General features: G+C 53.1%; 36 protein-coding genes across 36 annotated transcripts; 18 read left to right on the plus strand and 18 right to left on the minus strand.

Annotated features, from left to right (window-relative positions):
• Positions 1–260: 260 nt before the first annotated feature.
• Positions 261–2,505, plus strand: J4E84_003061 (uncharacterized protein; the record flags this gene model as incomplete). Its single annotated transcript, XM_049385679.1, has 4 exons — positions 261–723; positions 1,019–2,012; positions 2,068–2,077; positions 2,122–2,505. 4 exons carry the CDS (start codon positions 261–263, stop codon positions 2,503–2,505), a joined length of 1,851 nt encoding a protein of 616 aa, XP_049246556.1.
• A 1,280-nt stretch (positions 2,506–3,785) lies between these two features.
• Positions 3,786–5,344, plus strand: J4E84_003062 (uncharacterized protein; the record flags this gene model as incomplete). The annotated part of the gene is made up of 4 exons (XM_049385680.1): positions 3,786–3,855; positions 3,905–3,949; positions 4,003–4,283; positions 4,334–5,344. The coding sequence occupies 4 exons, from the start codon at positions 3,786–3,788 to the stop codon at positions 5,342–5,344; spliced, it is 1,407 nt and encodes a 468-aa protein (XP_049246557.1).
• A 410-nt stretch (positions 5,345–5,754) lies between these two features.
• On the minus strand, positions 5,755–8,162 carry J4E84_003063 (uncharacterized protein; the record flags this gene model as incomplete). Its single annotated transcript, XM_049385681.1, has 2 exons — positions 5,755–6,813; positions 6,864–8,162. The coding sequence occupies 2 exons, from the start codon at positions 8,160–8,162 to the stop codon at positions 5,755–5,757; spliced, it is 2,358 nt and encodes a 785-aa protein (XP_049246558.1).
• A 587-nt stretch (positions 8,163–8,749) lies between these two features.
• J4E84_003064 (uncharacterized protein) lies at positions 8,750–9,472 on the minus strand (the record flags this gene model as incomplete). Its single annotated transcript, XM_049385682.1, has 1 exon — positions 8,750–9,472. The coding sequence occupies one exon, from the start codon at positions 9,470–9,472 to the stop codon at positions 8,750–8,752; it is 723 nt and encodes a 240-aa protein (XP_049246559.1).
• Positions 9,473–10,170: 698 nt separating this feature from the next.
• Positions 10,171–10,569, minus strand: J4E84_003065 (uncharacterized protein; the record flags this gene model as incomplete). Its single annotated transcript, XM_049385683.1, has 1 exon — positions 10,171–10,569. The coding sequence occupies one exon, from the start codon at positions 10,567–10,569 to the stop codon at positions 10,171–10,173; it is 399 nt and encodes a 132-aa protein (XP_049246560.1).
• Positions 10,570–13,593: 3,024 nt separating this feature from the next.
• J4E84_003066 (uncharacterized protein) lies at positions 13,594–14,418 on the minus strand (the record flags this gene model as incomplete). Its single annotated transcript, XM_049385684.1, has 1 exon — positions 13,594–14,418. One exon carries the CDS (start codon positions 14,416–14,418, stop codon positions 13,594–13,596), a length of 825 nt encoding a protein of 274 aa, XP_049246561.1.
• A 1,337-nt stretch (positions 14,419–15,755) lies between these two features.
• Positions 15,756–17,204, plus strand: J4E84_003067 (uncharacterized protein; the record flags this gene model as incomplete). The annotated part of the gene is made up of 4 exons (XM_049385685.1): positions 15,756–16,064; positions 16,115–16,419; positions 16,512–17,067; positions 17,184–17,204. The coding sequence occupies 4 exons, from the start codon at positions 15,756–15,758 to the stop codon at positions 17,202–17,204; spliced, it is 1,191 nt and encodes a 396-aa protein (XP_049246562.1).
• Positions 17,205–17,223: 19 nt separating this feature from the next.
• On the minus strand, positions 17,224–18,657 carry J4E84_003068 (uncharacterized protein; the record flags this gene model as incomplete). The annotated part of the gene is made up of 1 exon (XM_049385686.1): positions 17,224–18,657. One exon carries the CDS (start codon positions 18,655–18,657, stop codon positions 17,224–17,226), a length of 1,434 nt encoding a protein of 477 aa, XP_049246563.1.
• Positions 18,658–20,036: 1,379 nt separating this feature from the next.
• On the minus strand, positions 20,037–20,689 carry J4E84_003069 (uncharacterized protein; the record flags this gene model as incomplete). Its single annotated transcript, XM_049385687.1, has 2 exons — positions 20,037–20,449; positions 20,521–20,689. The coding sequence occupies 2 exons, from the start codon at positions 20,687–20,689 to the stop codon at positions 20,037–20,039; spliced, it is 582 nt and encodes a 193-aa protein (XP_049246564.1).
• A 483-nt stretch (positions 20,690–21,172) lies between these two features.
• On the minus strand, positions 21,173–23,766 carry J4E84_003070 (uncharacterized protein; the record flags this gene model as incomplete). Its single annotated transcript, XM_049385688.1, has 5 exons — positions 21,173–21,820; positions 21,873–22,287; positions 22,347–22,497; positions 22,549–23,414; positions 23,471–23,766. The coding sequence occupies 5 exons, from the start codon at positions 23,764–23,766 to the stop codon at positions 21,173–21,175; spliced, it is 2,376 nt and encodes a 791-aa protein (XP_049246565.1).
• Positions 23,767–27,416: 3,650 nt separating this feature from the next.
• On the minus strand, positions 27,417–28,852 carry J4E84_003071 (uncharacterized protein; the record flags this gene model as incomplete). The annotated part of the gene is made up of 2 exons (XM_049385689.1): positions 27,417–28,479; positions 28,530–28,852. The coding sequence occupies 2 exons, from the start codon at positions 28,850–28,852 to the stop codon at positions 27,417–27,419; spliced, it is 1,386 nt and encodes a 461-aa protein (XP_049246566.1).
• A 1,019-nt stretch (positions 28,853–29,871) lies between these two features.
• J4E84_003072 (uncharacterized protein) lies at positions 29,872–30,603 on the minus strand (the record flags this gene model as incomplete). Its single annotated transcript, XM_049385690.1, has 1 exon — positions 29,872–30,603. One exon carries the CDS (start codon positions 30,601–30,603, stop codon positions 29,872–29,874), a length of 732 nt encoding a protein of 243 aa, XP_049246567.1.
• A 3,010-nt stretch (positions 30,604–33,613) lies between these two features.
• Positions 33,614–37,255, plus strand: J4E84_003073 (uncharacterized protein; the record flags this gene model as incomplete). Its single annotated transcript, XM_049385691.1, has 1 exon — positions 33,614–37,255. The coding sequence occupies one exon, from the start codon at positions 33,614–33,616 to the stop codon at positions 37,253–37,255; it is 3,642 nt and encodes a 1,213-aa protein (XP_049246568.1).
• A 732-nt stretch (positions 37,256–37,987) lies between these two features.
• On the plus strand, positions 37,988–40,550 carry J4E84_003074 (uncharacterized protein; the record flags this gene model as incomplete). Its single annotated transcript, XM_049385692.1, has 3 exons — positions 37,988–39,254; positions 39,307–39,705; positions 39,754–40,550. 3 exons carry the CDS (start codon positions 37,988–37,990, stop codon positions 40,548–40,550), a joined length of 2,463 nt encoding a protein of 820 aa, XP_049246569.1.
• A 146-nt stretch (positions 40,551–40,696) lies between these two features.
• On the minus strand, positions 40,697–41,897 carry J4E84_003075 (uncharacterized protein; the record flags this gene model as incomplete). Its single annotated transcript, XM_049385693.1, has 2 exons — positions 40,697–41,201; positions 41,257–41,897. The coding sequence occupies 2 exons, from the start codon at positions 41,895–41,897 to the stop codon at positions 40,697–40,699; spliced, it is 1,146 nt and encodes a 381-aa protein (XP_049246570.1).
• Positions 41,898–42,509: 612 nt separating this feature from the next.
• Positions 42,510–44,668, minus strand: J4E84_003076 (uncharacterized protein; the record flags this gene model as incomplete). The annotated part of the gene is made up of 5 exons (XM_049385694.1): positions 42,510–43,415; positions 43,465–43,953; positions 43,998–44,264; positions 44,312–44,505; positions 44,635–44,668. 5 exons carry the CDS (start codon positions 44,666–44,668, stop codon positions 42,510–42,512), a joined length of 1,890 nt encoding a protein of 629 aa, XP_049246571.1.
• Positions 44,669–45,770: 1,102 nt separating this feature from the next.
• On the plus strand, positions 45,771–47,494 carry J4E84_003077 (uncharacterized protein; the record flags this gene model as incomplete). Its single annotated transcript, XM_049385695.1, has 2 exons — positions 45,771–46,109; positions 46,169–47,494. 2 exons carry the CDS (start codon positions 45,771–45,773, stop codon positions 47,492–47,494), a joined length of 1,665 nt encoding a protein of 554 aa, XP_049246572.1.
• A 2,865-nt stretch (positions 47,495–50,359) lies between these two features.
• J4E84_003078 (uncharacterized protein) lies at positions 50,360–52,070 on the minus strand (the record flags this gene model as incomplete). Its single annotated transcript, XM_049385696.1, has 6 exons — positions 50,360–50,474; positions 50,524–51,081; positions 51,133–51,428; positions 51,477–51,745; positions 51,797–51,947; positions 51,996–52,070. The coding sequence occupies 6 exons, from the start codon at positions 52,068–52,070 to the stop codon at positions 50,360–50,362; spliced, it is 1,464 nt and encodes a 487-aa protein (XP_049246573.1).
• A 1,876-nt stretch (positions 52,071–53,946) lies between these two features.
• Positions 53,947–55,685, minus strand: J4E84_003079 (uncharacterized protein; the record flags this gene model as incomplete). Its single annotated transcript, XM_049385697.1, has 6 exons — positions 53,947–54,680; positions 54,729–54,828; positions 54,882–55,277; positions 55,324–55,384; positions 55,436–55,594; positions 55,642–55,685. 6 exons carry the CDS (start codon positions 55,683–55,685, stop codon positions 53,947–53,949), a joined length of 1,494 nt encoding a protein of 497 aa, XP_049246574.1.
• Positions 55,686–56,933: 1,248 nt separating this feature from the next.
• J4E84_003080 (uncharacterized protein) lies at positions 56,934–57,924 on the plus strand (the record flags this gene model as incomplete). Its single annotated transcript, XM_049385698.1, has 8 exons — positions 56,934–56,983; positions 57,065–57,115; positions 57,168–57,185; positions 57,240–57,256; positions 57,307–57,321; positions 57,374–57,495; positions 57,546–57,762; positions 57,812–57,924. 8 exons carry the CDS (start codon positions 56,934–56,936, stop codon positions 57,922–57,924), a joined length of 603 nt encoding a protein of 200 aa, XP_049246575.1.
• Positions 57,925–58,525: 601 nt separating this feature from the next.
• Positions 58,526–59,426, minus strand: J4E84_003081 (uncharacterized protein; the record flags this gene model as incomplete). Its single annotated transcript, XM_049385699.1, has 2 exons — positions 58,526–59,120; positions 59,326–59,426. The coding sequence occupies 2 exons, from the start codon at positions 59,424–59,426 to the stop codon at positions 58,526–58,528; spliced, it is 696 nt and encodes a 231-aa protein (XP_049246576.1).
• Positions 59,427–60,814: 1,388 nt separating this feature from the next.
• CRP6 (40S ribosomal protein S27) lies at positions 60,815–61,021 on the plus strand (the record flags this gene model as incomplete). The annotated part of the gene is made up of 2 exons (XM_049385700.1): positions 60,815–60,906; positions 60,961–61,021. The coding sequence occupies 2 exons, from the start codon at positions 60,815–60,817 to the stop codon at positions 61,019–61,021; spliced, it is 153 nt and encodes a 50-aa protein (XP_049246577.1).
• Positions 61,022–61,997: 976 nt separating this feature from the next.
• Positions 61,998–63,317, plus strand: J4E84_003083 (uncharacterized protein; the record flags this gene model as incomplete). Its single annotated transcript, XM_049385701.1, has 2 exons — positions 61,998–62,381; positions 62,511–63,317. 2 exons carry the CDS (start codon positions 61,998–62,000, stop codon positions 63,315–63,317), a joined length of 1,191 nt encoding a protein of 396 aa, XP_049246578.1.
• Positions 63,318–64,038: 721 nt separating this feature from the next.
• RPS9 (40S ribosomal protein S9) lies at positions 64,039–64,820 on the minus strand (the record flags this gene model as incomplete). Its single annotated transcript, XM_049385702.1, has 4 exons — positions 64,039–64,219; positions 64,272–64,505; positions 64,579–64,677; positions 64,753–64,820. 4 exons carry the CDS (start codon positions 64,818–64,820, stop codon positions 64,039–64,041), a joined length of 582 nt encoding a protein of 193 aa, XP_049246579.1.
• Positions 64,821–65,034: 214 nt separating this feature from the next.
• On the plus strand, positions 65,035–65,693 carry RPL21A (60S ribosomal protein L21A; the record flags this gene model as incomplete). The annotated part of the gene is made up of 3 exons (XM_049385703.1): positions 65,035–65,075; positions 65,194–65,288; positions 65,347–65,693. The coding sequence occupies 3 exons, from the start codon at positions 65,035–65,037 to the stop codon at positions 65,691–65,693; spliced, it is 483 nt and encodes a 160-aa protein (XP_049246580.1).
• A 1,688-nt stretch (positions 65,694–67,381) lies between these two features.
• On the minus strand, positions 67,382–68,853 carry J4E84_003086 (uncharacterized protein; the record flags this gene model as incomplete). The annotated part of the gene is made up of 3 exons (XM_049385704.1): positions 67,382–68,155; positions 68,217–68,406; positions 68,471–68,853. 3 exons carry the CDS (start codon positions 68,851–68,853, stop codon positions 67,382–67,384), a joined length of 1,347 nt encoding a protein of 448 aa, XP_049246581.1.
• A 4,504-nt stretch (positions 68,854–73,357) lies between these two features.
• Positions 73,358–79,973, plus strand: J4E84_003087 (uncharacterized protein; the record flags this gene model as incomplete). The annotated part of the gene is made up of 3 exons (XM_049385705.1): positions 73,358–76,578; positions 76,629–78,145; positions 78,193–79,973. The coding sequence occupies 3 exons, from the start codon at positions 73,358–73,360 to the stop codon at positions 79,971–79,973; spliced, it is 6,519 nt and encodes a 2,172-aa protein (XP_049246582.1).
• Positions 79,974–81,396: 1,423 nt separating this feature from the next.
• On the plus strand, positions 81,397–82,780 carry J4E84_003088 (uncharacterized protein; the record flags this gene model as incomplete). The annotated part of the gene is made up of 2 exons (XM_049385706.1): positions 81,397–81,567; positions 81,617–82,780. The coding sequence occupies 2 exons, from the start codon at positions 81,397–81,399 to the stop codon at positions 82,778–82,780; spliced, it is 1,335 nt and encodes a 444-aa protein (XP_049246583.1).
• Positions 82,781–83,121: 341 nt separating this feature from the next.
• Positions 83,122–84,924, plus strand: J4E84_003089 (uncharacterized protein; the record flags this gene model as incomplete). Its single annotated transcript, XM_049385707.1, has 2 exons — positions 83,122–83,182; positions 83,231–84,924. 2 exons carry the CDS (start codon positions 83,122–83,124, stop codon positions 84,922–84,924), a joined length of 1,755 nt encoding a protein of 584 aa, XP_049246584.1.
• Positions 84,925–85,443: 519 nt separating this feature from the next.
• Positions 85,444–86,693, plus strand: J4E84_003090 (uncharacterized protein; the record flags this gene model as incomplete). The annotated part of the gene is made up of 4 exons (XM_049385708.1): positions 85,444–85,605; positions 85,661–85,991; positions 86,083–86,316; positions 86,389–86,693. 4 exons carry the CDS (start codon positions 85,444–85,446, stop codon positions 86,691–86,693), a joined length of 1,032 nt encoding a protein of 343 aa, XP_049246585.1.
• Positions 86,694–88,006: 1,313 nt separating this feature from the next.
• J4E84_003091 (uncharacterized protein) lies at positions 88,007–89,658 on the minus strand (the record flags this gene model as incomplete). The annotated part of the gene is made up of 2 exons (XM_049385709.1): positions 88,007–88,679; positions 88,727–89,658. 2 exons carry the CDS (start codon positions 89,656–89,658, stop codon positions 88,007–88,009), a joined length of 1,605 nt encoding a protein of 534 aa, XP_049246586.1.
• Positions 89,659–90,249: 591 nt separating this feature from the next.
• Positions 90,250–94,296, plus strand: J4E84_003092 (uncharacterized protein; the record flags this gene model as incomplete). Its single annotated transcript, XM_049385710.1, has 4 exons — positions 90,250–90,280; positions 90,332–93,456; positions 93,505–94,218; positions 94,273–94,296. 4 exons carry the CDS (start codon positions 90,250–90,252, stop codon positions 94,294–94,296), a joined length of 3,894 nt encoding a protein of 1,297 aa, XP_049246587.1.
• Positions 94,297–94,753: 457 nt separating this feature from the next.
• J4E84_003093 (uncharacterized protein) lies at positions 94,754–96,750 on the plus strand (the record flags this gene model as incomplete). The annotated part of the gene is made up of 5 exons (XM_049385711.1): positions 94,754–94,996; positions 95,074–95,316; positions 95,381–95,487; positions 95,549–95,635; positions 95,700–96,750. 5 exons carry the CDS (start codon positions 94,754–94,756, stop codon positions 96,748–96,750), a joined length of 1,731 nt encoding a protein of 576 aa, XP_049246588.1.
• A 2,563-nt stretch (positions 96,751–99,313) lies between these two features.
• Positions 99,314–100,000, plus strand: J4E84_003094 (uncharacterized protein; the record flags this gene model as incomplete). Its single annotated transcript, XM_049385712.1, has 1 exon — positions 99,314–100,000. The coding sequence occupies one exon, from the start codon at positions 99,314–99,316 to the stop codon at positions 99,998–100,000; it is 687 nt and encodes a 228-aa protein (XP_049246589.1).
• Positions 100,001–101,217: 1,217 nt separating this feature from the next.
• Positions 101,218–102,042, plus strand: J4E84_003095 (uncharacterized protein; the record flags this gene model as incomplete). The annotated part of the gene is made up of 1 exon (XM_049385713.1): positions 101,218–102,042. One exon carries the CDS (start codon positions 101,218–101,220, stop codon positions 102,040–102,042), a length of 825 nt encoding a protein of 274 aa, XP_049246590.1.
• Positions 102,043–105,145: 3,103 nt separating this feature from the next.
• Positions 105,146–105,752, minus strand: J4E84_003096 (uncharacterized protein; the record flags this gene model as incomplete). The annotated part of the gene is made up of 2 exons (XM_049385714.1): positions 105,146–105,424; positions 105,483–105,752. The coding sequence occupies 2 exons, from the start codon at positions 105,750–105,752 to the stop codon at positions 105,146–105,148; spliced, it is 549 nt and encodes a 182-aa protein (XP_049246591.1).
• Positions 105,753–106,227: the final 475 nt, after the last annotated feature.

Below are 106,227 nucleotides of genomic sequence, written 5' to 3' on the forward strand. Positions count from 1 at the left end.
GATCAGCAGAGTTTCGACGCCCTTTGACTATTCGCCGACTCATACGACAACCTTAGGATTTGATCGGCACTTCCTCCGGGAAGGTAAGCTTTCCCCTGTCGGTCCCTTATAATTTGCGCTAGCCCTACCAACCAAACACCATCGATCCGATCGCACCTACTCAGTGCTTATGCTGACTCCATTTACGGATATAGGCATCGGCTGCAGTTCAATTCCTATCTGTTGCAACCTGCATTGCTCGACCTACCACATTCCTCATCATGGTTGACTACGCCCAATATACACCGAACATGGCTCACGACTTCGAGCTCTACTCCAACCCTCAAGAGCAGCATCTAGAGTTTCACCACAACCAACCTTATGTGCCTGCCTCAACATATGCCATGGAGCACGCTTTCAGCGCTCCCTTTGACCCAATGGCTACTCTTGCAGACCTCCAGCGGCCACAAGATCTACAATACCACTACGATGCCATCGCACAAGGTGTCAAGCCATATCAGTATCAAACCCCAGCAGGCTCTCCACATTCCACTTCACATTCTTTCCACGAAATCCCCCCTGTGCTTTCGGCATCTTCCGAATCTGGCGCTTCAGTGTCGTCTTCTGCAATGGGCTCCCCATCACTTGTTCCGCAATTCAACGAGTCGTGGCACACACTGGGACTCGGTGTCTCTTCTGGCTATGACTACTCAGGGATGGTAGCGGCTGATAAGTCGTATGTGGGTAAGTCGACTGTTCCTTTACCGAAAACCTCGCCTGCTTCTTTCATTACATCTTCTCCGTCGCAAAGCTTCATGCGGCATGTATTCAAGACGCCTATGACTCCAGCTTCAGCCAAATGGTCTTCCAGGTCAGATGGGCGGGGGAACTTTCTTTTACCGGACACGGTCAACACACCCCGTATTCCATCAGTCAATTCTCCTTCAGTCACTTCAGTTCCGCAGTCTTTTCATTCTTTTCAATCTTGTTGGTTGCCTTTCAACGCTACATGCAACAGAAACTAACGCAACTCAAGCAGATCCTAATCTCATTCAGCCCTTCCCATTCGCACCTCAGAGCCCATACCCTGAGATCAGGGCTACTCCATCTCCCTATTTCCCCATTGTCGAGCAGCCGCCTTCCCCAGCTCTCTCTCAACTCTCATCGCGCACCCAGAGTCCCGGTTCGGCACACATTAAAGGGGGTAGCGCTAGCCCATACCTACACACTCAACGATATCAGCCTTACCCTCAACCTGGCGGACAACGGCGAGGCTCCGTCGTCTCTGTCCAATCACAAAACTCAGGCACCAGCCGCAAGAGCGGAAGCAGCTATGACAAGGATGAGACCCGCGAAAAGGGCATGTGCCCACTGCCCGAGTGTGGACGCGTCTTCAAAGACCTGAAGGCGCACATGCTCACACACCGTGCTGAACGACCAGAGAAATGTCCTATCGCGACCTGCGAATACTACTCGAAGGGTTTCGCAAGGAAGTATGACAAGAATCGCCACACACTCACACACTACAAGGGTACCATGGTCTGCGGCTTCTGTCCAGGTAGCGGTTCAGCGGCTGAGAAGTCGTTCAACCGCGCTGATGTCTTCAAGAGGCATCTTACATCGGTTCACGGTGTCGAGCAGAACCCTCCCAACAGCCGCAAGAAGAGCCCATCTGGCCGCAAGGCTTTCGGTGGCTCGCAGCCCAGTGTTGCTGGTACTTGCTCCACCTGCTCGGTCACCTTTGCCAACGCGCAAGAGTTCTACGAGCACTTGGACGACTGCGTGCTTCGCGTCGTTCAGCAAACCGATCCCAGCGAGGCCATCAACCAACGCCTGCTCACATCGGTTGCAGAGGATCCAGACGTCACCGAGACACTTGACCGCAATGGTCTGTCTAAGAGCATCGAGTACACTGTCCCCAACTACGATGAAGACGAAGAGGATGACTTCGAGGAAGACGAGGTCGACAATGACGACCACGAAGATGCCACTTACGGCTCTCGTCGCGCTCGCTCCGGCAAGGGCGCAATGAAGTCCTCCAAACAACATTGACAATTAACACATCCCCGAGGTGTCGGCGCAACGCAGCACGTCGGGGGTGGCAACCACCTACCAAACCACCAATCCTCCTCTCGCGTCCAGAAGTCGGGCCCTCGCGCCGGCCTTACCTTCTCCAAAGGAGGCGTAGCCATCACCGGCTCTGGACGCAAGAAGCGCAAGAACTACCCCGTATCCTGGGGTTGCGCAACCGACAAGATGAAGATGAAGAAGCGCGTCTTGTGCGTATACGACGGCCAGAGAAGGCTATGGAAAGACGACATGATGCTCGATCAAGAGTTTGAAGTGCGCATGAAGCTGCCTGACGGCAAGTCTTACGTCACGGACCTGGACGTTCAGACCTTCAACCGCGCAGATGCCCTGCATTCCGCGACGAGGGAGGAGAGAGGACCTTGGGTGCCCGACAACATCGTCGGCGGCATCAACGGGGTGAGCATGGAGACAGCACCACTAGAGTGGACTCTCTGAGTACGAATAGCGATACGATATTTGCTTTTGCTGCGAGCGTTTTGAGCGATACGGATGGGATCTACAAAAGGTTGCAAGACAGCCCGTACACAGACACGGCATGATGAACGAACGAACACCCCAACGACCTTCTTTGCTGTACTACCAAGCTTGTAGCTTTTGTATTCTTGTACTTTTCTCGATCGATACCACTGGGGCTTTTGGAGTTTGCGCTTGCGAGCGAGCTGTAATGGACGTGCTGGACGCGAAGACATAGTATCTGAATCTATTGACTATCACCATCATTATACTTGCACACACATGATCCGTGACTGCTTCAAACACTCTATTACTTGACTACACGTAAATTCTACATACTCATCCCGTCGAAACCGACTACCTACACATCTGCAGCTCCGAGGAGGTCCAAGTACCCCAGGGCGTGGAAGGAGCTGACATGAACCACGCCCCGGACCTGCGTCGTAGATCTCCCCAAAGTCCGGTCTCTGGAAATTTCGGCTCTCATACCCGTTACTCAAAGTAAGCTGCCACAACTTTCCGATGACCAGTTTATCCAGGGCAGCAGGCAGGGCGTTACCCGTTGCGTTGGCCTGGATTCAGCCTCAGCCACAGCTGACCATGTGTGTGTGGATAAAGTATGGGACGGACGGCAGGCCTTTTTTCGATACCGGAACATCGGGTCCGCCTAAGCGTGGAGAATGCATTGACGCAGAGAATTGTTTTTCTATGGGGGTATGTTTATTTATTGCGGTGGTATGGAGGGTCTGCGGGTGCGTGCTCGTGGGGGACGCTGACGCTTTGGCGATGCAGGAGGGCATTGAACTGGATTTGTTTTCGTGACTACAGAGGTTATGCGAAGAGGAAAGTCTAGAGGCTTTGCAGGCCTAGGCATTGTAGCCATAAGCAAGTATCCAGTGCTTGCATGGCCGTGTTTCAACGATATGTACTCTCACGGCCTCGTGCTGGCTATTGTCGAGTCTAGATGCATATGCGGTGTTGTTTTCAGAAACAACGCTTGAGATGTCTGGACAACTCCGCGGCCAGATTATCGCGCCAGGCTTGCTTCACTCAAACCATGCTGCAGGTGGGAGAAGGAAAAGGCCACAAGCGCCCCCGTGACTGCGCGTCGTGATGGAAAGTGGGCGGAGCGGCGAGTGAAGGTCCGTGCTCAGTTCCCCGCGGTGGGAAGGCAGCAGCGACCTAGACAGCTTGTAGCTCCATCGACTCCCAGCATTACGCCGCAACCACGCCCACTCTCCCTCTCTCACATCACTGCCACCATGGCTTCGAATATCGAGCAATCGCCTTTCTTCCAGGACCAGAGGTCAAAGGGCGAAATCGTGGTTAAGGGTATGACATAACCGATACAACAATGGCGCATGTTCGCTAACTCCGATAGACCCTCCCAAGTTTGACCTAGAATCATACATTGCCAACTACACCGGTACGTCTCTTACAGTGTCTCTCCAGATATCTGTATACTAATCCATCTTGCAGGGTACACACGAATCGACCGCCTGCACCACATCGGCGCCCACTCGCCATACCTCGCCGCCGACGCATACCGCCTTGCCATCGCGGAGGCAAAGAAGGGCAAGAATGTTGCTCTATACCAGAGTCTAGTAGAAGAATACAGTCGCATATCACCACAAGATGGTGCTTCCGTGGTCGACACGACATGGGTTGAGAGGCAGACGAGGATGGTGCGCGAGGAGCACGACCGGCTAGAGCACGAGTTGAAGTCATACAAGAACAACCTGATCAAGGAGAGCATACGAGTAAGTGGAGACATCGGGGAAACAGGTGCCAATACACTTACACTCTGCAGATGGGCAATGAAGACCTCGGTCACTTCTACTACGACACCGGCGACTTCAGCAGCGCACACAAGGCCTACATGAAGATGCGCGAACACTGCACCTCTCCCAAGCACCTTGCCGATATGACCCTCCGCCTCGTATACGTTAGCATCGCACAGAAGTCATGGACAACTGTACTAGCCAACCTGGCCAAGTCGGAAGCCACCCAGCTCAAGGGCGATGAGAAGGCTAAGCTGGAGCCCATCATCTCTGCCTGCAGCGGTCTATGCCACATGGCTACCGGCAACTACCGCGAAGCTGCGACAGCTTTCCTCGGCACCTCAGCGGCATACTTGACTGCAGAGCCAGCAGCAAACATTACATGGCAGAAGGAGGTCATCTCGGGCAATGACATCGCCGTATATGGCGGTCTCTGCGCGCTTGCCTACATGGACCGCACCGACCTACAAAACAAGGTGCTAGCAAACAGCGAATTCCGCAACTTCCTTGAGCTCGAACCCCACATCCGCCGCGCCATCAACCTCTTCTGCAACTCCAAGTACAGCGCCTGTCTCGAAGTGCTCGAAGGCTACCGCAACGACTACCTCCTCGACCTCTACCTCTCCAAGATGCTCAACACAATCTACAGCCGGATCAGGAGGAAGAGCATTGTGCAGTACTTCATACCTTTTAGCTGCGTCACGCTCGACGAGATGGCGTCCAAGTTCCCGCCGGCACAAGGCCGAACGATTGATGAGGACTTGGAAGAGATGATCAACCAACGCCTTCTCAATGCGCGGATAGACCTCGTTGACCGCCTGCTCATCTGCCCACCCACCGACCCCCGCCATGACGTCCACGCCGATGCCCTCAAAATGGCCGAAGCATACGATCACACCCTGCGCCTTCGCTTAACGCGCCTCAACATGCAAGCAGCGGGTATGGAAATCTCGTCGCAGAAGATGAACGATAAGTCGTCTGGCATGGGCGGTGGCATCAGTGACACGTTCCGCGGTCTAGGTCAAAAGATTGGGTTCTAGTAGATCATTTATGACAAGACCTCTCCGGCGCATGCTACAAGGAGAATGGCGCGGCGGCTAGCATTTGCAAGGCGTTTTGGGAGCGGCATGGCGTACATACACAGGCTCTGGGAGAAAGGCCATGAAGCGGCATTCAGGCGTTGGAACCATGATGTAGCGCAGTTTGACAGCTGAATCAACACGTTTATCAAGACACATAGTCACCGTTCTACTTCTTCTGTATGTGTTGTATGCAGTGGGTGATCATTCCTTCATTCATATTCGTATATCCTGGGTATCTGGTATGTGTATGTATCCTTTCTCAACGCCAAACTTGCTAGATCATGATAAACTCGCTAAGGTAACTGCAATATTTGTCTCGTAAAATGATAATCGGCCACCTCTTTGATAAGCGTCAAGCTGCGCGGTGCTCATCTGTAAACACCTGGCCCTCTTGCCGCGGCCCATTGGTCCTGCTGCTGCTGTTGCTGATTCTGCTGTTGGGTTTGTTGCTGCTGCTGCGGTGCCGCGTTTTGGTACCCATAGTATCCATTCGGCGCCCATGCAAAGTCGCCGCGCCCAAATCCATTGCTTGTATCGATGGCGGGTGCGGGGGGCTGTTGAGGCTGCGTCTGCGGTAGGTGTGCGTTTGTCTGCCCCGCTATGCTATTCTGGGCCACCATGGGCTGAGTGGCCATGGTATTGACCGGCAGCGTGTTCTGCGGCATAGTTCGATGGAGGGTTGCGTACGGAGAGTGATTGGAGTGGTTGGCGGTGAAGTAGTTTGGGTGTGTCTGGAGCTGCGTAGTCTGCATTTGCTGCGCGGCTGCTGCTTGGAACTGTTGTTGCGGCGTGAGAGATTGTTGCGGGGGCCCAATCTGCTGAGGCTGTGTCTGCTGAGGTTGTTGCGGCACGTTCGGAAGGCGTTGTTGGGGTGATTGACTACCAATCTTGTAGGCTAGTTGCTGCTGTGGGCTTCTTATGCCATGCGGGAGGCCCTGATTGAGTTGCTGCAGTTGTTGGCGGTGGTTTGGTATCGACTGTTGACGCTGCAGCTGCTGAGAAGCATGAGGTAAGGCCTGCGCTTGAGCGACATGTGGCCGATGGCGGGGCTGTGGTGGGACCTGCATGTGCTGTGGCTGTTGCTGCATATGTACTTGTTGTGGTTGTGGTGCGGGCTGCGAATGCGGTTGCGGCGGTTGCTGCTGGGCTTTAGATTGCTGCGATCGAGGCCGCGGTCCCATCTGCGGCGTCTGAACAGGAGTAGTCGACGCTCGCTTCTCCGACTCAAATTCTCGTATCTTGGCCTTTGCTTCCTCAAGCTGTTTCTTCAGCATCTCGAGCTCGGACATGGCATTGTTCGCAGATTGACGTGCGGGTTCGGGGGTATTGGTGGGTGGGCGCTGGTCCTCGCCGTTGGCTGGCTCCGAGTAGAAGCACACCCGTTTCTTGTCGTTACAGGTCGAACAGGCAGGTCTTATGCCATCGCACTGCGTATGTCAGCTCCCGTTACTTGAACATGCCATGGGCGCTGTCTTACCTTGGTCTTCTTTGCCTTGCAGACGTCGCAACTATTCCTTGGACGTTTCCGCTGTGGTGCTGCTATGGCTTGCGTTTCAACGTGTAGCGTAGGGCGTGGTCCGGGGTGGGGTCTTTGCGGAGGGGGACGCTGGGGCGGAGGCGGAGGCGGCGGAGGAGGTGGTGTTGGAGTTTCTATGATTGTGTGCTGTGACTCCGCAGGTGGCTGGATCAGCTCCAACAAGGAACGCAGACTCTGTTGCCTCAAATCGCTCTCGATTGTGTTGAAGGGCCTCGGGGGCTCTGGTGGAGGGTCGGATCGCTTCTTCTTCAACACCCTGGGTGTGTCCGGGTCTTCGCTGCTCAGCTGCCTCGAGCGGCTTGCGAGCCTGGCCAGCGCCTCTGGGTCGTTCTCCTCCAGGTACTTGCGCCGCTTCGAGTCCTTTCGTGGCGGCGGGGCGCGCTCTTCGTATGTCTTGTGTATGGGCACGTGCTTGTAGAAGACGTCGAGCGTCTGTTTGGTGGCCGAGAACTTGATAGACAAGACGCCTTTGCAGTCGTAGACGGGCTTCGTGGCGCGCTTTCCCTGCTTGGTGCCCTTGCCGTTGGCAGCGCGGTCCTTGTTGAGCAGCGAGTCGTTGCAGTAGTAGGAGAAGCGGTAGCTGTCGTCCTCCCGGCTGATCCAGCAGTTGTGGAAGCTGTAGCGGTATCCGTCGATCCTCTGTATCGTGTCCACGCAGCACTTGGCAACCGCCCGCTGCTTGCGCATCCTCACCTTGGAGTCCTCCGGCGTCGGCTGCAGCGCCTCTCTGACGCTCAATGCGACTTTCTGCTCCGCCGTCTTGGACGCGCCATTGTTGGGCTCAATAGACTCGGCATAGGTGTGCCCCAGCGCGGCAGTGGGGTCCGCGAGGGAGTGGTACTGCGCAGGGAAATGCGCAGACTGGTAGCCGGGTGGTGCATGGTTGTATTGGTGGGCGAGGTGGGGTGGTGGCTGTTGTTGTTGCAGCGGCGGCGGCTGAGTTGCCTGCTGAGGCTGCTGGGACGGCGTCTGCTTAGTAGCCAACGGGACTGCGAAGGACGTGTCGATATCGAAGGCGAATTGGGCCTCGGTGTGCTCAGGCTCCTTGGGGGGACTCCTCAGGTATTCGCGCAACGACGTCTCGAATTGGTCGAGCGAGCGCACAGGGCCAAAGGACACGATCTTGGCCTGCGAGTCCTTTGGCTGCCGCCCTCTTTGGAGTTGCACCGGCGTCTGAGGCCACAGAGCCTGGTCGTTGGCATCGTTTGCACTCGTGGGTTGAGCATGGACGGCGGCCATGAGTGGAGCCACCCGGGGTAGTGAATAAGGAGCTTTTGAGATAGCCGTCTCCCGGTACCGTGCAAGCCTTGGCGAGAGCCCTAGACGCGATCATCAACACTTCATGGCGAGACTGACGGGTGCCGGAGACGTGCTAGAGGCGCGTAGGCATGGCGGGAAGTATCAGAGTTCAGATGGTAGTAGTCTAGCAGCTTCACCGCGTCTAGATACTCTACGACGCCATCAAAGCACGGGTGTAGGCATCGGAGCGTGCCTAGTCCGATGACGCATCATACAACCCGAACCTGCATGATTCTCTAGGTTGACATCGCGTCGCTTGCCATAGTGCGGATACATTCTGTGGGCACGCGTCAGAGAACTACTCATGTTTGTTTCTTTTGTTCAACGTGTGGGTAATGATTTCAGGTGTATGCACACCTGCGCCATGTGGCGCTGTTCATTCCAAATCACAATCATGTAGCTACATTTTAATATTGGGAAATTTGTGCAATGCTTCCATCTTACTGACTTTGCAGTGCCTCCTATCCTACTACGGTCCTCAGACATCGAAACTATGAGATCGATGCCCCCGAACCCTGAACCGCGCTTCAGACCCCAGCACTCGCCAGCGTATAGTGATACCCAGAGAACTCGGTATCCTGCGATTCTACCTTGCACTCCGGAGCATGCAGGCCGTAGAAAGCGTCGTTGAGTTTGAAGATCCTGCCACAGTGCCCACAGCGTACGGCAAGATTCCAGAAAGCCCTGCAGACCCCCAAGTGATCGTAGAAGTCCTTCTCTGTGTACGATTGAAGGCAATGGTAGCAGCTTCTGTGCTGATCGTCGGGGTTCTCTACTGGACGAGCTATTCCGATGTGATCGAACTTTGAGTCGAAACATGGGAGCTCCATCTCCATGACTTCATCGTTGCTATAGACTATTTTCGTTTCGATTTTGTACCAGGAATCGTACCAGTGTTTTCTCCTTTTTCGGCGGGGGACGTGCAACTTCTCGGACGATATGAATGCTCTTGTAGTCGGCATAACTGGTTGTTTGCCCTTGAACGCCTTGCCAGTGGCAGCGTCAACAGTGGACTTTACCTTACCGGCGAAAGAACTGCTAGACTCATCGTTGTTGTGCTCTCCTCTTGACCAGGGCTTTGTTTTTATCGCTATCTCCTTCTTAAGCTGAGCGATTCTCTCGTGAGCGATACGGAGGGCTGCGTCGTCGTCGCGCTTCTGCCTTCGCATCGCCTCAATCTCTTCATCCTTTCGCTGCATCTCCCGGACGAAAGCAGCTATCAGTGCTGGTTCGCTGTTGCTTCCCGCCATTGACGTTTGGGTACCTGGTGTAGGAAAGGCGAATATTGGGGTAATACTAGGCAAAGGATCGATATTAGGTAGAATTAGGGCAGGGGGCTGATGTTTGCATGGTTTCAATTGGGTCCAGATCGCATATTTCTAGAACTTTGTGAAGCAAACCGCTTGTTAGTAGAGCTTGTCGCGGAGCTGGAGAAGAGGGTAGTTCTTTCTAGTGTTTTGCCGAGGCCAGCGTGAGTCGAAACAGTGCAATTACTGCGTGTTCAGAAAGCGCAAAGTTGGCGCTGGCTTCTTGCACTGTCATAGATTGATTCAACAGGGGAGTGGTAGCTGCGACTCTTGCTATTACCGATAGTGTGGGAGGGGAGCTAGACTGGATTTTCTTGGATTTTGTAAGAAAGCTGATGAACATGGTTGACCAGATTGAAGACGTACTAGGATGCGTCGTTTTCCGGTGGAACTTTCCAGTCGATAGACGCCAATCGAATGTAAAATGCTCTGCAGAACTCCATGACATAAGTCCAAAGGTAGCCGTCGCCAGCTCCCCACGTCGAGCATCTCGCTTCCAGGGATTGTAACAGAGTCGAGAGAAGTTACTATCAAGCCGTTGCTCGATACCCACAATTTCTCTCCACAGACTTCTCCATGCTTCTCCAAGACACAGATTTCAACGTGATAGTCTTCATCCTCCTCTTCCGAACCCCGTCCATCTACCAATCATCATCACTATCCTCCCCCGCAATATCCCCTCCCTTAATCCTATCCACCACCCTCTTAACCCCCCTCTCCACACTCTCCCCCTCAATCGCACACCCCTCATGCCAAACAATCGCATCCATAACACCATCCATAAACCACATCAGCGTCGGCACAAAGCTCACATCTAGCATATTGCCGAGATCAGGCAGTGAATACATGTCGAAGCAGTAAATGTCGACTACATCGTACTGTTCGTAGGATGTTGACGGGAGTAGCTTTTGCAGGGCGGTGGCTACCTCGTTAGTGGTTTCGTCTTCGGGCCAGTAGGCTAGCAGAACGGTTTTTCCGGCTGTGGCTTTGATGCAGGCTGCGTATTCGGCTAGGTTGGTGATTTGGGAGAAATGCGCCATTGTGCGGGATGTGTTTGTTTTGTGGTGGGTGGTTGGTTGGGGGAAGGTGGTATGTAGATGGGGCTGAGCTAAGCTTTTGTGATGTCGCTGGTGTCGCCCCTCATCCACGCGGGGGATCCACGCTCTACCATGTACGCGCCATACGATGATCGTTTGGTCGATCTCTGGCGCGACAACCCCAAACCCGAACTGGGAGAATGGTGATATCTTTTGTCGAATTGGCAGTGCTGCAGCTTCGTTACCTAGGTACGATGGCGATAGGTGAGGCCGTTTGACGCGTCCCCATTCGCGACGAAGCGCGACTTCTCAGAAGAACGCGTTAGACGTGAGGAATATCCTTTCGCCATTTATCAGCTGTAACGTCAATGATCTATACGGCGTATGTCACATAGAACACTCATTCTACACGCATGTTCGCTGACAAAGTATAGCCACAGAGACTTAGTCTATTCGCTCTCCCCAAAGCCTTCCTCGATCTCCAGCCCTCCAATGTCGACCATATTCCCCGCGCGATAGTCTCAATATGAAAGGCCATTCTATGGAAAATCCCAGACATATCGCGTAGCAGCACAATTATCACGACGAGCGCGCCGGCGCCTACGACCCGAAGACCGCCGTGGTATGACATACGCAACGAAGCTGGTTTCAGCTAGCATGCAAAGGGTCATCGTCAGGAAGACGAGGGACATGCAGAATATTTGGAACAAGATCAATGGTTCGCAGATCATGATGTCCTGGACCATGCGATGTCCAGCCTGGCCATCAAGGCAGTTGATGCGCGGCCATGCAGCTGCAGCACCGTCCGTGAGATGGTAGCACGCATGCATCTCGTGGGTGGTGGAAAGGCATTCAAGCCAGAAGCCCGTGGGGATATGTTGAGTTCAGAGAGTACGTTAGACCTGACAATCTAAACAGAAAGGGGACACGCGATGAACAATAAAGTAAATATGCAACACTATCTCAGTCTTTTCGTTAACAGCCCGTCCTTCCTTCCCGTGGTCTAGTTCACTCAGCACCAGGGACCCTCGTTCTCGTGACAGTGCTGGTCACAGTGCTCGTCCTGACAACCGCGCTCGAAACTGTCCTTGTGACTGTCGTACTAGCTGGGCCCCTCGTAATGAAGCACGAGCATGCAGAGGATATCTCGCCGCTGCCGAGGCCAAGCGAGATGTGAATGCCACCTGGCCCACCAAGCGAGATATCCAATTGGCGCTTACGTACTGGTAGCTCTGCGGGGCATGCGGCATCGTAGAATGTATACGGGCTCATGGGATTGTAGTTGGTGTTGTCGATACTACGAACACAGTCAGCAAGAGGTTGGGACTACGCACAGGAGTTGGACTTACGCAGTAACGTCGAAAAGCATGCAGTTGGCTTCACCGTAGCCAAAACTCAGGCACTTGCTATCGGCCTTGCAAAGCGCGCTACAGGCTTGGAACGTGTTCTTCGTACCGCTGGACTCGAAGTAGTAGGCTGGCGTGGTCTTGACGTATGCTACAATGCCGCAGCTTGGTGTGCCTGTGGGCGTGCTGTGGAGATGTTAGCTATTTGCAGTGTGCGAACTGTTGTGCTATAGGGACGTACGGAGATGGGCTCGAGACGAGAGTTGAAGTAACAATCGTGGAAGAAGGCTGTATGGGAGTGGGCGAAGAGGATGGCTTGGGCGTCGAAGACGAAGACGGTATTGGGGTTGATGACGATGTAGGCCTCGGCGTAGACGATGGGGTTGGCTTAGGGGTGGCGCTGGGCGTCGGTGTAGAAGTAGGTGTCGGCCGGACGGTTACCGTGGTCTTCCGGGTGGTAGTAGTGGTGGTGGTGTAGCCACTGGTTATGGTAGAAGTTGCGGTTCCTGAGCGGAGGATGTTGCTACAGAAGAGTGCCGCTTCAGACGTATGCCCATCGAACGCATCTAATCCACAATCTTCCACTAATGACGGTGTTAGAAAGATTCGTCGACGTGTGAAACGAGTCCATACCATCAGGATATCCGAACTGCCTCTTTATGCGACTAGATGCTTCTACACTTGCAATGAGCGCTACCGCCAAACCTATGGAAAACTTCATAATGTCGTTTCTGGCCTTGGCTAAAAGTTGACTTTGGGGGGATGAGTTGGTACCGGGATTGATGCTGAACGTCCATGTCTTATAGACAATATCTATGCTTGCGACCGCAACATTTTCACACTAACGAAGCGGCTGAGCTGAGTATTGCATCTCGCATTTCATTTGGATAGATGAACTACAGACCCCTTGCCTGCCTCGGTGTTCTGGCTCGGTCAAGATGGGCTAGAACGCGTACATTCCTGCTACCGCCATAAATGAACACGAGAACGTGACCGTCGCCCGCCGGCAGATGTTGATCGACTGATGTTTACCGAGCAGAAGTTTGCACTTCTTCCTGCAGCCAGGCAAGTGGCTTTCCCGATGTTACGGTCCGAGAGTGAATTGGCCAATCAGCAACCTTCTCGAAATTGAAGGCGAAATATCGAAAAGTATGGGGAATTAGGCTTAAAGTAAAAGTGCGGACAGGGCTGCCGTAGTTGGACCCTTTATCCCTACGCATCCCGGCAAAATTGGACTGCGTTGAGCGAATATGTTAGTGCTGCTGCGCAAAAATAGCGACAATGTCCACCTGGTGCGGAACTTTGCATTAGAGCTCTTCGCTAAGATGCATACAGATCTGATCTGACTTCCTGACTCCACGCTCTTTGTACGGCTTTGCACCAGAAGATGAGGGCCAGACACTTCGAATAACTGAACGTCTATACCTGTTCAGGTACGGACCGAGACGGACGTACTAACTACATTACACGGGAAGGCACAGGAAACTTCGGGTTGGGTGTTCTCGTGAACAGTCCAAAAAGCAATCAAAGATGCGAGGGAGAGACTGAACAAGTGCGCTGTAATCTACATCAATACAACGACGAGATCTGGTAACATCCCAAGACAATGTAGACTTTTAGGTGTTGTATTGATAATGGGCGTCCAACATTTTCCTTGAACGGTATGCAGAGATGAAGCGCGCTATCCACGGCGTACGACAAACCACAGCCGCCTTGTAGTGTCGTCTAGATGGAATTTCTGATGGTCCCTACCCAGCGGCTTGAGCTTGGCATCCACGGTGAAGTTGATACCGAGATCATTGCCTATCTCGTTCCACATCTTCTGAAAGCTCTCCACATTATGTCGATACATCGTGCCTGTAGGACCTTCCTTCTCGAGGGGCTCGGTGGCCCCGACCTGTCGACCGAGTATCGTAGAGCCTGGTTGAGGGCGTAGCAACGCGATAACGGCTTTGGAGACTTCGACTTGTTTCTCATATCCCCACAGGTGGAAGAAAGATCCGGCATATACCATGTCGACCTGCCCTTTGATGCCCATGAGCGCTGATCGAGGATCGAAAATGTCGGCTATCAAGAACCTCGTCTTGAGCTTCTCTCGATCGCGAAACAACTCATAACCCAGCTCGATGAAGTCTGACTGCAAGTCGCAACCGTACATATTCTCAGTCGGTGCTCCATCGTTCGCAAGCGTACGAATAGTCTGGCCGACGCAGCAAGCCATGTCTAACAGCTTTTGACCTTTGCGTAGGCGTTCAACAATCTCTTTGCGCTCGTCCGGGAGCTCGGAGAAACTGGGATCGAGAAACCGAAACTGCCCAATACAAGGATATGGATGGACCTTCCAGGCTTTCTCACGAAGTCGGACAACATGATCAAGTACGTCATCTGATGGGATTCCACTCCACGTTTCGAGAAGCCGCTGGGTCTCGGGAGGAATATGGTCGTGTGAGGGGTTTTCTTCGAACCAAGCAGGCATCGTGGTCTGGGGCTCTTTGATATCGGTCATCCTGATATGTACCGTGCCAGCTTTCGTAAGATGCGATAGTGATGTCGGCATCTGTGCAGGCACGGCTGGTTTGCTGTACTTCCGTACTAGCGTCGCGCTAGTCGTTATTTCCGTGCCTGACCCGTGAGCCATCGCACCTTCATCCCCTGATTCCATCCGGACTCACAGCCCGCTCTCCGCATGTACAACGCCGACCGAAATAACTACCCAGATCACTCGTAATCATACCTTTCGCCTCGATACTGTTCAACAGGCGGGCGTTCTTGACGATTCTGGAGTCCCGTTTTGTCTGCAGTGGTGCAAGCCCTGGAGGCCACGACATCCTTGGAACGTTAAACCATGTGGACTTAGCACGACTTGTTCTTCAGAACCGCCGTGGAAACACTTCTTGGTCTTGCCGAAATCTTGCTGCATCCAACGGCCTGGTCGGATAACAGTGAACGTTTGGCTTGCGACGGCAATAACCTCCCAACATCCCTGGCCGGGTCTGCTCATTCATAAACTTCGGCGAAAGAGACCGCTTATTACAGTGCCGACCAAGTCTTCACAGTAAGGAGAGATTACATCTGACTTTTCTGTGCAACTGAACGGAAGACACAGGTTTGGCATGTCGCTCATGAACGACGTACAGGAAACGAAGCCCGCGACCATCATGCCAGATGCATGATATCTTGACCTTGCCAGCTTACTTATTTGTCAGGAACGACCGACTTCTTGGGCATCATCAGTCAATACACAGGTGGAGCTGTGCTTCAAGTAGTCCAATAGCATTCCGTCATGTGTAGCACAAAGCGGCTAGCATGTTCATTGGAGTCATATCCACAAGAGGCATACCGCAGCCGAGATGACATGTCTACTGTCGTCGAAGGCGTCATTGCCAGTGGGCCTGAAAACACTCCGCACGTAACGTCTCGGGCTACATCCGAGCTGTACGTATCCACCAGTTCTCTTGCTACGTCGCCAACAGCCATGCTCAAATCGATCACCGACCCGTCGATAGTGACAGCATTTGGCTTCATGACGATCATGCCAACCTTTTCATGAGTTCAAGGTTCACGAACCCACATTTCCGACACGATTTGTGACGATCACGTACATACCAAGCCAACAGAAAAAACGTACACTGGGGCTATGGGTAGAACGGCTAACGTAAACGGTTGTTCCCTTCCGACGTACTCTCATGACCTGGCAAGCTCGATTTCCACTAGACCTCATTATGTCGATGAATTGTGTGGTATGGTAACGAAGCCTATATATAGTGTTGGACGAAGGACCGGTGAAGAACGCAGATCAACCTATATCTTTACTTTGAGCCCGCCATTCTCAACGTCTACGCAATGACCGAAAAGACCATAGATACCTTTGGACGTCACGACACGGAAAGCAGTACGGATACCGAATCGTATAAGTTACAGGTGCGCGAGGGTGGGCGTGCGGCATGGCTCACGGTTTTGGGCTCCATACTGGTGTACTACGCCTCCTTTGGGGTTATGAACAGCTTTGGTTTCTTCCAGAACTATTATAGCAGCGACTTCCTGAAAGAGACGCCGCCATCGACTATCGCATTCATTGGGACGGTTCAGATGGCGCTCATGAACTTACTGGCTGCTCTTTCCGGTGCTCTTTGCGATCGATATGGTGTTACGGTTAGTACTCGTCCCCGCCACTCCTTGAAGAAGACTGACGCCATAATCAGAACCTCTACCTTGGCTCAGGCGCTGGCACTGTGCTGGCCCTCATCATACTGTCGTTCATACACCCTGGACAGTTTTGGTTGGTTCTGATGACGCAAGGCTTGCTGATGGGCTTTACCATTGCTTTCGGTGTACAGCCAGCGGTCACGGTAGTTGGCCAGCACTTCAAAGAGCGACGTGCCTTGGCTATGGGGTTAGTATCTACAGGGTCGGCACTGGGTGGAATTGGCTTCCCGCTGATGTTCGATCAACTACTGCCGAGATTAGGCTTCCCAAACTCGCTACGTCTGGCTGCTGTCAAGATAGCGTATGTTACCGCCGCCGCATCAGTCTTCTATCAGCTAACTGTCTCAGTGTTTGCTACTTAGTTGCTTTACGTATCTCTACAAGCAAGCCCAGTGGCAAACCGGATCGCAAAGGGCTCGGCTCGCTTATCGACTTCAAAGGATTCCTCGACACACGCTATGCCGTACTATGTATGGGAACGTGGCTTGCCATACTAGGCCTTTGGATCCCGGCGTATTATCTTAAGCCATATGCTAACTCGGTCTACCCTGGTAACAAAGTCAGCGACTACTTCTTGTGCATGCTGAACGGCTCCAGCATCATCGGCGCAACTTTTGGAGGCTTCATAGGAGACCGACTTGGCAGGCTGAACCTACTCTGGCCCATTACCCTCATCTCTGGCTGCCTTTGTCTCTTCCTATGGCTACTTGGCAACTCCATGGCTACTCTTATTTTCTTCGTCTGCGTATACGGCTTCTTGACTAGCAATGTCACTGCTCTTCCGCCCTCGATAATCGGCCACATCACACCTGACGACAAGTTGGGAGCACGCATTGGAGCTTTCTACAGCGTTATCGCCATTGCGAGTCTTGTTGGTACGCCGATTGGCGGTGCACTCATCACGGATCATGACACAAAGGATGGGTATCGATGGTTGATCGTATTTTCGGTAAGCTACTCTCTACCTATGAGCACATGACCCATGCAAGCACTGATCATCAACAGGGTGCCGCGCTCCTCAGCGGATCAGCTTTCATGTTTTTCAGCCGGCTGTTACATGATAAGGCTCTGAACACGAAGTGGTAGGCTTGTAGCTGCCTCGCTCTCAGTCATAGCTCGAATGAATGACCTCTCGGCACAACCTCTCACAGCGACACTTGGGCGGCCAAAACTCATCGTAGATGACATCGCGCACCTCTTTCACAAGCTCTTCTTTCTCAACGCCAGGAACAACACTTTCTCCCAGCTCTATTCCCCCCATTTCTTCCTTATATAGCTCTTCCAGCTCTTCAGTAGTAATCCTTAAACTCTTCTTAGCGACGTCGCGGAGCTTCAAGAATCGAACCTGCTCTTCCTCGTCCATGAACCCGTGAAACTTGACGACCTTGTACGGGGCCAAAACCTTAGCCGCGCTCTCGTAGATGAGTCGGTGCAGGGTACGGGGACAATTGAATGGTTCGCCATAAAAGATGCTGACTGGCTGCTGTCGGAAATCATCTTCCAGATATCCAGTAGCATCTGGTAGCTTGAATATCAACTCATTCAAGTGTGGAATTGTCTCGAACACTTCGTAGCTGAGTTGACGTGGCTTTAGGTGTTGCGCGAAAGAACCAGCGGTCACTTTGAAGAAATATAGTCCGTCAATGAAGGAGAGTTGGAGGTATATCTTTCGGATACCGTGGTAGAAGGTTGCGTATCGGTTCAGGTGTGGGTAAAGCTTCGGAAAAGACTTGTACGTCTGCTCGAGCTCCCAGTTCTTGTCATCGGTCGGAAGACTGTTCACTTCCGTCAATTGACGATGCTTGTCTAGTCTGCGAATGCTGCGCTTGAAGCTGAACAAGCTTTCGGCCACGATGCACAGGCCGTTGCTGAACTCCAAGTCTCTGCTTCCCGCGAAGCACAGGCGAAGACTGATCGCGCGAACTTGGTGTGACACGGTGAGTAGGGAAGCCCATTTGCCCAACTGGCCAACGATCTCAGGTGCGCCTTGCTTGACATGGCGGACGCGGCCTCTGGACTTCTTCTGGACAGGTAGCGGCGGAGAACGATGCATGCAGAACATGAGGATTCGCTCTTTGACCTCAGTGGGCAGTGAGGTCCAATTGAAGGTATCGCCGTTGGCATGCCACCACTGGTACATGATTTCGTCCGCCACTGGCCCATCAAGCGGAGGAAACTCAGCTTCGAAGAAACGCACAAGCGGTACGAACTTGTTCCTCGACCATACCTGCACCGCTCCCTTCATGACCTTTCCCTTTTCGCGTCCACGCTTCGCGATCTTCGGGCGACAGACGGCGAAGACAGGGTCGGTGCCGAAGTTGTAGAAGCCCACGTAAAGCATGAAGTCTCTGTCGATGTCCGCAAGTCGATCTGGGTTCGAGGCATGGGTGGCTTGGCATACTTCGATAGGGATGTTGTAGTGAGCGGCTGATTGGAGACGATACTTGTACGCAGCTTCGCAGATGTACTCGATGAAAGAATGTTGAATGGAGAGAGGGTCTTGCCATGCGCTGGGCGAGAAGTTGATGCTGAGACACATTTTGAATTGGAATCCAGGCATCAGTGGTCGGCGGGCGAGTGGGTGGAGTGGAAGTTGGTCGTAATGTGTGAGATGTAAGGTAGAAGATTAAAGGTAGTAGGTAGAAGGTAGAAGGATGGCAGCTGCTCCGACTCTGAGATCTTATATCGACCAGAGGCTTGGCGGTGTGGATACGGATTCGGGGTTTGTGGGAATAGGGATTGTGAGTCAAAAGTGAGAGAAGCTCGTGGGAACAACGCTAGGCGTCAGGCATCTCCTCGCGCCGCACAATAGGTATGAAGTGAGAGGGAAAAGATTGCTATTGTCACAATAAGCCAGTAAAGATAAGTGGCATACGACCGACCACTTCGAATAGTTATTGTGCTGAGACGAGTGCAAATAGTGCAATGGGCGCATACGTTGCGCTGCTTCTACTCTTCTGTTGTGTGTTGATGTAATGTAGCCACCTAGATACACGATTACGGACTACAACAACATTCAGGACTCTTGTCGCGTTCCATCTCTCTTCAGTGCCAGCCGCTGTAAAGAACATATTCCAGCTAGATTCATCCTTCATTTGATTACATATAATTCTGCGACGAGGAAGTGCCAAATTGTGTGAAATGTTACTGTCCTTCGAGATCTATTACTAGCCTTCATTCTCTCTCAACGATTCCCCACAACCAGAATCTTTTCTATAGCCCTCACTGCCGATGCCCATCGCCATAAGAAGACCACTCCTACGATGTGCTCGCTCACTCAGCACGGACCAACCAATCCTTGGGTTGTACCTCCATCCAAGGTTACACATCCAAAAGTGTCTTGCGACGGGAACGTGCATCGCGAACCCAACACCGCACTGCCAGCGGCCCTGCAAACGCAATCTCCCTTCCGCATGCGCATCTACCCACAGACTCGTATTCGCGGGAAAGGGAACTTCGTTTGTGCTGACCGTTGCATCCCGGGTGCCGAGATCCCGTGTGGCCGATCCGCTCCCTGGTTGTGGCACGTTACTTCGAGTGTGAGTTTGGGGATCGGGATGGCTGCTCTGGGTTGGTGAGTAGACTTGTCGAGAATATGTTCCAGACCCTGGCTTGGGTTATGTTGAGGAATTTTTAATTGCATGGAAGCGGGGTGTGCCCGTTCTTGCGTTGAAGATCAATGTTCATGCTTCTTTAAGACTATCTTTTCGTAGTCGCTCGGTCTGAGTTCTTGTTAGCAGCGCAAGTAAGGTATGCTCTCCTCACTCACATCATCTACCCCGTAACTGATATCAATGCATCCGCCATGCCTCATCCGCCGTTCAATTCCACAGCACCGGGGTATATACAGCATCCTCCTTCCCGTCCCGCACCACCCTTCACACACTTCAAGAATATAGCTCATCATCTCCTACCGCCTCACCAAACGTCCTCAGCGCCCACCTCCCACTCCTCCCCATCCTTCCTAACACACTCCCCCTTCTCATCTCTACTACAACTCTTCCGCATATCCAACGCATCCTCGCCATCATTATAATAATCCTTGACAACCCGATAAACACTATACCCCATCTTGCGATACAGTTCCTTCGCAATCTCATTGCTGCGTCTGACAAACAAATCCACAAACCACGCGTTGGCCGCGTCGGACGATTGTTCGAGTGCAGACGACAGCGCGGTTGCGTAGCCGAGGCGGCGCGCGGAGGGGGCGACGGTGAGGGCGGTGATGTGGCCGTGGTAGGGGAGGTAGTTGGGGTATTGGACGCCGGTTGTGGAGGGCTTGTAGGGTTTTATCGGGGGGTCGAAGGGCGAGGATTCGAGTTTGCCTAGGACTTGGGGGGTGTTAGCATCCACATTGTGTCTGCAATATGAGATAGGACATATAAGATCTGTGGTATCGTACTGTAGCCTTCAATCTCGCCGTCCATGCCTTCTATTATCTGGCACAGCTCTGGCCATTTTGTCAGGTACTCGAGGTAGAAACCGATGTTGTATGTTTCTGTGAGGTGGTCGAGGTTGCATTGGGATACTCGGAGGAGATCGGTTGGGCGCATTGGCCGTACTGTCGCCATGGTGGGAGACGGGGTGTGTTTGGGCACGCAGCGACACGTCGGGGGTGGTAGTGGGGTTGTTGTTGATGCGAGGTGTTGGAGGGATGATGCATGGCGGCACTCCCGCGGCGAAGACTCGCTTACACTCGCTGGCCTGCTCTTGCGCAATGCGCCCTATCACTTGCCTATTACTTTGATCTTGTTTGTGATGTATATTAAGAATTATGGACATATGAAAATGAACGCCGCTATCGATGCTATGCTTAAGTTACGTTTACAGAATGGGTATAGAGCAGATGAACAACAGCGCAGTACAGCCCGACCACCCGGTCTATATATCCTTCATCTTCTTTTTATATGCGACCATCTCGTTCTCAGTCTCAACACTCTTCATGCCGTATTTCTCTCAGTATATTCTTGTTGCGCCGTCTCTTATCTCCATGCGAACCGGTGTTGCCGTTCCCAACGCTGCCTCTTCCTCTTCCTGAAAGGGAATCAGCAGTGCTAGATGCGGAAAGAATCAACACTAGCCTGTGCCCCGTTGACATAGTCTTTGACCGACGACGCGCCTGATCGGATTCCACGCTGATCATAAGTCATTGGGCTTTGCGCTCGCGTCGGAGTCGAGGGGTTGCGCAAGTTGTCGTAATGACGGGATACGCCATTGCCGTTCGCATAAGGAGACGCGCCGCGTGAGGGGGTACGCTGGCTACTGGTATCGTTGCCATACTCATCGAATCGAGGGGTCTGGTAGGGTCGCCTGTCTCCCGTTAAGCTGTTGCCGCGGATGTCGTTGGGTATGGGCGGTGCTTGGCGGAATCTGCGATGCGGTGCAGAGTGCTCCTTCTCGTCAACGAGCACCACCATCCAGACGCCCACAGATCCATTCTGTCCGAGCAGAGGAGTGCAGTGTATCCACCTGGGTCGGCCCTCTTCATAAGAGTCTTCGAGGTCTGATACGGCGTGCGGCAGCCAGCGAATCTTCGCTGTGACACCACGCGACCCATCTGCAAGCGCGTCGCTGAGGGAGTCTCGGACCCGGTTACTTCCGCCGATGCGATCGAGGAAACGCGACTGGAGAATGCCGGGGACACGGAGAGATGGGGATGTGAAGAGAATACGCAGGGAAGGCGCCGGGCGCACAACGAGGTACTAAATTATGTCAGTCTCCTCGCATTGTCACGTAGAAACGGCAGCAACTTACGTGTTTGTATGGGCCAGACAGCCTGCCGTCTGCCTTGTTGATCGCTGGCTTCTCAGCCCTGTCAACGTCAAAGGTCGATTGGTCCTGGATCAGCAGTCTGGGTTTGTGCTGTATGCTCGCGTCGTCCTGTTCTTCTAGATGCTCCCTATGCATGTTGCCGCCGTACTTGCGCACGGTGTCCAACTCGGTGTTATTGAACATCTCACTGAGCGCCTGGAATTCATCTTTCTGAGGCTCCTTCTCTTTCTGGCCCTCCTCCTCATCGAGCATGCGCCGGAAAGCCTCAAGATCGGTGCTGTCCTTTACGAGACCAGAAATGTCGATTTGCGCGCCAATGAAGTATCGTAGAGTTCCGCGCGAATCAAGAAGAGGCGCAATCATCAAAAGGTTCATAAATGGCGATCCATCACGGCGACTGTGTTGAAGTCAACAAATGCTCACCAATGAAATCGCAAGAGTGACCTCGGCACTTACTAGTTCAGGAACACCTCGCTATGGTCTTTGCCTTCGCGGGCCGCTGTGCCAAAGCGCTCAACGCTGGCCCGATTCGTCTTCGGGCCTTGGAGAAAGCGACAGTTGCGACCGATGGCATACCCAACGCCGTACTGAGTCGTGCGGTGAAATTCTAGTTTCACGTTAACCAACGGTCAGTTTCAAGGCGCAACGGTAAACTAACCTTCCGACGCAAAGATGATCGGGTTATCAGTCCTAGATGGGTCTGTCAGGCAGAAGACTTCGGCCAGACCCTCGCTAGCCTCACGAAGCATCGGAGGTAAATTTCCTGTTACGCGTTTCGCAATGCTCACGCTAACCACTTGAATGAAGACGTGGGTGATGAAAGCCGGAAGATCGTCACGGACCAGGACGTCAAAGGCCCGATTGGCCTTTTCCTCCAACACTGCGTTCATGGTCGTCCGCGCTGGAGTCTCAGTGAAGTCCAAGCCCTGAATGGGTTCCAGGGCTTCTGCGACGGCGTTGGCATAGCTGATGGCTCGTAGCGCTTTCAGTGCGTCGAGGTAGTAGATGAGAGTAGGAAGCGAGTTGGGCCGGGCGATGCTCAGGAATGACGTAAATCGTAGTAGCGATGCAGTGTCGGCAAAGATGGCCTTTAGATGCTCTCTCGAAAAGAGTTGCTCTGATCTGGTCTCGAGAGAATATTGTGATCGTGAGTTCTCGATAGGTCCGCAGACAAGATCGAATGACTGGGGGTCATCTTCCAGTAATGGCGATAGTCGGTCTCCGTCCTCGATGATATCTGCTTTTTGTTGGAGAGGACCCAGTTGTCGCGTTGCGAAAGACGGGGCGGTGGACTCATATGATATGACTGAGTCGGCTGAGCTTCGTATCGTGGTCGGCTGTTCGTTCATGGGGATTCGTGAGGACAGTATGTTTTGTGGCACGGCACTAGATGTGCGTGACATACTTCGGGTACGCGTCTGTTGCATGTCTGGTGTTACACGTCCGTTGTTAGGTGAAGATGGCTCTGCACTCAGTCGCCGTTGCAATGATATGCGCTTCTTGTTGGCCTGAGGGGTGCTGGAACTATTTGGGGATGAGTAAAAGGAAGGAACGAACGAAGGGGGAGAAGAGGGGAGTACCTGGTGCGGGAAGGGATATGGATATCCTTTCTTGTAAAGTCTATCTGTGGAGCGGGAGCAGTCTCGTCATCCGAAAGCCAACTTTCTCTTCGTTCGGGATCAGCCGGTCTAGTGACGGGTGAAAGAGGGGCACTCCTTGCATTTGAATCAGAAGCATCTTGCATGGTTGCAAAGTCCAGGACCAGTGGTTCATTAAACGCACCGCCACTGCCGTTGGTGACATTGGGGTGGGCATCCGTATCGGGTGCCATGACGCTATCGACATACGCTGGGGCCAACTCGGTTGAGCTCCCCATTTTGGCTGAATTGATAGTGGTATTCGACGTCCTGGCAGGATCAGTAGGCCGTCTAGAAGAGAACACTCCGTGAGCTGATCGCATCTTGTTCTTAAACAGGGCCATTGTATTCGTGGAACGCTACCACGTTGCGGCCGTCAAAAAAGCAAATGGGACAAGTGGGAAAGTTTGATAACTGGGGGCGGCACAGCGTGTTGGGGAAGGGGAGCTGTAGATCGATGACGAAGAGAGAATTTCTGTAGGGTAAACATACCGGAGAAGCCAAAAACCGCTGACACGTTATAGGTCCCTGTCGCTGGATAGTTAGGTACTAGTCGGTCGCCTGGCGTGCCTGCCTGGTGGTGCTACGACGTCGACTCGCCGGCGTCCCCTTTGGGCACAACAAAGATCGCTTTAGTCTGGTAGGCTAATGTTCCGGCCGCAAGGATGCCGATTGCGCCGATAGTGTGGGCTAATGCAAGGCACAATGAGATGTCGGCGATCGTGAGATTTGCCTCCCGCGGCAGATGATCGAAGGATTGAGGCTTGACGAGCTCAAATAGGGATGCTTCCTAAGACAGGGGTTCCGGGTGCTATCGATAATATGCCGGCTATCGGCGCTGTAAGCTGAGATCTACGATGGAATACTTCACGATGCTGACAGGTCCAACAATTCGATGTTGTCGCAGTCGAAACAAAGCTGGGGGTTGGGCGTCGCATAACCAACCCCCCGCATCAGCCACGAGTACATTTTTGTGCACCTTGCGGCATACCTTACATCAACGCCTGATCCCTGTGCAAATCTGCAGACCGCCATGGCTAAAGAGAAACTGCAATCGTGATGTGTTCCTGTGTGTGGTCGGTCTTCGCATCCGACACGTCGAATTGTCATAATCCTGGACACGTCCGTTGGAGGAACACCAGGGTTTGGATCTAGCTGTCTGCAGCCGTGATCTGTGCAGACAAAGGTTTGCAGCCGCCCGTGCTTCGTATACAACAACTTCGGGGTAGATAACCAGCCTAAGGGATGCTCTTCCGACTGCCCTGGTCTTCCTCTTCAGCTGTCAGTTGTCAACTTGACGCGCCTCCCGCAAACTTTGCGCTAGAGAAGACGGGACTGAATCCCCGGCTTACGACTATCTCCTAGACGAGGCCTCTCTCCAAATGCTCATAGCCGAACATGGACTCCACTTGAGTGGTGTGGTGTCGCGTTCGGATTGTGGAGTTTTCTGACTCGACGTGGCAGATGCTTGCTGTGCATTATTCGCAGTTGCAGATCTCCGTTTAAGGAAGTCAGTCGCATTCAGTGGGTTTCTTGGAACAAGGGTGCGAAACTCCACTCCAGCAAAGGTTGCTCTGGTGTTGAACACCACGGCGATTCAGCGGCGTAATAACCTTCTCTGTTATCCGCTACTGCAACCGAGCCGACAACGTTACAGCATGACGTGTATGGCAGTGGACCCACGGTAGCCATGGGTGGCCTCGACTCGACGTGTCGATGCAGGGTGTTAATGCCCGAAGGAGTCGGTTGCTTTTGGGATATTGTCCGAACAGCTTTTTGTTCCTTTTTGCGGGCAGTGGAGACGTGGTGCGGTGTCCAGACGGCACGTGTCGTGGGGCGACGCTGTCGCATGCAATCTGAAATGTGGGCTGGAGCTGTGCAGACAACTTCGCGCGGGCAAGCGTCATGCGCTCATGGTCGACAGTACATGCTAATGTTCACTAGATTCGCAATGAACCTTGGAAGCCGATGGTTTCTCCTGCACCACGTGAGCAGCCAATCAACGGCCAACCCCGCCGAAATGCAGGCCAACGTAGAGTTGCGCCTAGATCCGAAATCTAGATGCCCGCGCGTTTAGCTTTGTCGCGAAGAGTATCGATGCATTCCCCTGAATCTTGGGAAACTTGGGAAACCTTCGACAGCTCGGGTATACGGGGTGACGGGCTACCAACATTCGGCTGTGTCCTAGTCAGGTGTTGCGATTCCGTCATCTTAGTTCAGATCCCTAGATAGATGTCGGTAGCAGCCGATAAACCTTAGATCAAACCTTCTGTCCTGAACCCCAGGCCGCCACGTGCATTGGTCACTCTGTCACTCTGCCATTCCTACCAATCGCAACATTGATTCCTTGTCTTGTCAGTCACAGCGTCATTGTACGTTTGCGGTAATATAAGAGAAGAATCCCACACCTGGGCATCGTTGCGGCGTACCATCTACGCCTCTTTGCTACATGTCCGATCCCGATTAGCGATCTTCATTTGGATCAGCCACACGGTTCTAGCTTTGATTGTCATCTGTCACTGCCAGGCAACGTTCACAGCATAGCCCAATGTTCCTCGGTTTCTTGTTCCCACGCATCCCGGTGAAATGTCCGTCAACTTCAATTGGCGAACAATCCACCACTTCGGTCCTGATATAAAGACAATATATTGCAAGACCTCGAATATATTGTTAGGTTTATGTCGTTGTACATAAAACAATCTTGATACCAAAGATTAACTGGCGGTAGATTTGTGACTCTTTGCACTGATCTCCCACTTCATTTGTCGATGATACACGTGATAACTTCGCGGTCTTGTGAAACATTATCTCTCCAGGCGCGCGCACATCCTGAAGGTCAAATGAAGGTGGAGCAAGCTGCAAGATTTGAGTGTAGAGTACGTCGGCGAAGGCAAGAACACAGATTCGGCGACTTTGCGGAGGGCCAAGGTGATTGTGGCGTGCTGAGGCACCGCTCGATAGCACAAGAGTGTTGCAAAAGGCCTTTCCATGTGGATCACATCCTCCTCTTCCCTCGGGCACGTTAATAACTCTCTAGTTATGAAATCAAGATACATGCAAGATTTGATAACCTACCCCAATTACCTCTGAAGCATCGCCGTCCATGGAAGCTAAATGTTTAATGTTTTCCCTGGAACAAGATGCTCAGATGACTGCCCTGACGTGGTTCACTCGCTGGTTCCCCTGCCATGCCGCTCGATCGCAAGGGATACCCTGATAGACCTTGTTCCTAGTCTGACGGCCCCGTTTACGTCTGAGCAGCGTTCTATCGTGCTTGGCGGACATAGTACGTAAAATGGACATGATGGTTCCCTGTTGGCGCGACAGTTTCCCGTTATGGTGCTGGAAAAAGCGTCATCGTATTTGGATGTGATGACGTCCACAGCGACGGTCAATAGTTCCTGGACATTTTGGTCCCAAGACCCCGTACTCGGGGTATGAGAGATTGAGATAGACATGGTGGCCTATTGGATACCGTACCCGAAATGAAACCATCGTGCCATTCAAGTGTCGGACATTTAACAGGCACGGTATCATCCGTGACTTTATGGAAACGAGAAAGATTGCTAATCTTGAACGTGGTGCACTCCTGGTGCTTCTTGCATTCTGTCAGGGTGAGTATGACCCAGTACGCCGAAGAAGAGGTGAGAGTGAAGTATAATTCTAGCAAGTCTATCTATCGTTGGATCTATAGTCATTCGTACAGGGTATCATATGATGGCTGAATATGGTACATTGATGTAGCAATGTGCGTGCTCATCGTATGAGAGTCGTTTCTTCGGTTACTGAGGTATTATGCTATTCGTTCGCGTTGCGATCACAGGCGGTGTCGTTTCGTAGTCGGGCTCATGAGAGTAAAGGATTGGTGCCCAACTGACTTCATAGTCATTCACCGTGGCGTCCGATGTGATCGCATCGTCTGTCTCGTAGGAAGCTGGATACGGGATCTTAAGCTCTGAAGCGCTTCGGTCGGTGACGAATTGTCTAGATTGTGACCGTCTGCGGCGCCCTCTTCATGTTGCACATCCGATAAAGCATCTTGTTCGAGTGGAACTTCAGTAGAATATCGTGTGTCGTCGTAGTCTTGCGCTTCGTCATCGTACTGGCGAGCTGGGCGTCTACGTGGAGAACGTGGAGGACGTGCTGAAGCCTCCGCCAGCTTCTGTTCGAGAAGCCATGCCTTGCGCTTGTATCTTAGAAGCTCTTCCTCCTGTTCGAGTGCCTTTCTCCTTGCTTCGATCTCTGCGGCTGTGGAATCCGACTCCGTGTAAGTGCGTGATTCGGTCGATTCGCGTGTTCGATGCGTGTTTGTGTAGTTGTCGTCGTGGGGCTGAGATCGAGGATGGCGTTCTCGACGGGGCGGAGAGTTCTGGATGCGCATCGTCCGTCGTAGGAGCTGCTGTTGTAGATTGATGAGCTCGCGCTCCCTTAAGGCCAAATGGGCTTCTCGAAGCTCTAGATCGCGGTCTCGAGGCGGTGTTCGAGGGAAAGGCTTGCGCCTGTCTGAGCTCGTAGATAGAGGTCGGTCTCTCAAAGACCGCACATCCAGCCCATCAAGCAGCTTTGCAGGTGCCTTTGGAGGCAAGCCGGCACTTTCGCGAAGCCTAGTAGCCTCGTGGTTTCGCGCCCGCCTCTTTGCTGTCAATTGAGGCTTCAGTATCTCTGGCTTGTTGGACAAGCGCAGACCATTTCCCAGGCGGACGTTTGGCTGTAGAACGCCATCGACCAATGTACCGCGGAACGTCTCCAGAGCCTCACTGTTCCGTAATCTGTGTTGGAATTTCAATTGGGGGGCGTCGTGGAAATGTGCGGATATCGGGCGGCTTTCGGCGGGGTCGAGAGTCAATTCGACGTTTTCGAAGGGCGGGTCGGCGACGGATACTCTCTGCCCATCTTGGGCATTGCGGGCTAGGATGCGGAATGTGTTCTCGCGTAACTGTCTTGTGTCCTTACTGGTGTGGTTGTTAGCACATACATCCAGACTGCGGGCCGTGGTACTCACTTGATAATGATGAAGCGCTTCATGTGCGGATTCTCTCGCCGTATCTCCTGCATCTTCGGCGTCGGCCCACTTACGAACTGCGCAGCTATCTTCATGCGCGCTTCGAAGATATCGTGAGGGAACCACGCGAAGGGAAGTATGAAAACAGAACCATCCTCAAAGTATGCCCATCCAGTCGGGAACTTAGACTTGCTGCGGGCGTAGAGGCTGCCCAGATTTACAGAATTATACTGCGGTCTAGTCAACCCAAACGAAGGCCCAGCGCCCGGGGGCGGGACGCTGTATAGACTCCCCAGGTTACCGTATGCGCGGCGAAAGGCCATAGTTCGCCGATGTGGGTGGTATACCCCAAGCCCTACCTTGTGTTCTACACTATGTTTCGCGAGTGGCACGCACTGTCTCTGCGGCGGTAACGAGTCGTGATACGTGAGCGTGTGCAGGCGACACAGCCATGACCAGATCTAAGACTCCGCGGGCAAGGCTAAGGCTATCGGAGAGCGAGGAAGCGCATAATAGGCGATGGCGTACGCACGGAGGAATATGCGGCTAGACAGGACAATCAGCCTCGTGTATAAAGTGGCATGGTAGACACGTCAGCGACATACCTCGTGGTGGCTGCAACGGTGGTGTGGTGGCTGCGAAGGATTCACGATGCAGCACTCAAATTGCTGCGCACGAGCCGTTTGAGTCGGGTGTACCGTTCCGCCACCCCTTCGTTGATCGACATGTATCTTAATTGCACCTCACATCCCATTCGGACCTCCCTCACTCCTCTCTTCTCTTTACAACTAATCGTGTCGAAGAATTCTTACGTTTCCTAGACTTCATGTTCAAAGTCATTTGTTCATACTATGTATGTACTACAAGATCGCCACTATAAACGCAGCATCGAACAGCCCATAATGCGGGTCTACGAAGAATAATCCACCCTCCCACATCCATCTGATAAATTGTGACGGCGCCGTCAGACTGAAAAGTTGCCGCCGCCTAGAATCCAACCCAACTACAGTGCAGTTGCTGCACATCTACGACAGCCTGCCGCCATCCAACGTCAACCCCGTCAACGCCAAATAATTTTACCGCTCCGAGTCTCCTCCAAGATCAACCTTGCGCAATCAGTAATGATCGGCATTATTCGTAGACGACCGCTGTCCCGACTCCTGACTCTCCGAGCGCTGTCGGGCGAAACAGTTGGCGCATCCGCAGAAAGAGCAGTGCCAGAGAATGCAGATTGATCGAGTCCGTTTGTCAGACTCGCGTCTGGTGAACCACGACTCAACATGCCTACATGAGAATGCGGATCGGCGTTTCCTTCCATACGCCATCTAGTATGCGCCCGCGTTCATGCAGCGTTCTGCTTCTCGACTATGCTATCTATTGCCATCGACCGAGTGGAAGGTGTAGTTGGTGTCGGCGGTGCCTTTACTTCCGCCTTGTTTGGAGTAATCTGCGCCTGCAGCTGCGGCTGTATTTGCGGCGGCATAGTCTGAGTAGGCGATAGGGATGTAGATGCTGCGTCCTCCTCGGTAGGTTCGTTGTCGTCTCCAAGTATCTCGTCCACTCCCCGCAGCCAGTTGGCTTTGAGGACCTCCATTGGGGGATCCAAATCGCCAGGCTTCCCGCCGCGTCGAGCCTCCGCTGCAGTCATCTTCCTTTCACCGCGTTTGTGGGGGTGAAAGTGCATGCGTCGAAGGTGACTTGCGGCGTTGTAGCATTCGTTGTACCTCTTTCCAGTCTGGCATGCCTTACAGTTGGCCAGGAACGACTTGTCAGGCGAAGTGTCGATGGTCACCCACACTTTACGTGCCTTTTTGTGGACACGGTTGGTATGACGTCGGAGCTCATGCTCACTGCGGAAGCCATCGGGATAGTCCCCGCAGAGCGGGCACTTTAGTCGCAATACTCTGCGAGATGGAGGCTTCGAATTTGCTTCAAAGGTGGGCGAAGTAGCAGGCGTCGTCTGGATGCTAGGTGCTGTCACAATGGTCTCCCTTGGTGCTGGAGCGGGCTCTATTGGTTCGCTAGCCTTGGTATCCGTGACGGTAGGGGTAGTGGTCGCCGCATCTTCTTTCATCCTGGCTCTGGTTCTTGTAGGAGGCATCAACTTGATGGCGCCAGATGAAGTCCAGGTAGGTTCCGACCAGGCTGAAATCCAGTAGTGCTGTGCAATTCCGTCACACGGTCCGATACAGCTGAGTGTTGGGGAGGCTCGCTTGGTGGGGCGCGTCCTGTCGCTCTAACGGCAGCTAAAACCGACAGGTTCAGAGAATGGCAGGTGTAGTCCTGGGGTACTAGGGACGTGTGATGTGTTTCCAAGTCGATCTAGAAAGGGCGGGGGGCCAGGCAGCAAGATATCCCGATTTTCGCTGGGCCCAGTGGAGTGCGCACGAGGCTGGAATGGCGCAGTCAGCCTCGTTTCCCAAGGTGAGTGGACGAGCCTTGAGCTGCAAGCCACGCTACAAACGGCAAGCTGGCGAGCTGAGTGCTTATTGGGTCTCCTGCCTCAGGCTGAACGACGTGTGCTGAGGCCATGGCGAATCAGGTGACGCAGCCTGTTGAGCTGGGCCGGTTTCTGGGCTAGCTGGGCCAGATAATCAAAAGGAACGAAGGATTGCCGTCCAAACCCTGCTCGGATCATTCCGTCTCGCAACGAACTGCACGTCCAAGAAAGCGGAGGGTTGCGGGCTGGCTAGGGCGAGCGAGCATTGTGGTTCATGGCTTGGTCATGCTTTTCCTAATTCGATGTTCCGGCTCGCGACCGACTTTCGCAGCCCGGGAGCAACCTGGACATTGACAATTCACATCGCATCATCACCCGACATCACGACACCCTCTAGATGCTTCTGGCAAGGCAGCATCAGCAGTCGCTGCACTTGTCTCTCGTTATTTCCTTGTTCAGCCTTGCTCCGGGCCTGTACCGGAAGACGCCTTTGGGCTGGCCCAAGCGGAGCCGAGGCTTTGGACGAATCAGCGAGCGTGGGAATTTGCTTGCTTTACGAAGAGTCGCCGATCCAAGGAGCCAATTGGTGTCTCAGCAAGCCTCGAGTCCAGCTGCAGAGGCATGGCTTGCACCTAGGGAGCACGACGTCTCCGTCATTCGCGATCGGCTGCAGCCTTCTTCAGCTTGGCCGGCGTTGATCCTGCGCTCTCCATCTTGCGAGTCTGTCGGGTGGGGCGCAATCAGACTGTACGAAGACACGGAGTTTGGCCCTGATCCTTCGCCTTGCTGAAGTCAGACTAGGCCACCTCTCCGATATGCGGTATATGGGCACTAGATGTAAGATCGGTCGACAGATGGCCCGAGGCTGACGTCCAGCGGCCACGAAACCTTATCCACCGATTAGCATCAAAAGACCCTACCGCGGGCGTGGTACCCCTCTTGCCCTATTCGAGCATTGGTCGCAAAACACCATGCATCCTGTGTTGCAGGAATACCACATTCGATCTGCCTGACTTGAGGCATACCATCGCGATGATGCAGCTCTGACACCGCTCCGATGCTACCTTGATAGGCTCCAGCGCGCAACATGTCAGCCTTCCCGCCCAGCGCTGAAGCACGCGCCTTGCGGAGGGAAAGGGTGTGAGTAACGCTTATCGATTCGTAAGCTTCCTAGCCTGTATACGGCTGGGCCGACGTTTCATGTCTCGAGATGCTCGTCATTTTTGCGAAGTACGGGAAAAACCACGTTTGCGAATCGATAAGCCATACATGCCCTGCCGATGGCCTTGTTGAGAAGACTGCTTCCAGGTTCACAGGTTCAACCACATAGCTCGCATTATTTACCCTTACACTCATCATGCGCAGTCGTACTAGCCCGTCAGCTTCGGCTCTGCCCCTCTGTCCGGGTCAACTGTGCTTTTTCCTCAGTCTCACGCTGCAGATGCGAGTGCAATGCCTCTAATACGACGGATGCGGACTGTACTCATTTCGGTCCATGGTTTGGAAGCAGTGCAACCGACTGTCAGTCGTTCGGAGCAGAGCTGAACATGTAGTCAATTTCTTGAAATGGGTTCAGCTCACTGGAGCAATATGTGAACATGCTCGCACTGGACCCCAACAATGTATGCAAACGCCCACCAAAAACATATCTACGGATACATGACCAGAGTCTGGAAAGCTGGCAACTTGCGTCCTTAGGAGCAGGCTCGCCGTCGATCTGTAGGATATCTCGGGTACATGCCGTGGCCGAGCGGAAATAATACAGGAGGAGAGCCTATTAGCAGATCATTATTTGTGCTCTTCGCACAGAGCAGTGTGATGTTCGGGGAAGGTACCCGCTGCCTATCGGTTCGCTATGGGTGTGAAGAGGTCCACCTTTAAGCCTACATTGACGCTAGATATCCTAATTTGCTTGTTGTACCCAAATGTAGGCTGCAGGTCCGCTCAGTTTCTCCTTTGTATGAGGTGGACGGCATGTCTGATCTTCTTTGCACATGCGAACTACCCGACGAACACATTAGCCTACCCTAGATTCTGCCGCTGATACTAAGACGGGAAAGACAAGTCGCTACCACAGTGCCGGTATTGCTGGACGCCTGAAGAATTTCCATGTGGTCGAGTGGGCTAGAACGTGTGGCAAGGCCAGTCTATGTATCATATGGCTTGCATGCTGAGGAACGTGTTATTGAAGACCACCTCGGCATTTGGTGTTCGTGGCTGGCCTTTCTGACCATGCCCAGTAGTACGAACATTAACATTCCACACTCGTCAAGCAGCTCAAAACGACAGCCAGCACACGAATTTTGATGTGTCTTATGAGAAAGTCGGATGGCCTGGTGAGTGTGAAGACTGAATGGCATGTGAAGGAGCTGTTGCACACGGGCCCACTCTTGACGTTTGGATGAGAAACAGGGGTGCAGACGATCATGCTTCTCCTACCGAGGCCATCGTCCAGACAGCATCGAGCCGCCCACCCCACATATGATTTCATACGCTGCTACGTAGGCCCTACACGTGAGCATCTCGTCGCAACATCGCCTGGTCGCGATACCCCGGACACGGCCGCACCTCTGCTCGCGCAGCCGTCGGCATCCGCCATGCGCCCCCCTGGCCCTTCGAGGTGACATAGGCGCCATCACCAGAAATGTCAGCAAGCTCCAGCCATGGCCGGCCGTCGGGAGACTCGGACCGCTGGACGACTTCCTCGCACACATACATCGCCAGCAACTCGGGCGCCTACACCGACCACGGCGAAGGGAGCTCTTCCCCGCGGCGGAGCCAAGATTTCAGACCTGGCACAGGCGCGACCCACGACGCAGGGAGCTCAGCATCGGGCAGTCTGCTGGCTAGGGACTCGGTGCACGAGGAAGACTTTGCGCGCCGAAAGCAGCGCGTTCGCAGGTCTGGCGGCTTCCTTCTAGATTCAAATTTCCCCAGCGGGCCACGGCAGCGGCATGGCAACCACGAGGCGCACCGGGACGAGGCAAAGGGCAAGCGCACCTCGCGACACCATGGCACACACGAAAAGGATGCAGCCAGCTCGCCTCTGTCGCGAGAGGTACAGAGAGATGGCCCAGGCCCTGCCCCCGGCGCAGCATCCCGCATCAACTTCACCGACTCCCAGGACCGAGCCGACGAGCGCATACGCATTGGCAAGACTAGGGGGAGCGCATACAACATGCAGCCTCCAGCCCGTGATCGAGACCCCTCGCCCAACACCGCGCAGCCACGGCAGGCCATTGACCCGAACCAGCTGGTACACATGGCGCTGAACCTGAGCGAGAGTCGAAGGCGACACATCAGCAGTGGTCAGCTTCTGGCATCCCAGTCACGAGTCCCCTCTGCTTCTCAGCGAGAGGGCAGCTTTTCCAACTATGGCGCTGGCGGCAGTCTCAAGCAGTATCTCAACGAGCAACGGCGCACTTCACGCAACATATCCCCAATGGGCGGCCAGAGCTCTCCGACCCGCCACATGTCCACCTCCATGCAGAGAAGCGCATCTATCGCATTTCCAGGCTCGCAGAACATCAACCCGTCTCCTGCCACGATTGCTCGAGTCGAGAAAGCGCGCGCGTACATCGAGCTTCGCATGGAGTATCTGCGGCTTCTAGAATTTCTACCGCCTCTGAAGCCCGATGCTAACAACCCAGGCAATTTCGTCTTTTCCTCAAGCAGCGTCCCAGGCAGTCCCCAGGCACAGCTCACCCGTGTGCCGTCTCACGCTGGCAAACAGCACGAACTCGGCCGACCGTACAACCCTCTCCAATACATACGAAACCGCCGGAGCAGGGCTCGGGAGCGAGTCACGCTCGACCACTCTTCGGAAGAATTCGACGACGTTGAGCAGGTACGCGAGTGGGTGGATCGCGTTGAGCAGCATGCGAAGCGAGCCGGCTACCGTCGAGACGATGCAGTACAGCTGCCCAAGATACACCACGATCACGAAGTCCCACCTGCCCCGAGCAAGCCTGCGAGACCTCACAAAGGCTGGATCTTCAGCCCACAAGAGTTGCTTGCGGACGCGCACTGGCTGGAACAAGGCGACAACAAGCTGCTTGTGGAGAATCGCTACGGCCGGAAGGTATATCCGCCTCCCAAGGAGGTGCAGCCAAAGGACTTTCTATCACCGCGCGCAAGCAAAGACTACCCTGACAACCGGAGGAAGAGCTGGATTGATGGCCTGCCCAGCATCGCAGTCGATCACACGACAAGTGACGAGAGCGACAAAGGCAGCGAGCGTGGGCGCAAGCGAAGGTTGCTTCCAGCGCTGCGGACTGATAGCCCCAGAGGCGGCAAGCATTCTAGACGGGGTTCACGGCTGCGCAGCCATGACGACAGCGATAGCTCAGAGTCAGAATCAGATACTCGCAAACGAAAGACTCGTATAGTCACCGACCCAGATCACAACACCGGTCCTTTGGCTTTGCTTCTTGAGCAACAAGCTCGAGAGTCACAGCCGAAGTCAACCCCTGACTTTACGCCAGATACGCCGAACAAATGGGGGCGGAATGAAGAGGTCACATCAGACAGCAGGCCATCTAGAGACTCGCTGGAAGTTCCCCGCCCAACGAACGGCTTCGCATATATGAAGGAGCGGCGCAATTTCAAGATGCCACCGAAGGCTCGTACAGCTCTTTCTCTTTCTATTGACGATAATGAACCTCGTTCGTCTTTCGACGACCAAGACAGCTCAGCTCCAAACACTCCACACGCCAAACGTTTCCCACATATTGGAGGCGATCTCTCATCACCTCCAAGTCGATCAAACTCACAGACGAGGAAAGCGAAACGGGGCAAGTTCAACAGCATTTTCCATTCGCATGACCATAGTGATGATCACAAACACGAATTCCGCCCAGAATCTGCTGGAACAGACAGGAAGGCCAGATCTCGGCAGACCAGCGAGGAAACTCCAGACGACAAAGAGGACAAACACATCGGAACAGCCATTCTAGCAGCTCCTGGTGCTGTGATGAATCTACTCGGTCACCGCAAGAATGATAGTGTCAGTAGCTTGCCTAGCCCGGATAAGCTACGTCGCAGGGACACCCAGGAGCCACATTCAGCTGTCACAAGATTCTTCAAGGGCGTGAAGAATGAGGGCACCAAAGTCGGTGATATCATCTTCAGAAGAGACCGGGCCGACGACTCGGATGCGGACACCGTGTCTGATCGCAACTCTGTCGATTTCGACGATTATGGCACTGTCAAAGCCAAGCACAACAAACGGCCACCGATAAGTCGGACCGTCACGGCAGGGACAGATGGTAGTGTTACTAACAACGACCGCAACCATCTTGATCTACCTTCGTTTCGGCCAATTCACACAATCCCCGATGAGGAATCGGATTTTGAGCATCACATCTCACGTCAGGCGCGAGAGCAGAAGAACAGTCGCTCTCCTAGAATTGATCGGCTTTTACCACCACGTATGGACCTTGGTACTATTTCCGGGAACTCTTCCACAGGAGATCTCACTCTTACCCAGAGCCATAGTCAGGAGCGGATAAACGAAGTGCTCGCTCGGCCTGGCGGTGACATGGTGGGCCTCCCTCCCACTGGACTCCGAAATGCACAGGGCTCGCATAGGCAGCGTAGTGCCTCTCGGCCTGGGCTTAACGGGAGACACTGGAGCATTGCCGACGGCGATGACAATGCTGCTGATCGTAACAAAAACGCGAATGGTGTTACCCAAGCGGACATCGCTCGAGTGCGCGCTCTATTCCTCTGCTCAGGCGTCAAAGCAAGGGAAATCGACCGACGCGCGCACAGTATAAGAGATCCGCCTCCCGACTTCCTGAGTCGCGCTGCCGCTACATCAAAGATGCGACTCTACCCCGTTCCGCGCAAGGAAGAGCACGTTCTTGCTGCACGCATGTTGGTCAAGGATCTGGAGTCATCCACAAAGGCACTACAGTCCTCACTTGAATCTTTCCGCGATAAAGCCATTCAGCAAGTCACCAACCAGATCTCGGCTTTGCAATCTACGGTTGACTCGGACCTCATGCCGCGTATCCTAGAAAGCGGGGACCAAGCTGTGCGCATCACGAGTGAGGTTTCTGGACAAGGCCCCCTGCAGGTCAAGCAGATCACAGACGAGATTGACCGCATGATTCGCACGCGCAAACGCAGGATGCGCTGGATCCGAGGATTCGGATGGATGCTCGTTGAATGGGCTCTCGTCGCGCTCATGTGGTGTCTTTGGCTCATCGTCGTGCTCGTCGGATCTGTCAAGAGAGTATTTGGTGTGGGGATTGGAGTGATTAGGTGGCTGCTGTGGCTCTAGGTGTGCCCAGTAGTATTCAGTTTGTTTTCTTGCATACGACGGCGTTAGCTATTTTGTCGGGATCTTTCCTTTGTGGGCGTTTTGGATAGTGGGTAACAGGCTTGCATACTGCGATACCACGCGTTATAGACTGTTGTACGAATATTGGATGGGGCTTTCTTGGTTACATAGGCATACATATAAAATTGTAATAATGTCGACTGGGTTCATGATGCGCGCATTAATCGTACTGGACGCCTTAGGTCCTCTGAATCTATCTGGTGCATGATTGGACGAGCCCAGGTCTGTAATGTTGGTTTGCTGTCTTAGAGTGAGTCACACGTGACCTGCATGAATCTGCGCCACTGACGCGTCTACGTCATCGGCGTCCTTGCTTGACAGGCTTCACCCATCGCTCTCCGCAACACTAGTCAACACAGGCAGAAGCGCGCAAAGCCTCCGTCACAACCTCTTCCGCTTTGCCAATCTGCAATTTCTCGTTCTGCATCGGCTATGAGGCATTGCTAATCAGTTCTTGCCCCACAACAGACACCCGGCATGGATCTTCAGACGGTGTTCGTCGCCAAAGATCATGGCACCAGCCATGTCCAGTCGGTACGTACCTGCGTCCACACCCCGACTTTACTCAAAACGCGTGTACTAACATCCCCTGTCACGAAGTCTAGCGGCCCTTCTTCGTTCGCGTCACTCGCTGCAGCTTTCGTGCCCACGGCCGTGATTGCGACTTTGTACATGGTCGCGTTTGTCCTCATCTGGCGCCGCTTCCCCAAGATCTACTCACCACGGACGTTCATTGGCACCGTACCAGAGAAGGATCGCACGCCATGTTCGAAATCGCCGGGCTACTTCGAATGGGTCCACACCATGAGGACCGTTCCGGACAAGTTTATGCTTTACCACCAGTCGCTTGATTCGTACTTGTTCCTGCGGTTCATGAGGACCCTAATCTTCATCTGCGTCGGTGGTGCTGTCATTACCTGGCCTATCCTTCTGCCTGCCAATTATACCGGTGGCGGCAATTCGAAGGAACTCAATCGCGTTGGCATCGGCAATGTGAAGAATAAGGACCATCTCTATGCCCATGCCGTTGTGGCATGGATATTCTTCAGTTTTGTCATGTTCACTGTTGCGCGGGAACGCCTATGGCTCATCGGATTGCGACAAGCATGGAACTTATCGAAGCCGAACGCGAAGAGGCTGTCTTCACGCACCGTGCTCTACCTCTCAGCACCTACTGCAGCCCTTGACGAAGGCAACATGCAACGGTTCTTCGGCGACGATGCAGTCAGGATCTGGCCAGTCACCAAAGGCGAGAAGCTTGTGTCGCTCGTTTCAGAGAGGAACTCGAAAGTCGAGGAGCTGGAAGGTGCTGAGATGTCTTTGATCTTGAATGTCAACAAGGAAGTTGGAAAGAGCCACAATCGGAACATCAAATATGAACAGCTACCCAAGCAGATGAAGAAATCCCTACGACCTACACACAAATCCAAGACACCAGTGGTTGGCAAGGAAGTTGACAGCATCAGCTATTTCCGAGACCAGATTAAGGAGAAAGAGAAAGACATCGAGAAGGCTCGCGAATCGAACGAGACAGCTGAGAGCCTTGGTGGAGCTGCGGCGGTCTTCGTTGAGTTTCGCACCCAGCCCGCGGCTCAGAGAGCCTACCAACAGATCGCATCGTCTGACATTCTGTCTCTCACCCCTCGCTTTGTCGGTACTACGCCCAATGAAGTTATCTGGGCCAACCTGAACTTAGCACCTGCGCGTCGGATATCTCAGAGTGGAGTCGCCATCACCCTAGTCGTCGCTGTCATCATACTTTGGTCCATTCCAGTTGGAGTAGTCGGTGCATTGTCGAACGTTGAATATCTCGCCGAGAATTTTAAATGGCTCGCGTTCCTCAACAAGCTTCCATCCGGACTTATGAGCCTACTTAGTGGTCTCCTACCTTCTCTGGCCTTGAGCGCGTTGGCTAGCTACGTACCTAAAATCTTTAGGTGTAAGTGTCCTCCTTCGACCTATATTGCTACCTTCGGGCTGACATAATGCAGACATCTTTACAAAATTCGGAGAGCCGACTAAGACTGTCATTGAGCTGAAGGTGCTCAAGTGGTACTTTGTCTTCCAAGTACTGCAGGTCTTCCTTGTCACCACACTCGCTTCAGGTGCTGCAGCGGTAGTATCGCAAATCGTCAAAGACCCAAGCCGAATACCACAGCAACTCGCGGAGCGTTTGCCGAGAGCATCAAACACCTATCTCGCGTACTTCATTGTCCAGGCTTTGACCAATGCCCCAAGTAACATACTGAACTACACCGACGTGCTGTCGTATGTTTTCTATGACAGATTCTTCGATAAGACCCCCCGTCAGAAGTACAACAGCTTCATCACAATGAGGGGCATGGCTTGGGGCAAGCTATTCCCGAAGTACGGCAACTTTGTCGTCATCGGTAAGTCATCTCAGAAGTCACAGACGACCTGTTACTGATCTATCGCAGCGATCGTTTACTCCTGTATTGCGCCTCTCGTTCTTGGCGTCGCTGCTATCGGTCTTGTAATCTTCTACTGGTGCTACCAGTACCAGCTGTTGTATACCGCGACACCGAAAATCGACACTAAAGGACATGCGTACACGCTTTCTCTTCAGCATCTTCTCACTGGTATCTACATCGCTGAGCTCTGCCTCATCGGTCTCTTCAGTTTACGCGAAGCGACTGGTCCTCTAATCATGCTTGTCGTTCTACTTTTCGCCACCGCCATCTTCAACTATATCACGAACCGTTACTTCGCTCCACTCGAACGATACCTACCCGCGGATCTTGCGCTCGACTCTGAAGACGGTGAGCAGGCACCACTACTGTCTTCGGCAGAGGAAGGCGAATCTGAAGCTCTTCAGCACGCAGAGTCGAGGATTGATCGCGTGAGCGAACGGACGCGTGTGCCGTCCAAGGTCGTCTCGCCTGTTGCCCGGTTCCTACAACCACACGTCTTCGGTAGCTACACTGCCTTGAAGGCTTGGCTGCGCGACGGCGACTTTGACGAAGATGAGGAACCTCAATATAGCGACGAGGACCTGAAGAAAGCCTACCTGAACCCTGCTTTCACGAGTAAGACGCCGGTTGTTTGGTTGGCAAAGGACAGTATTGGCGCGAGTAAGCATGAGATTAGTGAGAACGAGAAGACGGGACTGAAGGCTACTGATCATGGTGCGTGGATCACGGGCGATGGGAAGTTGAAGTGGAGTGTGGATAGCTTCGAAGAGGTTCCTGTGTTCAAGAAGGCTATCAAGTGGTGAGGGCATGAGGGATGGGTGAGACTGGAGTTAGGGCAGTAAAGACGAATACAATGGAAAAGTCAGGAAGATAATCTCGTGAATTCACGAATGCTGTTGTTGCATGTCGCTGCCGACCACTTCAATGGTAGCCGCGTACCAATCAGTCCCTACTCTTCCTCGTCCTCCTCACCCTCTCGCTGCTCCTCAAAAATCTTCCTCCCCTCCTTCACCAACGCCCCTTCATCCTTACCATCGTCGTCCACACCAGCTAGAACAGCAGTCTTCACATACGCCAACTTCTTCACCTCGCTCTCTTCGAACAACTTCATGATTTTCCCGTACACAGGGTTCTTCTTGGGGAAGAAAGACAGACAAGCTATGTCCTGGGGCGTGAGACTGTACTTGTTCTTGCACTCTGTTTGATTGATGGCTTCGGATGGCTCTTCGGTGAGGTTCGAGTCGACGGCGAGGGTGTGTGCTGATATGTATGCTGACCACTTTTGCTTGGGCGTTTTTTCTTTGGTGGGTTTGGTGGGTTTCGCTGAGGCTTCCTTCTTCGATTTCTCGGGTTTGGCTGGGGCGTCCTTCTTCTCTTTCGTCGGCGTGGACTTGTCAGTCTTCTTTACCTTCGTCGGTTTCGCTTCGTTCTCAGTCTCAGGATCGTCTTTGTGTCTGGAATCTCCTGTTAGTATATCTCCTCTCTCAGATAACACACATATCAACTTACTCTGCTTCCCAGATCTCCTGCCCCCTCCTCAAAATCTCCTCATCACCTCCTTCTACCCCCTCCAGCATCCCCATCTTCCTGAAGCACAACTCTCTCACGTTCTCCTCGAGGAACAACTTCATCGTGCCTCCATACAACGGGTTCTTCTTCTCGTACCGCAGCAAAGACGTCAGTTCCTCTTTCTTGAGCCCGTACTTCTTCAAAGCGTCGGTCTGCGTGATGCTTTCTTCCTTGTCGGGCTCTTCTTCTAGCATCTCGCCTTCGACGGTGTGGGAGGAGAGCCAATCCTGCCACTGCTGTTTGTGTAGGGCTTTGTCAGCTTTGGCTTGTTTTTCTTGCGCTTCTTGGGCGAGGGTCTCGGGGTCTTTCTTCTGGCGCTTGGGTTTAGGGTGTAAGATGGCGGCGGCTTCGTTGCTGGAATCGTCGTCGCCGGATTCGGCGGGGCGCTTGGCGTTCATGGGGGCCTTCTTTCCGGATACGGTGGTCGCGTTTGGTGCTGCTTTTGTCCTTTTTGTAGGTCCTTTGGGGGTAGCTGTAGTTGTCTTCCTGGGCTTTCGCTTCTTGTCCTCGAAATCAGACCCTTCAGATGCGGACGTGTATTTTACCGCCTTGGTTGCGCGGCTGGATTTGCGTGTTGACATTTTCGATCGTGATGTAGTGTTTGTTACGTGGATATCCTGAACTCGAAAGAAAATGAGTTGTCAAATCGGGAATTGTTGTTCCGGGATTTCGTCAATGGTACAGGTTGAAGCAAATTCTTCAGAAAGACGAGAAAGTGAGAGCAGGATCGGAATTGTTTGTAGATCGGCGACTTCCGTAATTTCTCGCGTCTTACGACAAGAAAAGGACAAAGCAGGTTTCACGTTGCAGTGCTCCTGCCGGATCGGATTGGGCAAGTTCGCGTTCAAAGGAACGCTTGGACTTACGCAGGAGCGATTGTAAGATTGGACGCTACGTCATTGCGGCGATCGTGCTGCGAAAACCATGTTTTGGTTGCCGTCTTGCGATGATGTATCAAGTCAGTGCAAGAGGTCAATATATTAATTCAGGAGGTTTTTGTCAAGTTCTTTCTCTCCTACGAGTGCGTACTTGCGTTCACCGGCCCTGCACGTGCTAACATGGGCACTATTTGCATTGAGCCTAGTTTAGGCGCGCATTGAGCTGAGTCAACTGGCATGCCTCAGGTTGCTATTGCTTGCTTCTCATCATGAGAATCGATTGCATTTCCTCTCAACTGCAATGAACTTCCCTATTCAGTCAACGCGCAGACTATCTATCCTTTCCACAACATCCATGCCATCCACACCCTTGATCAAATCCGCCGCCTTCTCTGCAACAGCATACACCAGACTAACAATATTTCCTTGTACATGAGTTGGGAAGATACTAGCATCCACGACCCTCAGTCCGTCGACGCCGTGAACTTTGAGCTCTGCATCTACAACACCGCCTTTCTCCTTTGGTAGCATGGCACAAGTACCAACGGGATGATACTCCGTCACCGTACTGTTCTGCACAAAGGTCTTTGCTTCTTCCAGTGTCTTGGGTACTGGGCCAGCGGTTTTAGACGTGATGAGGTTGCCATCGGGGTCTCGGCGGAGGACTGAGGCAAGCGGCTCTACGGATGTGAAGGAGATACAGTGAAGGAGCGCTCGGGCCATCATGTCGAGGTCGAGGGGATGAGAGAAGTACGCTGGGTCGATTGTAGGATACGCGGTGGGGTCAGAGCTGTTGATGTGTACACTACCGCGAGACAGAGAACGTGTACTGCATGCGCCTATGGTGCACCACATACCCTCTTCTACAGACGGAAACAGTCCGCTAGCCGACTCTGGGTTCTGCATCTGTGCGCCCGTAGGCAGCATTACGATTTGACAAACTGCTTCTTTAGGATCGAGGAGTTGGCGCCCATAGAGGGTGTCGCGACCTGCAGGGTCGGCATCGGGATGTTTACTGCGGAAGTCTTCAAGAAGAGATTGGATGTGCGACTCTGCGTTTGGAAAGTCGGGTTCGATCTTTGCAAGAGAGGCAAAGCCTGTCGTTGTAGGCGCTCCTCCAAATGGACCGGCTTTGTGGGTAATGTATGCTTCTAGGGCTTGCTGCATGACAGCTGGGTTCTGGACGAGAGCTTCGGCGGTTGGGTATTCATCTTTTACACCCTGGGGAAGGTCAGTGTATGGAAGTAACCAAAGCAATATACACACTCACCAGTACGAGACCAGTTGCTGTGTGATCGGACAAGTTCTCCCCGACGCCTGGGAGATCGACGAGGACGTCAATTCCAGCCTTCTCAAGTACAGTAGATGACCCGATACCGGAGAGTTCTAGGATCTGGGGGGAGTTGACAACGCCGCCGCAGATTATGACCTCTTTGCTCGCGTTCATCATGTGCGTAGTGCCATCAACTGTGAAGTGAACACCAGTGGCCTTGACACTGTCAAAGGTCTTCTCAAGCTCGATTTTAGAGACCAGGGCATGAGTGATAAGAGTCATGTTTGACCTGTCCGCGTTGGGCTCGTAGTAATCTCTCGCAGCGTAGCTTCGTCTGTTGTGCTTGGGGTCGATAGTGTTGAGCTGATTGAAGCCGCCAATCGCCGAGCCAGTACGAGGATCCTTTGCGGGCGAGTATCCGGCGTTTACTACAGTCTTGGGCCACAAGTCCTGGCCCCATGTAACGTCGGTTTCTGGGAAAGATATCTAGTTCGATTAGCAAGATCCATGAGTTGCCAATGACCACTGACATGGACTGGACCAGAGGTGCCGCGAAGTGATCTGTCGAGGTATTTGTCGTCCATGCCCTTTCCAAAGGTCTCTGATGCTGGGTGATATGTTTCGAACTTTTTGTAGTAGGCCTTCATATCGTCAAAGGACCAGCCTTTATTGCCGAGCTCTGCCCAGTTGTCCAGATCTTGCTTGGAAGCCATGCTGAACATATTGTAATTGATAGCTGAGCTGCCACCAAGGACTTTGCCTCGGGCCCAGCCGTGCACCCGACCGACTGTGCCCTCCTGCCAGATTGTTAGATGAAGCCAATTCCAGCACATCATGTGCTTACCTGAGGGACAGTCTTGTAATCCCAATCATATTGTGGTTTACCCCAGAGCTGGGTAAACATGTTTGGTGCATCGATCAAGAGGTCGTTCAGTCCATTGCCGCCAGCTTCGAGGATAGCTACAGAAACGTTGGGGTCCTCTGTTAGACGAGCTGCAATGACCAAGCCTGCGGTCCCACCTCCCACAACGATGTAGTCTGCAAGCACCGAACATTTAGCAAAGAAACATACTGATCAGACGTCCGGGTAGTCTTTGGGGTTGGATGCATGCAGTCGAAGTAAAGAATAGTTCCACTTTTTCTTTGAGTAGATGAAGATGTGCGTACCATACGACTTGCTTGTCAATTCCTCGAGAGACATATTGGGTCAACAGTTGTGATGTCTTGAATGACCCGAGAGTGCGAAAATTAGACCAGATTATATATGATTGCGTACTGCAGTGATAGGGTAGTGTTTCTTAAAGATCTGGAGTGCGAGGTCAAGGCTACCAGCTGGGCGGGGCTGCGCACTACTGTGCCTTTGATCTGCAGGGCTGGCTTTTGGGCTGCCACGAGGCTTGTTCGAGAACCATGTCCGCAGAACCCCCAGACCATAGCCCCATACAGTTGCAACAGGCGAGAGTACACCGATGGACCTCGTGCCAGCTCGCTCCAGGCATCCGGTCAGTCCATTAGCTTTCGTGGTAGTTCTTCGAGGCGTCCGTGTGGGGATCTAGATTGGCGATGGGTTCACGCGGGGTAGTCCTTTGTCGGCCTACCCGTGAATGTATCTAGGTAGGTATTCAGCATTCGGAAGCCGTGACCATAGCCATCACCGCACCACATCAGACATGTTACTAGAAATATTACCGGCAAGTTGAGCGTGCTTCAGTTCCACACTAAAGTTCACCTTCCTCCATAGGTCGTGATGTTACGAGAAGGCGACGAGCTGACGCAGCAGAATCCACTTGGTACGCGGCTGAACAGCCCTATGTCAGCCCTTACCTGTGGCCAAGATGGCTAGGCTACTTGCATGCGGGGTAGCTTTACGAGCTTTCGTCAGGCCCCGGGCCATGTCTCGGCCTCGTGATAGCAGATGGCGACGCAGGGCATTAGCGGGACCTACTCATTGCCAACGCAGCAGCGAAACGGTCCCGCAGGCAAGGCGCCGCTCTTTTCATTCAAAATCTGCGCGGCGACCTCGACTAATGCAAAAAGATGTGCCGAAGCATGTTGATTTGGGGCTCTGTGTGTCTTGGACGGGTGTTGTGTTTAGAGCTACTTCGGATGGGACCTCGAGTAGGTTCAGACGGCCGTGGTAATTCTCCAGGCACCCGCAATCGACAGCTTTCGTCAAGTTGCCCGATTCGGACGATGCCGCGGCTAGGTGCACAGACCCCCAGTCTTTGGATGCTCCACCAAAAAGTTTCTAGAGCTTGCAGCTTTCGACTTGCGACAACGAACTTCCGCAATCACGCCCGGCCATGCTCACCGAACAATTCGTCGCCGCCATATCGGCATCGACTAAGCCGAACACAGGCGTCACCAAAGATGCGGGTATCTTCGTCCACGAGTTCCAGCCGCTCGTCGCCCAAAGACAGGCGCTCAAGAAGAGCGCGGCTGCGCCAAATGGCATAGCTGTGAGCGCCTCACACATCTTCGCTGCGCAGTCGGAGAAGGCGATTGTCCATGTCTACAGCAGAGAGAAAGGCAACCAAGAGGCCCTTGTGCCCTTCCCGGAGAGGATACACAGCATCGCACTCGCGGCGCAGGACAGCGTGCTGTTGCTGGGGACTGAGAGCGGGCGCATACTAGCCTGGGAGGTCAGTCATAAGTTTGGAATTATAGGTGTAGTGTGCAACTTCTCTAATACATATCTCAGGTCTGCTCAGGCCGCCTTGTCTCTACCTCCACGTCCCATCTCCAGCCAGTCACGAGTATTGTTGTCGACCCGTCATCCAACTTCTTCCTCTCAGGCTCCTCGGATGCCATGATTCACGTATGGGCCCTTCCCACGATACTGTCATTCTCTCCCGACGCCTCGCGTTCGCCGATGCAGACCCTCTCTACCCACCGCGGCCCCATCTCGTCCATCGCTTGCGGGCACAGCTCGAGCACTGCCAACATCGCCGTGTCAATATCAGGGGACAAGTCTGCTATAGTATGGGACTACCACAATGGCCAAGCTCTGCGCACATATCTGCTGCCTGAGATACCGACTGCAGTCACTCTCGACCCTGCAGACCGGGCATTCTATGTGGCTTACGCTGACGGCAGCTTACAAACCATCGACTTCTACGATGACGTCCAGAAGACTACCTCAATAGACGTCCTTCGAGATAGTGCCTCGTCTCACCGGCCAATTCAGCCGCCGCCAAAGAGCCGGTTCAATGCAGAGTCGCAGAAGCTCGGCGGAGCCCTCTGTCTGAGCCTTAGCTGGGACGGCACAGCAATAATATCGGGCCACGCCAGCGGCAAGATAGCACTCTGGGATACTGCAAAGTCCAACTATCTTTCCACCCCTGCCAATCTTCCTGGTCCTGTCTCAAACCTTCGATTCCTCCCGCCGACTGGCTTTCCCAACGCACCGGAACCGACTTTCAAGATCCAGGCTATTGTCAAGCCGAAACAAGATGCAGGGCTGACGAGCAGCGTAAATGGCCTGATTCCGCCAAACTATACCTTGAACCTGCAGCTGACGGGTCGGCTGCGCAGCCCCCACGTTTCTGCCACTGAGAAGAGATCTGCGGGAAGAAGCGCCTTCGAGGAAGCTCTTACGCACTCCAGTTTCCCTGCCAGTATGCTGGAGGAGAGCTTAGCCGAGCTGGACTCCTGGGCTGCCCAGCCCAAGGGCGCTTCAGCCTCGACAGCCGACTTCATGGCGCTGGACGAAGGTAGTGCGACTACATCCGATTCCTCAGGCAAAGCTCAGCAGGCCGAAGTAAAGGAGTTGAAGAAGCAGCTTGCAAGTCTGCAACGCATCCAAAAAGTTACATTCTCCCAGCTTTCAGAATTGCGCGACGAGAACGACTACTTCAAGGGCCAAGAAAAGAAGAGGGCTGAACGCACCAAAACACGAGCGAAGAGAAGAATGGGTGCTAACGGCGCAAGTCGCAAGCAGACCAACGGGGATGTGGAGATGAACGACGGCACAGACGCCACTTCCGGGTCTGAATCGGATGATACCGATGCAGCTGACGAGTCCTGAGCACCGACGATAGCGGGGCTGCGTACAAGGCCACGATACCGACAAAGGTTCTTCGCGATAAGGCGGCTCCTGCGGCATAGAATGGAAGAGATGCTGCACATGCTTGCGCCCGCAGTCTTGGTATAACCGCAGCACTAGACTTCGATATGTAGTACGTTTACGCGGCTAGTGTCTTCATCGCCTAGCATGTACATCACGACATGGCAAGAGTCCGAAACACCACGTCGGAAAACCGTGGCATCGATATCCTTCGCCTACGTTTCCCAGCCGGTGTACTCCGAGACTGCTCATGTCAGACCCCCAAGACGAATATTCGTATTCACGGACTTGCTACTGTATCGCGAAAACAACAAAGACGCCCGGGTCAAAGTTCTTGAACACATAGCCAAGCCCTCTTCAAGCCGTCATCACACAGAGCGGGGTAGCCCGTGCAGGTTTCCTCTTCGCAATTGTGCTACTATTGACGAACATGATTGTACTGCGCAAGCACGACGCCGTGTCTTCAATGTCACGCTTGGATCAACGTCAGCTGCACCGCGGGACGAAAAGCCAAGTTCAGAGGCTGCGGCCGGTTTTCGATCACGCAGCTCTTCAACCCGTCCTGCTGTGCTACTGCTCGGCTTACGCCGCAGGTTCATGCTTCATTCCACGGACCTCTCTCTGTTAATGAGCAGCCTTTGGATGAAAGGTGGAGGCAATGTAGTTGGCTGCTGTGAGACACGACCTCATCATCCGGCCGGCAATTGCAAAACTTTGCCTTTCGCTGTGCGTGAGCCGCAAGCTTCACTTTTCTCCCCAGGACGAAACAGAGCAAGAGTCAAGGCATGTCTCGAGCGGTGTGAGTATACTCGCATAATGTGCGACCTCGCGCGGGCCCTATACCAGCTGTCCCGCTATAGTGTGGAGCGTGGTTCCTGCTGCACACCTGACTCGCAAGGGCCAAACCAGCCGACTATCGAACTACTACCCACCCTCCCACCGATCCTGCGAACAGCCGTTCCAAGATGCCGCCAACGCAATCCTGTTTGTTTCGACGAACACACACACACACTTTTTGCCCCGGTGGTGGGAAAAGGCGTACAGAAAAGACGGTGAACGAATAGCGTTTCGTGCTGCCCATATGCTCGCTGCCCCTGTACTGTAAAATGCCGTACACAACACACGCACACACACAATAGAACAAGTTCAATATTACAAAAACCCCTGCCTCAACTACTCGCTTCATTCAGCGAACCGCGTATCTTGCATTGAACCCCCGCCACTCGCTTCCGAGATCGTAAACATGACTCTTTTCTGCACCCTTTTTGTTAGCTTCACTCACGCATCCTTCCTCAGACATCCGCACCTCCCTAGGCAGATTCTCTCTCTGCCTTGCTTTCCCCATCTCCCCGAAAAAGCAAAACTGTACTTGTATGAGTAATCAACGTCACACACACACCACACACAAGCTCTTATACCAGGCTAGTCGCGTATGGGGCAACGCGCGTTGCGCAATCCCTGCGAGCACATGCATAATGGTTCGATCTTGCTGCGATGGGCGGACGGAGACGGGCGTTTAGACCGTTTATAACATGCAAAGGATCAGAGTATTGCTGAGTGACAGGGCAGGGCGTGATCGTCCGATGAATTGGGGGAGGAGAAAAGGGAGTGGAGATTATTTTTCTAACCGCCGATCTTATGCGTTGCCGAGGTGTGAGAGATGTAACGTGGGGGCTGGATCTGTTGGGAACAATGATTCGGCATATTGGCTTGGGAATGAGGAATGGGAATGGGTTTGAGAATTGTTCGCCGACGACTGGGTCGAGGTTGCAAAGAGCCAGACTTTCGGGATACACTATAGTGTGATGAGGTTGCATAGGCTCGGATCTTTCTCCTGCTCTGCAATTGCTTCTGCGGCACGCAGGGTGGGCTTCCTTGTTCAGGGTCCATGTCATAGTGGAGTCACATATACATCACGTCGTCATCTTCAGTAAGTGGGATACCTGGGTTTATATTGGTTTGTTTTTAACGGTCCTCCTTGTCCATTGTAATGCCATCGGCGACAGGACCGCCTGCAAAGTGATAGAGATACCTTGTCCTCGGTCATGGCTATTGTGTGTAGCTTCTGGGACATGGATCCTTGCAGCCTGGGCATGCCATGTCATGATCGGACGCAGGCCGAGGTACATCTTGAAGATGTAGGATTCTCAACGAAGGTACTCGTGGGGGCTCGCAACAGTTCGTTCGGGCCAAGGGATTGAAGAGCAGACGCAGACGGGTTCTGTGCCGCAATCATGGGTTTTCCAGCGTAGTGGGGCGCGGCAATCATAGTCATGGAAAGACCGTGCATACCGAATAGTGTTTGTATTAAACTGAGAGAAGGTGTATGGTTAAAATATGTCGAAGGTGATGGGTGATCGCTAATAATGCCATGGGAGAAGAGAACAGACAGAAACCAATAAAGATGTTCAACTCTAAAGTCGATCACCCTGAGGCAGATAGTCTTTGGTATTCGTCACGGTCGTAGATCCTTGCGGGTTTGGCTTGTAAGGAAGAAAGAAGGTACAGTACTCCGCCCTCGCTTGATGGAAATAGGTCGTGGATGGATGCTAGATCGGAAGCATCTGCGGGTGGCCAAATAGCCCGAACTTAGGCACTGTGAGTACCGTCGCTTTTGCATGTGTAGAGGTGATTGGGCGATATTCCGAAAGAGGTTAAATATGGTATCGGTCGTCATTCGTCGTAAGTGTGCTGAGGCCGTGGAAGTATGATGCAGGATGCCGAGAAAGTAGAGCAAGCTCGATAAACGCCACGCTAGTAGTCGCTAAGATATCGGGAAAGGGCCACCAGTGAAGCGCGGGGTCGAGTTCGGGCATAGAAAAGTGTTCAAGATGAGTGTGACTTGTGGCGGCCTTTGTTCCCTATGGAGTACTCGCCGTCTGGACACCATTGCTCGGGTTCAAAGTCGGGATTCATGAAATGCGCAGTGTTGAAGTGAGAACTCGTATATGTCAGTTAAGGTCAACAGGCATTATCGGGCCGATACTCACTTGCGAAAGATGGACGTTTGAAACGGCTGGACTTGCATCGAAGAGCCAAAACCTGGTTCCAACTCGTACATTGAAGGCCGGAAAGGGCCGCCTCTCTCAACACCCATGGGAGCTGCTCGGTCGATGCTCACGGGTGGCGGTGGGGGGTGTATGGGGAGTGTCACAGGAGGTTGGTCGAGATGTATGCTGTGATGACTCGGCGGGTTGTACTGGCTTGCGTTGCTAGAATGGAGTGGTGTAACAAAGTCCAAGTGGGAAGTGCTAACCGGCGTTACAGGCGTCGGTGTCGGGGCGTATGGCTGGACAGGCGTAACCTGAGGATGAGAAGTGGGACTGGGGCTGAAGTCGTACGAAAGTGAAGGCCATCGCTGGCCTAGACCGACACCAGAGGGGTACATTCCCGGGATCATGTTCATGACGTCGCCGACGTTGGTAGCGGTCGGTATGAATTCGTCAGTGTAGTTGGCTAGGGCAACATGAAGTGGTTGCTGTTGGGGAACAGGCTGGTGCTGGACTTGTGGTATGTCTCCAGCCTTGTATAGGATGTCGTAGTGGCCACTGGGGAGAATTAGTAGGCGAAAGATAGTGCCATGCACGGTGTGTACTTACGGCCTATAAAGCAGTCGTAACATGGGCGCACCGGGGATGGGGCGATGATGGGCGTCTGTCGGTTCTGAGTAGAAGCTGCGGTTGATCTCTTCGCCTGGTGAGCGGTCCAGATACCATACTTCGAGACCAAACCCAGCAGGCTTGATCAACGCTTCGGCAAGGGCGGCAATGCCAACGTTGTCGGCTTCACACTGAGTGGGTTCGATGAAGTTGGAGCAGTATGTTTTGACGTCGCCGTTGTCTACAAAGTGCATAAAATCATCTGCGTGCGTCTGCACCCATGCACTGGCTAGGAGCTGGAGGGGAGTTAGCGATTCGAATAATGAGAGATGTAGAATGCAAACCTTGACGTAGGTGATGATTGCCATGGACTCGCCCGGGTCGTTGAAAGTACGCAGGAGAATGCTATCGGCTTGGCCATTCATGGCGCGCAGCGATTCGGCAAGCCTGTTCATGAGCTCGAACGCCTCTTCGGCAAAGTCAATCCAGATATCGCGCGAATAGCCGATATTTGAGAGCAAGTTGCCCAGCGAGTTGAGGCGGCCTTTTTCATGATCCAGCTTGCTCACGTCGCCCACATGCAGCAGGGCCTCAAAGTAGGTGAAGGCGATTGCTGTTCTCGTTAGCACGGGCAAGCAGCACTAGGAAAGCGATGGGCACTCACCCCGCCATCCACAGTGGCCATCGCCACGGCATGTGCGGAAGTAAGCATATTTGGCGGGCAACGCAGCGGTCTTGACCTGGAAGACGGGATCTGCGGTGGCATACTGCGTCGTGATGGCAGCGCTGCTTTGGCGTTCGCCCACCAGTGGGCCCTTGGGCGGTCAGCGCGCTTGGGCGAATATTGTCGCAGTTCAACTCACAGTGGCTTCGGGCTCGTACTCGCTCGACAGCTTCTGCAGGTGGGCATAGTCGTCGTCGGAGGGATACGCGGCCATGTTGAGGTGGGGGTTGCGATGCTGGTGGCCTGGGTGATGGTGGCCAGTGTGATGATTATAGCTCCCGGGAGCAAGGACCGGCGCGCGGATAGCAAACGCTAGGCCGCCTTGGTAGTGGTTCTGAGCCGGAACTCCATAGTGGCCCTGGTGTAGGTGTGCATGCGGGTGATGCTGGCTGTGAGGGTGGTAGCCCGTCAACACCGACTGTCTGCTCATCTCGTCCTGCTATTATGCGTGTTTTGGCGTGTGTGTGCGATTGTGTGTAGATTGCCGGCACCGTCCGTTCCCCGCTGTGTGCGCTCCGTTGGCTCCCTGGTGGCCGTGGGCGTGACTGGCCTCAGTGGCTAGTAATTGGATGGAAGGATTCCACGACAGATCCGGCAATGCGCAAACGATCTCAGCAACAATTCGCCGGCGAGCTGCTGGCGAGGGCAGCAGCGTCTTTAGTAGGTGCAGAGGCCGGCGGCGGAGGGCTGGAGGCTGTGGTCGTTGCTGTGATACTCACGGGCGTCCAGGGGCACACGCCAATATATGGGAGAGACAGGAGGGGATCTTCGCGCGTGCCAGTGCAATTGAAGCTGCCAGGCACCAAAACAGTCTGCAACACTCTGGTCCAGCCGCTCTGAAACGGCCAATTTCAGTTGCACCGGATACCTGCGAGGGGAGACATGGCAGGGCGCGAGGGTGTACAAGAGGAATGCCACTCCACATAATCAGCGCCAGGGAGCATCGCGCAAAAGCAAGTACTATGAGATGCTCGACAGAGGCCTGCTAATGCTCCAAGACGACCCGGCTAGGCTTGCCCACCAACACCGGGGTGTGATATCGATTTCCGCTCCCACTAGTCTTCATGGGTTAGCATCTGGAGATTGAAGTGCACTCTTGATGCTCCGTCACATCAAACATGGAATCGCCGAGCAAAGAGCCGCGGAAGAATCAGAGTCACGAGACAGCGGGCATGACGACATGGGACCTCTCGCCAGGCGTAGCAAGCCCTCGAGCAGCGCCGCCAACCGGAACAATTGCAAGCCCAGGGCTGGCGTTGCATGCGTCGACGAGCAGAGGCTGTATCACGTCGTCGAGTGCACTCAACACAGCAGCATCGAGGCACCCATGGCGTCGAGCAACATGCCAAGACGACCCTCTGGCGTATTGTTGCAGTGGCCGCCTGCATGGCATGATTCGCTCTGCCGCTCCGTGGCTGGTGGCGCTTCTGCGACAGAAAAAACAAGTGCCCGCACACCCGAGATAAACTCTTGTCAAGTTACCGATCCCACGCCGCGTGCGAGTCAGGGCGGACACGGCGTGGGCGCTGCCATTAGCTGAGAGGCTCGCTTGCAACACCCTCCTCGTCTGTGCCCGCTTCCCCGGCGCGCAGTGCCATGGCTGGGAACCCGCCTGTGATGCGTATGTGTACGAGTGCAGTGAAGCTTCAGATCACCATGCGTCACATCGATAGTCGATTCACGGCTCATAGGCATCGAGATGGCGAGGCGTTAGTTGGCGGCAGGCTACCGCCATGACCGCGCGATCGGGACCTTGGCTGGTGGCCGTGAGAAAACGAGGCCATGTTACATACAGACGACTTCGCACCGCTGCTGACCTGTGGGTAATTGCACTCGATTGCGTGACCGAACATGTCCGTTGCCCGCCTACTATGTTGAGTCGCGTACCGCTCATGTGCACGGGAACTCTTGCCCGGTGCTACCCGACGAACCAACCCACGTCTCCCTCTTGAGCAACCTGACCGCATGTCTCAATTATTTCAGGTCAGAAACGCCTCGGTGACGGTACTGTGCAACTCCCACTCTCCGTGCCCTGCCCGGCAACCCAGTTACAGGTCGTCTTGTGGACCGCGCGCGACCGATGCTGCAAGTCATCCTTTGCTCACTACCCCCGGGAGGCGTCCTGGACCCTTGCCTTTGCCTCGACCAGACTTGCCCCCCATCGAGCTTGAGTTCCAGCCGCTCATGCCTTGGGGCCCGCCACCACCAGGCGTGAACTGCGAACCGCTCTCGTCCGACTTGAAACCTTCGCCCTCGTTCAGCACCGTCTGCCATAAGGCTCCGATGGCGCTGCTCCACTCCTTCATCGCTTGCACCCTGTCCATGTCTGTGCTACTCTCAATCTCCACCGTTCCGTTCTGCTGGTTGATCTTGCCGCGCAACCGCTTGTCAACGATCAAGAAGCCTACGATTTCCTGCACTTCGGCAAGTGAGATCTTGAGCTGCTTCGAGATAAAAGCCAGTGTGAAGCGGGTGTAGGGTGCGACAAGCTTGACGACCGCCTTGGTGCGCACATTACGCGTAACTTCGTCAATGTTCTCGGCGATGAACGGATCTTGCAGCAAATCCTGGTTGTTCTGCAGGATCTTCTCATAGCCATGAATGTCCTCTAGCTGATAGGCGTTGACTAGATCCGTCATAGTGGAGATGCGCGGGTCGTTCTGGTAGGGCTTGGTCTCCTGCGAATCAAACGGATTGATGTCTGAACCCGATAGCATGGTCGCGAGAACCAGGTACTTCAGAACCTGTATCCGTTGGAGCGATCCCGCCTCGTCGTAGTTCTTGAAACTCTCAAAGAAGTCACTCTGCGCGCCTTTCCAGTTCTCTGCGATTGGTTAGTACTGTGTCGATGTCCTCGGCAGATACTACTTGCCTTCGCTCATGTGCATCTTGCCACCACATTCACGGATGATGCCCATAATCTTGGGGTGCGGAACTGCGGACTTGACCTTGAGCGCGCGCTGGTACAGTGCCTGTCATAATGTCAGAGACAATGCATACGAAGCTGAATGCGGACGCGCCTTACCTTTAACCGCTTGTTGTTCCTAGTCTCCGCGTACATGAGAATTTCCAACGAGTAGACTTCCAATGAGTATGTGCCTTTGCTCGGGTCATCTGTTCCATCCTCCCTCTGACAGGCCTTGTGCAACTCCCGGAGCTTCTCCGTAAGCTGACGGTAGTCTTTCCTATCCAACCACAGCCTCGCCAGCTTGATGTTTGTCTTTAGCCAGAGCCGTTCGTTGTTGGTGCTCTGGAAGATGTCGAGGGTCAGGGCGTAAAAGTTCTCCATGCAGCGATATGCGTCGGCGTCTTCTGCGGCCTTTTCTATAAAGTCGAGCATGTTGTTGATGGACTTTTCCGAGTAATTACGCGTCACGGCCGACTTGACGTATGTAAGAAGCTCCTTGTAGTGTTCGACAGCCTGTGCATGTCAGCTAGAGGTCTTGCTCGGGGATGACCATATCTACCTTGTCGTAGCGGGCAAGCTTGAATTCGAGCTTGATTGCCTGCTTGAGTCCTTTGAAGCCCCTATGCGTTCGTCAGCATACATTCATTCCCCCAAATCTGCATGTTTCCTACCAGTCCGACTTCTCTTCTTCTAGCGCGGGCATCCCCAGGAATTCGTCTATGGCTGCCTCGGGGTCGTCGGCCTTGAGCTGCTTCGCATTGTAGTATTTGTTCTCGATGTCGACATCGCCGCTCTGCTCGTCATCGTCGTCCTCATACTCGAAGTCGTACCTAAAGCTTGTCAGAAGGGATATTGTCTGCATGTCATGGCGACTTACTCCTCCTCGCCGGAGTCTTGCATGAAGTCGTCATCGTCAGACATGGTTGTGGCGTCGGTGATGGTTTAGTTGGACAACAGTCGTATTCTCAAGTTGGAGTGAGACGCGTGCGTTGTGCTATCAATTCGGTGGACAGAGGTGTTTGCGGTGTGGAGTTGTCTGGAGCTCTCGCGACTTGTTTGCCTACGTGAGGCGGCGGTAGGTGCCTGCGGAAGAGCCCCACTTTCGCGGGGCTAAGCTCCCAGACGCAGCCAGCTGCAGTATCCTTGACATGCATCGCAACATTCACTCCATTCTCTCTGAAGGAATCTATCAGGCGGTCTTGAGACTGCGCGTTCGAAATTCCTATCAACATTGCACAACTACGTCATTACGATCTGTGCCTGTGATCAATTTGGTTCCTACAGCAATCGGCTCCAGCTCCAAGCCATTTCCCGGCTCCTCCATCTCATCTCCCGGCGCACTGACGCAATGATGAATCTAACACTCCGACGTTTGAGTAAATCTCCGGTTGTGAACATGAACAGTTATGAAGCCTCAAAGTCGCACAGAGTCTGTACGAGGCTGTGCAATATTCGAGCATAGTGGCGTGCAGTAGGCCTGCGACTGAGGCATTAGACAGCATATGCTAAGTTCGCGACCTTCTTTTTTCGGTCCGGCTTCCAGCTGTGGAGAAGGCTCAGACCCCGGGCATTCTTATCCCAGAATCCCAGATCCCTTCTCAACCACTCGCCGTCACTAGCAGATCCCTTAACTCGGTTCACGGTCCTGGCCGTCATGTTAGTCTCATCGATCAATTCTTCCTTGCTGCCTGTGCACCGAGGTTCTGTCGCTGGCACTTGCTCGCGGCCGTTTCCCCAGGAACACTAATAAGTTTGACAGCTCTCTAAGATGACTTTGGGCGAATATTTGTTTGGTCCAGCCGGCAAACACATCGCCCCGCGTCCGTGGTGCTTGCTAAATGGATAGCGTCAAAGCCGTGGAGTGGTCGCGGAGGTGAGCAGTGCCAATCGACCTTTCGGGCTTAGTCTTAGCGACGTGTGGATCTTCAACTCCATCCATCCATCGCTTGCATCTCCAGCCCAGCATCTGGATCCCCCCCGGCTTCCCTCCTACCTCACACATCCTTATCATCATCCGTTACCAGTCTCCGGTGCGACTCTCCCTCTCGTCCTCATCACATCCGCTGCCACGACCGCGACCGTCGTCCTTTGTTGCACCAACGCGCGCGCGCCTCTCGTCCCTGAGCCGACGACACGACCCAATCGCCGACTCTCCTTCCGACCTTCACGATGCCCATGTGCGGTGGAACAAAGTCTGTGCAGCGCAAGCTGGTGCTTCTGTACGTCTGCTACATGCGGGGATGCCTCTTTGTTTGGGCGACCGAGGCGTGATGCGACAGAACAAGCTAACGTACTTCCAGCGGTGACGGTGCATGCGGCAAGACCTCATTACTTAATGTCTTCACAAGAGGGTATGTAACATCGCTATCGTGCCATCTCCGCAGCTTGCTGATTTTGTGGTAGCTACTTTCCAACAGTATAGTGAGTATTGTGCCTGGTATTGAGATACGAATGAGGCTAATGAAGCCCTCTCAGCGAGCCCACAGTATTCGGTAAGGGCGCGCCTCACACTATCTATTCGTGTCGCTAACAATTACTACAGAGAACTATGTACACGGTTTGTGCGCCTATCTGCAAGTTCTACAAACACGATTGACACGGTGCGACAGACATCTACATCGACAACACACACGTTGAGCTCAGCTTATGGGACACCGCCGGGCAAGAAGAATTTGATAGGCTACGATCATTGAGCTACGATGACACGCACGCGATCATGCTCTGCTTTTCGGTACGGTCATCCGACATCATGCTGTTCAACTCGCAACTCACACGGCACAGGTCGACTCACCGGACTCGCTCGAGAACGTAGAAACGAAATGGGTCGGCGAAATAGCAGAGAACTGCCCCGGCGTTAAGCTCGTTCTAGTGGCACTCAAGTGTGACCTGCGGAAGAAGGAGGACGACGACGCCGACGACCAGCAACCTGAGAAGCCATGCATCGACTACAACGAGGGTCTGCGCGTAGCGGAGAAGATCAAGGCACTGCGGTACCTGGGTAAGCCAAGCCACGTCTCGGAACCCTAACAGATATCTAACGGGTGTAGAATGTTCCGCTATGAAGAATAGAGGTGTGAACGAGGCGTTTACTGAAGCCGCCCGCGTCGCTCTGCAAGTCAAGACTAGCAAAGACAAGAGCGGCGGTTGCACAATCCTCTAGGCCAACACAACACTCCCGCCATTGATTCCGACCGCATTCCACCACAAACTACTCGGCCAAATCGAACGCTACTTCATCTCTGGATAGACGCGCACCACCCCACACTTCTCGTGATAGCACCACCGCCTTCATATTCGCATCGTTAACATCCTTCGTATCTTCATCCATTGCTCGTTCTATGCTTCTCAGGAAAAGGTGGCAAACTGTTTGGTGCTGGTCCAAGTCCGGTTGGATAGGACGCATACTCAGGACGGGAGTGCGCATTGGCGAGTAGTGCTCCCTGCATAGACCTTCCCCTCGATCCCTTTTATACGCTTCAACGCTTTTATACTTTTATTGTACATGTTTGCTCCAGTCCAGCTTCGGTGCTGACTTTCTTCACTTCTTTCTTTGGTTTGGCGGGGTCTACATGCGTTTACTCTCCCGGTAGCGAGAGCTTCTCGAATAGATGAGCTGAGTTGACTGCACTTTCAGGGCGAGTTGGAAGTCACTTTGGATAGAACACAATCAACAGCTCACGCTCTTCACATCATACTATCGTGGAACCTAAGTGATGCTGTGTCCGTTGAAAGATGTACTCCCTTTATCGAAGCTCAAGCTCCTAAGAAGCCATAACATCGCCTTTCTCCGCCGGAATTTCTGCCACCTTCTTAACCACCTTCGCCGGCTGTCCCATGACGACACAAAAATCCGGTACATCCTTTGTCACCACGCTCATAGCCCCTACTGTGACTCCCCTGCCAATCGTAACTCCAGGTAGAATAACCACATTACCCCCAATCCAGCAGTCATCACCAATCACAACCGGTTTTCCATACTCGATGTTGTCCCGTCGCGACTGCACTTCAATCTCATGCGTCGCCGCAAAAATCGAAACATTAGGGCCGAACATGCACCGGTTCCCTATGGTGACGAGCGAGCAATCCAGAATAGTCAGGTTGAAGTTTGCGTAGAAACGTTCGCCTAGGGAAATGTTGCAGCCGTAGTCGATGTTGAAAGGGGGCTCAATGAAGATCTCATCGTCAGCCACATGGCCGATAATCTGTTTGAGCATCTTCAGGCGCTCTGCGGCGAGGATGTCGAAACCCTTGCTTTCGTCGGTTGTGGCGGGGTCGGGGAACCATGTGTTATATTTTTGAGCGAAGGCGCGGGCTTTGAAGCGGGCGGCATTTAGGGACGGGGTGAAGGCGTTGTAGCTGGGGTTGTGTTAGTATCCTACGGTATGAAAACATTTGCCTGCAGTCTACATTAAGACAATGCTAGGTAGAGAGGAGCATCTAGCGTTGATGTAGGCTTCACGATATCTGGGTTTCCCCTCCAAAAGTGTGCATGTTTATTTCTTTAAGAGAAGGCAGTGATGTAGTTTGGACTCATTGCAGACAGTAGAATGTGTATACATACAGCATACCCGAGATCATCTTCTCGTACTCCTCGTCCCAGGGCACATGGTTGAGCTTCTTCGCCTTCTCTATCTCTTGCGTGTTCTTTCGCTGTGCTGCCATATTGAGACACAAATCGCCGGTGATTTGGATGAATCGTTTATTCTTTCACTCTTTGTTGTTTCCTCCTCGTACTTATATGCAATCGCTGTCTACACGATGTACGACGAGCTTGGAAATGACGCTAAGTGGGGTAAAAGGGAAGTCACCCCAGATGCAATGGGGCAATACCTCGCACTTTAGCGCTCAGTCGAGTTCAGCTAGACCAAATGACCACACAGAGAGTCTGCGATTGCTGTTCTCACTTGCCCGGTCAAAGTGCTCCACAGATTCCGCGGCACGACTTCTGACCAGTCAGAGCTCTCCCGAACTTTTGCCTTGAGAAGCTCACTCGTGTCGTGTGCTTGGATGCATCATACCTGCGAATCGGTCCGATTGGGACATGTTCGTTTACTTTTAGTTTTGGAGATGCACTTTGCCGTGCAATCAGAGGTGAAGCAATGGATGTGGTATAGCTTCATGCAGTTCAATTGCAACTATTCACTTCATTTCGACGTTGTAGATTGGAAAGGCCCCGAACGAAGGGCTCGTCAGCAATTAGCTGCTTCACTATTCTCAAAGACGAGCGGCCAAGAGTACACGGGTGGCTTGAGATGTGTCGCAGTTTGCAGCATACATGGTATTAATCCTGACAAGTAGATAGCCTCGAAGGTAATGTATACATCGACTCTTATACAATCTTTGTACAAAGCATCGCGAAATGTAGCCACCCCTAGTGGCAGTCTGCTCATGTTTAGTTCACGTGGGCATCTTGCCGCTCTGGAGCGAGCTTTCGTCATAGACTGGACAACACGCAGCACAACAACACAAACGTTCCGTAGTGCAGTCAAAGAACAGCAGTGTTAAGAAAAAAACTGAAATCTTGTGAAGCATTGTGAAGTTATGTTGATCCGGGGAAGTGAGACCTGGTGAAAGTGTGCACGGGCCGCCAAGATCCACTAGCGCAGCTCGCTTGGTGCACAATGGTCGAATCCATTTCTCAACCCCCCCCTTCAACTACGTGACTTTCGCGCCCGAATCATCGACAAGCCATCAACGACAATCAACCAAACCAAAAGACTCTCCATAAATCGTCACAATGGTGAGTTCGAGTTCCCGAGGGTCTGGAGGGCTGCGCGAGAGGATTCTGAGCAGGCACACGAGACGCCCGGAGTTTGCCACAGCATCTTCAATTCGCAACCTCTCGCCGCCTCGCCCTGCGCAAATTTTATCTCAATGAGGACTTTGGACTAACAGTATCCCAGGTTCTCGCAGTTGACCTTCTCAACCCCTCCCCGGCCGCGTACGCATACAATCCCGCCCTTTCGCCCCCGACCTGCGGCTAACAAGCGTGTAGTGAGGCCCGCAAGCACAAGCTCAAGACCCTCGTGCCCGCTCCCCGCTCCTTCTTCATGGACGTCAAGTGCCCCGGATGCTTCACCATCACCACCGTCTTCTCGCACGCCAACACAGTCGTCGTCTGCCAGGGCTGCTCGCAGGTCCTGTAAGTTTGGGACAAATGGATATGGATACAGGGCATGGGCTAACGCGTTCACAGGTGCCAGCCAACTGGTGGCAAGGCGCGGTTGACCGAGGGCTGCTCTTTCCGAAGGAAGTAGACGATTCGTCGATGTGATGACAGCGGGGATTGATGGGTTACGATGACGACTATCATGGCTTAGGGGTGTAGATCTCATTGGCGCCGATCGACTCGACCGCAGGATAGAAGAGGGATCTTTCGACTCGAGTCAATGCAAAAGTCACAAAAACGGGAGTTCCGGATATCTCAGCGCTGATGGACCACCCTTTTCCTCGAATCTATTTCCTTTTGTTCGGCATGGTCTTTCAGCTTTCATGTACATGCATGTGGGAGGAGAGATAGCATTTCAGAGCCTTTGGATCAGTCGTCCGAGGTGAGGACCGGCTTGCAATCGAGGATACCTACGCATGCTAGCGGTCCTTTGTAAATCAAGCGTCAATTCCTCACACTCGTTTCGCATACAGAAGTGATTCAAAATCAACTTGTGAACAACATGCACGCGCAAGTTCTATGTCTATGTATTGTACACTGAACGTGATCAAGTTCCGTCTACACTGAATATCAGGTTGTATACGGGTACTGTACCACCCCGCGTGGAATGGAAACGGTCACCACTTACTAGTATCGCAAAGAGATGTGCTTCTTACCTAGAAAAGAAGGACATCAATCTTGGCAGAATGATTCTGCTCTCCAAGTGGGGAAGCATGGCCGAGACCCCTACCCAGTTCATAGCACCTTCCCTACAAGCAGCCACATGACGAGCAAAACGCCGACCTCCGCCAACTTCAAGATTTCTACATAATAGGCGTCGATACAGCCACCTCTATCTTAAAGACCAGGAGGCAACGCCGCTGCATAACCGTTCGCCTAAAGTGCTTATTTCAATTAACGATTGGACACGAGTCGAGAACAAGCCACCCCACGTCATCGTCAATACTTCCACTCGCCCTCTCGTTCGCTCGCGCATCCGCGGCTCACGGTTCGACAGCCACTAAAATAGATCAGTGGACAATCACAAGATCAATAAACAAACATTTGCAAGCGCGTCGTTCAAAATGTCCACCTCATCCACACCAGGCGCGGGAGCTCCAAACAACCCCCACCCCATCCCTCTGACGGAATCCGAAGTTTTGATCCGCGGTTTCCTCGCCGCCAACCCGGATCTTTGCGACGACAAATCGAACCCCATCGAAATAATGACGGATCGTTTCACGAACCAGGAATGGAAAACGCAGATTGATCAGACAATTAAACATGTCATCAAAGAGGTGGAAAGTGGAGAGAGGGCGAGGAAGGTTTACGAGGGCCCGCGGATGAGGAATGGAGAGGAAGCGCTGAAGCAGTTGGCTAAAACGGTGGATCACACGGTACTCAAGTTGGACGCGACGACGAAGACGATCGATGGGCTGTGCGGCGAGGCAAGGACAGAGAACTTCAAGGTATGTGCTTCTGCAGTTCTGGTGGTGTTTCTTCCGCATGAGGCACAGTCGCACCCTTAGAGTTTGGAGCTGGGACACGTGCTACTCCTCACCGCTCCCGAGAAGAACCCAAGCTGACAAGATTCCCAGTCTGTCTGTGTTCGCCTGAACTATGTCCAACGCTGTGTCTCCAACCTCAAAGGCACCGACGTGCTTGTAGCCTGCGTTGTAGGCTTCCACGAAGGAACCCAAGACACGTACTACAAGCTGCGAGAAGCACGTGCCGCCGTAGCAGCAGGCGCGAGGGAACTTGATGTCGTCCTCAACTACTCCCTCCTCACCAAGCACAACCGACCGGCTTCTCCACCGTTAGAGCGTGCTCGTGACTCAGCAATCGACAGCATCACCGCTGCCAACACGGCTAAGAATGCTGGAAGCAGCAACGCCAGCGACTTTAGCGAGGAAGACACAGACGAGATCCCAGACTACAGCGCCATTTACAGAGAACTGGCTAGCATACGAAGCCTCTGCCCTGCCCCCACAACACTCAAACTCATCCTCGAAACTTCGCAACTAAACTCCGCGCAAATCCTTGCTGCATCTCATCTTGCCGCTGCTGCTAGCTTCGACTTTATCAAGACATCCACTGGCTTCAACGGACCGGGCGCTAACCTGCCCAACGTGCAGCTTATGGTGGCCGCGGCGGAGTACCTCGCATCGGCCAAAATAGGCAAGAAGAAGATGGAGGTCAAGGCGAGTGGTGGAGTCAGGGACTTGGACACGGCAGTCAAGATGCTGGAGGCTGGCGCGACACGGCTGGGAACTAGTTCTGGGCTGTGGATTATGCAGGAGGCGAGGGCCAAGGTGGGCGAGGAGAGGGTTGCGGCTGGGCTGTCGTTGGAGGGGAAGAGACCTAGCCCACAGACGCGGTTGTATACCGATGACTCTGAGTACTAGGATTATTCAGTAGGGAAGAGCATATCGAGACATGTGATCGAAAGCTGGTGTTGTGAGAACGTATTGACACCTGTCGATTGCTTGAGTTGTGATGTATGCATGCTGTAGGGTAAAGATACGCACAGTATTAGGCTCGTCAATATTTTGGTACAAATTGCAGCGAGCTGATCAAACGTTATGCAAATAGCTTGGGGTTTGTCAACGACTCAGCCACAGGGCAGACATCGTTGCAAGATCGTCGGTCAGACCATCTCATACAAGAAAAAAACTAAACAGGTCGGGAGCCTACATTAACGTTAGGTCACCTACTTTGCATGTTTTTATCTTGATGTAGGCTCCACAGTGTTCGGAATTTTCCATGAATGAGGTGAGACTGGCACATCATACAAGAAAGAACTGAGTAGGCCTGCAGCCTACACTAGGACAACAACTAGTAAATGATAAGACGTAGCATCAATGTAGGCTGCAGGGTGTTGTGAGATCCTACAAACCGTACGTGGACAAGCATCATTTACATTCTCACGGGCATTGTAAGTGAACTAAGACAGACGATGGCAGTTGAAAATTTTTGGGCAGTGTCTACGTGAAGTATATGTAGATCATCCACCAGCCGAGACCCACAAGGGATATAGTGCTTTCCAGGACAGGATGACTATCAAAGAGATTCATCCCATCGTGCCTAACGCCTGTCGTCCATGAATCATTCCTTTTGGCGTCAAGTCTACTCCTCGTCCTCCTCGCCGGCGTCCTCGTCACCACCCTTCTCGGCGGCCTTGGCCTTCTTCCTCCTGACACGGCCAGGGCGGCCGCCACCGAATGGCGAGGTCAGAGCGAAGTCGATGTGCTTCTGGGAGTCGAGGCGGACCATGAAGGAGGGGACGTTGACGATCTGCTTGCCGACACTGTGATACTGTTAGTCGCGCGCTTCTTCAGCAAGTGCGGGCGGATGCATACCGGATGTGGCGCTGGCGGATCAAGACACGAGCGTGGTGGATAGACTTGGCGAGACCGAGCTTGTAGACGCAGGTCTGGAGACGGCGCTCCAAGAAGTCCTCAATCTTGAGGGCCAAGACGTAATCGAGCTTCATGCGGGACTCGTCAAGGACACCGACACGCACGAGACGGCGAATGAGAGCGTTACCCTCGAAGAGACGCTTGGGGTCCTTCTCGTCAAGAGTAAGAAGCGAACTGCGAAATGTTAGCGAATTCGTACGTCGCGGCCTGCGCATCAATTGCGCAGACGAGAACAATGAGCACTCACCGAGCGGCACGACGGATCTTGGACAGAGTCAACTGGACGCGCCAGACCTCGCGCTTGTTGCGGAGACCATACTCGCCGACGAGCTTGAGCTCAGTATCCCTAACCCAACATTAACTTGTGTCCCAGACATAAGCGGAGCACGCTCTCGCTCAGTGGCCATGGGGTTGCACATACAGACGAGCGGACTCGAAAGGACGACGGGGGACGCTGTACGTCTTGGAGTAGGATCGGGGAGGCGCCATTGTGGTTGTCGATGGTTGAGTCTGCGATAGAGAACGACAAAAAGATGGTCAATATTCGGTGTTTGCGTAGCGAGTGCGCATGTGGGTCTTTGCCAAGAGCACCCGATTGGTCGAATGCGCGACCACCGCACACTGCCTCGTTTCTGCCAAATTCAAGCACTCCGCCATCAACAACAGCTCAGCTACTAACCACCAGCCCAACTTCAAACACACAATGGGTCACGCAGCCGGTCTCCGCGCGGGTACGCGCTATGCGTAAGTTGAAATGATTGCGACTCTCCCAATGCGACCGAAGGACCAGACCGCAGTACCAGACCGCAGTCTGAATCAAAGGCGCACTCTATTCATGCGACGATTGCTGACGCTGCGACAGTTTCTCTAGGGACTTCAAGAAAAAGGGAATGATCCCGCTCTCGACCTACCTCAAGCAGTACAAGGTCGGTGATATCGTCGATGTCGTAGCCAACGGTACGCAACCCTAGATCCACAGCGAAAGCGGTTGAAGCGGAGGACTTATGCAAAACAGGTGCCGTCCAGAAGGGTATGCCCTACAAGGTCTACCACGGCAAGACCGGTATCGTCTACAACGTCACCAAGTCCGCCGTCGGTGTCATCCTCCAGAAGCAAGTCGGCAACCGATACATGGAGAAGCGCATCAACGTCCGCATCGAGCACGTCCGCCACTCCCGCTCACGAGAGGACTTCCTCAAGCGCGTCAAGCTCAACTTCGCCAAGCAACAAAAGGCCAAGGAGACTGGCGAGCCCCAACAGATGAAGCGCCAGCCCGCACAGCCCCGCGCCGAGCACATTGTCAGCCTCAAGGAGCAGAAGCCGGAGAACATCACACCCGTACCTTACGAGACCTACATCTAGACGTGGACAGGTGGCTCCGGGTGGATTGGTTGGCAAAATGGGATACGGATGGTCAACGGCGTGGTTTCTCGGACTTCTCGATTATTCTCCTTCTGCACTTTCTTACGCATGGAAACCGGCGATATCATGGTGCAGATACAGTGGTGTGCCAAAATGGCTTTGAGTGACCCCTCACGCCAATAAACATCATCCTCCAATCCCAGTACATGCAGTGTCTTGTGTTGAAGTGTGAAGTCCTACCGTAATCATCGCCCGAGACTCTCCACCAACTTCTACTATCTGCAGTCTACAGTCAACATCAAACCAATCACGGAACGACTTGGGCGTGGACCTATGCGCTCGATAGGGGGTAATGTCAATTACGAATAATGAACAAGTCTACGTTGCCTTAGCAGTTGTTTGAACGTTCGTTTTGGTAGGAATGTAGACCGCGGTACGTCGGATCAGTTTCTTATTATGTTCCCAGGATCGCTGCCATGAAAGTTTACACCTGCAGCCAACGCCCGCCATTGCCATTCTTACCGAGTGCTAGAAGCGCGCCGTGACAAATTCCTCCAGCCTCGCCTTCTATACTTGCGACATCTCATCAAGCAGCATACTGTCAGACTTCAGCGATTGCGATCACCACCATGAACCACGCGTACTACCATAGCTTAACCCTGTACGTCTAAACGATGAATGGTTCGTGTTATGTAAGATAAGCGATGAGTATGTTTTCTCACGCTCGCTTGATGCAATACCCTTTGTTTTGTCGGCTTCAGTACCCGGACCACTGCCAACACTTCCAAGGCATACTCTGCTCCACCCCACCCCGATCAAGGATGAAACTGAAAAGAGGACTGTACAATACATTAGTGCTGAGACGAAAATAGCAAATTCTGAATGCAATACAGACCTTCGGGTGATTCACTGCTACTACTGGCTGTAGGGAAATGTGCATTTTTTCCCTTCGATGAAGTGGCTCTCGAAAGCTTCTCTACGAAGCCGGCTCCAGCACCCTTCAAGTCGGCGTTCATTTCGTGCAACACAGGAAGCACGCCCGTAATACGAATGATACGATCTAAATGCAATCCATCTGGACATCGGGACGGCTTAGCGTAACGCTGTCTTGGAATTCGGTGAGCACTCCGTTGTTCGTCGGGATACACTAGGCGTAAGGTTTCGCGAGGAGCCTCGCACCGCACTCCGAGTATCTGCTAAGAACTTCGCGAGGTTAGTACTTTCGATAACGTGAAACGTGGAACGGATGTTGGATTGACCGGTCTCGTTTTTACTCCGAATGTATGCGTATGTACTTTCACATGAACAGTAGGCGGTAGAACATGGGGGACGATATGTATTGTTCTATGTAGTACTGCGCTTTTACATGACGCTCAGACACAAACACATCGTGGTGTGGTACACTAGAATCGGACAGTGTACATTTGAAGTTGTAGTTGTTATTTGTATTCGGGTATCTCAATGCTACCTCTTGGTAGATAGTGTAGTACAACATAGCTTAGAAACAAAGGAAACAGGAAGTCGCGCCAGTCCAACGCCTACGCTTTTCGTGCTGAACAAACGATAGTGTACAAGTAGTATCGAGTCAAGGTGGGACAACGGGGTCGGTGTGTAGTGCAGTTGTCTCTGCGAGCAACGGACGTTGTCGCTTTGAGGAGGACTAGGTCAAGGGTGAAAGTATACCCGTCTCATGACGACCTTCGACTGTATTCATCGTTCCAGTCTTTCGATCGTGGCCGTCCTGCTTCGAACTCTTTGTCGTCAGCAGTCTCCACCTGCACACTTGTCTCTGTGACAATACTGATGCCGTGCCCTGTGGGCGTGTTTTTGATTATCGAATCTTGTGATCCTGCTCGTGTTGGACTTTCGTCCTCGTGTAGCGTGTCTTCGAGTCGTGACCGCGTTGTGTAACTGCGCCCGCGGCGGTGGTCCACTATTCGTGAGAGCCTGTTGCTGCCACCTACTATGGTGACGGTGCGGGCAGTGGATGTGAGGGGTTCTTTGTTGCTCATGGAATGTAGGCCGTAATGATCGGCGTCGCCTGGTCGTGCTGCGTTCGTGAGGGTCGCAGTGACGGTTCTGTTGTAGTGCCCTGTGCTCAAGTCTCCTGAGACTAGAACCCGCCGTGTCAAGGTGTACAAGAGCGCATCGATCCAGCCGCACGATGTGAGAAGCGAGCCAGCCACGACGTAGAAGAGTTCGGGCATTGCATGACCGGTCATCGCTACCATGCGACCCACGGCTATGGGCAATGTGAGGAGGACGTATACGAAAGGGTACATGACCATGAACTTGGTCGCGCGCGTGAGCTTGCTAGTATCGTTCGCGATGATGCTCCGGATGCGACCGCGGAGGTGGAAGAAGACATGGGCGTAGATGATGATTGTTCCGAACTCCACGATGAAGATCCACAAGTAGTGTAGCCAAAGCCTTTCTTCTTGGTAGTTGTGGGAAACCCAGCACTACTGATAGTCAGTCCAAATAGTTCCTGGGTACACGGAAGTCGGAGAGGGATAGGCTTACCCATCCTGCAGCACGAGCGAAGTATCGCTCCTGGTAGAGCGCCGGTCCAAGCACCGTGAGAAACAATGCGAAGGCCCAAATCGAGAGGATTGACACCACAAACCAAAAGTATGGCATTTTGTATCCCTTGACCACGCCCAACCAGGTGTGTATCGCGATTGCGAGGACGAAGAAACCGCTCGCGACATCTCTGAACACGGGTACACAGAGTCAGTGTCTATATCACAGACATATCGGATGGGGATAATGCTTACCCAATTTGCAGGAACCAGGCCTGCAGGAAACATGCGCCAGTGGGTGCCGCGATCTTGTTTAGTCGGAGCCAATGGAAGGATATCGAGAAGGCGATTGATTGTTGCAGATCTGCGATTAAGAGGTTGTAGATGAGGATAACGTATTGGTTGTATCCGACATATTGTCTGTAGTGTCTCCGCCACGATATCATTCGTTGAGTGATGAATCCGAGCAAAGCCGTAACTGATAATAAACTCATCATGGCGAATATGCCAAGGGGAATAAGCCCTGCCTTGTAGACGGGCTTGAGCGGATCCATGCTGTCCAAGGTTGGGTCGTACGGCTTGTTGATAGAACGGTCTTCCAGGGCGGAGGTTATAATGGCCATATCGTAGGGCGCCATGGTTGCAACAGATCGTCGTATGCGAGTTGAAGCGGCCCGATAAGATGATCGGACGTAGTTCTGTTCTCAGCTCATCAAGAGACCATGGCCGGCAAGCAACAAATCGTCGAATCGCGCCTGCAACGAAGCAATTTCGGTCTCGTGCTCTGTAAGATCCAGTGACCGCCCCAAGATTTGTCGAGCGCCAATAAGCAGGCTACTGTGTGACAGGACGTTGTCGAACGGTCAGATAGGTTGAGTAGGTCAGGTGGGATGTGGCTTGGCTTTGTTGTATGCACAAAGGAGGAGTCAACACTAAAGGTATTCTCCGCGAGAAAGATCCACAGCTTAGGGCATGTGCGAAGGATATAGGAAATAATGTCAATAGATGCCAACAACTAGTCTGGGTGGAGCAGTGTGCCCTGATATGGACCGAACACATGAAAGGAAGGAGATCGTCCAACTGACTTCTTTACCGGGCCAAACGGAAATGCAGGTGCCCCAGACGCGGCATGTTGGACGGCGTGGACGGGTCCTAGACGATCGCTAAGCTTCTCAGCACGCTACAGTTGCAGGGTTGATGAGAGTAAGTTTGACATGGGCCATTGCGTCCAGGGAGCTTCCGTCCCCTGTCAATCAGCGAGTGTATTGCCAGCCGAGCGGACGCCCAATATTGGCTTCAGGTGCCCCTCTGATACAGGGAGACGACTCGAGAGACATGTCGTACTCGGGCCCGCCGGACGACTCCACTGCTTGAGCGTAGACAGGCTGGGTGCTCCTTGTCAGAGACGAGTAAGCTTCGCTGTGCAGACACCAAAATGTTGTCGCGTGTGAGTTTCAAGCGGCAAAGGACGGAAAAGAACAACAACAATGCGCCGCCACCACGTGGAGCACGCCCCTGTTCTGCCCCCGAATGGTCTTCAGGGTCAGCGATGCCTGCGAAGAGGCCGAATGCGTCAAAGATTTGCAGTGCCACAAAGCGGTGCCATCCGCGGTCTCGCCGTGCTGATGCGTATTCGCATAGTTTTGCGCAATCTGTTGCGTGAACGCCATGGTTGGTCTTTGATGAGGCGTTTGCCTCTGCCAACTGCGCCGCAGCTTGTGCGGTCCGGATTCCTTTTCGACGAGTCGTCCAACCTCCGCTGAGTCGAATGCGACATTGGCGTCTTCTTTTGCCGTGCTCAGTTGCGGGGGAGGGTCTGGCTGGGCATTTAGGCGACTGTGGAGGATGCGATGCCAGGCACACTACCGCTAACCATTTGCGTTCTAGGCGGCTCTTAGCCAGGGGGTTGATTGTTGGAGAAATGTTCACCCCTTGGTAATCGTTGCGCGGGCCGAACTGGCATATCTCTTCGCGCTGCCGGTGGGTTCATTTGACACACCGTTATTCAAATGCGTTCGCTGAGCCCACGAGTCGCGCGGATGCTGACTGCCGCCTTCAGATTACCACCGGGCAGCAACTACCGTGGTTCGTACCATCACGGACGACGGGAGACATGAGAACTACTTGCGCCATCCCGAATACCAGGCTTGCAGGCCGAGGCGGTCGAAGCGCTGAGTTGCGTCCGCATGCATACTCGTCCGCAATCAAAACTTGCAGTTCTGACGCGCCAGAATGTACCGCCCTGTTGGTCAGAAAAGCAAGCGTGTTGTTACGTGGACCGTCTTGACGCGTTCCAGAAGTTTCCGGCGTCATGCTGCGCCGCGGAACGATCATCTATTGTTGGAGGACGATAGCCAGGTTCATACATCTCCTACTCGATCGCCACGTGCAATTGTTTTGCGGTGGTGAAACAGCGTTCCTGCAGGAAGCTCGTACGCATGAGAACCGCTACCCGGGTGCAGAGTAGCTCCGTCATCATCGTATGAGTGGCGTGTGTAGTCTACAGCTGATGCATTCTACTTCCACTACCTAGGTACCAAGGCGTCTAAATGTTGAGGACGGCAGGGCTCCACGGTTGGACGGGTTCTCGGGATGCTATGCAGCGCGTCTGAGTACTTACAACAGGGTCTGCAAAGGTACTAACAGTGTCAATTCATAGTACCCCAGACTTGGCTTCTCCGTACCAAGGAAACGCATGACGGTAGAGAGCGCACTTGGACACACGACCGAGTTCCACTCTCTACCCGCGCTCGATTCAGCCCTGGAGATGGCCCGTAGGACCGGTACCATTTAATATAAGCAGCGTCGAGACCACCTGGGCGAGGAGCCTTGAGGTACACGGGACGTACCAGCAGGACTTGAGTTTACCCCGCAAGCCGAACAACGGCGGGGCCGTCTACCTCTTTGGACCTAGTACATCGTGGAACGATGCGCGATACCTGGAAACCTGCAACACATCCCGTCTGGCACACCAATCGCGCCGACAGAAAGGCTATATCAATGGTAATTATAGTTTGTGAAGCGACTCCGCGCCCGTCGCCGAACAGGACCGCGGCTTCGATACGCGAACGGAAAAGCTGACTGCGTTGAACCATCAGCAAATCTTGAAACCTTGGAATCTTGGAAGGGAGTCGAAGAGGCTTGACACGATAACTTGAATTTTCCGTCGGATCATAGGCGTGGCCTGGCAGAAATTGGTGAGCCGAAGAAATTCCAACAGGTAGCACAACATTAGCCGGTCAGCCAATCTCTCCTTGGAGGATCTCTCGTATCTGCAAGCCACCTTGAACACAACAAGATACAACGGCCATGGCTCAAGATCTGGCATGGCGCCAAGTGGCCTGCTTATAGCCGTGATGCACCCAGATATGAGGACAGTGTAAGAAACCGTGTCGCTTAGGCGTCGTTTACTAATCGTTAACATTTACACATACTGCCGAGCAGCAGACCCGGTTGTCTGAATCTCCTAAATCTGAAAGTGTTAGACGGACGTCTGCTACCTGTCCGGGCTCGTAGGATACGAACACAAGAGGCGCGCAAGCCAAGTCGTTTCAGCGATGATCTATTTGTTCTCCGTTACCCCAGATCCGGTCAACCGTCTGTGATCGATGGCGCTACTACTCACTACTCGATACCCGATGGTCACAAGCACCGTTTCGCTACTTTCATGCAACGACGGAGTAGCGAGAAGCTAGGTTAGCTTAGAGGCCTCGGCCTCAAGACCAAGGACCAAGCCAAGGTCTCTTTAGGCACGATCCTACTACTACATAGCGCCGTGGCAGTCCGGAGCTGAGCGTGAGATAGAGGTTCCTTCTTCGTATCAGCTGCATCATCCCTCCACCACCACCGACTCGCTTGCCTGGACCTTGGCTCTTTCTTCTCGCTGGGAGCATGCTCGTGCAGTGACTTCCCTTGCATACTGATACAACTCCCACGTAAGCCAGTGTAGAGCAAAGAAAACGCGGCCAAGGTTTCAACAAGAGTCTGCTCACCACTAGTTGTTACAACTACGCCCTGTTGCTGCTAAAGCTTTGGCGCTGTTTCCAGATAGCGGAGGTCACAGGAGCTCGCTACGGAGGTACGTCTGAGTGAGAGTGTTCCAACGTTGCTAAGCACCAATTGAACAAACCATAGATGCCCCACCAACAAACGACGAGAACCCATCCCCCACACTGTTACATTCTGCGCAACAGCTATATCAAACGTCGAGTGATATAGTTGGAATAAGGTTCAGTCAGGGAGACGTAGTTCAACGGCGCACAGTCTGCATTGCTGTGGCGTGATTCCGCTGGGGTGGAAACAAATATCCGTCTACGCGAAGTCGATCATGGCCTCAATACGTATATCCCTATCTCATCCACGACCGACTGACTGGTCGGATGTTCAATACAATACTACCGACAGCCTGGAACTGTGCAAGCATCGGTGTGAAGATGTTGACATGTCACTATAGCCAATACATGCTGTTGGCAGTAGGTATCGAGACTTGTCTTCAAGTCTGTCGTAGTCTGCGCTCGTACAATCTCTGGCTAGAGCTCAGAGTGGGTTCTTGATCATCGATCCAACACTGAGAGTCATTCTCGTGACTTACCAATAGCGCATGCACGCCGCTGCCTGGAGGTCGTTGCTGGAAGTGTCATCGCCTGAATTCCTACGACGGTTGCCTGACGTCAACATGCACTGTGCTAAATGAGCCAATCTTCTGCTTGACGATTCGCATAATACTGGCTTTTGTCCATATGCGGGTGTGGTTCACGCCGCATCTTGCACGGGTTGCTCGGAAGCCAAGGTCTGTCGAGTTAGCGACGGGGTGTCGCAACAACATTGTACCTAGAAGATGAAGTTGGCGATGGAGAAACTCTGCGCATTGCGAGAGTTACCTAGGTAGACGGGCTTATGGATAGAATCACGGGGGGTCTTGCGGCTCAACGGTCGCGCCTTCTCAAGGATAGGGCTGAAGGGGCCCAACGCTAGCCAGATGCGGTAGCGTGTTTTCGAGTTGTTTGGCCGCGGTCTTTGGGTGACGTGCGCGACGACATTGAACGACACCATACCTACCAGCGCACCCGTCTTCTTAATAATGTATAATCTACGACCCTTTTGAAACTTTGCGCCTGAGACCATCCCGCCAAGCCATCGAAAATGGCAACCAAAAACGAGACGACGCGCACGCGCATCGACCGAATCAAGGCAGACTTACGGTCAACTACGACATGCACGAACACCACGGTGACGGCGCTCCAGAACCTACTGTCCGGTAAAGAGGAGGATGCGCCGCAAAAGGAGAATGTCCGAGTAAAGGTGCAGGCTACGGCACGGCGGAGAGGCGCGACAGCAACAGCTACAGCGACGGCGGATATCACCAAGCAGAAGAACTCGACGCTTGCGCCAAAGGAGAAATACGTACTAGCGACTGAAGTTGCCAATACAACGCTCCAGACACTCGCCGATGCGCTGAAGAACCCGCTGCCCGCAGTCGCTGCTCGCCCCCCTACCAAATCGAAGCCAACGACCGCCGAAGATGCGCGCAAGCCGGCTAGACCGCGACTCGGTCATACGACGAGTTCCTCCGTATCCCAGAAGCCTCTTAGAGAACGATCCATCTCTCAGCTCAATAACTCGCCCCAAAAACGTGCCCCGCGTCGGTCGTCGTCGTATTCGTCCTTCCTCGCACCAGGCCCAGACCCTGGTCTTCTCGCAACAGCAGAGTGCGCAAGAACGGCATTTGCATACTTGGGTACAACAGAGGCACAGAGAGTACTGGGCAAGGACTCTCAAGAATTGCAGTACGAGAACGGTGTGCTCGTGCTTATTAGCAAACTTGTCGCGCTGGGCCTAGATAACATGGCAGTCAAGGAGCTCAGAGGACTGAAGAAGAAGCTGGATAAATATCTTGGTCAAGATCCGGTAAAAGAGGAGCCCAAGTCTGGCCTACAGCAGCCGGGAACTGCAGAGAAGGAGAGCATTGCGTTACTACTCGACTTTGCGACGGTCGACCCGAAGAGCCCTGCTGTGCCATTAATAGCGAACTTCCAGATATACACATTGCGCATTATTGCGAAGCTCAAGAGGCCCCGGACTATCGAAGCCACATGGGAATATCTGAAAATGACCAACTCCTCGTCACCTATAAATCTGCTCTGGCACACTACGAAGACATCGAATGGCCAAGCGAAGGCGGCGAGACAGTTGGAGTCCCTGGCGCAGACGATTCTCTCCCTATGCCCGAGTATATCGAGCGCGGAAGACTCTAACAATCTACAACCATCTGCGGAGACCGTACTTCTTCTACAACATCTGGCCTTTAGCACCCGGAAAAAGTGGTGGAGCCTGGCCAAGCATCAAGGCAACGTCGATCGGGAACTCTTAGAACCATTCACAAAGTGCTTGGTTGCTTTCGCTCGCAGATCAAAACTCACACCCAGCAAGAAGTTCAAACTTGCCGAAACCCTGCACATCGACCTGGCAGGGCTCCCGACTGATTCCACTACACCGTCCGCTGCGAACAAGACTCTTTCCTCTCTCGCTCAAGCTGCGGGCTTGTCCGATCAGGCCCTCCGGTGGCTAGGGTCGTCAAAAGAGGCTTCGAGCCTTGATGCATCCGCAGCAAAGCAAACAACAAGAGCGATACGGATTGCTATCATTAATCTTGAAGCGTTTGTGAAGGGCGAAAAGAAGTCAGACTTGGAGGAAACCATTGCCACTGCACTTGATGTTTTGCAAGGAGGCTTAGGTGGATCTGTGTCCGATCTGGAAGCCTTATTTGCGGAAGTGAATTCTCTGCGCCGCGCTGCCACACGATTAATCATTGCAAGTACGTCGAAAACCACAGAAAGTTCGGAAAGAACTTCGATCGAACATCATGCGGTACCAATCATTGCAGCAAGCGTGCATTTCTTTGCCAGATTTCTCGGTACTGCATCGTCGAGTGAATCAGACACGAAATCGCAAAACCGACACTCTGAAAGAATTAGCCTGGCCTGGAAATGTGCGAAGAGTACTGTTGACTCTCTGATGGCATGTTGCAAGCAGACGATAAAGACGCAAGACCAATGGCAAGAGCTTGATACTATTCTTCAGGAATGCTCACATATCCTACGCCGATTTGATGAAGAGATCGAACATGGGACGCTTCCGGCAGAGGGGAACACTTCTCTCGTTGGCGCGTACCTGATCAAGCTGTCAAATGCATACTGGTCTCTATACTCACAACTGCGGAGAGCGCGGTGCAATCCCGAAGCCCTTGTTGTAGCCATGCAGCGTTCGATTGATCTTTTGCAATCCCGGTCGCCATCCGAGCGAGAAAGTGGGCTTCTTTCAATGAAATTAGAGCACCTGGGCGAAGCATTGCAGGATCTGAACCACATCGACCGTTCTCGCAACGCCTTCCAAGAGTGTCTGCAAAGTCACCTTACCGTCGATGCGTTGCAGCAACTCTCCAAGGAGACATCTACATCATCTCTGCACAAGGTTCTTAGCACTGAGGGATCTTTTGACGCTCTCGTCCGGGTGTTGAAAACGCTCCATCACTCATTCATTAGATTTGGTCCCCAAGAATCAGATGAGCTAGCCTTCTATGACCAGGAAGAGTTGGAACCCGGAACGAGAGGAGCCATCTTGGAGTTACAGCTTGGTCTCTACCTACGAACGTTGTCCAAGAATCGACAGTGGGACTCAAACCTCAACAAATCGATATGTACCCTTGTGGAACGACTGCAACAGCTTTACGTACCAGGAATCTTTCCGATCCGACATCTGAGGCTCTCTATCACACTTCTTCAACTCTCCCAACAGGACCCACAGATCTTGCCTCAGCACCTGAGTTCACTTGATGCCACAGACGACAATAGCGCGCAAACAGCAAGCAGTGATGACGTAGGACTCAAGCACTATGGAGCCCATCTAAAAGCGCATTGTGATCTCAAGATCTCGATGCAGCAGGCTTCTCCTCCGATAGAAACCTTCAAGCAGTGCTTTGCGGCATGGGAGTCTCTCGTCAGCTCTACGTCCTCATGGGAAGCACTCACAGACCGGGTCGACAATACGGAGACCTGGTTGCAAGACCTCCAAGCATGTCTCGAATTCCTCAACGCGAAAGGAGAAGAGTATGCTGCTCTACCACTCCTGCATCTTTTGGTCAGGGTTCTGGAGCTACGGAACGACTCTGATGTATCCGAGCTAATCACTGCGCTGTGTGCCCTCGGTCTTCAGTTTCTCCATCTTGGTTATACCGGCAAGGCGGGTTTATCCTTGGCCAAGGCTGAGGCGTTGATCGAACGCCATGGTCCCTCTGTAGAGGTGAGATTGCAATGGCATATGGCGTATGCTGAGTACCTTGTGGGTATCGGTAATACTACCAAATGGTACGTGGAGTAGTGTCTTATCTTGACGGAATTATACTAACACTGGGCAGTCTGACTACTATGACAAACGCACAATCTCTGGCGCTCAACGATCGACAGTTCATGGATCTCGCAAAGTCAACGACAACCCTCTCCGGTAGATTACGGTTCAACAAGATCGTGGCGGCTGCGTCCTATGTTCAGTCGCTTCTCGCCTCAGCTACTGGCTCGTACAAGGCAGCGGCTCAACATGCAAGGCAGTGCGTCACAGTCAATCGTCGCATTTGGGCCGCCCTTGAATCACGGGCCAATGCGAAGAAAACGACAACCGTGGACAGCAAGGAACCCATTGCGCCTCTTGTCATGTCTGTAACGCATGATGCTCTCAACGGGCCTGACTTCTGGTCCTTGGTTCCCGCGTTGTACCGAGCCTTGATGCAACAGTCCCAGATCTTCGCCCATCAAGGTCTGTTACACGAAGCTATCCATGTCGCTGAACAGGCTGAAAAGGTCGCTATGGCTACAGGATCCGCAACTCTGATCACGGACAACGCTAGTTGGCGCGCTGACTGTTGGGCCCAGAGCGGTAGACCCGACAAGGCTGAGACAATCTTCAATGCTCTGAGCCCCGATACATCCCGCAAATGCTTGTCTACTGCAGGCTACCATTCAGCTGTAGCCAGGATGCACCACTGGAACGGTCAATACGAGCAAGAGATCCAGTCTTATGACCTCATGGAGAAGCTTCTCCAGGAGCTAAGCTCTCCCTCGTACATCAAGACGTTGGAGACTTCGTCACCCTCGGTCGATGCGCTTGCTGATCAGGTCTCTTCTATGACTCTAGAGACTACGGAGAGTGTCAAGGCGAAACCAGCCACCAGAGGCCGTAAACCCGCAGCCAAAGCTGCACCAAAATCGGCTGCTAGAACAACCGCCGGTGCCCGGTCCAAGGCCACAGGGGCAACTGCGAAGGCCGTCACAACGACCAAGCGTCAAATAGGGAAAGCCGTAGTATCTGAAGCTTCCAGTATCGCCGAACAGTGTTCTGCGTTGTGCGCTTTTCAGGCGAGCATGAGAGACCGAGCTGTCCTTGCTAGCCTTCTTCATGATGATCTCGATAAGGCCCTGAGCATTCTTGATGAGGCAGAGCAGCTTCAGGCCGGGCTGAGTCAAGAGGTGTCGCACATGTGGGCTATCTTCAAAGCAAAGCTTGCACAAAGTGCGAAGCAGATTGCTGAAGACTTCACGGTGAACACTCTGCCAGAATCGACCATCGCTTTTCCTGCGTTTGGTCTCAAGGAACGAAGACTCTCGGACGCAACGACCACCAAGAAGGCAACTGTGGGACCTTCAGCAACTACTAAGACTGGTCGAGCGAAGAAGCAAGCCAAGGTGGACTTTATGGATACGCTTCGCGAAGCACGTGCACGACTCGTTGAAGCACACAGCCTGTGTGCTACCAATGGATCTAATCACCTATTCCGCCAAACCTCCATGGCGCTAGGTCATGTCACCGTTTTAATGTCCGCCGTTTCTGGAACTGAGCTACCGGGCTCCCTCCACCCATTATACGCAGCCTACATGAGTGGTATGTAAGACGCAGCACATGGCAAACATTATACTGACAACACTCAGAGCTCCCTAAAGTCAACGCCTTGCGCCTCGTGCAAGAGTCAACAGAGGCAGAGAAGCAACAACTGTCACGCGATGACTGCCTGCGATGGCCAGCCGCTGATTCATCGCATTTCGCCTTCAGCTCAGTGTCCAGCTTTCAGAAGGAGTACGTTGACATCATTCCGGAAACTTGGTCTGCTGTATCTCTGGCACTTAGTGAGGCCCGCGATGAGCTGTTCATCACCCGGTTTGAGCGTGGCTTGTCTCCTTTCGTATTGCGCCTACCGTTGGCTCGCCACGCTTCGCGCGAGATGGACGAGGAAGAGTTCTCGTTTGAGGACGGCAAGAGAGATTTCGATGAGATCATTGAGCTCAGTGATTTCAGTACGCGATCTGCCAAGGACATGACCTCGAGAGAAGCAAGACGCCAGTGGTGGGCCGAACGCGAAGCTCTGGACACCCGACTTCGTGAGCTTCTTATCAACATGGAAAATATCTGGCTGGGTGGCTTCAAGGGCATCTTTTCTCAGCATGAGCGTCAGCCAGCTCTACTAGCTAAATTCCGAAAGGCTTTGGAAGATATACTCAACGAGCACCTGCCTTCCCGTAAGAAGAAGAGCACTCAAAAGCGACCAGTCTTGGATACACGAGTACTGGAGTTGTTTATTGGGCTGGGCGACGCTACCAATGAGGATCTTGACTTGGACGAAGCGCTCATGGATCTCATATACTTCGTTGTGGACATCCTCCAGTTCAACGGCGAGCGCAATGCCTATGACGAGCTCGATTTCGATGCCATGGTCGTGGAGACGTATGAAGCACTACGCGCCTATCACAGCGCGTCCCACAAGCTTGACGCTGGTTCTCGTCACACGATACTCATCTTAGACAACAACTTACATGCGTTCCCCTGGGAGTCGCTGCCTTGCCTGGAGCCGCTTTCTATCTCGCGACTACCTTCCCTTGCTGCCCTTCGCGAACGAATACTTTCGGCACGGTCCTCCACAACTCAGCAGGACGCTGCTCCGGGACATTACATAGCCACAAGTACGGGAGGTACAAGCATGCTGAATCCATCCGGAGACTTGTCCCATACATCGAAAACCATCAAACCGCATCTAGACGAGCTTGCAGGCCCCTGGAACCACATCGCCAACCGCGCACCGTCCGAGAAGGAATTCGAAGATGCACTGCGTGAGAAGGATTTGGTGTTGTATTTCGGTCACGGCAGCGGTGCACAGTACGTCAAGTCAAAATCAGTGCGACGTCTCTATCCCGGCGAGCAAGATGAAGGGGACAGAAAACCTGGCTGTGCGACCACACTCCTCTTCGGTTGTTCGTCTGTACATCTCACTGAAAACGGCATTTTCGAGCCTTCGGGTATGCTTGCGGCATATCTTACTGCCGGCGCTCCAGCAGTACTTGGCATGCTGTGGGATGTCACTGACAAGGATTGCGATCGGTTTGCCGTCAAAGCGGGCGAACTATGGGGACTATGGCCTGAGGCACAGGAAGATTCGCCACCATCCAAAACGCCCGCGAAAACGCCCGCGAAGAAGGCGAAGGGCAAGGGTCGAGTTGCGCAATTGGCCGAGGAGGTAGAGATTGCAAGAAGCGTAGACAGTGCGAAGAAGGGAAAGAAGTCCGCCAGGTTGGTGGATGATCGTTCGAACACGGGTCGGGTGTCGCAGAAGGGCGTTGGGTTAGACGAGGCAGTGCGGGATGCGAGAAAGGCCTGCTACCTGAAGTACCTGAATGGGGCTGCTGCAGTTGTATACGGGATTCCAGTGTATTTAGACTAGCGCAGTGAGGTCGGGCAAGACCACGGCATAAATAATGAACGCATGAGGGGATAGTTCTAATAAGCACGAAAGAAGATCCCTCCAGTTGGGTCGCGCTCAGTAAACCTTATTGTGACGCGCGTTAACTTTGGTACGGAAGCAACTCCGATGGCCTGGTCGGCGGCATGAGGGCCACGGTCTGCTGTCAGCGGGCGCGACGACGTGATCATACGATCTTCGCATCTCGGAACTCCACAATCTCGAGCGCGTCAATACGCCCGCTACACTTTCCGATCTTGCTCGCGACGAAGTCGACGCCATGGCCGAACGCCCGGCCAAATCAGGGTCATCACGAAAGCGAGCCCTCGTGAGCTGCGACCGCTGCAAAATTCGACGGGCACGGTGCATACGCGAAAATGCCGAGGTGCCATGTGCGGACTGCAAGGCAAATGGCGTGGTGTGTGAATCGAAGCTTCCACGTAAACAGAGGGTCTATGGCAGTGTGGAGACCCTCAGCTTACGCTACAGAGCCCTTGAGTCGCTAGTCAAAGGCCTCTTTCCGGATGAGAATGTTCAGGACACAGAGACCCTGTTCAAGATCGCCACGACCAGGAACATTGCTATGCCCGCGAGCGACGACTTTACTCCCGCAGACATCTTCAGCAGTAGCAGTAGCGATAGACAGACTTCTTCGCTGGAACAGCAACAACAACAGCAACACTCATTGCAGCCATCGCCAGTTGCTCAGTCTGCCTACTTGGGCTCGCACACTACCACGTATCCCCTGCACTCTGCTCGGCGCACTACTGCCTTGTCTACAAGCAAAGAACGTCTTCGTCAGCCCATAACGCAACAAGTATCTTCCCAGACTGACGAGATCGTTCGTACGAATCGTGGTGCCTCACATTATTTCGGGCCGTCGAGTAGTTTCCGACTTGCATCGACTATCCGTACCCTCGCGTCCCGATGGAAGGCCGTATCAGGCGCCGATTTTCCTGGCCTCCGATCATTCACCTCAAACCCCTCGAGCCGATCGGGCTCAGCTCTCAAACGCAGCAGCACGAATCCGTCTGAAGATGAATTCGCTCCACCATCCTACAGTCAGCGTCCAGGTTCTAGCCATGGCAGCCGCAAGAGATCTAGGACAGAGTGGGAGGCATCAAACGATCCGTCGCAACATCATGATCACTCATCACGTCTAGATACTATTGGTGATCTGATACCCGCAAAGCATATCGCCGACGCTCTAGTAGCAGTCTACTTCGATCACATACATGTGTACTTTCCCCTTTTCAATAGAACAACGTTTCAGATCCGGCTGGAGGCTACGTACTCACGGAAGACGCAGTTGTTCGAAGAGTGCAAGGACATGGGGTGGCTAGTTTCCTTGGCCTTGGTGTTGTCGTTTGGCTGCCAGAAATCAAAAGCAAATGATGTCGACCAAATGAATGTACTTCGCCACAAGTTTCTCGCCTTCGCCAAAACCTACTTTCGGACGCTTCTGACATCGACTCGTCTGGACAATGTCCAAGCGCTCGTTCTTCTCAACATGCATCACCATAATATTGGGCAGAAGAGCAGCTCGTGGCTACTGATAGGTCTTGCTGCACGTATGGTACGTTATATGCTTTACAGGACACCCATGCTCTGCTAACACATATCAGGCCATTACCATGGGAATGCATCGAGACAGCACCAACGTCCAATTCGAACCCATCGAATGCAATACGCGCCGACAAGTCTGGTGGTCCCTCTACATATTCGAAAAGACACTGTGTGGCATATTGGGCCGCCCAACAGTGATTGATGACCGAGAGATGTCGATGAGAGTCCCAGACGCACCAATGCTAGAGCAAACGCGCATCAACGCAGCATTCATGAATCTCTGTTCCGACCTAGTGTCCACATCGTACCGCATTCGACAACGTGCCTATTTCGACAAAACTTCTGCCGAGGAACGGTCCCCAACCATCGCTGTCGCCATAGCCCTACTACGGGAGTGCGACAACTTCTTCGCAAAAATACCTCAGCACATGTCAATAGAAGACATGCCAGGGCACCCAGATCTGAAAGCAATGACATTATTGCTACACGTCTACTATTACTACACGCGTTGTGTCATCTCCCGAGACTTTCTCATACAAAAGGTCGAGAGCAACGTCTGCTTCCTGGAGAACAAAGCGCCCCCAATTTCAGAAGACTGGTCTACAACCCTAATCCTGGCGGAGGACTGTGTTGAATCAGTACACAAAAGCCTCCAATGCATCACCATCGGCATCGAGCTGGGGATATTCGAGATTATCGGTTACTCCTGGCTAGACTTCTTCTTCGTATTCCACGCCGTGTTAATCGTATGCGCAGATTTTCTTGCACGGCCCAAGGGCCAAACCGATTCACCGAGAGACGTCGAACGTAAAGCGACAGTGCGCACTGTGCTCGACCAGGTCCGCGGAATGCAGAAGCTCGCACCTACGTACAAGACCCTTGGCCGGATCGCGCTGCAATTCGCCACAATAACTGGTGTTACTCAGGATAACGATTCGCCAACAGTACCGGATGTGCCAGAGGAGGGGCCTCTGGACAGTGTGGTAGACATGGCGGCCGAGGAAAGAACGGATAATGCCGACATACTTGATATAGGGAATGATTGGTATACAGACGCGACGGCCGATTTGGGATTAGACTTCTTCGATCTGAGTCAGGCGACACATCCAGGGTCATTCCCCATCATGGATCCTCCGTCGCGTTCTGAAAACACGGGCGATCAGACAGGCGACGTGGTGGACGATTGGACAGACAGGGCACTAAAGGGGATGCACACGCTATAGACACGAGGTCACGCGTTGGGAACCAGGGAAATTGCACCAAGATACCTATATTGCCGTCATGAATTAATTCGCAAATTTGGATGACATCATCATCTAGCGTGGTGTTGAAGTTTGGTGAGCGCTTGGCGATGCACGATCGACCGATAGCCGCAGCCAGTCAAGATCGGACCATGCCGCTTTGAGATTTCATGACGCATTTGTTCGAGGTTGATGTCGTGACAGCTGCAGACAAATACAGGCCCGCAGTAGCTTGCGCTCCTGCAGCGCGTCGCATAAGTGCTGAGCCTTTTTCTTCGATGCCATATTCAACCGACAGAACGCCTATTCTGCCCACCACGAATATGGCAGGCGGTAACAAGGATGGAAAGAAGAAGGTGCTGGTTGTGGGGGCTGGAGCGGCTGGTATGTTGAACGCGTGTATTGAAATGCATCGTTGTTGATTTGAGGCAGGAATGTCGTGTGCTCACCATCTATCCGAACACCCCGACAAATTCGATGTTACCCTCATTGATGCAGTAGATTACTGTGGTGGCCAGGCTTTTTCCATTGGAGTCGACAAAGAGCGCCATGGCGCCGAATGGCTGAACCAAGGTGTTCAGGGTGGAAGCTACATCTTCCACCACACCATGACGATGTTCGCGAGACAAGGCCACCACGCAGATCCAGTCAACCTCCAAGTTTCCTTCGGCAAAGACGACATCTTCTGGACCAACGTCTTTCCCACAGAGCTTCTTGCGCGCCATCAAAAGGAAATTCGCAGGTTCCATACCATGATCAAGATTGTCCGTTGGTTCGAGATTTTCTTCGCATTGATCCCGATCAAGATTCTATTCAAAATGTTCTGGTTTTCCGAAGAGTTCACCAACACTGTCGCCATGCCCATGATTGCACTTTTCCTGGGAACTGGAAATGAGACGCCAAATGTACCCAGCATCATCCTAGAACGACTCTGCACTAGTCCAACGTACGGCATGTGGTATCCGGTAGACAAACGAAGCATTGCTAGCAACCTGCCGCCCATGGTTGTTTTCCCAAAGTTCAGCGAATTCTACGAGCGCTGGAGGCAGGATCTACTCAAGAGAGGTGTCAATGTTAGGCTTTCGACGGAGATCACTCGGGTTGTAAAGCGAGACAAAACTGGTGTTACTGTTAGGTTGATCAAGCGCACGCCCATGCCTGATTCGCACAACCCCAACAGTGTCCACGTACCCTACGACGACGAGCACAACGCCGATGCGGACGCGCAAGAAAAGGAAGAGCACTACGATGAAATCATTCTCTGCGTACTCGCCGACACCGCAAAGCGCATCCTGGAACCCGCGGCCTCATTCCGTGAGAAGAAAGTCCTGGGCTCCGCCAAATTCTCCGACGACATCACCGTCACACACTGGGACAGCGACTACATGCACAAGCACTACGAAAACTTCTACGACCCAGAAAAGTCCGCCAAAGAGCTCTCCGGCGCCGACCAAACCGCCCGCAACCAATACGCCGAGAAGAACTTCAAGCCCATGTACTACATCAAGATGTACCCGCAAGACCGATCAAAACTAGAAATGTGCTTCGACTGCACAAACTACCAAAGTCAATTCCCACCGGACGTCCCCTTCGACAAGCACATCTTCCAGACTATCTACCTCAACAAGGCGCGCGACGGCCATCTATGGAGCATTGACGAGATCAACAAGGACAAGATCATCCGCAAGGACTGGTGGCACCAGCTCTGCCACTCATGGACACACTACGTCTTCGTAGTACCATGGATGTGGCTACTTCAAGGACGAAAACACACTCGCTTCGCAGCAGCATGGACGCTCATCAACGCCCACGAAGTCGCTGTCATGAGCGGTATCGCCGCGGCTGTTGATCTCGGTGCGCAGTACCCTGCTGATCTTGAGCGCGACAAGTTTGCTTTCTTAAGCTTTAGGTTGTATTATCTGTTGGCGTATGGAAAGTGGTATAGTCGTAAGGCGACAAAGGAGACGAAGGAGGGGCCTGGTAAGGATTGGGCGAGTGGGCTCTATGGGAGTGTTTACAGGGGTCCTGGCGTCAGTGAAATTGATCGGTTGCAGTGGAGGGAGGAGAATGATATCAAGGGTGAGCCGGTTACGTATCAGTATCCTACCAATGCTGGGACGCGGTAAGCTTTGAAACAAGCTTTGTAACGGGAGGGGTGGAGAACGAAGAGTGGGCCGTGACTGGTGTCCTGATGGCTGGTGTAGCTTTACCAATACCACATCTAATATTCACGAGTGAACGACTACCGCAAGCCTTGCTCTTCTCCATCTCAAGCTTTTGTCAGCATGTTCACGATAATCTACCTTTAACCTCAACTCGCGGTCCATCACCCAACACTAATTCCGTCCCAAAACGTCAAGTAAGCCTACATCTACGATAATTATCATCAAGCATTGAATTCATCGTGCAAGCAAGGCGTAGGATCGACATGGTATAGTCGTACATCCAGTCCCGAGTTGTAACCCGCGTTAACTCCGTCAAACTCCGCCAAGACCCTGCATATCATGACCACTTATCTCCACAGCTCCACATGGCAGATGTGTAATGATGTCGTTGCTGGAAATTATAAGTAACCCAAACATCCAGGATATCATGTACCCAGAATCGAGATCGCCACAACAGAATACTTGACCATCTAACCAACCATGCCATCCAAAACCCCCCTCGACATCGTCTTCGGCTGCATGACCTTCGGCCGCGAAGGCGAAGAACAAGTCCGCACCTCGGACCTAAACGAATGCGCAGCTATTCTCGATACCTTTCAATCCTACGGCCACAACGAGGTTGACACGAGTCGTTTCTATGGCGTACGCACACTCATTCGCTGTCACCCTCCTCTTCCCACCGAACTAACAAACCCAGGACGGCACGTCGGAAGAATACCTCGCCCAACTCTCCTGGCAGAAGCGCGGTCTAGTGATGGACACGAAGTTCTTCCCCAACGTCCATGGACTTTTCGGCCGTACACCCACGCACTCTAGGAAGGAGGATATGGGCAAGAGTTTAGAGGAGAGTCTTACTGCGCTTGGGGCGGAAAGAGTGGATTTGTGGTATTTGCATGCGCCGGATCGGACGGTGCCGCTTGAGGAGACGGCGAGGGCGGTGCATGAGCTGTTCCAGGAAGGTAGTGGTAATGGCAAGGAGGGGAAGAAGTTTAAGAGGTGGGGTGTTAGTAATTTTATGGCTTGGGAGGGTATGTTCAGTCCACTTCATGCATGCGTCCTGTCCCTTCCAATCCTGCCTTGTTTCTCAATATCAGATACCATACTAACAGTTGATCACAGTCGCAGCAATCTGCGAGATTTGCAAGGCAAACGGATACCAGTTACCGAGCGTATACCAAGGCGTATACAACGCACTCCACCGCAGCATCGAGCACGAACTTCTCCCCTGTCTGCGCAAATACAACATGTCGTTCTACGCATTCAATCCGCTAGCTGGAGGCTGGTTGACCTCACGGTACAAGCGCGAGACGCAGAATGAAGCTCTGGAGGCTGGGAGTCGGTTTGATGCGAACCGTAAGTTGATAACCTGCATCCATGCTTGAAAGTCATCGAGTGGAGAATGAAGCTGATGTGAATGTTTCACAGGTATGCAAGGCAAAATGTACCGCGCGCGCTACTGGAACGACGAGTTCTTCACTGCGATCGAGAGCCTGCGGTCTGAATTACCTGAAGGGCAGACGGAGAGTGAGACGGCGCTTCGGTGGATGATGCACCATAGTCAGCTGAAGAAAGAGTTTGGAGACAAGGTTATCATTGGGGCGAGTAGCAAGGGGCAGTTGGAGATGAATCTCAAGGACTTTGAGAAGGGGCCGTTGGATGAGGGTGTTGTGAAGGCGCTGGATCAGGGGTGGGCGGTAACGAGGGGGGTGACTTGGAAGTACTTTCACTAGATTGGGGGTCGAGATCGAGGGTGAGGAGGTGAAATGCGGTGGGATACGAGTGGAAGTGGTGAACGAGGCTTTTAGACGCGGAGAACGTGTGCTGTGAAAGAAAGGCCAGCCACTTCCGAAACGGCAGACTTCAAGTAGTGACCAGCATCTCCGACTCCTCGAGTAGATAAAAGAATGAAAAGTTCTTCCTGTGGCAGATGTTCTCGAACCGCAACCCAACAACATCCACCCACCCAAAGCAAGACACCAACACACCAAACATGCCATCACCATCTCGCCTCCAAACCTCCATCGAGGATGCCACCACCAACACCATCAACGCCGCTATTGCGAAGAGACAGACACGAGAAGCCGAAGCCGAAGCCCAAACCGCGGCACGTGCCCAAGCCCAAGCTGCGCGGAACGCTCAAACACAAGCTGCGATAGCGGCTCAAGCTTATGCGTATGCTCAGGCTCAAGCACAACTCGCAGAACAAGCCGCAGAACATGCGCTAGCCGCAACACAAGCCGCTATAGCAGCAACCCAGCACGCCCGGGAAATCCGAGAAGAATTCCAATACACTATGCGAACCATGCGGCGGCAGGCACTCGGAATGACCAGTGATGTAGAGAGACGGGTAGAGAGACGGGGACGAGAAGAGACCTGGAATGCGTTCCAAGCTCTAGTTCGGCGACTTGAAGACCAGCGTGGACACCGCGGTGAGACAAGGGGTGAAGAGCAAGAGCCTCGTCCTTCGCCTCCACCCGCTGCGGAAGAGTACCACCATTGCGACTTTGACCATTGCAATGGTCTTTGTACGTATCTTAAAGACTGAAGGCGCGTGTGGGGATCGAGCTTTCGAGTACGGACACCATTGCTGGCGAGACGAATAGAATACCTAGGCCGTCAAGAACGAGATATTCTGGTGTGATGGGACAAGATACAATAATCCTGTATAGATAGCCAAATGGATGCTGTGTTGTTAGTATATGTTTGGTACAAAGAAGGACGGTAGTAGCGTATATAAAGATGTTGTGAAATATCGGACCAAATTATTGATAGAAGCTTGAGTATTAGGAGTAAGCTATAATCGAGAATGACAAGACTTAGCGAAGGAAAGGGGGTATATCAACCAACCAACCAGTCTAGGCAATGCGACAAATCAAACGCGCGCAGATGCAACCCTCAAACGCAAGTACAGAAAGCAAACTACTTGGAGCAAATCAAACGCCTAGATCGTCTCATTCTGGAATCGTGTAGACGGTACGTAAAACAGGAGTTGCGCAGTTACATGGTCGTCGTGAATCTGTTAATAAAAAGGCCTGTTAGCAAGCTACTTTCTCTCTCTTGTCTCTCCATCCACAGGCTTGACGCTTGTGCTGCCTTCGAGAGGAGGAATGTAACCTAGTTGCTTCTCGTTGCCTCCTTCCATTGGCGTAAAGGGCGTGAAACCGCCTTCAGGCGACGCCTGCCACTTTGCCATGTCCTTCTTCAGTTGTTCCAGCTCCTTCTGGAAGCGGTTGCCGAAGACGTCGATGTAAAAGGTTGCGCCGTTGTAGACACTCCAGATGAAGACAAAGGTGAGGAACAAACCACTCGGCCAGCGGTACCAAAACCAGACGGGGCAGGGTAGCATGGTGACGACAGCATAGCTGTATTGAATGAACATGAAGGCAGGCTCTTGCATGAAGTCGGGCAGCGAGAGGACTATCTTGCCGATCCAGGTTTTGGCGTACGACTTGCGCAACCATGTGAAGCTAGTAGGTCGGCCTGCGGCAATCTTATCGCGGCGACGTACTGTGATGAGGAGGTGGTAGGCGACCTGCCAGACAGCATATGGACAAGTGGCCCAGACCATCATTTGCAGTAGGTTGTAGTGGTGAGGCGAGGTTGGGTCGGAGTGGCGGATGTCGTAGATGGCGGGATATTTCTCTTGCTGGTATTCCGGGGGCAGCAAATGAACGAGGCAGTGCAGCGTGACGCAGGGCATAATGTGGATGAAGAGACTAGGCAGATTAGTAGGTGGTTAATGTTAGAGGAATGCGCTCCTTACCTGACGACCTTGTCCATGCTGTGGAAGACTAGCGAGTTACGCCACATGACAATAGCGACGGCATTGTTTCCCATACAGAGGCAGTATGTCGCGATGAACAGGCGCTTAGACTGCGGGAAAACCCACACACTCAGAACCAGTAGTATGTTGACAAAGTAGCACAGATCGGCCAGGAAGTAGTGATAGCCCTTCTTGTGGTAGGTCATGAAGCGGATGGGCATGAAGTAGAGCAGCTGAGCCGTGTACCAGTGTGGGAACAGGTCAGGGTGGCAGCCCACCAGGTATCCAGAGACGAAGATGTTCATGACGGCGGCGATGAACGAGGCCTTTTCGCGCGCAGTGACGGTGAGCGACTCGTTCCAGCGGCGGTTCAGGCGGTCGACCGAATGGCGCATGCGTCTCTTGTACTTCTCAAGCTGCTCTGCTTCCGACGGCACTCTGCGCCGCCATTCTTCCACAACGCGGTCTTTTGTGATGCCCCGGTTCTTGGCCTGGTTCTTGATCTTCTCTGTCTGGGAGGCGATGGAGCTCTGGATCTTCTCGATACGCTGCGATAGGGCGAGGTTCTCGACGAAGTCGAACATGGTGAGCTTTTCGACGGGCGGGAAGAAGGCGGCATCTTCGACGTCGGAGTCATCGTGGTAGGAGCTGTTGGAGAACGAGGCAGAGCGTGAGAGGCCAGGGGTGGAAAGTGGTTGGTTTGCGGAGGATACAGGCCCGTCCAGCAGCGTAGAGTCGCCTGGAGTCGGACGGGCCGAAAGCTCAGAAACTCCCAGCTGCGGTTCCGACCTGGATTTGGGGATACCGCCTATATCTGCATCGTCGGGGGTCGCCATGGTGGGCAGTTCCTCTTGGACGATTTCGAGGCTAGAGGGGGTTCGGCGGTGGAGGGGTCTCTTGAAGGGACGCGGGGGGGAACCTGCAGCCGTCATGCCTGTTAGCTGCTGTATATCGCTGGGTCTGCCCCCGGTCCATGGCCGGAGCAGAGGCGGTATAACATAGAAGAGAGCGTACGGTGGGAAGGGGCGGCTTAGATCAGATCTAGTCAGACCCTATGCTCTCATGACAAGGCGAGTGATGTGCGGGGGTCGAGAATCGTGCTCCTCTCAGAACTTGGGGGCTTCTGGAGCAGAGGTCGTGGGTGAATGCAAGCTGGTGATTGGCAAGCTTCACAACGTCATCGCTGGCACCCGTGGCATGCGAGGTGGGAGAGGTCACGAGGGGAGGCGCGGTAGATAGAGGGTTCAGGAAGACGACGCAGGTTGCCCGAGACTGCAGCGAATATAGGAAAATGTAGGTAGACAAGCAGGGCCGGTGTCGAGCTCCCCTGCGTGCGGCCACGCTTTCGTCACTGCGGGCCACCATGCACGTCGAGCCACTAGCGCGCTTTGGCCGTCAACGCGACTACGCGCGACAACACGACGATTATCACGGGCAGCCCACCCCGCGACTCCAAACCCGCCCAACACGACCCTCCCACAGCGCAATCGCCATCTTAGGTGTCGCGCATCCCCACCGCCATCATGGGAAAGCTCGTGCGGCTCGAGATCTACAGTAGGCCCCCCGACGCGCAGTTGCTCGCATCCACAGACTAAACATGCGCAGACTTCAAGTCGTACCGCGGACGCCACACGCTCCTCTTCGGCGACTCGTACTTCACCTCCATCATCGGTCCCAATGGCTCGGGCAAGTCGAACAGCATGGACGCCATCTCCTTCGTCCTGGGAGTCCGGTCGTCCCATCTGCGATCCGAGAAGTTGAAGGACATGGTCTACCGCGGCAGGATTATCCAGGAAGCGAGAATCAACGCCGATGGCACCGTAACCGAAGCCGACGGCGATGCAAATGGCGACGCGAACGGCCAGTCCAATGGCGACACACAGGACAATGGCGACTCGCAAACCAGCTCACAGCGCAACGACCCCCAGAACGCCTGGGTCAAGGCCGTCTTCGAGGACGACGCTGAGCAGACGCACGAGTGGCAGCGCGCCATCACTAGCTCCGGCTCCAGCGAGTACCGAATCAACAACCGCATCGTCACCCAGAAGCAGTACGGCGAGGCGCTGGAGGAGCACAGCATCTTGGTCAAAGCGCGGAATTTCCTTGTCTTCCAGGGAGACGTGGAGAAGCTGGCGACGACCGCGCCCGAGCAGCTGACACTACAGGTCGAGCGCATCTCTGGCAGTCTCGAGCAAAAGGCCGAATACGACCGCCTCAAGGAAGAGTCCGAAAACGCCACCGAAGACAACGCGAAACATCTGCACGAGCGTCGCGGCATCAACGGAGAGCTCAAGACATATCAGGAGCAAAAGGCCGAAGCCGACGAATACGAGAAGAAGCTCGCCGAGCGCGACGAAGCTGTTGTCACAAAGAACCTGTGGAAGCTCTACCTGGACCAGCAGATTATGGAGAAGGCGCGGAACAAGATCGCCAGCCACCAGGAAGAGCTCAAGGAACACAAGCGCAGCGTCGAGAAGTACCACCAGCGCCACGAGGCGGAGAGGCAGGCCGAGGCCAAGATCAGACGAGATCTGACCAAGACTGACCGCAACACCAAGGCCAAGGAGAAGGAGATCGAGGACGCCTCCAACGAGCTCGCGCCTATCGAAGAGAAGATCCGTCTTTCCAACGAGACCCGCCGAAAATACGAGAGCAGACTCGACGAGCTCCGGAAGAAGCGCGACGCTGAGAAGAAAGCTGTCGAGAAGTGCCAGAAGGACCTCGATCTGGTCCAAAAGGCCGAGAAGAAGTGGGAGGATGACTTCAAGGCGGCTGCCCAGAACCAGGGCCGCGAGCTTTCCGAGCAGGACCTCCAAGAATACGGCCGGCTACGCAGCGACGTTACGAAGCGGACCCACGGAGACCAGATGCAGATAGACAAGCTCAAGCGCGAAGTCGAGACCGACCGGGACCATGTCAAGAACCTCCAGCAGAGCGTCGACAACCACGAGAAGGCTGTCGAGAGGCTGAATGCAGACATCAGCCAGCTCGAGGAGCGCCTGAAGGCTTCCAAGACGCAAGTCAAGGATCTGAAAAGCGCAAGGGCCGCCAAACAGCAGGAGCTTGACAGACTCCGCGCCGACCGAAAGCAGATCGAGATGCAATACTACGAGAAGAACCAGTTGCTACAGGAAGTTCTGAAGCAACTCAGCATCGTCGAAGGCAGCCGTCGAGAGTCAAGGAAGCAACAGGAGGCTCGCAGAACTATCGATCGCTTGAAGACTCGCTTTGGATCTGAGAAAGTGCACGGCCGATACAAGGATCTCATCACCCCCAAGATGCAGAAATACCGCAAGGCTATTGGACGAGTGCTCGGACACCAGATGGATACTGTCATTGTCGACACCGAAACCACCGCCAAGTCATGCATCGAATACCTGAAGGCAGAACGCATTGGTGTCATGTCTTTCAACCCACTAGACTCCATCCAGATTCAGGCGGTAGACCCCCAACTGAAGGGTATGCACGAAGGCATGCGACTTGCTATTGACTGTATCAACTATGAGCCCAAGCACGAGCGCGCTATGACTGCGGCATGTGGCAACACCATGATCTGTAACACAGAGAAGCTCGCGAAAGAGCTCAGGTACACAAGACGCATCGAAGTCAAGGCAGTCACCCTGGACGGTCGTGTAATCGGCAAAGGCGGTACACAGACGGGTGGTGAGCTTGACCGTGACGACGATTCAAGCGAGCAACAATGGGATGAGCGGTCCTACCAGGCGCTTCTGGACAAGAAGAACAGATATGAAGAAGAGCTCCGCGCGCTTCCCAAGCAAGATCGTCAGTACACCCAGGAACAGGCTCTCGAAGTCGAGTTGCTAGACCTACAGGAGCAAATTGCTCGAGCTGAAGAGGAAGCCCGGGCACTTGGTCGCAACATTGAGAGCGTCAAGAAGGAGCTGGCACATCACAAGAGCGAGTTGAAGAGCGTTCGACCCAACTACGAGAAGCAAGCACAACGGCTGCAGGACCGGGAAGAAGAACTCCAAACCTACCAAGATACAGTGAATCAGGTGAATGACCAGGTCTTCGCCGCATTCTGCCAACGACTCGGCTACGAGTCCATTCGCGACTACGAAGCTCAACAGGGTACTGTTCAGCAAGAAGCAGCAGAAAAGCGTCTCGAGTTCAGCAAACAGCGCAGCAGACTTCAGTATCTGATGAAGCAGGTCGATTCGTCAGCCCGAGGTGTTGAGGAACGTCTCAAGCAAGCCGAGGAGGAGATTAAGCGCAAGACTGCTGACATTACTGAGCTCGAAGCCAAGCGAGAAGAGCTGCAAAGCGCCCGGGACGTACTCCAAGCAGAGTTGGAAACGCTGCAGGATCAACGACAGCGGTTGGAAGAGAAACTCGCTGAACGTGTTGCAGCTGTGAAGGAAGCACGACGCACTCTAGACCAGCGTAACGAAAAGGTCAAGAATGTGCTGAAGGAGGTCGACCAGGAGGATGCAAAGATCAAGTCGAGCGCGACAAACCGTTACAATGTGCTCAAGGAGTGCCGTGTCAACGAGATCAAGATTCCACTCACGGAAGACTCTAAACCGCTGACGTCCCTACCCATGACTGATATGCCGCGGCCCGACGCGGACGCAGACGCTATGGACATTGACGAGGACCCTGATTCGACCCAGATACAGGCCGCGGAGGTGGACGACTATGGCATCGAAGTCGACTTTGAACAGCTCGACGACGAGCTGAAGACGGAGGTTGTTGAGATACTTGAGAGTGTAAGTTCCAGAGTTAACGTCTATATGATTTGTACTAATACCGCGCAGGAGGATGACCCAGATGAGCGCGTGCAATCTCAAGCTAGCAATCTGCTCAAGGCTGCTGAAGCTAAGTTGAATGATGTGATCACGAACCTCGAAACCGAAATCAACAAGGCTACACCCAACATGCGCGCTGCTGAACGTCTCGTTGCAACAGAAGCGCGTCTCAAAGCCGTCGACGAAGCATTCGCCGAGACGCGCAAGCGCGCCGCTGCTGCAAAGAAGGCTTTCGAAGAAGTCAAGACCAAGCGCTACGATCTCTTCATGAAGGCTTTCAACCATATTTCCGAGAACATTGGTGGTACTTACAAGGACCTGACCAAGTCGCCACAGTTCCCGCTTGGAGGACAGGCGTATCTCGATATGGAAGACAGCTCGGAGCCGTACCTCGCAGGTCTCAAATACCATGCCATGCCACCGCTCAAGCGTTTCCGCGACATGGAGCATCTATCTGGTGGCGAGAAGACGATTGCCGCGCTTGCTCTGCTGTTCGCCATTCACAGCTACCAGCCCTCGCCGTTCTTCGTCCTCGATGAGGTCGATGCAGCCTTGGACAACGTCAATGTCAGCAGAGTGGCCAAGTACGTCCGCGAGCATGCTAGCCCCGGTATGCAATTCATCGTTATCTCTTTGAAGGCAGGATTCTTCCAAGAGAGTGAGACGCTGGTGGGTGTCATGCGGGACCAGGGCAAGATGACGAGCAAGTACTTGAGTCTAGATGTAAGTTACTCCTTCCTCCAACTGACTATGCACTGTTCACTAATCTCATCACAGCTGAGGAAATACCAACCCGCTTAATTTGTCGGTGTACCACAATGAAATCGCTGCGATCAATGATAGCCGTTATGAAATGTGCATCTTATACCTTGTTACTGTTTTTATGCATGGTCCGGTCTGCGGAAGTGTCATAGTTACTGTAGTCTATTCTGTACATTAGCGACTCGACGTTTTCTGCAGCTGCATCCTCGTTATCTGTGAACGCGTTCGTGCCCAGGTGGTATCGCGACTTCCCGTGATCCATCCAACGACCTGCCTATCTGATCCAGCCCCACTACGCCCTACGGACATAACGCGGCTTATGAAAATTGTCCCAGCAACAACGCGTTGAAGCTTACCGATCATCGCCATGACAACTCTGAAGAGTCATACTTGCGCATCAAAGAGCTATAGCTAAAGCTCGCTTTCGCACCCCTCCATGTCTTGAGCAGTATCCAGCGTCTCGCCGTTGCATGCAAGCCATCCCGACCCCGCCGCAATGACGCCGAATCTCCCACGCGACGAGCATGTCCCTGCGCATGAAACCACCCCACTCCTACCCAACCCCACGAACGACGCGCAGACAAATGTCGTAGAAACTGGCATCGCTCCAGAAGGACTGCACGCAGAAGATGGAGGAGATATAGAACGACAAGTCAGCCATGGCGACGCGTTTAAACACCAGGGCCTGCCTGAAGTCAGGAAGAGGATGAAATATATATTTCCTGCTATTGCTATTGGTGTACGTAACCTTTCTTACCATTCCTTCATACTTTGTTGTTGCCCAAAAGCTCTCGGAACTGATGAGTGAACTGACAGGTTTTCCTCTCCTCCGCCGACCAAACCCTCGTAATAACCACCTACGGCACCATCGGCACAGATCTACACGCCCTGTCCTCTACCTCCTGGATTGCGACGGGGTATTTTCTTACACTTTCCGCCTTCCAGCCTCTCTACGGTAAACTCTCGGATATTTTCGGTAGGAAACAATGTCTGTTGTCTGCGTATTTGATCTTTGGGGCTGGCAGTGTGGGGTGTGGGCTTGCGAGGACCATCGGTGAGGTAAGTCGTACCTGTACGAAACGCACATGATATATACACTGACTTCGTATCCTCACTTTTGAAGTTGGTTGCTGCGAGGGCTTTTGCGGGGATTGGGGGTGGCGGCATGAGTGTGTGCACGAGTATTTTGTTGAGTGATATCGTGGGCTTGAGGGAGAGGGGGCAGTGGCAGTAAGTCTTTCCGTACGAAGTGCGTGTGACGCATACACTGACTTCACACACCCAAATTTAGGGGCTATGTCAACTTGGTCTACGCTTTTGGTGCTTCGGCTGGTGCGCCTCTTGGTGGGTTACTCGCGGATAGCATTGGATGGCGATGGTAAGTCCTGTCTGTACGAAATGCATGTGAGACGTGTACTGACTTCGTACCTCTACCTCTGCAGGGCATTCCTGGCGCAAGGTCCGATGTGCGCTGCGGCCTTCATTGCTGTGTCATTGGTGCTTGATCTCCCAGAGCAAGACCACTCGCACTGGAAAGAGAAGATCAAGAGGATAGACTTCCTAGGCGCGGTCATCCTGATCTTCGCCGTCTTCGGTTTACTTGTCGGTCTCGATCGCGGCTCCAACGTATCCTGGGGTAACCCCATCACCATCGTCGGTCTCGCATCTACGCCGCTGTTCGTCGTCTTCGTGCTAGTCGAGAAGTACGTCGCAAGTCATCCCTTCGCCCCAGGCCGGATCATCCTCAACAAGACGCTTTTCGCATGCTATCTTTGCAACTTCTTCTCTTTCGGGGGATGGTTGGCTGCCTTGTTCTTCATACCGCTTTATTGGCAGGTCATGGGCGACTACAGCGCTTCCAAAGCTGGACTGTTCCTTGTCCCTTCCATCATCTTTGGTGTTAGCGGCTCGCTTTTCAGCGGCTTTTACATGAGGCGTACAGCGAAGTACTACTGGATCACCGTCATGGCGTATACGAACCTCACGATCGGGCTCTCATTCATCCTCCTATTCGCTGGCCTATTAACCGAGAGCTTACCCGCGATGGTGGTGGCTACATGCATATGCTCTTTTAGCAATGGCACAGGAGTAACGACGACACTCATCGGCCTCATCGCGAATGCCTCCCACACCGACCAAGCCGTTGCCACCGCTTGTTCCTACCTTTTCCGCTCTCTCGGGTCAGTCTTCGGTGTTTCCATGTGCGCTACGGCGTTTAATCAGACACTCCGCAAAGCTCTCCAGGAAAAGCTGCAGGGTGACGATGCGGCTGAGATTGCGGAGCGTGTCAGGGCTGGATTGGCTTACTACAGGGGTCTGGATCCGGCACTCAAGAGCATCGTCCGGGAGTGTTACGGAAGGGCGACTAGGGCCGCATTGTGTGTAGGCATTGTGCTTGTTGCAGGGAGCGCCATCTTTGCGTGGTTTATCAAAGAGAAGAGCCTCGAAGATAGCAAGAGCAGGAGTGTTGAGCCGGAGGAACCTGCAGAGTGAGGCAAGGTTCTGGGAGTCGGAGGCTTCCGAGAGCGTCACTGGGATGGCAACAATCTGTCTCTGCTCGTCTTCGGGGGAGCTAGACGATGCAACTAAACGCAAATCTATACCGTCCCTGGCAGATTTTGAGGTGGTAGAAGAGGCATGTGGTACATCCTCGGTGTCTTTGAAGGTGTCGGGATCTGGCTGTCCTAGACTCACCGCTCGTGCTGGGCAAGCATGACTATGTATCGCAGTAGTGTGTCCATTACACGACAGTGTCTTAGAAATCAACAGACGGATATTCGAGGCTGACATGCTGGTCGTGTAAATATGATAGCTTAGTCGCACTCCTTGGCTGTGCTCTCTGGTGTATTAGCTGACTGTATCTGTACTAGGTGAACGTTTTACCAACGCCGACAGCGGGTGACCCTTAATTGCATACTAGATCTTCCAGTCACAAACTTAATGCTGTATTCATTCTGCATGTAAATTCGTATGGATATTACGACTTCCGGTGTCTGACCCCGATGTTGTGAGGCCGGCAGCACGAGCATCCAGCGCTAGTACCGCGCTAAGCCGGCGATGATCGAGAGCCTGCCACGATCCCAACCCCTAGTCACACTGTTACTCTCGCACCCGATCACACGATGGCGCCCAAAACAGAGCCGCGATCCAAAAAGGACCGTTCTCATCCATACCTGAGCAGCATCGTCGCGGGAGGCGCATACATAGCTTGATCGCGTTTTGCGCTTTTGCTCGCGCCCGATGACGTGTTCCGACACCGCATTCTCCAAGCGCAACCAGTGCGTCCCAATGCACGCTCTCGAGCGACATGCACGATACAGTCACTTCAATAGTTTGCGACTCCCCAGACCGCTCCCACCCTACATCATGTTGCATGTAGGTAAAAATTCAGAAACGTCGAGACCGTGGGCAAAACCCACCCGTACAATGGACCCGTTTGAGTATGACACAAGGCGTTATACCCGCATTTGGGTCTTATCATCTCCACCGCGACCCAGAGAAGTAATACGACGCATCCACCCCGCGCACTGGCACTAAAGTCACACCCACTATTCCCATCGGCGTGGCGCTACGTTTGGAGAATGACGTCAAGCTCCATGCGGGCACGTTCCTGGCGCGGCCCGTAGCGGTGGATGTTCCAATCAAAGGTGCGCTCAGCACCAATGGCGCCCTGCCAGCTGTCCAAGCCATCATCAAGCATGAGGCGATTCATAACAAAGTAGGGCTTGAGTGGGGAAGCAATCCGTTGCGGAGCTTATTCAAAGGGGTCTGTGGGTTGGAGAGCGTGGGACGTTTTGTATAGGTAACAGAGGACCCCTATGTGGTGGTGCCTAGAACGTGACTTCTTAGGCTTCAGCTCTTAGTTTTAAACTACTTTAGTTTCGCTACGCTCAGCTCCCCTTTCGACTGCGAGTCAGGTTTGTTTCTGTCTTATACATATCAGGGAAGTACGGTGCGGCAGGAAGCAGGAACCGGAACGACAACAAGTAAAAAACAGCAAAGTCTGATCATGAGCGTCGCTGTCATAGTAAGCACACCTCCTATTCGGCCCGTATATATGCAAGCAAGGCATGTTGTTCGATGAATGGGCGTACTGACGACCGACCCCAGAACCCTCCCGATGATCCGGCGAATGTCGTGCAGTCGCTTGTGAACACACTCTTGGATGTCTTTGATGCCACGAGGGATCTCTACGGGACGCTCACGGCTAAAGAGCAAAGAGACTATGAACAAAACCTGCGCAGCAAAGGATACCCTGCTTCAAGACGGATCGAGTATGTGAAGGATGACCGACTGGGTAGCGATGAGGCTATCGTGACGGACAAAGCTGTGGTCATGAGGCAGATGGATATCGGATGTGAAACTCTGGGGGCCGAGTTCGCCATGGGCGATGGTATGCATGCTATTCCTCTTCTGAACCCTATGAGACCCATCAGCTAACAAGTCACTACCAGTAACCGCGCATACAGCCCTCCAGTCACAGATCATTACCCTCCAAAGCGTGCTGGTCACCACATTCCTATACGGGCCCACATCAGGCGACACCATCGCCCATCAGCTAGCCAACATCAATGCGGCATCCAGAGTAGCAGCTGCGACGTCGGTCGAGATATTGGCTGCGTTGCAGGAACGTCAACAGGATGAGAGGCCGCTTACACCGAGGTCGATGCACTCTTTTACGGCACGTTCGAGCCCGTCGCATGCGCCATCACAAGCAATGACCCTCCATACATCGCATGCGCCTTCACATGTATCGTCACATCATACCTCGCGCCCGCCTTCGCATGCGCCATCCCACCATACTTCTCATGCGCCGTCACACGTGTCATCTCACCATACCTCCCATGCGCCATCGCATGTACCGTCACACGTGACATCCCGTACGCGATCTCGTGCGAAGTCTTTGACAGGATCCCAGGCACCGCCGTATGCGCCATCCCACATCATGTCCCAGGCACCTTCGCATGCGCCTTCGCACATGCAATCACATGCACCATCGCGCGCGTTGACACTGCCTCAGTCTGGTGCTAGTATGAGTTCAGCATCCACAGCTCTGATGAAGTATCCGGAACCACGATCCCGGAGTTCACACGTGCGAAGTAGCAGCCCTGTCAACACAACAGTGCTCGCATGGCGAGACAATGTCGAGCCAGAACAATCCGTCACCGACGCCACCTCCGTAACCGGAACTACCATGATCTCAAGTTCCAACAACCTATACTGCGTATACGCATACGACCTCCAACGGAACCCAACCCAACAACTTGCCACCAGCATAACATCAGACCGGGACCCCTACTGCCCACACTGCAGAGGCGAACTCCACCTCTCACCAGGAAAAGCATGGGAAATCTCCAAATGGGCCGACGACACAGAACGTACCTTCCAAGTTCAGAACCGCTTCGTCGTCAAGTGTCATCGTGATGGTCCCGACGGCCAATATTGCTGCGTGATTTGCTCCAAGTACGCGGACTCGGATACCATCTGCGGCGACGTCAAGGCTCTTATCAAGCATCTCTCGGATGATCACGATACCCGGCAGCTCAAGCATGAGGAGGATATTGTGGAGGTGATCGAGCAGCCGGGTAGTCGGAGGGACAGCGGCATTGGATATTCTACTTCGGTGAGAAGCAAGGGGAGTCGGAGGAGTGCTAGTCTCGCTGAGGGCGGACGGAGACGAAAGAGTCTGTCTGGGTATGACCGAGAGGCAGACTCATTTGATGGCAGGTTCTCGAGGAGGTAGTCGCATGTTTTGCGAGTCGGTGTTCTGGTAGATTGATGGGTAGTGCGGCATTGCTTGGGTCTTTCTTTGTTCTCTTTGTGGTTCGCTTGGGTTTGTACTACCACCATCACCTCTTTTAGTACGAAAAATACGTTCCTCATTTCTTATCATCATCCTTCCTCTTGCGATTAGCTTAGCATACGCATTACCATTTTGTACAATTGCCTCATCCCACAACCTTCGTCGCGAAGAACCAAGATACAACTATACAGTTCCAATTAGCCTACCACTCTTCAATATGTATCCCCTGTCCCCTCGCTCCCCATTACCCCATCCGTCACCCCGCCCCATCAGCCATCCATCCCTCGCGCACCAGTCAAACCCCCTCCCGCGTATATGCTCACGCAGTCCTTACCACAAACCCACCAGTCCATATTCCATGCATGAACACATGCAGCGCTACCCAAAACATACATGCCGACCACATCCAAAACGGACAATGCACGTTTCCCGCAATCAACGGTTTGTGCGAATACCTACTCGATGCGGTAACTTCAGGATGAGATACTGGTTGCAGTGGGACCGAGTCGACCCGAGTGTGAGGTTCTGCGCAGAAGCGGGCGCACGGCAGTATGCGCGCGCGTGTGTAATGTGTGGGTAATATCTTGATTGTGAGGTTTGGGGAGGATTTACCATTGTCTGTTTTGGGACTAGGGTGATTGGTGTTTTGGTGGGTGGCTGGGGTGGGAGCTAGGGGTAGATGGGGTCAGGTTGTACTGTGAGACTCATGCTAGGTACGCGATGTGCCTTGTACACATTCTGGTAATGCGCGACTTGGCCTTTGAGATGTTGGAGTAGATGGTGGAGGTATGGAGGTGGCCGATCGAATGGGTGACTAAGCAATGGTACCGAGATGGCCGATGCTCGGACTTGGAGATACCCTGGGGCCGCCTGTTAACCATCCCCTCCATTGTCACCCCATCCTGGCTCTCGAACGTGTATACGAAAAGCCAGAGTGCTTTGACACCGACTTCGGAGTATGAGATACTTGTACACGTTATTTCCGACTGCACACGCGTTATGTCCAACTAACTCCGCGACTAACACAGGCTGCAGGAACGACTGTTCGTATAACAACGCTCTGATTCTCCGTTGCTTGAGTTACACACTACACCCTCAATTGACTACTACTCACTAGAGCTTCAATACGATTACCACGATTACCTCAATTAGCAACGATGTCAGGACCATACCTTCACGGCCATCACGCATCCGTCCTCCGCTCCCACAGCTGGCGTACTGTCGAGAACTCATGTCCACACCTCCTCCCCTACCTCAACAACCCTTCACTCAAGATCCTCGACGTGGGCTGCGGCCCGGGAACTATCAGCGTCGACCTTGCTGCGCGCGTCCCACAAGGCTTCGTCTATGCCATCGATCCCTCCACCGAAGTCATCGAGAAGGCGCGAAAACACGCGGAGGAAAAGGGCATCACAAACATACGGTTCGAGGCTGGGGATATACATGAATGGAACAAGCTCGATGGTGCAGAAGAGGCTGGCTTCGATATTGTACATGCGCATCAAGTGCTGCAGCATCTACAAGACCCACTGGGTGCGATGAAGGAAATGAAGCGCTTGACCAAGCCAGGCGGCATCGTCGCAGTCCGAGAGTGCAACTACAGTGCCATGGACTGGTATCCAGAGCATCCAGGAATGCAAAAGTGGAAGGAACTATACATCAAGATTGCGTTTGGGCTCAAGGCACATCCGAACATGGGCAGGTACGTGCATGCGATAGCCTTGCAAGCCGGTTTCCCAAGAAGCGACATCGAGGCTAGCGTAGCCGCCTGGACATTCAGCACACCGGAAGAGCGACAGTGGTGGTGCGGACTCTGGGCCGATCGAACGGTGCAAAGCGACTACAAACAGCGGGCTCTGGACAGTGGATATGCGACGGAGCAGGATCTGGAAGAGATCGCTGCGACATGGCGAGAAATGGAAACGAAGGAAGATGGCTGGTTCGCTGTTATCAACGGACAGGTCATCTGCCATGTTAGGTAGGGTCTATAGGTAATAATCAGAAGCACGCCTAGAGTTTCTTGTCGGCCTTTCCTCCCATCAAATGATGGGTATGGGACCCATGCCTCGAGGTCCTCGGGCTTTCTCAACCTACTCCACTTACTTGCTTCCTATCGGGCGGAGCCGTCTTCCTTGCCGCCCGTATGGCGAAACAGCTATCCCACGCGTCTCACTTACCTCCAATCGCGAGGTCCACCGCATTTACCGCGTGCCAGTCATCTGACGGCATATGCACTAGCCGCCTCGGCCTGAAGTAGCTGCCTGGCCCTGCAGAAGCTCTGTATATCAACCCCACTTTACCCCTCCAACTTCTATCATCTATCAGCAATCTACTACTGCACAACATCGCAACATTACATTCCACGAAAGAAACTCGTCACAAGAGTCAACGACAGTCAATATGCAGTCCACAATCGAACTTGTCAACTTCCACAGCGACTGCCCAAAGTGCGGCTCTACTATTAGCGGCGATGCCAAGACCTGTGGATCTTGCGGCAGCGTAAGATGCTTGCGCAACAGTTCATCGTCGAAGCATAGCTAATTTGTCCTACAGTCTTGCCCCGTTTAAGTCGTGAAGAATGTGTTTGCATGGGTTGGCGTAGGTGTGGGTTTGAGTGAAGTGGATACCCCAAGGCTCGATGTGCACGGCGTTGATGCGGTTGCGGAGTAAGAGTATGGGAGTTTGAACGGCAGTGTGCACGTTTAGTGAGTGGCTGAATTGAAACATGGTATTACATTACATGGAATTCTCTTCGCTGCAAAACCACTTGAAGTACATGCGTTGATCCTCGTCTTTACACGCTCTTTCCTCTTCCTTACTCTTCCCTGAATAGGTCTCACCACCTCTCATCTAGCCCGCTCAGCTTCGCTTCAATGCGTCCTCTTGATACGCAAGTAAGTCAAAGCCAGTACTACGAATAGCACCACGACCGTCAAGAACATGAAGACCGAGTCTGCTTGACTTTGCTGGCACCGAGTGTTCAGCTTGCTAGACTTGCTGTCCCAGTTTGTATACCAACACGCGCCTCCTCCGTCGTTTTTTGTTGTGCATCCACCGTTCAAGATATCAATACCGCCGAGACCACCGTCAAATGGGTAATCGCCATTGCCATATCTATTGTGTGAACTCCCATCGGAACAATTCTTTCCCTGTAGTCGCATGGCTATAAGCTGTGTGTCTGGTTAGCGTGGAACAAGTAAAGTGCTGTGACTAGATCAGGCATGATCTATACTCGAACCGGAAGGACTCACCACGCCGCCGACAAGATTAGCAAGTAGAATGACAATGTCGATGGCCACTTCGAAGTAGCCTCGTAGGAATTCTGTCCACGACAACAGGAAACCAATGAGTGAACCAGCAAGAGTAATACCACCGATGCCTGCCGCAAGGGGCAGAAGTTTCGGTACGTCGGACATCGAAGGTACGGCATGTTTGGGATTGTGGCCTTTGATGAGAGTTATTGATAGGCCTAGGACTATGATTCCGAAGAGAGCTTGGAGGCCTCGAAGAATGGATAAGGGTATCAGTGTCTTGGTGAACGCCATTGAGTAAGGTTATCAGAGATGGAGTAGAAGAAGATTGATGCTGGAGGTGTTGGGTGAGTCTGAAAGAAGACTGAAGCGAGAGAGATGTGTATATGGTACTGTGAAGCGCCTGCACAGCCTTGCGGGTAGCTGCGACATGTTCTGCGACGACAATGTCGTACAGTCACACCACTTCGGAGTACATCACAGAATCGTACCTTTTGGGTAGAGCTTTCCGTGCTATATTATCCTGTGCAACACTGATCCTCCACGAGACCTTGAAAGGGCCTTGGCAATTCAAGACAGATATGCCCTGTCTGGGATAGCTACCATGGGGATTGCGTTGTGTGAATCTACAGGCTCGTATAAACCTCGTACCCTTTCAACAGTCCATCCCCCCACTCTCCATCCCTTCTCTGTCCTTACATATACCAGGACCCAAATGACAATGATTACTGGTACGTTCGATAGGGTAAAGGCAATATTGCACTGATAGAGAACGCAGCGCCTCCTCATACCACTGTCGTCCTGAAGGGAATCGAAGAAGCACTGGAAGTACTCAGGATACTCCATGCCCCACCGTGGGCAGACGACCAAGTTCTCGTACGCACCAAGATCACTGCACGAATAGCCTTTCACTTCAGAAGCCATCATCTGACCACGTGAATTAGTGAGATGACGTCGCAGCATGGCTGTACGACCGAGTTGTAAACTTACAGAGCCTACAGCCATATTCAGCGACAGAATACCGCCATCAATGGTGTTTATAATCCAGGGATGCAGGTAGTTACGGAGAATGGCGGTTGAGAGTCCAGCAACCAACGTCGATAAGCCCACTCCAGCTGAAGACCCTAAGATAGGTGGAAGTGGGCCCGTCCCATGGCTAGCGATGAAGAATATAGTGATAACGGACACAGTAGCGCTGAAGAGAACTTGGATACTGCGCGCAATCAAGACAGGAAATGACGGGGACACGCGCATCGTGGCTGGTCAGCTGCCTGTGACTTAAGATGACAAATGTGTGGATTATCAAAGAAGAATAAATTGAATCGTGCTTCGTTCTGTTACTATATCAAACCATAGGGACCGTTGCTCACACGTTGGGGAAGATCAAATCCTTCGAGGCTCTTCCGAATGGTGTTACCTTTCACCCGCCTCGGCGTCAGCAAAGCTTGACAGCACAGTTGCACAAAAGCGGGTAATAAGTACGTGCAACTTCGTCTTTCATTACTTCGTGTTCATAAACGGTGTGTGTCGCACATAGGCCACGACTAAACTGCGTCGACTACCATAAGGATTGTACCTTGCTTAGTGAGAAACTACGGAGAGCGTCGAAACGCTTGTTCATGTGACAAAATGCACAGATGATGAAATTGCTTGAAGTGGGGTATCGTGATGCGAGAAAGAGACCGTCGTGAAATCCTCCAGAGACATGCGCAACACTACGTCAAGTGTGGATAAGTTGGATCACTGCTACAATAGTTTGTGGTCGCTGTTAAAATTAGCGGGATGAAAATGAATGGTTTGATTCAGAAATACTCACCATCGCGCTTCTCCGAATCTAGTAGCCTTTCTTCATGCGCAAGAAAGCGAGCAAGGCAGTCACGGCGAGGACAATGACGGTGAGGAACATGAAGACGCAGTCGGCTTGCGTAGACTTGCACCTCGATTTCATGGTGTTGGGGTCGTTTTCCGCGTAATAGTACCAGCACTCGTCTTCGGCTCTGCAGCCGCCATTGAAGATGTCGTTGAGAATGAGCTTGGTCGCGTTCTTTATAGTTGTGTCGCCATCGCAATCCACACCAGAGATCTTGAGAGCGAGAACCTTGATCTTTGTCAGCTGAAATGCCCGATTGCAAAATTCTGAGAGGTCCTGCAGAACTCGGGCTAGCACTTACGATGCCACCTGCCGCGTTGATGACAGCAACAGCGCCGTCGACTATCAATCCAATCATACCATCCAAGAAGCTGAAGAACAGTCCTGCGACTCCAATCGCTGCTCCTAGAATCGTGACGCCACCGACAAAGGCTGAGAAGCCCAGACTAGCGGGGAGACCACCCCAGTGGTGGCCGCGAATGAGTGAGACGGATATTCCGAGTACGACAATACCAAAAAGAGCCTGGAAGCCGCGAACGACGAAGTTGAGGAGTGGGTTCGCGATCGCCATGGTGTTGATTCGTATGTGTAGAGAGCCGTGTGCGGATGGTGGTGAACGATGGGTAGCTGCGACAGCAGTGGTGGTATCGGTTTCGTTTGTAAGAGGAAAGGTTTTCCCGGCGCGTATTGATTGGAGTGAGAGGTGAAGAGGAGAAAGAGAAGTCGCGACGGGTACCACCTCACTATTTACGTGTTTGTGCTCGTTTGCACACCCACGTCATTTGCTATTGGCCTTACCCTCGTCTGTGCCACCTTCACAGGGCAAGAGCAGTTTCAAGTCGTCGCTCGGCGTCCAAGGCAGACACATTGGGGGGCGCAGCCCTATGGCTGTCAGGGTCGTATCACATGTATGGGTTCTTTGGGGGCCAGCCCTGCTGTGGTAAAGGGATCTACGGATACGGGTGGTTGCCTGGGGTTGAATCGGAGAGTTTGCTGCATTCGGCCTGACTGATGTCGATGGGGTTAGACCAATATGGTGTATACCT

This window comes from Alternaria hordeiaustralica, assembly GCF_023758085.1.
Source record: "Alternaria hordeiaustralica strain BMP 2776 chromosome Unknown scaffold_4, whole genome shotgun sequence".
NCBI lineage: Eukaryota > Fungi > Ascomycota > Dothideomycetes > Pleosporales > Pleosporaceae > Alternaria > Alternaria hordeiaustralica.